Source organism: Poecilia mexicana, unplaced genomic scaffold, assembly GCF_051168715.1.
Source record: "Poecilia mexicana isolate PSO_F unplaced genomic scaffold, ASM5116871v1 scaffold_16, whole genome shotgun sequence".
Taxonomy (NCBI): Eukaryota; Metazoa; Chordata; class Actinopteri; order Cyprinodontiformes; family Poeciliidae; genus Poecilia; species Poecilia mexicana.
In genome coordinates this window covers 247,244-389,934 of record NW_028263385.1, presented here as the reverse complement: position 1 = coordinate 389,934, position 142,691 = coordinate 247,244, and the positions used below count along the sequence as shown (strand labels likewise).

General features: G+C 38.1%; 8 protein-coding genes across 13 annotated transcripts; 5 read left to right on the top strand and 3 right to left on the bottom strand.

The window, feature by feature from the left end:
• Positions 1-22,550: 22,550 nt before the first annotated feature.
• On the bottom strand, positions 22,551-47,920 carry phf1 (PHD finger protein 1). The gene is made up of 15 exons (XM_088014139.1): positions 46,905-47,920; positions 46,237-46,315; positions 46,070-46,151; positions 42,271-42,357; positions 39,998-40,092; positions 39,376-39,524; positions 38,503-38,598; positions 36,728-36,796; positions 36,512-36,635; positions 31,117-31,184; positions 30,023-30,154; positions 29,659-29,737; positions 27,389-27,504; positions 23,695-23,781; positions 22,551-23,462 (listed from the first exon to the last, which is right to left on the bottom strand). The coding sequence occupies exons 2-15, from the start codon at positions 46,312-46,314 to the stop codon at positions 23,078-23,080; spliced, it is 1,647 nt and encodes a 548-aa protein (XP_087870265.1). The 5' UTR covers position 46,315; positions 46,905-47,920; the 3' UTR covers positions 22,551-23,077.
• A 2,562-nt stretch (positions 47,921-50,482) lies between these two features.
• rgl2 (ral guanine nucleotide dissociation stimulator-like 2) lies at positions 50,483-80,094 on the top strand. 2 transcript variants are annotated; one of them, XM_014974352.2, is made up of 20 exons: positions 50,483-50,977; positions 53,487-53,644; positions 61,760-61,807; positions 62,199-62,282; positions 62,367-62,533; positions 64,002-64,058; positions 64,955-65,151; positions 66,597-66,706; positions 66,794-67,009; positions 68,040-68,143; positions 71,057-71,141; positions 73,821-73,880; positions 75,783-75,869; positions 75,946-75,978; positions 76,165-76,286; positions 76,358-76,444; positions 77,206-77,299; positions 77,458-77,682; positions 77,885-77,999; positions 78,245-80,094. In XM_014974352.2, exons 2-20 carry the CDS (start codon positions 53,495-53,497, stop codon positions 78,421-78,423), a joined length of 2,220 nt encoding a protein of 739 aa, XP_014829838.2. In that variant the 5' UTR covers positions 50,483-50,977; positions 53,487-53,494; the 3' UTR covers positions 78,424-80,094. The 2 variants fall into 2 exon arrangements, with proteins under 2 accessions (XP_014829838.2, XP_014829839.2); XM_014974353.2 differs by lacking the exons at positions 50,483-50,977; positions 53,487-53,644 and adding an exon at positions 59,135-59,525.
• Positions 80,095-80,204: 110 nt separating this feature from the next.
• dnase2 (deoxyribonuclease II, lysosomal) lies at positions 80,205-90,895 on the bottom strand. Of its 4 annotated transcripts, none has more exons than XM_014974355.2 (7): positions 90,728-90,895; positions 89,484-89,581; positions 89,188-89,359; positions 86,616-86,718; positions 86,224-86,388; positions 83,355-83,573; positions 80,205-83,269 (listed from the first exon to the last, which is right to left on the bottom strand). In XM_014974355.2, exons 2-7 carry the CDS (start codon positions 89,579-89,581, stop codon positions 82,896-82,898), a joined length of 1,131 nt encoding a protein of 376 aa, XP_014829841.1. In that variant the 5' UTR covers positions 90,728-90,895; the 3' UTR covers positions 80,205-82,895. The 4 variants fall into 4 exon arrangements, with proteins under 4 accessions (XP_014829841.1, XP_014829842.1, XP_014829840.1 ...); XM_014974356.2 differs by lacking the exon at positions 90,728-90,895 and adding an exon at positions 90,124-90,249; XM_014974354.2 differs by lacking the exon at positions 90,728-90,895 and adding an exon at positions 89,950-90,100.
• A 2,134-nt stretch (positions 90,896-93,029) lies between these two features.
• gpsm3 (G protein signaling modulator 3) lies at positions 93,030-97,108 on the bottom strand. Its single transcript, XM_014974364.2, has 5 exons — positions 96,687-97,108; positions 95,861-96,298; positions 95,383-95,548; positions 94,933-95,180; positions 93,030-94,829 (listed from the first exon to the last, which is right to left on the bottom strand). Exons 2-5 carry the CDS (start codon positions 96,278-96,280, stop codon positions 94,689-94,691), a joined length of 975 nt encoding a protein of 324 aa, XP_014829850.1. The 5' UTR covers positions 96,281-96,298; positions 96,687-97,108; the 3' UTR covers positions 93,030-94,688.
• Positions 97,109-98,761: 1,653 nt separating this feature from the next.
• pbx2 (pre-B-cell leukemia homeobox 2) lies at positions 98,762-107,535 on the top strand. The gene is made up of 8 exons (XM_014974363.2): positions 98,762-99,057; positions 100,314-100,387; positions 102,947-103,191; positions 103,613-103,803; positions 104,321-104,456; positions 104,955-105,096; positions 105,216-105,304; positions 106,775-107,535. Exons 1-8 carry the CDS (start codon positions 98,816-98,818, stop codon positions 106,853-106,855), a joined length of 1,200 nt encoding a protein of 399 aa, XP_014829849.1. The 5' UTR covers positions 98,762-98,815; the 3' UTR covers positions 106,856-107,535.
• Positions 107,536-116,841: 9,306 nt separating this feature from the next.
• LOC106910701 (kallikrein-8-like) lies at positions 116,842-118,763 on the top strand. The gene is made up of 6 exons (XM_014977369.2): positions 116,842-116,900; positions 117,192-117,381; positions 117,458-117,640; positions 117,796-117,860; positions 118,085-118,233; positions 118,332-118,763. The coding sequence occupies exons 1-6, from the start codon at positions 116,864-116,866 to the stop codon at positions 118,491-118,493; spliced, it is 786 nt and encodes a 261-aa protein (XP_014832855.2). The 5' UTR covers positions 116,842-116,863; the 3' UTR covers positions 118,494-118,763.
• Positions 118,764-123,124: 4,361 nt separating this feature from the next.
• Positions 123,125-124,668, top strand: her7 (hairy and enhancer of split related-7). Its single transcript, XM_014977371.2, has 3 exons — positions 123,125-123,169; positions 123,297-123,389; positions 123,491-124,668. The coding sequence occupies exons 1-3, from the start codon at positions 123,125-123,127 to the stop codon at positions 124,010-124,012; spliced, it is 660 nt and encodes a 219-aa protein (XP_014832857.2). The 3' UTR covers positions 124,013-124,668.
• An 8,846-nt stretch (positions 124,669-133,514) lies between these two features.
• Positions 133,515-140,442, top strand: LOC106910700 (serine/threonine-protein kinase Nek7). Of its 2 annotated transcripts, none has more exons than XM_014977367.2 (5): positions 133,515-133,623; positions 135,215-135,361; positions 136,469-136,607; positions 137,156-137,263; positions 138,282-140,442. In XM_014977367.2, the coding sequence occupies exons 2-5, from the start codon at positions 135,216-135,218 to the stop codon at positions 139,128-139,130; spliced, it is 1,242 nt and encodes a 413-aa protein (XP_014832853.2). In that variant the 5' UTR covers positions 133,515-133,623; position 135,215; the 3' UTR covers positions 139,131-140,442. The 2 variants fall into 2 exon arrangements, with proteins under 2 accessions (XP_014832853.2, XP_014832854.2); XM_014977368.2 differs by having other exon boundaries at positions 133,584-133,623; positions 135,197-135,361.
• The last annotated feature ends 2,249 nt before the right edge of the window (positions 140,443-142,691 follow it).

Below are 142,691 nucleotides of genomic sequence, written 5' to 3'. Positions count from 1 at the left end.
TTTCAGTGACATCAGAAACGGTAGAATTACACACTGTGCTTTTAATGCTGCATCATGCTCAACGTTATCATCATGGATTTCTTAATACAGAATTCTGCTACATGGGTGCAGCAGCTGTCATGTCTACCACATAAGCCTATATGCAATTAAAATGAAAACAAACGGTCTGATTAATAATTATCTGACCACCTGGGGGCAATTACAATGCATAAAAAATGAAATAAGACACTGAAAAAGTAACAGTCCGGTCATGAAACTACAGAACACTGAAATCCACCATTATACAAATTTAAACAGGCAAATCATTATTACTAGCCAACAAAAACAAATCTTGGTTTATTCAGCAATGAATACAGATGGTTTAATTTACTGGTTCTGCTTTATAAATCTTTTCTTCACTTCAAAAGTTTTTAGATTTAAATATTAAATATTTAACTGTCGCATTCTGCACAGCGAACCAAAAAGGCAAACTCTGGTTCACCCAAAAACCTTGGTCTTGGCTCTGTTGACGTGAACTGTGATGCGGTTTCAATGCATATGTGAACGCCAAGCGGACCAGAGAACACTCCAAAAGGAGGAAGCGAACTACAGTGAAGGGGATTCTGGGTAAGTACAACCAAAACAATGACGAAATAGCTTGTGGTGTTTTTCCAAAGATAAAAGAGAAGCCAATAAAATCTGCTGCCACTCCATTTTTGTTTAGATTTCATGAAGAAGGAAGTTGCGCTCATATATTTTTGTGCTGTTTTCTTCAGTGGTTGTTAGTGCAGCGCCACCACAGGCGAGGAGGAGAACAGGGGCTGTAGGGGGTGTGAAAGCAAACGACGACATCTGAAAATTAAACAAATGTTGCAATTTTGGTCCCAAATCAAACAGAGCTGAGTGTGAAAACACCTAAGAAGAAATAAATCTTTATTGTCTTTAATAATTTCTCTCTACCTGCATAATGACATAATGACAAAAGACATTCATGCTATTTTAAAACAGCTTGAACATTGTCAGTATATTTTTATGAATTTGTTGTTGTTATGAGTAATAAATTATTTCGATTTAGCACTGATTGTAACACAAAGGAGTACTCAATAAAAGCCGACATAAATCTGACGCAGAGTTTCCTCAAGTGTAAACTGCTGACTGAATAAAATGTTAGAGCTGCAGTAAATAATCTAAACAGACCCCCTGTAAGTGGAAGTTCCTCAGCCAAAATTCAAAGCCTCAGTTCAGCATATGCAGCATCTACAGATCCTTTTTAGTCCAGCTAATACATCACAAAGAGCTCAGCAGTCTGTTTGCATGTTCTTGTGTTACATAAAGCCTGGCTGCAGGGTTTTGGGGCCATGATGTGGCGGGAAAGCACTTGGATTATAGTATCTGCAAGGCAACTCTTCACCCATATGTAATGTCAGTGTGTGCCCAAACTGACAGCAGTGGGGAAATGTCAGCAATGTGGCCACCATGAAGCAGCATACAAATACAGCACTTCAGAGCTCTTAGAAGAGGTGCAGCGACACACACATCAGGATCTGTCAGGACAAGATTTCTGGTCATTAATGCAGAAGTCTTAACACATCTGAGCATTTTAAAAGAAAGGAACAGTGGGTAAGCAATTCCAGTCGGGAAAACAAAACGCTATTATATCGGCAGGGAAAAAGGCCCCATTCCTGCTGAGCTCTTCCATTTGTTTCCTTTTGTTTCTAAATGGCACTGGTAAATATTAGATGCTCCTGAGTGAGGCCTGTAATTTCCAAATTTAAACATGAGAACAAAGCGAGAAAACAGAATTAAAAGTGTGCTTTTGGCACTCTTCAAGTCATTCTCATCACCATCCAGTTCATCTGGAAACATCAGGATATCTGAAAATGTCCTGATGTTTCATTACATTAATCTGTATCTAGCTTAACTCGAGTAAAAATGCATGGAAATTACGGCTTCATATTATTTAATTAAACTGGAAATACTGTTTTTGCAGAACTACAGCTGCATCGTTTTAATGTGGCAACATTAGGAAGATACAATAGAAAAATACTTGAATTGTGTGTGGGACTGTGTGAAAAGGAGGCTAAATTTACCATCAGCTGTTGAGTGAGCTAGCTAACCTTTCTGAAGTCCTCTGAGTGGAGGTAAAACACTACCACACAAGACTTACACACCGTGGCATGAGCCCACACAAAGAGAGGCACAAGCACAAAGCTGCACACATTCACACAGGTAAGCAGAAAAATACAGAGAACCATTCTTCAGATGACAAATGGCTCTAATCTACACCTAAAATGGAGGCACAACCTATTAAGATTTGTTTAAAATTGTTGAAAAACCTTTTTTTCTATTAGAAAGGAAACCCTTTGAAATGTTGAGGTTTCACAAATTATGTAAAGAAGAGATTCATACCTAAATTAAATATGAAATGGACCAGAAAATGTCAGCAAAAGTGAATAAGAGATACTAGGTAGATTTTTACAAATGAAAATTGTCAAGTTGAATGGAATTAATTTTGTACTTTTAATGATGCATCTGACGTTTCTTTTTCCAGGGTGGAATGGTGAGAGAACTTTGATAAATTTCCAAAACAAGAATTGGGTGCTTAAGTTTGCATTTTTTTCTCCAGTTGACAGTTTCAAAATGGTACACACTGGAATAAATACAGTAATTTTGTTCAGTTTTTTGATGATTTAAGGTCAAGCTTTTAAACATACTGCAAAATGTTTTAAAAGAGTGCTGCAAAATACTCCACAACTCTATTTTCTACGGCCTTGTGTGTTTTTATCATTGTTCTGTGATGGAAATTGGTCAGGGTGTTAAGCAACCGAGGGACAACCAAAACTCAAGCCAGTACCTACAAATTCACAAATTGCAAACAGATCTTCTTAAAAATTAAGCTGACATCGTGGATATTGTGATTGTGGGTCACATGTGTATCCTAAACACACAATTTTAAATGATTAAGTAGCAAAACAAGCAAAAAAAACAAAAAACAAACAAAAAAACGATGTAAGCAGTGTGACAGGTTTCTCAAGCAGCCCTGCTTTTTTACTTACACTGCTGTAAACTGATTTCAGTAGCTGATAATGCAGTAAAATGGTTTGATCATATCTTTGTAAAAACATTTATGTCATCTCTGGATGTTACCTAAAAGCTTTCTCACCCATAATTTATTATTTCTATCATGTGGGTCACAGAGAAATCATCCATTAACCTGTCTCTGCTGATGAAGCCTTAGTGTTTATCAAGCCACCTGTCAGACAGCATTTCATAACACTTTGTACTAATTCACTTCTTTTCAATTTGTAGAAAAATGACACTAACATTCATGTATGCTCTCAAATTTGAAAATTTTGAAATACCTATCCCAGGCCAGTAGGTGGCAGTAATGCTGACACTAACAAAAATATGAAAAATTTACAAACACCATGAGCATAGTGCAGGGGTGTCAAACTCAATTTCACCGAGGGCCACTTCAGCATATTGGCCACCCTCAACGGGCCACATTGATGGTACAAATCAGGAGTGCACCCCTGCTAAAACACCCCAGACAAAAGGTTGACTTCCCTCATTCAGTTCTGTAGAAGCTTATAATGAGTCAATGGTCCAGGTGTGTTAGAGAAGGAATGCATCTAAAGATGCAGATGGTAGCTCTGGAAAACTAGACTTGGGCACCCCTAACATCAATGTTACAATGGTACAATGTTAAAAATAAATTAAACACCTCATATTGTTAAATAACTGGTTTTATGTATTGAACTTTTAAATATTACATTTGAGTTTCCATGGATGTAAAATTACTGCTCAGTTTAAAAATTACAATATTTAAATCAGTTGTTTAAAGGTGAGCAAGCAAATAATAAAAACAAGTCACATGGGCAGACATTATAGACTTTACGCAAAGATTTAGTCTCAGAGACAACTGAAATCAATTAATTAAAAAAATCCTTTCTGAGTATCATCTCATGGACTCTGAACTAAATGCGTCTTTCTGACAGGGAGCTGACAGCGTGTTGAAGAGTTATGGACCGGACGCTTTGGAGCGTCTGGTTAGGAAGTGCATTACAAACCTTTGGTTGAAATGTAGTTTGTAGTCAATTTGTGCTCAAAACTTTGATTTTAAAGAAGCCTACATTGAAGTCGATTGGCAAATGAACCAATCAACTTGACATGGAACATGAAAGGGGAAGACTCTTGTTGTCTCACTGCACCCCAAAAGATGCATAACCTACAAAAACCATTTCTGTCTGGTTTCAAACCAGAGACCTCTTGTGTGTAAAGCAAGCATGACAACCACTACACTACAGGAACTGAACTTCTCTGCTTTGTTTCAGTTTGAGGTTCCAAAGTTGATGATGTGAGATGCAACGCATGAAAATTTCAACCGAGGCTTGCACTCAGATGCCTGGATTCAGAGTACAGACCATGACACCACAGAACCCTTGTTGACCTTTAGTAAACACCTGTGATGAATAGAACATGCAAAATCTGTTTGTGTCTGGTTTCGAACCAGAGACCTTTTGCATGTAAAGCAAACATGATAACCACTACACTACAGAAACTCTTGCTCTTTCCACTGTTCCTGGTAGATGATCCACATTATGTTAGAGACTGATGTCAACGATCGGCATGGAACAAAGTCAAATACTTATTCCACAGATCGTCTCAGAGAGCACAGTAACTTGAACAAACTGTCAGACTTATAATTGTGCCTAATTTCACATTACAGTCCATAAACTAAGCCTGGGATCAAAAAAATGTATAGAAAATGTCATTAGCAGAGACAAATGGTTCTACAGAGACTTGGCTAAATGGCTATAAAATAAAATCAATCATTAGAAATAAAAGATGGTTCAAAAATAAAATTAACACATTAAAATAAAAAAAATATCTCTGAAATACAATCAACACTTGAAAATTAAAAATGGTTCAAAAATAATATCAACACTTCAAAATATAAAATCTCTGGAAAATAAAATATGTATGTTGTTTTGAAAAACAATAGAATATAAGCATTTTATCAAATCTCCATTGTGGTAAGATCATGTAAGTTCTTCTTAAATCCATGGAAACTCAACAGTTTGTAAGGTAGGTGAGTTAGCTCAGCAGGTTAGAGCACGGTGCTGGTAATGCTGAGGTCATCAGTTCAAACCCCGCATGGGGCAATTCATGTGTAAGGTCTTTCCAACAATCAACACTTCAAAATAAATAAGGGTTCAAAAATAAAACCAACACTTCAAAATAAATAAGGGTTCAAAAATAAAATCAATACATAAATAAGGGTTCAAAAATAAAATCAACACTTTACAATAAATAAGGGTTCAAAAATAAAATCAACACTTCAGAATTAAAAATGGTTCATTTATGTTTTCGCATCCACCTGAATAATATGTAGTTGCGCCCCTGGTTGTGTTAAACCATTTGAGGAGCCGGCAGTTTATCTTGAGGAAATAAATGACGATGCAAAAGTTAATTAGACTGTAACATGCACAGTCCGCTGCGCAACCACTGCGGACGCTGCTCCGCTGCTGCGAAGAATTAGAAACCGCTGGGAGAAACTCATCCAGCAGATTTAACAAATTGAGCCTTCTGGGTTGACGTTACCCAGGAGAGCGGCGCTCTGGAGGAGCTGCAGACGTAACATCTGTCCATTTCGGAGAAGCGAAATCATGCAAATAAATAAATAAATAAATAAATAAATAAATAAATAAATAATCCTGGTAAAAGCTCACACCAGACCACACAGGGTAAAACACTCAGAGTTCAGTTGATCTGTTTGGATCAGACAGATCCTAGCGCAGATTTTTCTGCAGATGGGAACCAGGAGGAAGTTGTTCAGACCCCAGTGGGTGAAGTGATGCTAAGTTAAGTAAATTCGCTTAATTTAATTTATTAAAAGTTATTGGGGCCTCAGTCAGTGGTTTTTGTCACTACGGAGAAAAATGTAGATGCATTTATCTGTTTAATTTGTGATGGGATCTGGATTCACGGTGAATATTAAATAAACCGCATAAAATGCGACTAAATAGCCGATGTTAATATGATTGTAATTTCACGGATAAAAATAGTACATGACCGATTTTTTCTTTTTTATGTTGTCGGTCAAGATAACAGATAACAAAAAAAAAAAAAGTCTAGCGCCACCTGCCGCCCTGACACCAACTCACACATCTTCATTGACAGTCTTACTTGCAAATCGATGTTTCTTTTCTTGGACGTTTTGATGTTAGCTTGTCCATGTCTCAGTTTTATTCGCTGGGAAAATCAATAAGCAGCTTGAGGTGACTCTGCCGCTTTCTAGTGGCGAGAAGCCGCAATGTTGGCTGGTAACAATCGGAATGCATTGTGGGAGATGTAGTTTGTAATCAATTCATGCTCAAAACCTATTTTAAGTCAATCATCAGCCTATAAAATGCTGGGGGGGCCACATAAAATGACATGGCGGGCCACATGCGGCCTGCGGGCCTTGAGTTTGACACATGTGGCATAGTGTATGTTGTCCTATATCCGTTAAAAAAAACTGTGGCTTGTGTTTTTCATAACCATCATCTCTTTTTCCAGCAAAAGCTTGAATCATCATGATGTTTGACATGGATATACCAAAAATAAATCCTAATTTAACATATTTGCCAACAAAAACTCCCTTTGCATTTAACAAGAAGTGTAAACAAAATAGAAAATGTCTGTGTTACTTTTCATGTAAAGCGTTTAAGTTTGCAAATAAGTTGCCCATCTAATCTCACCTTGCTGTCTCTGAAAATCCTTAAACTTGGTTTCATACACATGCTATCCATTAAAATGCTGCCATGTTTTCTTCTTCTGGTTCAGTATTTCTGTTTTAAACAGTGAATCTTTCCTGGATAAAGTCACTGATGGGGTTATTGCTTTATTTTCAGTTTGTGCTTTCTCTCTGTTTTCCTTTTGCTTAGAAAGTAAAACTTCTTCCCTTCTGAATTATCAGGTAGTTGTTCCACTCTATTCTTGCCACATGCTTGATAAAGATGTGTGATTGCTGCAAAGTCAATGATTCGATGCTGGACTTTATTGGTTAGATAAAGTGCACCTGAAATGTATTTACAGTGCTTTACTTTGTCCACATTTTTGTTATATTACAGCCTTATTCAGAAAAATGTGCTATAACTTATTACCAATTCTTCTGAAGTGATCATCTGAATCTGACTATATAATACTTTGAACTGAATTGGAGTCTTCTTAAACTGACAATATCATAAAAAATATAATATAAACTGCACTGAACTGAATATTAACCCAGAAGGTAGAACTTCTGACTCAAAATACAAAAAAATCAAATGTGACTTGAAAAGTGGGATGTTTCTGAACTTAAATCTAATATTTCTGTTCTGCACATAAAAAGTGTCCATACTTGTAGTCATGAATTAATTATCTGCACTTCTGTCAGTTTGTGTCTCTTTATTTCAGACACACATTGACTGCACAGCCTCTGTCTCTCGGGTTCCTACTCATTTTTCATTTTCAGATTCAACTTCCAAGAGTTCCCTGTCTTAAATATAAAATTTAAAAAGCCACTGTAAATTTATGTCAAATATTACAGTGGAAGGAAAGAAGGGATGAAGAAAGTTTAAAGAGGAAGGATACAAAGACGGAAAGAAAGTAGGACAAAGAAGGAAAGACAGGACAAAAGGAAGGAAGGACAAAGAAGAAAGGAAAGATATCGAAAGAAGTGAGAGATGAATAATGGAAGGGAAAAAATGAAAAAGGACACAAAGAGTAAATGAAGGACGGAAGGAGGGGTTCTTTTTTCTTTTTTTCATCTTAATCCAGACCTGGAAATGAACCCAACCAAATTTCATACTTGCTAAAAACTACCCTGGTCAATTAATGAAATCCAGCTGGTTTGTTAAATTAAATCTCAACCGCAGGTAAGACAGACATGCTGTTATTCTCAGGTCAAAAGTTAAATGGAAAGCAGCATTTCTTTTTTCCTTTTCTCATGCTTTCTTTCCTTTGATACCAAAGCGCTATGCGGTCAGCAGAGCTTTGTGCACGGGTGAAGAAGTGTGCCGTCTGCTGTTATGGAGGCATTAGGAAAGTGGGAGAGGAACTAAACTACCAGAGAATTACAAGCAACCACCGAGTACAAACTGTGCTCGGTGGATGCAGTGGAGTCATTTTATGCTTCTCACATGAACAAATCTCTTCATTTATTAAGTCCAACAATGCTTGAACGATGGAATATCTGCCATCTTTAATGAACACATCCATTTTGTTTCATAACACGTGCAAATGATTCTGTTTTTAATTTTTTTATTCAAATGTCAAAGAATCAATGAATATCTAACATTGAATTTCAACTGTAGTCTTTCATTTCAAATTATTTGATATTCAAGTGCAAAAGAAATAAATAATTACACAACAGACAAAAAGCATTTATTTATTTATCTATTTCTCCTGCCTACTGGATCCTGTCCTGGCAATCTATTCCAGCATGCACTGGGCAGATAGCAGGACACCGGGCAGCCAGCCAGTCCATCACAGTTTGAACACAGATAGGCAGACATCCACTCACATTCATACCTATGGGCCATTTAGAGTTTCCACTCTGCCTGACATGTGCATGTTTGCAATGTGGGAGGACACAAAAGAGAAAACCCACACACAAAGGTGCAAACTGTGCCTGGAAAAGACTCGAACCTACTTTCTTTTCCTGCTGGATGAAGCACTAATGTAGATATGTGGAGGTGCCTGCTCAGGGCTGACTCCAATCCTGACCAAACTAAGTCACACTTTGGCTTAGATCATGTAATTGTAGGAACTGAATGGGACTGGAAACAACTTACTAGGGTGAAATAAAAACACAGGTACTCTAAAGCAGCTTCTTCGTTTGAAAGTTTGAAGACATTTTTGAAATTCTATCTTCAGAAATAAACTGTGGTTTAACTCAGAGCATTGGCTTTCTTCCTAAACTTTCTTGAACTTCAACAGATTGTTTGAAATAGCTGTTTTTATCTTTATCAGGATATAAATATGTTTTTTTTTTTTAATATGCTTACATTTAAACCAACCAGTAGGTGGCAATAATGTTGACTGTTTCTAAACCAACAGCTGCTTAACCAACATTTACCCTTATTTAGCTTCATGCTAACAGAACAATGCTAACTAGATGCAGAAAAGCATTGTACTATTTCTGCTGACAAACAAACATAGGTTTTCATCAGTTAAATCTATCAATACATCTTTTTAATTAAGCATTTTCTAAAACAAAAGCAAGTTTATTTTAGTCAATTATTCAACTTTCATACAGTGTGAATTAAGATTTGTCCTTTAAATACATATAAGAGTGCTACCTTTCAACTTCCATAATGGTTACTGCAAAAATGCAGTAACCATTATTTAAACATCCACGAATAAAAAATATCTGAATGTTCAGAATCTCAAATGTGATGAGTCTGAACTAATAATATACAAATATAAGCATAGATTCAATCCCAGCTGGAGCTCAAACAGGATTATTTCTCTTCTGTATCTGTTACTTACAAATGACTTGTACTTCTGAACAGCATGCATTATTTATGAGCTTGCCTGGTTGAATTCAGGTTTATTTAGATATTAAACTGACTGATTAGACGGTGAAGCAGATGCTTTGTGCACCATGTTTGTTTTGAATCGTTGGTCAGTCACAGCGAGCCAGTGACTGGAGCCAAACATCATAGGATGTTCACAGAGCGCACATTAGATCAGGCACACAGGACGCCTGCAGACTGCAGCCAGGAGCTTCCCTGCACACACAGCAATTTGGAGGAAAACAGCTGTTACTTTAGAATAAAAGTCTAAGCAAAAATAAAACAGATAAATTCCTAAAAATGTTGAGTTTTTGAAGTGAGGAGGAAACTGTATTGGATTACAACAAGAGGTGGGTAGAGTAGCCAGAAGTTAAGTAAAAACATATTTTAACTCAAGTGAAAGTAAAAAGTAACAGTCTGAGAAATAACTAAACAGTAAAAAAGTATCTGGTTTGACTGCTACTCAAGTACTGAGTCACTGATCAGAACATCTGATTTCATATTTAAAATTGATCTCTTCAGACAGACAAAAATTAAAATATAAAAATAATAAGACAAATAACACAATTAGAAGATAACAGATTCAGGCAGTACTTTTCCAAATCATAAAAACTAATACTAACAGTCTGTAATGCAAATATACTGTATGTTAGGACCATTTGGCTCTGTTGTGCCAGAGCCAAATGGTCCAACAGGCTCAGCAGGCGGAAAACAAAATTAGAAAAACAAACCTTCTGCACAAACAAGTTTCACTTTTAGCTTAAGTTGTGTGTGTGTGTGTGTGTGTGTGTGCGTGTGTGTGTGTGTGTGTGTGTAGGTGTGTGTGTGTGGGTGTGTGTGTGTGTGTGTGTGTGTGTGTGTATGCATTTATTTATTTATTTATTTATTTCTTCATTCAGTTAAGTTACTCACAGTGGGCAAAAAAGTGCTATTCTAGTAAGAGTAGTGATACTTTATAAAAATGTTACTCAAGTAAAAGAAAAAGTTCAATGCCATAAAACTACTCCTGAAAATACATTTCTCCCAAAAAGTTATTCAAGTAAACGTAACTAGCACTCAACTCTGCTGACAACAGAGACAAGCTGACCTTAGATGACTGACTGATCAGTTTTGAACCCTGCTGCAAAGTAATGACTTCCTTGCATCAGCTGTTCGTGTTTCGTAGTCTGGGGGCGCTGCGTGGCTCAGCTGTTAAAACAAGATCCTGGATCGTCCTGGGTTTGATTCCAGGTCCTGGAACAATCTCTGCCTTTCTTCCTGTTCTCTCTCCAACTTATTTACTGTTCAATAAAGGCCACTAGTGCCAAAAATTTTTTGGAAATATGTTTTTATTACCAAGAACAAAGTTTGCATGAGGACGACGAAGGCAACTGGAGCAGAAAACGTGTTTCCAAAATATCCGTATTTGTTTGGACAGGACGAAATAAAAATCCTGCTGCATTGTAAATAAATTAGATAGTTTTCTGGGAATTAAAAAGGAAGTCAGGTCGCCATTACATGTGAGCATCAGAAGCATTTAAATGCTTATATGCATAAATCTGGATGATATTTATTGCAGAAGTGTCTCAAGGCCCTAATGGAGAATGGAGGGAAGGTGGAAGTTTATCCCAGGCCCGGATTCAAACTCAGAAATTTCTTGCTGTGAGGCAACAGTGTTATCAAAAGTGGCACCTAAAAAGTTTTACTTTTTATTTCTGCAAAATGAGTTTTTGGAGACAAAACAAATAGGACTAACTCAGATGAAGGTAACGTTCACCGGTTTCATAATGTCACAACAAAAAAACAAACATAATGTTCTGTACAGAAGAAATAAATTAAAAAACAATGTTTACATCATGCAGAAATAACTGAGTCCACTCACCATGACTCATAGCTCTCAGTGTAACCTCTGCCACTGCCTGCGGTGCAAGGGCAGAATAAAACCTCAGCTTTAAACAGTGAACATGCTTGAGATTGGATAATCTCATGCCTGCAAACCGTATGAGCCAATCACATCCAAAGGGAGATCATTACTCCTGACTGGCAGCGCTCTGATTGGGCGGCTCATCCTGACCTTTCAGCTGGATCCTGACAGGATCAATCAAAGCCGAAGCATTTGCTCCTTCTGCATAAACCCATCGAGTCATTCCACTCTGGCTTTGCAGCAGAATCAAACTGCCCTCCCACCAAAGTCCAGCTGAGTCTAAAATGGTGCAGCTCCAAGCAACTCGGTCCCGGCAGCCCAGATGCAGACCTGCCGCCCTCCACCAGAATCACTAAAGAGATATTAAAATGTCTCTATGTTAGAGGATAGGGGTTTCTATTTTTTATTTTATTTTTTTTAAAAAAAGAACATTTAGTGTTATCCAGCATTCAGGAAATATAGAAAAAAAGAGGATCAGCTGAAGATGAAACTCAGCCATCTGATGTTGCAATAGAGCAAGCAGAGTACTAAAGCTGGACTAACAGGTTATTCGTTTATTTGGCCAAAAATACACCAGATTGTTCTTCCAGTACTATCCACAAACCAAAGGGAGATTTATATCTGTGTAGAGCAGTAAAACTGGCCTCTAGAGCTTTACAGGCATTTGATGTACTGTGATTTAGAGGTAAATAAAATACTCTAAGGATGAAAAAGAGGGTTTCCAACTCTTTTTTTTAAATAAAGAGTTGGAAAGTGTGACATACATGTAATTTTCAACTTAAATTGGGCAAACTAATTATGCTGGATAATATATTGTCTCGGAAATTGTTGTGATAAATCAAAGTATTGACATTTTGAGACCATTTTCAACTTATATAATGACTATGTTGTGATATGAAAGTACACCCTCTCAAAGACTAATACATTTTTATTTTGACAGTTGAACACTTAACACTGAAACTGGAAAGCATTTTAATTATTCAAAATCAAAAACAACAAACAAAACCAATAAATAAAAAGGAAATAAAAAAACCACACACAGCCAAAGCCATATATAAAATGGATTGTGAAGTCTCCGAAAACAAAATCGCCCTTCAAAAAATACTAGTCACTCATCAGAATGGAAATTATTGAGTACATTTTGGTTTATCGTATAATTAATTACTGAATTGCTTATTGCAACAGGCTTAATTGCTATAATACCCATAAATAAAATCCAGTGCGGCCAATTGCCTTAAACAAGAAAGCAAATTAGTAAATAGAGTCTAACTGTTCCCTGAAGGCCTCAAGCATTTGTTAGAGAAACACCAGGATCATGAAAACCAAGGAACCCAGCAGACAGGCCAGGGAGGAAGTTATGGAGAAATTTATAGCAGGGTTAAGATATAACACAAGCTCTGAGCATCACACAGAGTCCCTGTTCATCGAAACACGGAAAGAGGATGGGCCAACTGCAAACCTAACAACTGTTAGTCACGAACTCCAAGATGCCAGCCACCGCTGGGAAAAAAGCTACAAGAAATCCATTTTGCAGTTTGCCACAAGTCAGATGGGAGACACATCAAATATGTGGAAGCTCTGCTCAGTTAAGACCATATTTGGACTTCTTGGTCTGTGCACAAACAGCATCTCCATGGTGAAACATGGTGGTGGGAGGGATATGAAAGCTCATCAGAGTTGATGGATGGATGCAGGAACTAAATACAGGAAAATACTGGAAGAAAACCTTTTAGATGCAGCGAAGGCCTGGAGACTGACGTAGAGGTTCATCTTCCAACAGGACAGTGACCCTAAACATGCAGCAGCCAGAACCAGGAAATGGGTTATAATGAGCATGCTAATGTGTCTAGCCCTAAATTAATTTAAAAAATTTGAAAATAAACAAATTGTATTGTTTTAAGATAATAAAACAAAGCACAATGAAAGTTCTGCAAGACCTATAATTGACACGAAACTTGTTAAACTGACCGCTGCACCCCATCTTCTCTGCACATGTTGAAGACAATATAAAGTTTACTATGAATGTAATAAGATGTACGTCTGATGAGCCCTAATTAATCTTCTCGCTGCGAGACAGAATAATGACATCATTGACGTTCCCTCAACATGCCACACATTTGGGTTTGACATTTAGAAGTGCTGACTTTTCCCATCTAAACTGGATTCGGCCCAACAAATTTAGGATGATTCCAACTCGGATGGGGAGTTCTCTGATTTACGAAGCGGAAGATCACTACAGATTCATCACCGTCAGCCAAGAGGAAAATCAGGCGATTAAAAACATATCAGTTCTCCCGTGCGGTCATCACTTGTCGACCGGAGTAGTAATTCAACAAAACACTTGAAAAAGTCCATGCAAAATGAATCTGCGCTGCATGCAGAGGGCCTACTGGAGAATGAATGGGTTTTCTCTTTTGACAGATCATGTAGTGTACCGGCCCTAGATGAATTTCGCGCATGCGGTACAGTAATAGCCTAACAGATGACGGTTCTTGGCACAGCCTGAGTAGTGGAGGGGTGTAAGACAGTCCCTTATGTCACATGGGAGAAAGAGAAGGATGGAGAAGAGGGAGAAGAAGAGTGCTGCAGTGCATTGGTGGTGTGCTGTCTCTTTAACTACGGTCATGCTTGACAGGAGCTGCTGGATCAAACTACTGTAAAATCGACAAGGCCAGGGATAGCTGTGTGGCCGGCTGCCTGCTTCCACACTGTCCATCTGCACTCATGGACACATCCGTCAGCCAGGAGGAGAGAGATAGAGGAGACGCTGTGGAGGTAGAGAGGCATGTGTGGGTGGTTCATCGTGACGGGGGTCGACCACAGTGGAGGAGAGAAAGTAGAAGAAGGAGGAAGACTGAAGGGAGGTGTGAGTTTAAGGGAACGAATGAGGAAAAAGAAAAATATTTTGCCAAGATAGGAAGGCCCATCGCTGCTGCTGCTGCTGCCTGCCTCCCACTAACTCCCTGTTCATGTGAGCCGGTACTTGGCATGACTGCAAATGGCTCGCCTGGTACATTAGCTGAACACTCTCTTCAGTGGGCTTAGATGCATCTGCAACACTGTTCAGACCCCTCCACCATTTGCCATTCCCACCAAAAATCCCCCCACGCCCCAGTGTTGATGTGTTTCTCTCCACAAATCAATGCCAAAGGAATCAGCCCTCTTACCACATATTTTACCTCTGTATGTTGAGTCACTGTGCAGCAATAAATATCACACAGTGTTACATAATCGCCTCGAGTAACCATGGAGCTTCCAACATATAGGAAAGATGGAGTATCTGTCTGCAGCACACATAGGAAATGCATTCAAGGTATTCGACTAATTCATTTTGGCTTCAACTGTAAAGTCAAATTTGACTGATTTTCTTAACCTAAAGGGGTAGTTCACATTTGTTCACGTTATCTGCAGAGTATAACTCACATTGGATAGCTGTCATTTATCCTGGAATCAGAGAGTAAAGGCTTGTCTAAGCATTTTTCTGAAATCCAACAGCTGCTGCCAATGCCGAAACCCATACAGCAATCAGGTTTACGAAGCCCGAAACTAAATTCCTGTTTGATTCAAAGTGTGACCCGAATTTTATAAGAACTATAACAAATGAATTAATGGAAACCTTCTTCATTATTGCTGCTCTTGGGGTTACAGCCAATCAGCACCAAGGAAAATAAATGGCGCTCCTTAATTGGTTGCATTACAAACAAGAACGTGACAGGTAGCGGCTAGTTATTTCAGTTTCGTACGTTTGATTTTCTTCACACTATTTTAGATATGCTTTACAAAAACAAACCTAAACAAACACAAAACGGTGGATTTTACGGGAATAATTTGTAGATACGCTTCGCAGAAAAATATGCAAACATGTGAAGGGTCAACTGTACCATGATTTGTACAGAAAGCACTTTGTAGCCATTTCATCAACATCTAGTTGTAATTTTACAGTATTAAGCTGTTTATCAGCATTCAGCATTCCTTAGACTGGAAATTGTTTTCACTAATCATGCTTTAATATATTTTTTTTGATGTGCTACATTAAAATGTATGATCTCTACCAAATTTAGCATTCACAAGAGAAAATATGCTCTACCGAAGTATACTTACTTTAGCTTTTAGTCAGCTAATCTACAACTGTTATATAGTGGTAAATAAATTCAGGCAATAAGGAATTAAATCCACAAAAACTTCAACGATTTCTGAAAGAGCAACACTGACTGAAATGTATTTTAAAAATCTCTTAACATTTCTGATGCTCCAGTTTCTTGCCTTGGTTTACACTGGCTGCATCCACACAACTTTTACAGCAAAATGATGATTTTAAAGACAGAAAAGTGTGAACATGTAGTTCTAATACACTAAATGTTTCTGTATTTGACCTGCAAATCACTTCTGAAAACCACTGGAAGGAGAATAAGGTGGAGTAGTGCATTACTATTTACTCACCTTTTTAGGTTTGTATTATTCTGCTTTTTACGTCACAATTTGTGGGTTTTTGGCCAGAGACAAAACGACAAATTGCGTGGAAAAGAGAAGTGGAAAATATTCAGTCTGGTGAGCCTTTTGAGCTTTAAACATCCTGAGTTTGGAGATGTTGGTGACCTTTTTAAAAATGTTAACATTAAGTTAAGGCTCTACAGTTATTATGATATACACACAAAAACTTCTGTTTTCGACTAACTTTGCTAATCATTTGCATATGATCCTAAAACGACTTTAAAATATCTGGATATTTTTGTCTTTGTATAACTGCCATAGTAAATATTGATTGTTCTCTCTCATACACACTCAATATGACCTCTCTTCCTGTTACAAACGAGTATTGATCGCTCATAACAAAAATGAAAAGAACTATTCTAATAACTTCTTAAAACGTTCTTGGATAAAAATCCAAATCAGATGGATGAAAGTTTTAAAAAGATTGGACATAAGGAACTGCTCCCAACTTTTGATTAGTGCATCTCGAAACATAATCCAATTTGCAGAACATGTTTTATGTGAGAAGTTTATTGTTATTTTTTGTGCAAAGAGTAATTATGACAGACACAATTAAAATTAGTAAAATATTTTTTTTCTTTGTTCATGCTGAAATGGATTAAAACTAACAGAGCAAAGTAGAGAAACTAAGAGAGATACCTACTGCTGGTAAGATATTGATTGCTAATAACTGCTTAGTGGAAACTATCACTTCAGGATATAAAATGCATCATGTTCTAAAACCGTAACTTTTTATAAAACTACAATTAAACAGTTTCAGTCGTTGAGTCTAGCAGGATACTACGTCTTTAATGAAAACAACAACAAAAAATTCGGAATATTATCCTACATCATCATTACTAATAAACACATTAACGTTATTACTGTGAAATAATTAACAAAACGGGAAGAGTAGCCAAAACTCTCGGCAGGTGTTCCCAGCTGGATAAAACACGATTTATTCCTAAAAAGGACAAATTATTGCAATCAAAGAGAAAAAGTACATCACTGGCAGATTTTGAAGGTGCGGCACTGTGCTCACAATTTCCTGGCAATGACTCTCCGAGTGGGCTCACACACATGCACACACACATGCACACACACGGACACACACACACACGCACGCACGCACACACACGCACACACACGCACACACACACACACACACACACACACACACACACACACAGTGGAAGAGCATCTCACCAACCAGCATTATGCAACCAACTTCTATAGATGCATTTGCACAAGAGGGCATTTTGGCTCTTATCTGCTGTTCTCTAAGGGAATAAGAAGCGGAGTTTCAGGCTGCAGCCGTTACATTTGCTCTCTATTTTCATGTGTGGCTCAGATGTTGACTCCAGGGTCACTCCAGGGTGTTTTTTCTTTTTTTAGTTTAATATTAGATATTTGGAGGCACAGTTGATTTTCCTCAAAGGATAACAGGTCTGGTGCTACACACACTCCATTGGTTAGCTTCACCCTCACATGCAGCACTCCTCCACGCTCTCCTAAACCCACACACACATATGGCAGGTACTCACACAAACCTGGACACCCCTCAGTCCTTCAGAGCTGCTCCCAAACTTTACGCTGCCCGTTGCACCTCATTCTCATCTGACTCTCCTCATTTATTTGACCCTCTGATCACAGGGACACACGGTGCAAACTGAGCGATCCAGGCTGGGGTGGATGTGAGGCGGCTCACTGCAGCACGCCTGCTCACATATAGCATTAGTCACAGTTGCAGAGCAGCGATACTGAGGGAATCTGGCTTTGACCGTGCATTGAAGCGCCTTTCACCCACTCACGCTGGAGTGTGAGGGAATGAAAGACCAGCAGCCAGAGAAGTGGTCATCTACATATTTCAGTGGGCCAAACTTTTTTTGAGGCAGGATGGAGTCCATTCAGGTCAAAATCCTGCAAATATCTAAAATAATAAGGGCTCAGTTCTCATAAACATCCTTTAGATCACGTTGTTCTTTTCGCAGCGTTCACCATACAGGAAGTGCGTGGAGATCATCTAACAAGTGTCACTACAAACTCACTGGGAGTGGATTTTTCTAACAGGATCGGGAACATTTCTGCATGTATTCCTCATCAACGCAGCACAGCAGCCCTACGCTATGACAGCAGCTCACACGCATCCCTTATTATGATACTATAATTGCGGCATGCACACCGAACAGACGCTGCGCCGGATCTCAGTGCGCGCCTGTTTGGGCATCTATCTACCAGGCACTCTGGGCTATCTGCGCGCACCTGTCGGCTATGGTGTCTGCTTACATTTCCATATGACAGTCAGGGAGGAGAGGGGCACAGAGAGAGACAGAGTGCGGATGGAGGGAACGGGGGAAGAGGACAGAGAAGAGAGATGCAGTGGGGTGTCAAAAATTAGGAGGGGGGAGATCTCTGGCTTACCTTGGAAGGGAACATAGGACATGTTCCAAAAGCATCGGACGAGGGGCTTTGCGTCGCGGCGGTCTCTCGGTGCTCAGTAGTACTAGGGAACCAAATTACTAAATAATCTGGAATTAAAATAAATCTAAAAAAAAAAAAAAAAAGAAAAAAGCACGCGATAATACTGCTGTTTACGGCTGCAGTCGAAGAAGAAGAGGCCGATATTCCGCTGTGATAAAAACTGGCATCATAATCCACGACCGCTTATAAAGCGCCCGGTGCGAGGTGCATAAAAAATACAGGATGCGGGAATATGGTGTGTGTGTGCGTGAGTGCGTGTGTGTACGCGTGTTTATTTGCACGCTGCTGCTGAGGTGTGAGGGAGAAGCACGGGCGAGTGTGTGTGAGGGAGAGAGAGAGAGAGAGAGAGAGAGAGAGAGAGAGAGAGCGAGCGAAGGAGGGAGGAGAGGGGAGGATCGTGCACGCGCGCGTTTCTGTGTGTGGGCGCGCACTCACCCCAATATCTATATAACTGAGATTCAACTCGCGCGTTTTCCAATTCTGCGCGCGCCCCTTGAAGAAGACTGAGGAAGATAATGATGTTTGAGTGAGAGTAAATTCACCGCTTCAGGCCGGAGAAGACAAAGTCTGTCCGTGCGTGTGTGTGCGTGCGTGAGTGCGTGGAGCTTATGATATAATTCACTTAGCTCATGATCAAAAGCGAGGAATCCAACATCAGTGTGTTATATTGTCATTTTTATGGTTCCTTTACTGAGATCTAATAAAGTTAATAAATAATACATTAATAAATACATTAATCGAATTCTAAAATAAAAGAAATGCTATAGAAATTTAAACAAATATATAAAAATATAAGTTTTTGTTAATAACTATGCACTTTAACATAAAGTTAAGCTGCATACATAATAAGTAAATAACTTATGAAAAAGCTTCTTTCTTATGTCTGATGTATGTTTTTACACTGAGATATTAAAACTCACAGAGTGATGGAGACATTATGCTATGGTAAAGAAAGAGTCACAAAAATGTGGGTTTGTCATAAATCAATATCACCATCACAATTTTCAGCGATACTAACTGACTTCCGTTTTGATTATATCTTTTAAAAGTTTCCCTATGACAAATATTTGTATTTTAACTGCATCTGGTTGCACGTATCAACATCATACAAGTTAATCAAATGACATATGGTGCAGAAGTACAGGGAAATACGAACTAACAAACCTGGTATGTTTCAGAAAAATCCTATTAGAATAGTAAAAGATTCAGATCACTATGATCAAAATGCCAAAATATTCACTGCATTACATGGCTCAAAATTTGAGCACCATTCAAGACAGCAGGTGTACAAAGTATTCAGTAATCTGCTTCCAAACTACAGTCAGAGGCTGTTGGAAGTTAATGAACTATGAATTAGAAAGTAGCATACAGTAAAACTGGATTAAAAGTACAAAAAATTGGTGGTAAACAAATATAAAAGTGATGTTTGATCATCATCACTGACTGTGAGATTGGATCCTTCCCTAACTCATGTAGTTTTACATTTTTATAACGGTGTCTTATTCCTTCTCTGAATGTTTTTTTCAGTCATTTTTTATTGTATTTTTTGACTTTGGGTTTGATTAGACATGATAGCTAATGTTATGAATGTTTTACATTTTTCATCTCTAAAGCAAAAATCATTCCATTCAAGTTGTAAGTGAGCAACACAGTTAGAGAAAATTAAATTACATATAAACAAAGCCTACTGAGCAGGTCGATTTACCTAGATCAAAATGATGTTTCTTGTTAAATTCTTAATATTCTTCACCTGTCCAAAACAAGGCCACTGTTTTTCTGCTTGACTTTTATGTTCATGCAGCAGACAATAAAAGCTGACTTTAATGTACTAAGGAAAACTGGCATATTTGATATTTGAATATCATTCAAAGAAAAATAGACTGAAGTCAACCATAAGAAACTGGTGAGCCAAAATGGCGCCGTAAACTCGTTCATGATGCATTTATGCTACGTAAAACTTTAAAACTAATTAATGCTCAAATTAACGTTGTCTGTAACTTTTGCCTTTGCGAACATGTCCAGTTAAATTACTTTTAATAATAACTAGCTTAACGTTTAGCTTCTTAACGTTGGGTTCTGTTAGCTTGAGCTGTTAGAAGTGTAGCTACTTCATTTTTTCTGAAAAGCCTAAAATGAGCCAGTTTTAAACTAGCATAAAAAGCAAGTCATAAAGACAAACATGTTAATTCAAAATCATGTACCTGTATATATGTTTGGTAAACATGTCACCATTCACTGGTTTCTGTTTGGGATTCCTCAATCACAAATTTTACGGTTTTTCTTGAAACATCGTAGTTTCACAGGGCCAGTGAATGCAGCAGAACGAAGTGGCTGCCTTTAGGATGCTGAAGCGTGTACTCCATCTAGTGGTAAAACCTTGCCATTGCAAGCATAGCTTATATTTAAGGAGTGGAGTTAAATACTATAAATATGTGAATAAAATTATGTCAGCTTGGGACCACCATTGTGTCCATTGGATGAATATTTTATATTTTTTCAATGGATGAATATACAATTTTGTTTTTATCCAGTGGATGAATGTTAAATAGTGCAGCAGAAATACAACCATCAGGAATTAAACATGACAAGCTATGATTTAATCCATTATGCTTCTTGAAAAATTTGTATTGACACAAGTAATAAAAATATATCGATTTATAAATATTATTTGTTTGGTTTGGTTTTTAGCAAAATTCAAGAAAATATCAGTGCAACTCATGAGCCTGCAGACATATTTTCACATCAAAATGACAGCAATAGCAGCAACATTTCTGGAGAGACACATCCCAGAAACAATGTGTGTTATTTGTCTGAATTTTCATTATTTGGCCCATCCATTCGTCTCGAGGTCTGGCGCAAACACAGGATGAACATCTGTCTTTTCCTGCTGGCAGCAGCCGCAAATTCTCAGCCACACACAAAGTAGCTAAACACTCCTTCAGGACAAACTTGGCACTTCATCATCCCCATTTGAATAATTTACAAGGCTGTTCACAGTTGGATTTGGTTTTCATTTTAAAGAACAATACTGGGGATTGTTGGAAGTAGACCAAAAAGTTTTCATCAGTGTAATGGGTTTGTGTTTTTTAAAAACTCACCAACTTTCAGGTTGTGTAAATCATGGAGTAAACTCTGTTCCCAATGTTTCTGCAAAACCATCAACTGACAATTTCTTCACCCTGTTTCTGATCTTGAATGTTGCTTCTGCAAAAAAATGAACAACCAGATTCCTGCATTTTGGGGCCACAAAATATGTATTATAGGCAGAAAAGATGCAAGCTAAACCTAAATATCAGTGTCAGACACCATGTCAGACCTGCTTGAGTTTTGTAAATATTTGGATGGATATTAACCTTCATCAGGACATTTTTCCTAAACACATAGCTAATGCAACACCTTAGGGAGAAACAGCCAGATGCCCTATAGTTGCCTAGTTAAAGCTAAATCTCAATCAAACTGGTGTGACTGGGATTTAGGTTTAGTCTAATATACTGCTCAAAAAAAATAAAGGGAACATTTCACTTTAATTTTGTGTGTGGCTCCAAATCCAGGCCTCCATTGGTTAATAAATTTGATTTCCATTGATGATTTTTGTGTGATTTTGTTGTCAGCACATTCAACTTTGTACAGAACAAAGTATTCAATGATAATATTTCATTCATTCAGATGAAGGATGTGTTATTTGAGTGTTCCCTTTATTTTTTTGAGCAGTGTAGTTATCATGGAGAATTAGTGACCCCAAGATGCACTGTTTGTTGGATTTCTTGAACTGTGATATTTGGAGATAATTTTATGATTGTTTTAAATGTTTTTTAAATTTATTATTTATTCCTCTGATTGTTGATATGCACAGGTTTGGGTCACTAACTATCATGTTGTAACCATTTCCACATTTATGAAGATCAGCATTAGTCTCTCTTATTTAAAGATTATAGTCTTTTGTTTCCTTTTTTGATGAGTTGGTAAGAAAAGGTGTCCAATTTATACCACAGAAAAATTAGAATTGTTGAGAACTAATCAAAATTTTTTAGACATTGATCAACTTAAAGAGGGAAAACATCTAAATAGAGGTAATAATTGTGGCATCTGTGTTTCCATATGTTTTCTCACCCTGAATAAATGAAATAAAAATGAAGTTGAGATTTTCCAGCATTATTCGGTAATGAAAAAGACAATTTAATAAAAGTCACATTTAGTGAAAGAATCACTTTGTTTTATTTATTTTTTCACATTGTCCCAATATTTCCCCGTTTTGGGATCAAGGTATCCATAGTGAAGCAGGAAAATAAACATTTCTCAGGTAAATCATAAATTAAAAACTGTAAAATACAAAAGAAACAGAAAGTCTTCTTCTAGTACCTTGTATACCTGCAGCAGAGTATGTACAGTATATAAACCCTTAGAACAGTTTTTTCCTAATAAGGGTGAAACACTGATAGATTATCTGGAAGTTGAAGTCGTTTCCATCATCACTGTAAAACATGATCAATGCAAAGGCATATTCCAAAGTTATAACAGTACAAATATCAGAGGAACACTAGCAAATAGGAACACCTAGTACTGAGGTTATAATGATGTCCAACTGAGGTGATACTATGAGAGAAACCTGGATCTGAACCATGTTTAGATTTTTTTTGTTCTTTACACACCGCCACGTATGAAATACACATCAGTCCCGTGTCTCCTGCTGTCCTGGTCTGCCTCAGTACAGACCCACGTTGTCCCACTCCACCAGGTACTGCACCTTCCCGTCTGGAGTCACGCGTCTTGCCAGGATCCTCACAGCCTCCCCTCCTCCTGCCCAGCTCCGGGCCACAGTCCCGTCGCCCCCGCCCACACCCACACCCATCCCCATCCCCACTCCACTTCCCGCCCCACCACTGCCTCCTCCGCCGCCCGCGCCGCTCTGATACGGAGGAACGTCGCGCAGGATGAGGGGCTCCAGCTGCTTCTGACCCGGCTGGTGCTGGTGGTTGTGTTGGTGGCTGTGGTGGTGGTGCTGGTGGAGGTGATGGAGGTGGGGGTTCCCGCTGGAGCTGAAGGGGTAGGAGAAGCATGGTGGAGGTAATCTGCAGGTGTCCTCCATGCTGCGAGAGCAAACAGAGGCAAATATGTGAGAAATATGAAGTTTTTGATAGTTAAAGAGCCACAAATTCTCCCACTAGGGAATTATAACAATGAATTGCAATAAATGGTGAAATTGTTGTTTTGAGACCATTTTCAAGTTTCAAAACAAAAAAATATCAAAGATATGATTTCATGAATGATTTAAAAATTGTCCTGTGAACCAGAAAAGAGGTTAAAAGATTAATTTAGAACCTGTTGTAGTGATGAAGACCCCTGGAGAGAGGAGTGTTCCCATTGTAGGTGGTGTGGTAGAGCGCATACATTCGCTTGGGAGGGGGGCTGTAGACGAAACGGGCACAACATGTACATCATTAAACTGCAAAAAGAAACAGTGATTATCCAAATGTGGGTAAAACTGTTAATTAAAAAGCTACCATGGAGCTAGATAAATAAAAGGGATTTAGGCTTTATTTTTATTGAGCTCTGTTAGTGTTTCTGCTACATATCTGTTGTCATTTGAAAGCAATTTAGGCAAAACATATTCTTTTCAGTTCTGATTGATTGAAAAAATATGATATGACAAAAATTATATGTTCATTTGAACCATGCAGTGAATTTTTTCTGTTGTTGGGGTATAAACGTTCAGGCAGATTCATCTATACCAGGGGTGTCAAACTCAATTTCACCAAGGGCCACTTCAGCATATTGGCCCCCCTCAACGGGCCACATTGACGGTACAAATCAGGAGAGCATCCCTGCTAAAACACACCTTAGACAAACGGTTGACTTCCCTCATTCAGGTCTGTAGAGGCTTATAATGAGTCAATGGTCCAAGTGTGTTAGAGAAGGAATGCATCTAAAGCTGCAGATAGTAGCTCTGGAAAACTAGACTTGGGCATTGTAAAAATACAATGTTAAAAATAAATTAAACACCACCTCATATTGTTAAATAACTGATTTTATGTATTGAAGTTTTAAATATTACATTTGAGTTTCCATGGATGTAAAATTACTGCTCAGTTTAAAAAGTACAATATTTAAATCAGTGTTTAAAGGTAAGCAACCAAATAATAAAAACAAGTCACATGGGCAGACATTATAGACTTTACGCAAAGATTTAGTCTCAGAGGCAACTGAAATCAATTAATTAAAAAAATCCTTTCTGAATATCATCTCATGGACTCTGAACTAAATGCGTCTTTCTGACGGGAGCTGACAGCGTGTTGAAGAGTTATGGACCGGACGCTTTGGAGCGTCTGGTTAGGAAGCGCATTACAAACCTTTGGTTGAAATGTAGTTTGTAGTCAATTCGTGCTCAAAACCTATTTTAAGTCAATCATTGGCCTATAAAATGCTGGGGGGTCACATGTGGCCCGCGGGCCTTGAGTTTGACACATGTGCATTACACCATAGAACTGCCAATTGGTAATTGAAGTAAAGTAACTTTGATTTCAAAGAAGCCTACATTGAAGTCGATTGGCAAATGAACCAATCAACTTGGCATGGAACATGAAAGGGGAAGACTCTTATTGTCTCACTGCACCCCAAGAGATGCATAACCTACAAAAACCATTTCTGTCTGGTTTCAAACCAGAGACCTTTTGCATGTAAAGCAAACATGATAACCACTACACTACAGAAACTCATGCTCTTTCCACTGTTCCTGGTAGATGATCCACATTATGTTAGAGACTGATGTCAACGATCGGCATGGAACAAAGTCAAATACTTAAACCACAGATCCTCTCAGAGAGCACAGTAACTTGAACAAACTGTCAGACTTATAATTGTGCCTAATTTCACATTACAGTCCATAAACTAAGCCTGGGATCAAACAATTGTATTGAAAATGTCATTAGCAGAAACAAATGGTTCTACAGAGACTTGGCTAAATGGCTAGAAAATAAAATCAATCGTTAGAAATAAAAGATGGTTCAAAAATAAAATTAACATATTAAAATAAAAAAAATATCTCTGAAATACAATCAACACTTGAAAATTAAAAATGGTTCAAAAATAATATCAACACTTCAAAATACAAAATCTCTGGGAAAAAAATATTATGTATGTTGTTTTGAAAAACACTGGAATATAAGCACTTTTATCAAATCTCCATTGTGGTAAGATCATGTAAGTTCTTCTTAAATCCATGGAAACTCAACAGTTTGTAAGGTAGGTGAGTTAGCTCAGCAGGTTAGAGCACGGTGCTGGTAATGCTGAGGTCATCGGTTCAAACCCCATATGGGGCAATTCATGTGTAAGGTCTTTCCAACAATCAACACTTCAAAATAAATAAGGGTTCAAAAATAAAATAATACAAAAATAAAATCAACACTTTACAATAAATAAGGGTTCAAAAATAAAATCAACACTTTACAATAAGGTTTCAAAAATAAAATCAACACTTTACAATAAATAAGGGTTCAAAAATCAAATTAAAAATGGTTCATTTATGTTTTCACATCCACCTGAATAATATGTAGTTGCGCCCCTAGTTGTGTTAATCCATTTGAGGAGCCGGCAGTTTATCTTGAGGAAATAAATGACGATGCAAAAGTTAATTAGACTGTAACATGCGCAGTCCGCTGCTCAACCTCTGCGGACGTGGCTCCGCCGGTGCGAGGACTTAGAAACCGCTGGGAGAAACTCATCCAGCGGATTTAACAAATTGAGCCTTCTGGGTTCACGTTACCCAGGAGAGCGGCGCTCTGGAGGAGCTGCAGACGTAACATTTGTCCGTTTCTGAGAAGCGAAATCACGCAAATAAATAAATAAATCCTGGTAAAAGCGCACACCGGACCGCACAGGGTGAAACACTCAGAGTTCAGTTGATCTGTTTGGATCAGACAGATCCTAGCGCAGATTTTTCTGCAGATGGGAACCAGGAGGAAGTTGTTCAGACCCCAGCGGGTGAAGTGATGCTAATTTAAGTGAAGTCTCTTAATTTAATTTATTAAAAGTTATTGGGGCCTCAGTCAGTGGTTTTTGTCACTACGAGAAAAATGTAGATGCATTTATCTTCTTAATTTGTGATGGGATCTGGGTTCACGGTGAATATTAACTAAACCGCATAAAATGCGACTAAATAGCCGATGTTAATATGATTGTAATTTCACGGATAAAAATAGTACATGACCGATTTTTTTTTATGTTGTCGGTCAAGATAACGGATAACAAAAAAAAAAAAAGTCTAGCGCGACCTGCCGCCCTGACACCAACTCACACATCTTCATTGACAGTCTTACTTGCAAATCGATGTTTCTTTTCTTGGACGTTTTGATGTTAGCTTGTCCAGGTCTCAGTTTTATTCGCTGGGAAAATCAATAAGCAGCTTGAGGTGACTCTGCTGCTCTCTAGTGGCGAGAAGCCGCAATGTTGGCTGGTAACAATCGGAATGGATTGTGGGAGATGTAGTTTGTAATCAATTCGTGCTCAAAACCAATTTTAAGTCAATCATCAGCCTATAAAATGCTGGGGGGGCCACATAAAATGACATGGCCGGCCACATGTGGCCCGCGGGCCTTGAGTTTGACACATGTGATCTATACCAAACCTTTCTTAGAAGGCAAATTTAAAAATGACCAGATTAAATGATTCATATACAAATATTTAGTAAAACAATATTTACATATTTAAAACAACACACTAATAAAAAATCCACAATCAAATCGCCCAGCATACTGACATTTAATCCAAAAGATCTTATATTAAAGTGACACAAGCTAAGAATTAAAAATATTCGTACTTTTTTATTTTTAAATAAAATTGGAAAAATAAAACAAAAAAATTAAATAATTTCAGTGTGTAATAATGTAATAAATAACCCAATATAATAATCTTAATAAATACTACTGTAAATTGAATATAGATAATGTTTTAAAATTTAAACCCATGTAATTTTATGTCAGTAAGTTGGACAAAAACTCCAGGGCAGAGGAAACCTTACCTTGCATCCATCTCCTCATCCAACTTCCTGGAGTTGTAAAGGTTGGCTCCTCCCACGTATCCATGGCAACATGGCAGAAGTTCCACTGGGTTGGCAGCGACCGGCGGCGGACAGGCCTGCGAACAGAGGGGTCAGTGTGAGAGGTGGCCCAAACACTCACACCTCCATCAACTCCTGTCAGGAAGTCAGTTTGGGAACATCTGGAGGGAGAATGTTATTCAAGACAGAACATTGAATTATATTTTATGATAGTACAACCAGCGTAAAACATGAACAGCTGAGCCGGAGCTGTTTTACAAAGAAAAATGGGCTACAATGTTACTTTCAATATGTGCAGAGCTGGTGGAGATGTTGGATGTTCATTTGCAGCTGCCACTACTGGCTCATACACGCCACACTTTTCAAATTTAAATTTGTAGAAAAGTTACAATGCATGCATCACTTTCCTTCCACTTCACAATTATGTCCCACTTCGTGCTGCTGTATTACGTACAATTTTAGTGTGTATTCACACCAGTCATGTTTAGTCTGCTTTAATCAAACTCCAATCCGTTTGCCTAGAAAGTCTGGATGGTTTGGGGAGGGGTGACTGTGATCCGTCTCTGATGCAGACTAAAACTGTAAACTCTGATCTAGTCTTTAAGTAAACTGGGGCAGTTCGAATGCATATGTGAACACAAAGTGGGCCAGAGAACACTCCAGAAATAGGAAGTCAACTCTAGCGCAGGGGATTCTGGGTAAATACAACCAAACCAAACAAAAAATGGCTCATGGTCTTTTACTAATGATAAAAGAGAAATCCTACAACTGCTAGAATCTGATGCCACTCCATTTTTAGTTAAGTTTCACAAAGAGGGAAGTTGCGTTCAAGTCTTCTTCAGAGGTTTTTGGAGTTGTTTCCTTCAACATTTTTCCAGTTGTTTCCACACAGTGCAGCGTGAAACAGAACCAATCAAACCAAGTCTTCTGGACTACCAGGTGTGAAAACACCCTTACATATAAGAAACAATGAAGTTTGTAGTTGTGACATGACAAAATGTGAAAACGCTCATGGATTATAATTACTTTTTTCAAGGTACACTACAGTAGAGTAATTTTATCTTTAAGTCCATGGTATATTATCAAAATTGTGTGGATAAAAATCCTGAATCCTTTTTATATTTTGCAGAACTTGGAGCCAAAAGGGTTGACAGATCTGTTTCCTTTCCGTCCCATCATGTGGCAGAGTTACTGGTTAGTAAGGCAGCTCTCTGTCTCCCAACGACTCATAACAAGTACAAGCATCAGGATCATCAGATAGAGCCATCAGTCACAGGAAACATGATGCATGAGGTCGATTTCTCATCGCTGGACTGTGACATAGCACCACGCTGAGCCCATTATTATTCTGTAGCATGACTCTAATGACGGAGGACTATTACTCAGAGCCTCCAGCGAACGTCTGTGCCTTTAAACGCTGGTGCTCTGTCAGAGTTGCACTGTCAAGGTGCCAGCGCCACCTGGCCAAACTGTAATTGACTGCAAAGTGCGTTTGGAAGTGATCCCAGGCCATCAGCATTCCTACCCATCTCACTTTCCTCACTACAACCAAGAGCTGCTCCTTAAAGACGGGCGGAGATTAGCATCAGTCAGAGCAGAACAATGAGGCCTGGATATGCCAGAGGAAAAAAAAAAGAAGAAGAAGGGAGAAAAAAAATGAGAGCTCTGCAGAGCGTATTGTTCCAGGATTACAGTATGTGCACATACTCAGATCAGAGTGATGAGTAGGAGGAAAAAAGCACAAGGAGCATTCACGGTTAAGAATGCGGAGTATAAATAGCAACCACCACATGTGATGGTGCTTGTTTCAGAGCAACCCACCGGGAATTGGCTTTGATGATAATGATAAATGCGACGCTGAACTGCAGGTGTTGATGAAATACAAGAGCAGGTTTTGGCAAGATTGGATTTGAATTATACATTTTACCGGAGCAACGCCACGTCTCTCACAGCTATTATTAATCTATCTGTGTACCCTCAAACATTAGCATCCTGCAGGAAAAAAAAGTGAACCGCAACAGAGGCACTGAACTGAGGAGAGGAGTAAAAACTGATCTCCACGGTGAAATGAACCTTCGTGGCGTCGTCTGACTGACAGGTTATTTGAGTTGCAGAGAGCTGTTTATCTGACTGCAGCAAAGAGAGAAAAAAGAAAAAGGAACAAAATATCAACGAGTTTGGTGTCCCACACCCCCCTGCATCCTCCTTTATCCTGAGACAGAGGCGCTGACCTGTGTCTCCATGATGCGACGCTTTGATTTACGTGACTCCGACCCCCCCATTCTCCTCTGGCAGGGCAGTGACAACGGGCTGAGGACAAGAAAAACATAAATTAGTAAACAAGAAAAAACACCAGTATAATTTCTTTATGTGTAATTTATTACAGTGGTGTAGGACAGAGTTTTAGGGCAGCTAAAACTAAAGAATGATTTAGAATGATTATGAAAGGAAAATAGTGACAAAGTTTCACACATTTTTTAGAAATCAATGGGATTCTGACTGATTGTTTACGTTTAATGACAATATGTGAGATTTCCAAAGTTTCAGCTGAAAGAAGAGAAGCAGCAAAAAGAAACCTGCTGTTCTCAATCTGACCTTCTCCTGTGGGTGATGCTGATAGGCGGATCGGTGACGAGAGGCGACAAATCAGACGTCAGAGGAGGCGGAGCTCGGACCTGCAGCCCAAACAGACACTTCTTCTTCTTGATCTCCTTTCCAGAGACAAACCTGTGTGGCGCAGAGGAGCAGAAGTCACATTTCTGTTCTTTTCATCATAATGAATTCACAATGCATTGCAACAGTAATCATGCTTCACTTTGTTTTTCTCATTTTGTCATGTTGCAACCACAAATACAATGTTTTTTAATCGGTATTTTATGTAATGGACAAACACAAAATACAGCACAGTTGTGAAGTGATGGAGAAATGTAACTCTTTAACAAAAGGATAAACATAACATCTTAATAAGCAGCGAAGGCAAAATTAATCTGATTTGGGTCGCATTCGTTTGCTGTGTAGCCTAATAGATTCGCCCACCTGAGTTGCTGATCTTTGCAGCTCCTCCAGATTCACCATGGCCCTCATGGCTCTGGTTTGCAGTTGTACCAAACTGATAAAATTTAAGCATTTTATCTAAGCAAATCGGAGCAACAGGAGCTTAGGACAAATGCTTTTCTTACCACTTTGATATGATACGACAGTTTTTGAGTCTCTATCAAATAAAATCCCAATAATTTTGGCTGGAACATGACAAAATGTGGGAATGCAGCTGAATATGGGGATGAACAGTTGCAAGGCACAGTAAAGCTTTCTAACACAATGTTCTTCAGCTCCTGATGAGAAGCAAGACGTGGGAACACTTCAAAGGTAGTGACTCTGTAATTAACATGCACATAATTAGAAGAGACTTCGCCTGGAGAAATATGCTGTTTTATTTGGCTGCAAGGTTATTTTTAAACAACATTCAACAAAAATCTACTTGAAGCACTTACATTTCTTTAGTTCTAATAATTTAATAGAGGTTAGCAGCATTCTGTGCTGCTTACAAATCAAAATAATCTCTGTAAGTCTGTCAGATTCATTTCCCTGCCTCTTTATTCAAAGTCACACGTTTCGCTGCAGCCCGTCTCCTCATCACTCCGGTCATGTGCGGCTGGTGTTTATTCTTCTCCTTAAACGCGACGACTCACCTGTCCTTGTGAGAGTTGAGAGCGTTGAGGAGATTGTGACAGCGGTCCTGCCTCGGCGTGTCAGACAGCTGCAGGACGGAGACGAGTGAAAAGAAATCAAAGCCGTGTTCACGCAGCGGACAACGCACACCAACTGCATACGATAATTTTCTTTTACAGCCACTGACAGCTGTGATGCTGATATGAGAAATTAACTGGTGTAGCAACGTGGCAGGGAGTGGAAAAAAGCTGTTGTTCTGCAGTGACAGAACGAAGAAAACATTTCAAGAATGTCACTTGGAGTTGAAAGGAGAAATCTCAAAAATATGCAGAAAAAGCTCAGTTTATATACAGCCTCAAATATTCACATAAAATCAATCTGTGGTTCTGCATGTTGGCCAGTGACACCAGTGTTGTGGTTTTAATCTTTGGAGTTAGCATTGGTGACATTTCCACATCTATTTTAGATCCAGATCAAATAAATGTAAAACATTTTATTAGCTCTCAGTTCACCTTCTAACAAAACTCATTTTAAACCTGAATGAAGCAGAGGGAAAACCGTGAACAAGTTCATCTGAAATCACCAGAACAGTCTAAAAGACAAGCTGATGTGTTTGAAATCATTTTCTCCCTCTGGCAGCAATGTTCACCACCAAATGAAATCAAGACAATTAATCATCAAGACCTTCAAGTTAAGAGGTCGCAGTAACCTCCGAGAGCTTATTTAAACTGGCAGCAAACTGGGATAGCAATAGTGTAATTTGGTCAAGCAGAAACATAAAAAACTGACTGAAATTTTACAAGAAATTCAAAAATTGGAAATGATATCATATGATGAATTTTCTTTCTGACCATGGAGCTGCTTCTAAACCTAAAGATCAGAATTTCTCTGCAACAACAATCCAGAAACAATTTGGCGATGATCTGTGGATTTTTCAGAATAACTTAGCATAAAAAAACAATAATATAGTGGATCAAAAATCAGAACATTAGTATTTTTAAACCTATGATCTCAAACCTACTGTGATCCGTTCTCAAAAACTTCAGCACACTCTAAATTTAATCTATTTTAATCTCAGTGAGTTTTTATCCAAATTTAATGAAAATTAAATGAAAAAAGTAAAAATGTTTTGTGTTTGAGAGAATTCAGTCCAGTTAAATAAAATAAATAAACTTTAAGGAAAATCCTCTGGAACTATGGATCATGTCAAAAATATTGCAAAGAAAGAAGCATATAAATAAATGAGACATTTCTGCAGCATTGTATGCTTATTGTTTACTTAAGATAATAATTAAGTAACTATAAGTCTAAGTATTCTTCCATGAAGTAGTGAAAATAAATACAAAATAAATAATTTCACTTCAGCTTTTCATTTTTTATCAAATAATAACCACAAACGTCAATGAATTTAAAAAGGATTTTATGTAACTGAGTGAGAAGTAGTGCATAAATGTGAAGTGGATTTTGGCATGTATTTATATTTAGCCCCCATTTTTCTGACACTACCAAATAAAACCCAGAGCAACATTTGGTTTTAGAGATCATCTAGCTAGTAAGCTGCACAGCTCAGGTGGGATGTGTGTGTCGGACACATCTCTATGAGGGGCCGTTTAGGACAAAATTTACGTTTTGTCTCTCACACACTACCAAAAAGTCTCGCATACTCAAAAAAAGTTGCCTCGCATACTCAAAAAAATTACGTTTCGTCTCTCACACACTACCAGAAACTCTCGCATACTCCAAAAAAGTTGCCTCGCATACTCAAAAAAATTACGTTTCGTCTCTCACACACTACCAGAAACTCTCGCACACTCAAAAAAAGTAGCCTCGCATACTCAAAAAAATTACGTTTCGTCTCTCACACACTACCAGAAACTCTCGCACACTCCAAAAAAGTTGCCTCGCATACTCAAAAAAATTACGTTTCGTCTCTCACACACTACCAGAAACTCTCGCACACTCCAAAAATTACGTTTTGTCTCTCACACACTACCAGAAACTCTCGCACACTCCAAAAATTACGTTTTGTCTCTCACACACTACCAGAAACTCTCGCACACTCAAAAAAAGTTGCCTCGCATACTCAAAAAAATTACGTTTCGTCTCTCACACACTACCAGAAACTCTCGCATACTCAAAAAAATTACGTTTCGTCTCTCACACACTACCAGAAACTCTCGCACACTCCAAAAATTACGTTTTGTCTCTCACACACTACCAGAAACTCTCGCACACTCAAAAAAAGTAGCCTCGCATACTCAAAAAAATTACGTTTTGTCTCTCACACACTACCAGAAACTCTCGCACACTCCAAAAAAGTTGCCTCGCATACTCCAAAAAATTACGTTTCGTCTCTCACACACTACCAGAAACTCTCGCACACTCCAAAAAAATAGCCACGCACACTAAAAAAAATACTAAAATGTCACACACACACAAACGTTAACTTTCTCGCACACATACACTACTAACAGCTCGCACATTCACAAACGTTAACTGTCTCGCTCACATACACTAACAGCTCGCACATTCACAAACGTTAACTGTCTCGCACACATACACTAACAGCTCGCACATTCACAAACGTTAACTGTCTCGCACACATACACTGCTACCAGCTCGCACACACACACAGACGTTTATCTCTCACATACACAAGACTAAAGTTGAACACACAGTACTAAGACTCGTTTTTTGAATGTGTGAGAGCGAAACTCTTTTTGAATGTGTGAGAGCGAGACTTTTTTTGAATGTGTGAGAGTTGTCACGGAAGAGGCGGGGCATAATTTTTGGATCAAACTGCGCATGCGTAGATCCTAAACTATAATTTTCCATTTTTGACTCACTGTATGTTGTATTACTTAGTATATTTGTGTTTTTAAATATATATAAATATATTGAAACTATCTTTCAATAGCTACCTTATATTAAACTATGTTAAGGACAAATGTCAAACATAGTGCAAATATTTTGAAAACAAAGTAAAAGATCTTGCAGGTATATTAATCTCCTTCCTCCTTCATCAGAAATGAAAAATTATAAATGCACACTATGTGTTGGGAACCTGTGTTTGTTGACTGACTTTTATTTGTCAGGCTTACGAGACAAAAGCTGAAAAAAGATCGATTTTCTTCGCTTTCAAAATAACACAAAACAGCGAAAAAAGACCTCCACACCGGACCTCGTTTATTTATGTATGTATTTTTATTTTGATAGCTGCCGATTAAACTGAAAGTTACACATTGATATGATCATATGAGTAGTTTTTACCGAGAAATCGATCAGAAGCGCCGTGAAAATGGTCAGATTCACCGGATCCACGTCTCTGGCTGCAATGCGCGCTCCCGTCACAGGGGGAACAGATTTTCACGGGGGAACAGAATTTCTCACAAGACCTCTTAATAATTCCTGTAATGCTGGCACCCAGTGGACAGATTGTACTACAGCAATTTTGCTATTTTTAATCAATCAATCAAATTCATTTATTTCTATAGCACATTTAATCTACAAGAAAATTAAACGTTCTATATATATTTAAAATATATATAGCACAAATATACTAAGTAATAGAACATACAGTGAGTCAACAATCGAAACTTAAGGTTTAGGATCTACGCATGCGCAGTTTGATCCAAAAATTATGCCCCGCCTCTTCCGTGACAACTCTCACACATTCAAAAAAGTCTCGCTCTCACACATTCAAAAAGAGTTTCGCTCTCACACATTCAAAAAAAGTCTCGCTCTCACACATTCAAAAAACGAGTCTTAGTACTGTGTGTGTGTGTTCAACTTTAGTCTTGTGTATGTGAGAGATAAACGTCTGTGTGTGTGTGTGTGTGTGTGTGTGTGTGTGTGTGTGTGTGTGTGTGTGTGTGTGTGCGAGCTGGTAGCAGTGTATGTGAGCGAGACAGTTAACGTTTGTGAATGTGCGAGCTGTTAGTGTATGTGTGCGAGACAGTTAACGTTTGTGAATGTGCGAGCTGGTAGCAGTGTATGTGAGCGAGACAGTTAACGTTTGTGAATGTGCGAGCTGTTAGTGTATGTGAGCGAGACAGTTAACGTTTGTGAATGTGCGAGCTGTTAGTGTATGTGAGCGAGACAGTTAACGTTTGTGAATGTGCGAGCTGGTAGCAGTGTATGTGTGCGAGACAGTTAACGTTTGTGAATGTGCGAGCTGTTAGTGTATGTGAGCGAGACAGTTAACGTTTGTGAATGTGCGAGCTGTTAGTAGTGTATGTGTGCGAGACAGTTAACGTTTGTGAATGTGCGAGCTGTTAGTGTATGTGTGCGAGACAGTTAACGTTTGTGTGTGTGACATTTTAGTATTTTTTTAGTGTGCGTGGCTATTTTTTTGGAGTGTGCGAGAGTTTCTGGTAGTGTGTGAGAGACAAAACGTAATTTTTGGAGTGTGCGAGAGTTTCTGGTAGTGTGTGAGAGACGAAACGTAATTTTTTTGAGTATGCGAGGCTACTTTTTTGGAGTATGCGAGACTTTTTGGTAGTGTGTGAGAGACAAAACGTAATTTTTTTGAGTATGCGAGGCAACTTTTTTGGAGTATGCGAGAGTTTCTGGTAGTGTGTGAGAGACGAAACGTAATTTTTTTGAGTATGCGAGGCTACTTTTTTGGAGTATGCGAGACTTTTTGGTAGTGTGTGAGAGACAAAACGTAATTTTTTTGAGTATGCGAGGCTACTTTTTTGGAGTATGCGAGACTTTTTGGTAGTGTGTGAGAGACAAAACGTAAATTTTGTCCTAAACGGCCCCTCATACATCTCTGTGAACAAACCTTCTTCATCATGAAACATGGTGGTGGCAGCATCATCACCTGCAGTGAGACTTGAAAATGGGTGTTCACAGAAGCTCCACTGTGAGCAGGTTTGAGCTGTTCAGCAAGGCAGTGTGGTCAAAAACACCTGTGATTTTGTTCTTTTTTAAGAAACTATTGATTCAGTTTGCAGGCCACACTTTTCAGATTTTTCTCAGTAAAAATAAAAGGTTAAAATGCATGTCCTTTTTCTTCCACTTCACCAGTTTGAATTATGCTCAGTTTTTCTGCCAAATTAAAGTTTGTGGTTGTTACATGGCAAAATGTGGTGGAATATTCAGCTGAAAGTGACACATAAACATCCCAAATACTAGATAAATAACTTCAGGTGAACAATTTTAAGAGGAAACTAAAAGCAAAGACGCTCAGGGTCATTTCAGCCGAATTTTTATAACAGAAGATCATCAAAGGACTAAATGCTTTCACTCTGCAGTGTTTCCCTGAGTTCCCTCAGAGGTCGACTATTACATTTTACTTTAATGCTGCTTAATAAGCTTTAAATCTCACTCGCAAAAGAAAGAAAAAAAAGGGAAGCCTGTAAGTATTTCACATCATTTCATCATTGTGCTTAAACAGGGAAATATCAATACCGCGCCCAGGAGCAACGAGTCCCAGTTCTCGTTGGTGAAGGACAGGATTTCATGGTCGAAATCAAAGTATTTCCTCTTACAGCACAGCGAGAGGTGGTAGAGGACTAAATGAGCCAGGTCCACCCTGCAGTTAGAGAAAAATACTTTGTTAGTGTGGTTAAAAATATTTCCAAATTCATTTCTGATTCGTTATTGAAATTAAAAATCATTTCTAACCAGGTCATGGGCAGCCTCTGGACTGTCTCCGGTCCCTTTGTACAAACTGAACACTGGAACTGATAAAACCTGAAATAAACACGCAGAAAAAATCAGTCTTGTTTTCTTCTCTGGATAAAAATAAAATAGAGAGAGGTGTATCTTTTTAGATAATACCGCTCAGCTTTAAAATCTGACCCTGAAACTTACTTCCATCCTTTTATCTGCATGAAGGTCACGGTGAGAAACGAGGCGCCTGCACTGTGAGACGGCTGCACACGCTTACTATTCTAACTGTAAACTCGATCTTCGCTCCTCTTCCATCACCTGCTCTGCAGATGTTCCTCCCATCCTGTCAGTCTCGATTTAATCCCTTCTTTTCTGCTCCCACTCGCACAGTTTGGTGTCAGGATGGGCGTAAAAAGCCCCACAAAGACGGGTAATTGTAATGATAACCTCAGTGGATGGATGTGTTTTGCTACGTGGAGCAGATGCTCTGGAGTGTGTCACTTTGAGCTGAAGACGAGCCGTTGTCCTCGTCGCACTGGGAACATTAACATACACGCTCACTAATCATTTAATCTGGAGGTAATTAAGGCCGTTTGTTGACAAGTGAAGCCGTCACGGCGACATATTGATCACATTTATTTTTCCCTCAGACCAGCATCTAACTCTATGATTAACGTGCTAATTACGAACTTTGATTCATTGTTTGTTTTGGTAATAAAACTGATAAATAGTTCCTGTTTCTAGCCATTTAAAAAGTTTTGCTTTTCGTTATAGATACTAAACAAAGATCTGCAAGTAAAATGTCAGATTTTTTTTATGATTCAATCTTAACTGAAAATCAAATAAATCTGTTGGAAGGAAAACAAAACACAACAAGCCCAAACTAATATGTTGATTCAGCTTCAGCTGCAGAAATCTTCTATTATAATGAATCTGATTAACGTGAAATAAAGTTCAAGAGTTGCAGCTAAATTTTTTTAGAGTAAGTAATTCCTTAATATTGATTTTTTTAAAAAAAGTACTTGTTCCAGTGGGAGATTATTTTACTTATTCCTCCCATATTATAAATGAAATAATTCCATTAATACAAATATTAAGGAATTACTTACTTAAAACAAGATTCTAGATCTTGTGGAAAAGTTATTTGTAAACTAGTTTTGCCTTGTTTCTAGTCTTCTAATGTATTTGCACTAAAAACTGGACCAAAAATACTTTGTAATTCATTCAGCATCAGGTTGGATGAAGTTATGAATTCATCCAAATACCAGAGAGTTTTCACCTAAAATCTTCAGACCTCTACTAGAAAGCTTTACGATGGGTCTGACTTACATCTATAACAAAATAAGAATAACTTCATGAGAAGAAAAATAAACAAATCAAAGACATTGTCATTTTCATCTCACACCAAACTGCCTTCTTGAAAGAGATTACAATCTGCAAATTATTTAAAAATTACCAAACTTTTGGTACCCAATGCTATTTCTTTCTGTTAGTTAAAGGGACTTTTCTCTGCATGCTTTCATATTGTGTGCTTATTTTAATTTTTTTTAATTGTCTAATTAATCCATCTACTATCAGTGAGTATGTGTGTTTTAAATACTTTCACAGTTGAGAAAATATTGTTTCTAAGCTAAATCATTTAAACATACAGAAATAAATACAAAAAGTGTGTCATGATAGTGTGAGCTCCATCAAACAGCCCACCTGACAGATGCTTATTTTTCCTCATTAAGCTGTTCATGATTTATTTTAGCTGTATATATATGTTCCCTAAATGAGTAACGTACCTGTCTCCATACAGCAACGGCTTCAACAGACACTGAGTGCAGGCCTCGTGGAACCACTGACCACAGCTGCCACACTGCAGCATCTTCAGGTTCCACCTGCAGCCCAACAACAACAAAACCCGTCAACAACAAACCCACCAACAAACGGACATGTCCAAAAGGAAAGAAGAGACCATTGCACCAGACCACAATGAAAACCTCATGGTTATTCCACCAAATACTGATTTCTGAGCTCTTCCTGAGTTAAAACGTTATTATTGTTGTTTCTAAATGAAGATGAACTTGTTTTGGGGGTTTTTTGCATTATTTGAGCTCTGAAATCACTGCATCTTTTTCATTTATATAATAAATAAATACTAAATTTGGTCAGTGTCATGTCAGTAGTTCATAGAATAAAAGAACAATGTTCATTTTACTCACATATTTTCCTATAAAGAGTGAAATCAGAGAACTGATCATTTTGCAGTGGTCTCTTAATGTTTTCCATAGTTGTATCTACATAACCAGATTGATTCCTGAAGTTAGAGAGCGCACATACAGACAGCATCAGATGGCACTGCTGGCAGAAATGTCTGAAAAATTCATAAATTGATATTTCATTTCAGTAGATTAATCTCAGATTGTATCAGTCATTGTTGGTAATGATCCAAATCAACACAGAAGTTGTTCCTCTTGGTGAGTTTATTAATGTATTCTTTACTCTTTTTCATTGCTCTTTCGTTTTGGTTTCTTTATCTTCTCAGCTCCTCCTGAGTTCATCAGTTTGCTTTTGATGAATTCACCTGTAATTATCTGGTCCATTTGTGTCAAAAACACTTTTACCAGAAGAGCCAAAACATGGAGGGTGTTGTAGTCAGAATTGGCGCCACTCACTCTCCAGGTCCGGCGCAGTAGCAGTAACACTGCTGCTGATTGGTCAGATGCTGAGGATCCCAGTCTAAGGACGACAGCTGGTAGGGGAGCCGGAGTTTCATGAACTGCATGAGTCGGGCGAAGCGTCCGCGTTTCAGAGCTCCGCCTCTCTGCAGAGACAGTTTCAGGACAGAGATGCTCGCTTTCATATCGCTCTCATATCAGTAAGCAGATCAGGCTCGATTAGAAGATGGATCTTTGTCTCATTTCATCGCAGGTCAGCTGTGAGAGATGGAGTCTGAGACCAGATCAGAGGATCTGGACAATGAGCTCCGCTCCACTGACCGATTAATAATGAACCCACTTCTCTCTCATGTCTACAGAAACGGAGCACATGTGATGGATTGATTTTTAATGTGCTCCTCTCAACTCCACTGAAGCATAAATATAAATATTGACTGCTTGCAATTTCTCTGACATGGCGCGGAACATATTGAAGTCAACACTGAGAAATTCAGTGAGATTCTTGCTCCAATAAACACATTTTGCGCCTCACACATTACCATGTGGATAGATATATTTGACTGGATTTCTTAGCTCTTTTTAAAAAAAAAATGTGAGACGGGGAGATTAGCAGCCTGACCTTGGTGGCGACAGCAAAAACACATTGTCGACAAATCCAGGAGTCGCTGTCAGCTTCTGGCTCGATGGTCGGCGTGTGGCACTCCGGATGATAACCTGTAATGGGAGGAGGCAGAGCCTTTAAATTGTCTTTGCAGGACAGAAAGCCTGGATGACACTAATAACAGGCCTGCTCCATTTTCACTTCTTTACGAGTTCATTTCAGAAGCATGCAAACATCCAACTGTTGAATTTGCATATAAGAAGCAGAGTTTGCCAGCATTATTCCAGAAAACAGATGGTCAGCATCTTTGCTTGAGGATGACATGATGGTAGAATCTCCCTCCAGGACCTGCTGCTACCTGGTGGCTCTTTAGATTTATTTCAGCTGCATTTATCAAAGTTTTTAACATTTGTATTTTCTACCAGATATGGAAGGGGTTTTTGGAGTTTGACATCAAGAACTTTACAGAGAAACAATGCCAACAAAGGACTGCACATTTGTTAAGAAAGATTAGCTTTGTTGCTATAGTTAGCTTAGATTATTACATGGAGTTATTACATGGTCTGTTAATCACGGTTCAGTATTCACAGATTTTCCTGTGGAATGCAACTCCAATTTATTTTTGGAAAAATCACCAGTTCACAGATTTGTTTCTCAGAGCATATCTAAAATATTCAAAAGCACAGGATTGGACTTCTCTGCCCCCTCAACACGACCCCGGATTAAGCAGAAGATAAAAAATGGATGTATTTATTTTGATAGATGAAATTAATATAGTTTTACACTTTAGCTTTAAAATGTTTAGTTTCTTCAAGCTGCTCATACATGATGCAGTCATGGTTAATTGTTTTTTTGCCATTCAGTTGCTGCGTTTCCATTAACTATTTGAATTGCGCAAATTGAAATTATGAAAATAAATTTGCTTAAATTTGCTGTAATTTTGAAAAAACTAAAATCTTTTTGCACCAGGAAGAGGTGGTTTTTCGGCCGTATCGAAATATATGTATTTCGCAAAACTACAACGGACACACTTTTTTTCAAATCACAGGAGTCACATGGTCAACAGTCCAATGTTACTACTGGCAAAAACGACAAAGAACACGGTGACAGGAAGTAGTAGGAGGACGGTTTGTTTTGTTTATTTTGTCAGACACTGTGCAGCTGGCTCCACCAGAGCTCTCACAGCATCTGACTTTTATCATAAAAAGTTGTGTCATCTGAACCTGTTGAACCCACAGCTCTTCAGTAAAATCGTCACCTACAATTTCACCAAAACGCTGCAGGTGCAGCAGATCCAAAGTAGGCGGGGTTTGTTGCTCCGACGCCAGAATAAGACGCTGACGTCTCCTCTGCTGGCTGATATATGATGAGTGCTAGCGCCATGGCTGAATTATGAATATCTCTCATGTAACTGTTTACATCTGTCGCTGCCATGATTTTTAATGACTTATTAAAAACAAGCTTATTTACATGTGATTTTGATATAATTTCTTATTAAATGGAAACACCGCAACTGCAAAATTGTGTTTTTTTTTTTTTTTACATTAGCAGAATACAGACAAAGATTTGCACGTTTGTAATGGAAACGCTGCCAGTGAAATGCTCCTGAGATCCTCTGGTTCCAGATACTCTGATCCTAGCAGTGATACTTCCATATTTCTCTTTAAAGATGAAACCATCTCTGTTTCTTTCGTTAAAAAAATTCTCATTCTCCTTCTAACACCCAATAGTCACATTTATTTGATCTTCTATTCTCCGGTCTAGAGTTTGAATTCATTGTTAGATCAATATTGATGAAACGCTAAGCTAGATTTAGCAGAAACCATCAGTCGGTTACATTCCTCCTCCCAGTGACACGGCAGCTCATCCTTGTTCATCTTGAAATGTTCTGAAGCTGGGATCTTAACTCAGTTTCTCTAAAGATCTGATCATTTTTGAGGTGACGTTTTCTTTGCAGAATTACATCCATAATAATAAACATTTGTTCCCAATAATTGTTCTGGTTTCTTTATCTTTAAAATAATTACATTGGCAAATTTGTAGATTTCTGAATTAGAATAAAGAGACAACGAAGACGCCCTGAAAGATTTAAATCTATAAGTTCTGTGTCTCTTGATGTCTTATTTATTTTCCCTCCCCTGTGAGAGCAGACCCGACAACTCTTAGCCATCATTTATGATATGCGGCTTTCTGTGTTGTTATTTACCATCCTGTGTCAAACCTTCAAGGTCACTACCGGCTCTGACGGAGAAGCAGCGTTTGACAGAGCATGATGAGGCACGCCTCCTTACCGTGGTGACATTTAAGACAATTTATGAGGGGTTCTTTAAGAGGCGGGGCGTCACAAATACAGCAAACTTCTTCCACTCCGGCAGCGACTGAGGGAAACAGGAAAACAGAAGGGAGGGGACGATGTAAATGTGAGAGGAAGACAGAAACACGGAGAGAGAGAAAGCAGTCAACTGCATTAATTTATGTATATTGATTCACATCCCTGCCACCTCATTGATTTCAGTCGCCTGCACCTTTGGTTTGACGCGCTGATGTTCAGCCTGGTCCTAACAAGTGTCCAACCTCCCCTTTGACTCAACATGAGGTGGCAAAGGACAGTCCTCTCCCTGAAGGCTCATTAGTCTAATAACTTCATTAATTGACTCTAATAATCCAGAAACAAGAAGCTTCCACAACGAGCTTAATGCTAATGTGGGTAAATATATGTACATTTAGCATTTCAAGATGACATCAGAGAAATTAAGACACTAGTTCAAAAAGCAGGAAAAATCTGAAAATGTCTCTTTAACTTTAAGTTGACTGAGTCAATTTATGCATTTATTCAAAATATGTATTCAAACTTTATTTTTTTTTAAATCATTAACATAGATTCCTAGATGTATCAATATTCTCCATAAAAGCTCACATTTAGTCAGATTTCTTATTTTAAAAACCTTGTCTGCACATACAGCACATTAACAGGAAATTGCTAACTGGGTCAAATAATAAAGGTGCATTTCACAATATTGTGTTAGCCCTGATCCGTTATATGTCCACTAGAGTCTGAGGTTCAGATTAAATGTGCTGACGTGTCTCAGTGCTGCGCTGCTGTGGTTGCTGCCTCCGAGAGGCTAAAAGTAATAAACTCAGGCAGTGCACTGCAGCCATACAATACCTGTTAACTTTTCAATGTACAGAAGGAAAACTTGTTATTATTTGGACAAACAACATTCAAGCATGATTCAATCAGCTAAAGTACACAGCGGCCCTGCAGCAGCACCGCATCTCCAGAACCAGACCAAACAGGATTGTTTCAAAGCGCTTACAGTAAAAAACAAAGGAAAATTCAACCAAACACGATGAAACGTCTACACTGTCAGCGGTTTAAAATGAATGAGATGCATGTTTCAGCAAGAGAAAAAAAAGAGCTCCAATCAGGATTATTTTACAACTAAGAAACTTTAACCAACCAAAGTAAAATAATTATTCTTTCTACAAAATAATTCAAATCACAGCAATTTTAGTGAAAATGTGTGCAGGAGATGAAAATGTTATTTTACTACACAGATTTCTCACTCTAAAATATGAATAAATTCACTCAAAACCTAACAAGGACACACTGAGGAGTGGCATACATTAATTTCCTAAAAACTAATTATATGCTAATGATATAAATTCCTGTGTCTTTGCTGTTTTTCATGCACAGTATACCTGAACACCTAAAACAAAACGCTGATGAGAGAGTTTATTATTACTCTCACAGCTGGACGCAGAATCCATGGCTTATTAAAAATTGGTATTTTGGAGTTGAGGTGGCTGATTAAAGTTTTATTTTTATATTTTGCGGTACTGTGGTGAAAACAATAAATAAGAACTATTTATTACTTCTTTTTAAAATAACTTTATGAGTGTTGCTACATAACACAGCAAGCAAAATAAAAAACATTTCTAATTTGCTTACAAAGGTTTGTCTCAGTAAACTTCATCTAAACAAACAGTGGATGAAATATTCAAAATAACAATCCTGACAGGTTTTTTAACATCATCAATTGGAATGCATTGTGACAACAATGAGTTAAATTTGATCAAGATAAATAATAAACAGTACGATAAACTCCCATTAGAGTGATTTTATTTATGTTTTAGAATCTAACTGATATAACAACAACAGAGACTTTGCATTAGGCTCATAATAAGCTCAAAATATTACTAGAAAAAGAACAAGAATGCCCCTAAAATCAAAGGTTTACTTGCATCACCAGCTACCACAAATATAAAACGTGGCAAGAGTTACAGGTATAAAAGCATCTATTCACATTTTGACAGCTTGTCTTTACTTAAACTAGTGAGGTTTGCTTGTGAAGATGCTCCGTGAGAGAAATATTTTGTTGTCAGGTTTTATTGCGACATTAAATCAGGCTAAACTTTTGCTGCTTCAGCTCTGTTACGATTACCAAAATATGACTTTTAGAATTTTAAGTATTACATTTCAATGTATTTCTCCAAATTCATAAGTTTAGTTACACCAAGAGTCTTTTGATGGGTTAATTTATAACATTTTAACTGGAGGCAAACTGGTGGACGTATTTAAAACACAGTGCTTCCTTTTGTGACTTTATGTAAAAATCTAAATAGAGAATTGTGGATCTTCACAACTCACTTTCAAGAAAGATGCTGAAACATTTACAGAGAGAGTAAACAGAATGTGAATGTTCAGCCATCACACTGTCCAGGAAAGAGATACTTTCTGTGTCACAGAGATTAACAGGTTTTGGTGTCAAATGTTCAAATCAAACCCGGAACAAAAAACCAAAAGACCTTGTGAAGATGCTGACTGAAGCTGTTAAGAGAGAGTCATTATTCACAGCGAAACAAGTCCTGCACCGACAGAGAGGGAAGAGCAATTACTCAAAAAACAACATACCTGTCCCGTAGTCTGATGGAATAAAAACTGAGCTGTTAGCTTTTATGGATATTGTTACATTTGGAGCAAAACACCGGCACACTTTAAGTCTTAAGCATGTGGGTGTAAGCATTATGCTGCGTTAGCAGTTTGCTGCAGGAGGGACTGGTGCTCTTCACAAAATCCATAAGGAAGATTTATGTGGAAATAGTGACGCCACATCTCAAGACACCAGCTGGGAGGTTAAACATAAAAAGGTTTTCCAAATGAACAGCGACCAAAAGCCGAGCACCAACTTAATTATGAAGTGTCTTAAGGACACAAAGTTAGGATTTTGGAGTGGTCATCACAAAGCCCATCTCAGAGAAAAATATTTTCAGAGCTGAAAAAATTATGGGAACAATTTATAAACCTGACCCAGTTAAACCAGTTCAGTCAGGAGGAAAGTGCCACAATTCCAGAAAAGATAACAGTATGACCCAATTTACACAGTTTAAAAAACAAGTCCACTATATGTTACAGACATGTTAGCCTGGATGTTGCCTTCGAAAGCAATTCTGCTGGATTCTCATCTCCCTTCTGCGCTCTGTCTAAGCTTTCTCCCATTGACCTCCATTTCTCCAGTAGAATTTCAACAGGGCCAATCAGTGAACAGAAGGAGCTGGGAATGATGACGCCAGTTTTCAGTGTTGCTTTCGAATTGTACTCCTCCTGTACGGGGTTGTGGCTTGGCAATGGCAGCAGAGGAGGTCTGCTGGCAAAGATGTCGGGGTCGTTCATATCACACGCAATTTCCGATAAGCTTCATCGAGCTGGCGCTTTACCTAAACCACGGCTGAATGTCTGCACCTCCAGCAAGCAATCCTCTATCAACTGTGTATGTGATGAATCAAAGCATTCATCACACACATTTCAAGGCTAAGAAAATGTATGTAAACTTCTCAGTTTGAAAGAAGTTGAAAAATCTCTAGAAAGGTCCCTTTTATTGTTCTGATATTTAGCAAATAGAAAAGATTTTGGCAAGCCCAAATCAGAAACATTTAGTCCATTTTAACCTGCTGTAAAAAATTGGCTTCAACAATGTCTTTGGCTGCCGCTAAGTCTGCGCTACAATGAATTTTACTCAATGGAAAAGTTCTCCCTACACAGAAAGCTTTACTCCGCCATCAGAGGGAAGAGGAGGCAGTTACTCTTACACGAGTGAATGTCCTTTCTCAGAACCCAGAACTCTGAGTTGTCCTCGAATCTCACCAAGCAGCACTGCTTGACTCCATCGACCTGAGGACGGGGGAGAAAGGAGGAGACAATTATGGGAGTCTTTCAACACACGACCACTTGAAAAGTATCTCCCCAACACACTTACTCTCTTCACATTGCCAAGGTACAGTAGTCCATCACTCCAACGAGCCAACACATCATCTCCCTCACTGACTCCCCCCATCCTGAGGAGAGACACAGAGAGGAGAGAGCAGGGCTTGTGTGAAAATGGAAATCCGATTTATCCGTTGAATACTTTGCTGCCGTTGCTGACATACAGGGTTTACGTCCCCCGGCCTCTCAGACAGCCGGCTTTCAGTCCAAAGGGGTTAAAATTTCACCCAAACACACACACTCACACGCACACTCCTCTTCTTCAGACTTGAGCATAGCGACAGCCTGTATCCACCAGAGTGAAAGATGAGAGTGAGTATACACAACCAGAGAGCAAGACAAATGATTACTGCACACATCAAACACACACGCACACACACATAGGGGAAAAAGCACTGCATGATGACTGCTGCAACACAGTTTAACTGGATGCAGCTACTTGAAGCATCTGCCTTGCACTTTGCCCGCCGTCTTCCTCGCCTCCTTTCTCAACAGCTTAAAAACTTGAATAGATGCATGAAGCGACTCCTCGGGCGTTTTGTCTTTTGCACACTGAGCATTTGTTCCAGTGCATGCACACATGTCAGTGCAGACGCAGCATGCAGAGCGGCGTTATCAGATGGAGAATTGAACAGTGGGGGCTGGCCGGCTGAAGGGTACCTGTCAAGTCGAACTCCTTTCCGTCGGGGTCACTGGGATTCCTGGACAGGCTGGACATGAAATGCCCTCATCAGCTGTGGATGTCCAATTACTGCCAGCTCCGATGCGCAGCGTGCTGGTTTGCAAAAAGTGGCTGGTGTGCATGCATGTCTCTGTCTGTGCCAGGCGCCTCGCTCTGAGTGTGTGTGAGTGTGTGTGTCAGTCAAACCGTCAGCAAGGAGGAGGAGGTGGAGGAGGAGGCGACTGTGACTGTCCGTCCGTCTCTCTCAGACTAGTTTGTCCGTCCTTTCTCCGCGGTGCCGTTTCATCATGTCCCCGTCGCTGTTGCTCCCTCACCCCCCACACTCTCACACCTCACCCCTCTCCCCGCCGCCGAAGCTTATTAAGGCGGATTTTGTCTGAGCTGCACCGGAATCAAGCCGCCAGAGACGCCATCATCCTTCTGCCTCTCGCCCTCCGCCGATTTGTTGTGACGCAGACATAAAACACAGAGCTATCGTGGGAGTGGATTGGTGGGGGCATCCAGAGGTGTGGGAAGTGTGCTCGTGTAAAGGGGTGTGGGGGGTCCTTGCTGTCTGAGAGCGTGATCCTAAAATGATTGTGACACGCTTGTGATGTGTGAGGGGAGAAAGTGAAGGATGCAGGGTTGCAGCGCGCGCGGTGACAGGGGCCAATTAAGCGGCCAATTAGTGACTTTAGCCGCCTCATTAATTGGTCTCCGACAAGAACTAAGATCCAAGTTTAGGAGAGGAGAGAGGGAAAGTTTTCAAACGGAACAAAACCGAGGCCAACACTTCAAAGGGTTCGGATCTGAAGCCTCGGTCAAAATTAACTTAATGCTCCTTTAATAAAGTGGCTTTCTGAAGGCTTCTGTAACATAACGCATGCTTTCATCTTCCTGAAAAGACAAAAATGGCATCTGTTTAAAAAAAATTAATGAGAAATACTGAGATTTTGGTGTAACCTTACTGACAATGGAAGGAAAATAAAAAATATTTCCTGCACGTCCATCTGTATTTTTGGGGGGGTTGTTTGAAAATAACACACAATACCTTATAATATCTAAAATAAAATGATAAATGGTTGAAATCAAATTCTATTTTCCAATTCAACAGACTGTACATGTTAAAATAAAAACGCTTACAGTAAAGTCAACAGAAAACGATCGTGTCGGCATATTGGCTTACTCTCAGTTGATTTTTTTCCCCAGAACCATCTCACGACTTGTTGTTCATTTCTTACACGTTAAATATACCAGTCAGTCAGACATGTGGTAACGCCGCTGTATACCGTTCAAAATGGCCCCTGGCACATTGAAAATAAAGGTGGAAGTTTAGATTTCCATGTGCGACCACTGGAGGGCGCGCAACTACCAAAAACTCTGCGGCCGAAAGCGTGAATGGCTGGTCATGTCCAACGAAGAATGCTGTAATTTCATAAAACTCTTCATTTTGTCATTTGAAAAATTTACTTAAACGAGATTAATGATGGAAAGAAGCTGGTCCAAAAATATTAAACGAGTTTATGTGAATAAAACAGTGCAATATCACAGTTTGTAAGGCCCTTAAACAGTGCAGTCAACATGCAGTAAGAGCATCATCTGCAATTAATCTGAATTCACATGGTTGTCATTAGATCAAGGGTCACAGACTGTGCAGATTAGAATACACAGGAAGAAAGCTAAAGGTCAGTAAAGCAGAGAAACTGAAGGAAGTTCTTAAGATTTTGTTGAAATGTCCAAATTTGGACTTAAAACACCCAGACTAAAGTAAAGATGTATGTTTATAGTGGGTGATAGATAATTTTTCTCAAGAGGCACTCATCAGGTCTGTGTGTTTTTAGAGAGAATAAATGAAAAAATAAAGTCAGTTAAAAACTGGGATTATTATAGTTTTGACATATTACAAACAGACATACTAAATTTTTAATGCTTTGTTGTGTTTCCTTTAGCATAAATTACCATATCAATGCAGAGTGGCATGGAGGCAACCACCCATGTCCTGAGGTTTTCAGAAATCCCAGGTTGCCTCAAAAACAGCCTACAGATTTCTCAATAGACAATACTCAATAGATTCTCTGTAGGTTCTAGATCAGGTCAGTTTGTTGGCCTGTTAAGCACAATGAAAACTAAGTGATTAAAGAGGGTACTGTTTCTTTTAGCAGTGTGAACAGCTGCCAAGTTGTGATGGTAAATGAAATCAGCATCTCCATAAAGCTTGTCAGCAGAGGGAAGCACAAAGTGCTCTAAAATCTTCTAATAGTTGACTCTACACTTGGCAAAGCACAATGACATGGCTCCACAAATCATAATGAAAAAAAGCCAACAAGGAGATATAGGGAGTGTAAGAATTATTATGTGTTGTTATCACTGGTACATTAGTAGTTGTACATTACTAGTTTGTTTTTCATTCAAAGGTTTTAGCTTTCTACTGTGTGTGTGAACCGATGCTATGTTGAAACTTGTGTCTTCCCACACGTGTAGGTTAAGAAAATACCTATCAGGGCGTACACAGGGTAAAGCAGCGATGTAACAGGAGGAACCAGCAAGGAGTGACTGAGAATGAGGTGCTTAAGTACTTAGGGAAGTGAATGCTGAACATAAGACCTGGGCTGATGAGCTAACAGGTTGCAGGTGTGAGAAGAAAGCAAAAAGCAGACTGTAAAGAGAGAGAGGAAGAGGAAGTGACACAGGGGGTGAGAGAGAGCACTGGGGACCAGGAAATGAATCTAACAAAATAAGAAACATAATAATAAAAAATAGATTAAATAAGAAAAGGACAAGACACAAGAAATGGACATATCTAGACTCATGAAGAAGGAACTAGGGTAAAAATATAAATAAGGCAGAACAAGCAGAAAGAACTAAGGAACACAAGTAAACCCAAAACAAACTCAAACAACCCAAGATCCTGACATATTCTTCATACTTCCTCTAGACTGAAGGATCTGGATTTCATCTGTAAAGAAAATTTTGGACCACTGAGCAACAGTTCAGTTTCTTTTTCTTTTCTGCAGAAAGAAAAACGTTTCTGGTTAAGGAGTAACTTAGAAAAGTGTCAGTGGTAACTCATGTCTGGGATACATCTGTTTGAGATGCCTACTGATTTCAGCTGCAGTTCACTTGGACAAATAAATGTTTTTTGATGGAAATTCATTAATTTTTTTGAACTACAATGGTCTTATTCACCGTCGTAATTTTTATCACTCATAATGAAATAAAAATAGTAATATTTTTTTATTTAAATATATTCTAATTCACGGAGATGGATATGCGTATATACTGCAGGTTAATTGTAAACTATCCATGTGAGGATCAATGAGGACAGAGATAACATGGATCACACAGTCATGTTTACAGGTTTGACTCATTTTTAAAGTCAAACCTGTAAACATTTCAAACTCTAAATGTTTGAAATATTTTTTTATTGCGTCCACATTTTGATTTAAATATGTAATAACAACCAGACCATAACCTTTAAATTCATCTGATAAAAGTTCAGGGCGCCTTGTTGTGGTAACACACAGAGCGTGTTTACAGTGTACGTGGCGTGCGCGCCGGTCGGCGGTGCGTACAGCGCGTCCGCGTCGCGTCTCTCAGCTGCTCCAACTCCCCGGGTGAGCGGCACACTGTCTGCGGTTACGGCGCAGCGTTGTGTGTGGTGTCCGGCTCACGCCGTCGCTGTGAGCCACTCAGAGAGACGGATCTGTTACTAGAGCGCCGAGAGCTGAACGCATCCAGGAACTGCGACGTTAGGGGGAGCAGCTGCGGCTGCGGCAGGAGGAGGAGGAGGAAGAGGAGGAGGAGAGAGTTTGCTGCCACACCAAAGTGCGTTATCAGCTGCTGAAGGCTGGACAGACGCGAGGTGTGGGGGACGCTGATAGAGAGGGGGAGACTCTTTGGAGGGCGTAGAGGTGAGGTAAGGGACGGAAACTCCCTCCTGGTTGTCGGCGGTGACCGTGGCACCGATGGGCGCGACTTCCCCCAGCTGAGCCGCCGTTCTTTACCCGGCAGCGGTCCTCAGATGCTGCCTCTGATCCGCCTGACAGTTGGATAAGTGGCGACCCAGCTCTCAGTGAGTTCACCCACAGCTGCCTCTATCTGTGTTTCTCTGTTTGCCTGTTTTTTCAGACCATACAGTATCTGAGTCACAGTAGGAAGCAGTTAGTTCTCTGCTGTGTGTTTTAATGGGAGTGCCAGCACGCAGAAACTTTTACAACCCTCATCATTTCAAGCGTTTCTCTCTGAAGGATCCAGACTGAACATATCTGAATCATATAGCTAATGCCAGTGTGACTTTAGTGTCCAGCTTTATGTGCCTGTGTGTGTGTTTATACCTCAGTCATATGTGGGCTGTTTGCTTTGGTCAAAGCCTCTGAATAGCAGCCTTTCAGACCTCTGCACAGCCGTTGGTGAGAACACATGCTGCACTGTTGATGCCTTGTTTCCCCTGCAGCCTGTTCCCCCCCTCCCGTCCCTTACCCACCTTTCCACCTCCTTTCATGCAGACTGCAACGCTGCTCTCTTGAGAAACCGAGCAGAATCTTAAATCTTACAGCAAATCCGGGATGATGTAAGACAAAGTATTGCACAAAGGCAGCTGCATGAGTCGAGCAGGAAAGAAGAAGAAAGTTGGGTCTGCTTTTTGGAGCTATTTTCTGATGCAGGAGGTTATTATTACCCAGGCTGAGTCTGATGCAGTCTTAGCATTCATAAAAATGATTCTGCATGTCTTTCTCAGGAGAACAATCAAAAGGTTTTACACAGCATGCAGAATCAAAACCTCTTTAGCTAAAATCACAACACAAGAGTATTCATCAGCTTTTACATTATCAACTAGGACATCTCTATCCCTCCTACACCTCTCTTCCTCAAACAGTGTTTACTCGATGTCTATCTTCACGTCAAATACCGAAGAGGGGAAAAGGAAATGGAAGGAAAGGTTGCTATGCAAATCCAGGCCTGCTTTCCGGGACAGTGACTGAGTTAAACAAATGAGTCAAGGCCTGCCGCCCATCACTAACGCCACTGTTTCTGTTTCTTTCATCGGAAATGTCCTTAAAAGTTACTGAAGTGCTTCATAAACATTTCAGCTCAGGCTTTGTTCTGGAGCTCGACTTGGTTTTACAAATGTAGTTATTTGTCAAGAGTAATTGTCTATTATTTATCAATTATTTGTCTAAAGTACAGCATCTTAGTGCCTGATTAATACAGATTTAAATGCAAGAAGTAGGCCTGTCATGATAACAAATTTTACTGGCTCATAAATTATCCCAATAAACAATAAATATTGTTATTTTGAGACCATTTTCAAGTAAAATATTGATAATTATGTAATAATGTGTGCTCGCCTTCTCAAAGTCCAATAAACATCAGTTTTGTGAAGGACACCTAACACTAGAAGTAGAAGATGTTCTAAATATCCAAAATAAAAGAAAACAACCAGAAACAATAAATAAAAGTCACAAACTGAAAAAATTAAATAAAAACTACGAATCATCAGAATGGAAATGATCAAGCTCATTTAAATGTATTAAATTATTAATTGCTTATTGCAACAAGCTTAGCAAGGAGATGTTTGTTTTGAAAAGCAAAACAGAATACTTAAAACACTTATAATTACTGATTCTTTTTTTTGGTGTCCCTAATAATTGAAGCCAGAACTCAGTGATTTGGTCTATTAATGTCATAAGGTCAAATTTTTAAGTGTTAATGTTTTAAAACAAGGCAAAATCAGAAAGAAGAATGAAAATGCTAAAATAAATAGTTCTACATTTCTGTCCCAATTTGATCCCTATAGTAGAAACAAACTTTAGGTTGTCAAAGTTTCCCCCACCTTCTGAGTGGGATGTGAAACTTCAGGTGTTGCTCCAGTTCAAACTTACAACTAAGAACTCAGATATTTCCATTTCCTGGCTGCAACGCGCCACAACAGCAAAAAGTTCCTTTTTGCCATGCTGTTGTTTCTAGAAATGTTATGATGTAACATTACAGCTGAAGTTCACTGGAAACCTGGAGCAAATAAACTCCAGGAATTTCTTCATAATCACGGTGTTTTCAAAATATTGCAACCTGGTTTTCTACATGAAGATCGGTAAACGATTGTTCATCTCCACAATTTTCACAGTCGGTTGTTTTGTTTTTAAGCAGGGATGTAAATTATTTGCTGATTCACACTTGAAAAAGATACTTTTCTGACAAATGTCAAGCTAAGTATGCCTTGGACTGCTGTGTTCCTGGCAACTCAGATAATGTAATTCTGTATTTGCATTCCAAATAGGCTTAGCATGTGACCCTGCTGCACTCCTCCCCCTTGTGTTTGTCCTCCATTTAAATCAGGAGTGGTAAAGGAAGAGCTCTTGTGTGCATCAGTGTGAAACCCAAACAGACTGCTTCCAACATACAGGTTTCAATATGTAGGCAATTATTGTCATAAGATGCAAATAATTTGGGAAGGTAATAATCAGTTGACTTGAAAAAGAGACTAGGCTACGTTTAGCAGTAGATTCGTGTTTAGGTGTTTCTGATCTAAGCAAAGGTGGACCATTGAATGCTGTCTTGTGTTTTCTTCCTGTCTGTGGCAGCCGGCACCATGCTCCACCGTAACCTGCGAACAGGTGGCTATAACCTGCCGGGGGTGGAGTCAAGCGAGGTGCCTCTCATTGGCTACCGGCCCTTATCGCCTGATGGGGGGACCCCAAGCAGCCAGTCAGGGAGGAGCGAAAATCTGGAAAATTCACAGGTAAGTTTGTTTTTGTCCACCTGCAGCGTGTAGCAGAACTTTGTGAAGGGAAGTTGGTGCTGACGCCGCGGCTCAGTTCTGTGAATACATTCATGGCGTTTATAAACCATGAATGATACTTCCGATTTCGTCTGTTCTCCGAGGTTTACACATTAAAGTGATTTACACACTGTAGGCTCATTTAGCTTCATCACAGCTATCAGCATTCAGAGCAGTGTCACATGAAACCGTATGATCTGTGTTCAGTTTTTAGTTTGTTAAATAAACATCAGATGCGGTTGCCTGGTTCTCAGAAAACAGAGGAAATAAAGCCAATGTGACGTACATGAAGGGAGTGTATGTGTACATAATTGCCATTGTTGAGCAGAAAAATCATACATTTAGTCTACTCCATACTAGTTATGAAAAGATGTAATAAATTTACAAACACAGTTCTCAATTTATAATCTGAATGCTGATTTTGAGAAATCTTGCATCTGGATACAACTGTCGTTTTGCGTCTTGTGCTGATTATTTTCATGTTATGAGGCAGATTTCCACCCAAAACAGCAGCACAGCAATGTATATTGTTGCCCTATGTCAAGTTTTATTAATCTTCTCAATCTGTCTCATAATCTATCAAGAGTCAGTCTTAACAATGAATCTTGCCTTTGAATTGATCATCACTTTTCTACATTTAAACGTTTTTTGGATATTTCTGTATGTTTCTCAGGATTATAATGTACTTTAAACCAACTCACCAAAACATTTGAAGACATTCAGCAATTTCAATCATTTTCAATAAGTTAAAATGTCATTGAAAAGTGAAGCTAAAGTCCATCCAGCTCACCAAATATGTTGGACTTGGACTTGACTTATAATTAGGGTTGGCCAATATGTACTGAAAATGTTTTAACAATATATTGTGTTATTTATTTTATGTTGATACCAAATTATTTACATCTTTTTTGTTGTCTATTTAGGCAACTGTGACACTACAGTCAGCCCCACAAACACAATGATTTTAACACAATTACTCCAAAAAAATATGAAAATGCTACAATAAACACATATCCCTAAATATAACTTCTTATTTAAATAGTGCATCTAAGTAATCCTGTGCAGATATTGCACACACTAATTAAATTATTCAAATAATTTTCTATTGTCAGTTATTTTTAATGCTAATTTGCAAATGTGTTTTTTTAATAGTTAATAATTTTAAACAGTCTGTTAGAGGTTACCTGGTTGGTGTTTGACCAGAATTTGTGAAAACTACTTCAATAAACTCATCTATTATGTTTAATGCAAATCAGCAAATATTTGTAAAAATCTGGAAAATATTCTGAGACAATTTATCATCATTGTTGACGTTAACAGTTACTGTTGAGCTGCCTCAGAGCTGTACATTATTAGCGTTTTGTAAACTTTTTGCCTTTTGTTTACCAAAATGCGCTAAAACTAAGTAGCTTTAGCACGTTTCTCTGTTTTTATGATTGTTAGCATAGCTGGATGCATTTGACAAATGCCTTTGTCTTCTTGGCAACAGATTCATGTCAGCAACAGTAGCTGGTATCACTGTGTTGTTGATCAAGCAACTCAGTCTTTAAGCAGTTCAGAGTTTAGTAATTCAGGATTTGTAAGACGTGAACAGGAGCGTTCAGCTCTGTTAATGTTTAGTGGGAGTTAGTGAGGCCTGAACAGATGGTTTCACCGTGATTTTCACATAGTCAGATCAGATGTTGTTTCCTGGTTTGTATTTTCACAAATAACCAGAAGGCTGGGAACATTTTATCCCGACTCTTTTCTTTGCAACAGATGACCTGCTTGTGGTTCTATTGTTTAACTTCATCCTGAACTTTCAAGAAACTCCTTTTGGTTCCTGGACTCTCTAAAATGATCACATTTCCTCTCATGTCACAAGTTAACTGCTGGGCTGCAGTAAATAATGCATGCTGTGGTTTGACCAGCTGAGGCAATGCACACCTGCTCTCACCATGAACGCTATCCAGTTTCCCAGTCTGTCTCCAAGGACATTCAGTAAAGTGGAATCCAATACAGGCCTTTTACTCATACTTTAATGAGGGAAACTTGGATATCTGAGTCAGGAGTGATAACCTCAGGTGAATAATGAAGCTTGCCCATTGATTATAAAAGGGGTAATATACCAAACAAACAGAAAAAAACATGTTTATGCTCCAACAAATGATTGAACAGCTGAGAATAGAAAATGTTCTTGTTACAAGTTTGGACCGAATGCAGCTGTAGCCACAACTACAGCTGAGAGCAGAAGCTTATATACACTGTCTCATATTAAATTAGACTTCGCTTTTTATGTTTTTGTTAGGAAAATGATTTCTATTTTTAAAATGCCAGAAAATGAGAGATAACTTTGAGTTTCCTTTTCTTACAGTAGTTTCCACATTGGGACTAATGTCAGGGTTTTCTGATGGATTCTCCAACACACTGACCAACATGAGCCCAAACTTTAACTTCCTTGGTGATTTTTCTCCCCCATTCAGAAAAATAACCACACAACATAATGCTGCCACTCCCGTACTTTACTTTTGGGTTGATAATCTCAGACCTGCAAACTTTGGCCCTTTTTTCTCAAAATCCTCAGACCATAGAATATGTATCCAAAAATTATGGCATTTGTCCGTCAGTGAACTTTACAAGATGCCCTCTGGCCTTTTAAGTTGGCTTTGCTTTGATGGCTTCTTTCTCTCTGAGTGGCTTTGGTGATTGAAGAATTCATTTTACTGTGGATAATAAAACTTCCTTATCAGCTTCAGTCAGCATCTTTGTTATGCTCTTCATAAGGTGTGTAATTGTATCTGACAATGATGTTGCAAAAGGAAACAATGTGATTGTGGTGTTGCCTTAAAATACATAGTTTCAGTATTAAGCTGTCAGAAGCTTAAAAAGTCATCTGTGCTTTCCACAATGATTTGAAGGCATGGCGATCTGTATCTCTGTCTTTTTTGTTGCTATTTTTGAAAATTATGCCCTGGAAGCAGCATAATCCAGCTAAATGATGTTTATTTAATTTTCAGATTCAGACTATTTTGGGGAAATTACTGTACTTGTCTTACCTTGTAGAAGTGAACACACCTGTTCAGGTAGCCGGTTTCTAAAATGCAATGCAAATATTTTTATTTCAGATTAGCTGTTGGATCTCTCTGTATGCCGTCATGCCAGTCATTCGGAAAATTGTCAGATTCCAGTTCCAAGCTTCCTTAGTTCAAGTATTATAAACAGAAAGTGTAACAATAGATTCAGCCATGCTTGCACATTTTTCAATGTTGCATTAAACCTTAATTTGCTCCGTTACTAATATTTCTAAATGTAATCAGGACTGAAGAATATAACTTGTTTGTCTTGAGTATGCAAGAGTTTTACTTGAAAGGCATTAGATAACAGGCACCATGGGAATGAACAGATGAAAGCCTGCAAAGAGGAGCAAAGAGAAAGATAGGAAGGAAGAGGTCTGGTTTGTGGAACACTAAAAAAAAACAATGGTTATCCTTAAATAAATCCTCCAGAAGCATTTATGACCTCAAGTTTGGACAAACGGTTTAAAATGTTCACAGAAAGTTAGCCAGGAGGCTTTTAAGTGAGGAAAAATGGAGGAGCTGTTTTATCTTTTGGAGGTTGGAGTCTCATGGGACGTGGTGAAAGATTAAAAGAGAGATTTTTCTTCCCTCATTTGTTGCTGTTTAATAAATGACGCTGTTTAGGAGAAGCTAAAGCAGCTTTAGTTTTGATGGAAGGAGAGAGGAAGAGAAATAGCTTCTCAACGCAGCAGCATGTCCTGTTTCCTGTGTTTGTTTCCACTTATTATGTGCTTCCTGTATGTAACCGGGGGAACTGAGGGAACTTTAAGAATAAAGAGAGCAAAGGACTCCAAAAGCAGATCTGATCTGACAAACAGTACAAACACAGTGGACACTTTTTTTCCAATAAACCCAAGAGATGAAAAGCTGCAAAGTACTTTAAAAACACTTCGATTCATGTGATTCTCAGCAGCAGCCTGTGTTCACAACTCTTATCCACAAGTAGTCTTTGAAAAGCCAACAACTAAACAAAGAAGAAAAAGGTTCTGCTCATTCTGACCCACATTTAGTCAGACTTTAGAAGACTGGTGCTCTGCTGGAAATGATTTCATTTCTCAAAAATCTGAAGATGTTTTAGAAGCAGCGTCTGGAAAAAGACAACTGTACAGAGACTAGTTTCCTTTGAGGTAAAGGCAGACTGGATCACTCTGCCAGAGACGACTTTACTTCAGACAGGAATACACAACACGGCTGCAGTAGTTTAGTTCTCGTCCACTAATTTGGTATACTAGTAGTTTTAGATTTTTCATACTTTGGTTCATTTTTAGCCACAGAACTCAAAAAGGTGAAATAGTATATTATGATTATGTGTACATCGATTGGGTAATGAATAATTTAACAGGAGGTACCATTTTCAACAAACCGATTAAATTATTGTTGAACAACCAACTGAAGTTTTCTCCCCAGTTTTGCTGTTGGCATTTTGCAGACTAGCATCAGCTCCACCGGGAGGAGAATGGACTGACGTAATTTGTTTTTATGTTGCAAACATAAAAATAAAATCAATTTCACATCAGTTTGAAAGGCTAATAAATATATTCATAAACACAAAAACAAAGGATATTATATCTGCATAATTTCAGTCTGTTTTAGTTAGTTTTTATAAACTCACAATATAATTCCTTTTAGCTAAATTATCAGTTTTATTTATTTTAGTTAAGGAAAATGTTTTCTCAATTGAAGTTTTCATTTATTTGGTTAGTTTTATTTAACTATAATAACTTTGCCACACTGCTATTGCCCTGCAATAAGAAGGTCTTGGGTTTGAATCTTGACCTTGGTTTTTCTGCCTGGCGTTTACTTTTTCTGTGTTCCTGTGGAAATCCAAAGCCATTCATGAGAGGCTGATTGGTCTTTCCTACAGCATGAGTGTGGATGTTTTCCCAGTATTTACGCCACCTCTCGACTGTAACCCTGCAACGATAGGCGGGTGAAGACAACTGACAGGTTGAGTTTGGAACATTTTCTCTATTATTCACAGCCTCAGAGTTGTAAAAATGGGATATCATGAGTTTTCTTTCTCTCTTTAATGATATTAGCTACTTAAACAAACAGCTTCCTTACTAGCAGATGTGGAGGTTTTTTTATATAGCTTACAAGCACAGGGTTAGCTTTTTTAAATGATAGCATAAGCCTAAGGCGGGTGAATGTCACACTGCTTTAAAGCGGATACATGGTCCAACTGGTTTATCTACATGGGAAGGTCATCCGTAAGGGAAGCAGAGCAGGGAGAGGGGGGAGACTGGAAGAGAGGGGGCATTGTTCTGGAAAAGGCTTCAGGGCTTTGTCTCTCAGTGTGTGTGTGTGTGTGCGTGCGTGTGTGTGTTCACTGATGAAGGCCTTTGATTATGTGAATATATTATCCTTTTGATGCAAATGTTTTATATGCATATGTAATATGCATGTAGAGGAAAAGTTATTCACTTTAACTGCTTTATGGACACCTGCATGCTCTTAAAGTGTTGTGGAGTGTGTGTGAGTGTGTGGGGGGGAGGGTGTGTGTTTGTGTGTGTAATGGGTGTGTCCATATGATGCTGCCTGCCGGGGGCCGGACTTGACTTGAGTCCTGCTTCAGGTGTGTAACAAAGCCTGGCGTTGTGTGTGTAGAGAGGCATGCTTTACCGGGATAAACCTGCAGAAATCGGTTTGGATTCTGAGGATTTCTGGAAACGAGGGGAGCGCAGATGAAAAGGGAAGGAGAAAATGGGAGAAATGTTCACGGCTTCATCCTGAAAATTTCCAGGAAGCTCAAGGATTCCTACCTGCCTGTACTTGCCCGGGACGAGGTAACTGCTGGGACATTTTTCTCTTTTGCTCTCGGTGTGTATATGTGCTGAGTTTATGAGAAAAGACAGAAATGTCGGCAGGTTTGTCCAGAACGGGTTGAGATAAAATCCAGAGGTGGAACATGTTTGCTTCTAATGCCCTTTGAATGTAAGGAGCGTCCGCTGACCTTCGGTCAATCCAAGTTCAGGCAACGTGAGAGAGGCCACTGGAGGATAAATGGGTTTATTATGATTAATAAAACCATAAACCTGATGTGGGTCAGACCGCATGTCCCTCCTGCTGCTGTGGACACTAAGCTCGCTCTGGGACCTTGAACTTGCCTTTTCAAGTGCTAACTTGAGTTGGATCTTTGTGATTCTATATTTGGAAAATAAAACTTGCTTTTGTCAAAGTTTAGGGGATGTAAGGATTTTGGTGTTTTTCTCATCAGAGTGTGTCTCCAAGGTGTTTCCGTTGTGTTATGGAGATCAAAACAGTTGACTCACAGCGACTCAGTCAGAGCCGCCACACCAAGTCACCTCGGAAAGCATGACCCAGTACTTGGCTCTTGCACATCAATAAGCTCCGATATTGGTTGATGTGAGAGTTATATGTTGTAATCTAAATACAGCCAACAATACAGAAAGATCATTTTCATAGTTTTAAAGTCTTTCATTCTGAAAATTGGGATAAAAACCCTCTTGCTTTTCTATTTACGTGCAGAAATGTAAAAGAAAAGAAGGGACAAAAGAAAGGGACTACTGTTTCTGTTGAAGATATAAAAGAAAAAGTTTTGTAAAACTTTGAGGGTTGTACGATGAAAACATGTTTATTCATTTGTAAAACATGATTTATCTGTGATGTTCCTTCAGATAAAGTGATACAGTACCACCTGTGCAGTTCGTGTTAGTAATAGGTCATCTGCCTCTTATCACTCTGTCTGTTTTGGCAGTATTCAAATGTCTCTGGAGAGCAGCTGCACATATCACACTTTTCTCTTTGAGAGAGAGAGCTGTGAGCTCTGTGCAACCTGAGTTCGACTGCAGGATCCTGCAACCCAAGAGCCATGTGTGTGTGAATGTGATAAGCCTGAGCCTTAATGCTGCAGAGGCAGGTTTCTGTGTATTGATCATATTGGACTGGAGCTGATTAGAAAGGTTGTCTGCATGTGGTAACATGTGAGTCTTTATTTGTTTTTGCCGTGTTTTTTTTAGGTGTTTTACTGGTTGGCTTGCAGAAACAAGAATGACAAGAAGTATTACTTGCATGCAAACTTCAATTATTAGGCCAGTATCCATGTAATTATTTAAAATAGTCTCAAAACAACAATATTATTGTTTATTGCAATAATTATTGGGACCATTAACTGCCCAGTAAAATTTGTTATTATGACTTTCCTAATTCCTCCATGAAACATAATAGAAAATTACAATGAGGAACGTTGAGCATTTTGTGAAGTACTGTTTTCGGATCAGTTTTACAAATAATGAACTTTTTAACATATCCGCATCAAATTATTATCAATATCAGGATTTTGAAAAGATTGTGTGTATTTTGAAGGAAGAATCTTGGACTAGGCCAGCTTATGATGCCAGATTTTGATAATTATCGAAGCTTTACTCTTGCTAAAGCGACTTTGTTCAGGTAATTTTATGACTTTCTACATTGGATCTTTATCCCACTAATATTATAATTTTATTGTCATAATAATATGACTTTATTCTTGTAATTTAAATCAAATCCTAGTGTGGTTTTAGTATTTTCTCATATCATAAAGTATTTGATATTAACTGAATATTTAGTCAGGCTTCCTGCAGTCAGACACGCTGCTTGAAGTTTAAGACGAAGCTACCTTACTGAGAGAGTTGACGGTCATTTCTTTTTTTTGCACACTGTGGGTGACGCCACAGCCAGAACATTTCAAATGAGTCAAATTTGAGTCTCTTGTATTCTAGAGGATGTTGTAGGAGCCTTGTTTCATCCTGCTGACTGACAGTGCACAGCGACAGGCACAAACTGCAGAAAACTTCAGTCATGTTGGCTCTTCTTCTGGAATCTCTAACAAAACTATTCTTCAAATCTGAGAAGAATTGAAGACTAGTTCAATTCTTCAATTGAACTATTCTTCAAGGAATAGTTCAAAGGCCTAACTTTTTAACTTTTCTGCCCTTTTGTCATTATCTTCTAGATTTTACCATCCAAAAACCTTCAAATATGAAACCTCATGATGCGATTTGTTTTGTCTTCTTCTCAGGCGGAGTCCTCACCCATGAAGACTACCTGGTACTGCCCTCTGGATTTGGTAAGAATGGCCGGATTCTGCGCCGCAGCTTGCACTCTGGGGTCTGTGAGTTAGTAGGGCAGCAAAATGGGGTAACTGTGTCAGGGACTTTCCCTCAGGCTGAACCAGGGTCGCTTTAGCTAAATGTAGGAAATGAGTTCAAAGATGTGTGCATTGTTTTCATTACACATGGGGGGCATTTGTCCAGAATAAACAGTGCAGAGTGTTTAGTTTGAAGGTAAAAACAGTGAATCATCTACTTATTTTTATCCAAACAACAAGCTAAAGTACAAAAAAAGAGTTTCAGAAAACTTTGGGAATTAATCAGTTTAAAGGATCAAAACAAAGTCCGGCTGACTGGAAGCAGAGTTTAGATAAATCAGATTTTCCTCACATTTTCCCTGCTTTACAGTCCACCGTGGTGGAGGAGGAAGACGAAGGGGTTATCTACACGGTCGTGGTCAAACAGCAGCATGCCAGCCCTAACAGTCCAGCGGTAAGCTACTTTCAATTTGACTCAGTTTCAGAAAACTCTGCAGGCATGTCAAGTGTCTTGTCCTCTCTTCCTGTTGACTTCCAGTCAACCGTTTCCCGTTCCCAGTGCGTGAAAGCTGGAACGGAAGAGAAGCTGGTGCTGCACCTCCTCCACTCTTTCTCACTGGGAGATTCCTCCTTCATCTCCATCTTCCTGTCCACCTATCGGTCCTTCACCTCTACAGAGAGAGTGCTGGACATCCTCATTGACAGGTAGGTAACTGGCAAAGTCGAGGTTTGAAAATAGAGTTTTATTTTGGTTCCTATTGCAGCAATCTTCAGCAACTGAAGCTGCTTCCTGTCTGGTCGGCTGCGCTGCCTAAATCAGTCTGATCCTGTCTGGTAGGATTCTTACTCCTCTGGGACAAGGGACCGCTTATTCTGTGTTGAATTAGAGGAAAAACATCCGACCATAAATGCTCGCTAATGGTTCTCAGCACAAAGAAAAATGACACATTTGTTCTGCTCTGGTTCCTAGAGGAATATTTCCTCCTCAACATTCCTTTTCCTGGTATTATCTCTACCTCCTGATTTATACTGTCTCCTTGGCACTTCTTCAAGAAGCGAGAAACACTTTAGGTTCTCTCAAATTCCTCTCATGCAGACAAAATTTAGGTTGCAGTATGTCATGCCACATACTCTGGTTTGCATGCAAATTCAATCAGATCTTGTAAATGTATTTGTAATTTATAAAACCCCCTGAAAACTCTTTCTAAAGTCATTGACACATTGCATGGAGTTCCTTACTGCTTTTTTAAAACATATATCAGACTGGTGCCTCACTTAGAAATGCAGTTGTTTATCATTTTTCTCAATGATTAGGTTAAGTAAGAGGTCCTTTGGAGTGCATCAAGAGTGCAGTGAGGTTTCTAATATTTATAAAAGAGCATAAGAGTTCCCCGTCTGTTTTGAACGTGCAAAAGATGGTGGTGCTTTATAATCTATATGATATCATACCATGGTAATTAGTGCTGTGTGAAAAAGGAGGACAATGCTGTCCTCATGCTAATGCTAATGCTACAACCTCTTGATGCTGATGCCAAACCATTCAAACTCTGAGGTCAGTATGAGCACCGTTCCTTCTGGAGCAGAACTCTAACCAGCAGAGAACAACTCACACCTTCTCCACACATTTCAGATCATTTTGGTATGATTTACTTTGACAGAGCTGGAAATATCTGTTTGTACATAAACTCAGTTTAAATTCCCCCATAGTCCCTTTCACTGGAGAGGTTGACAGTAAACAGAGTATGAATAAAGATGGACTGAAACTGTTGGTAGAGGTGCAGAAACCTCCCGTAGTTTTAGTAAAAATGTATGTTGTGAGGAAACATGCTAACACAGCTGTAATAGCAGAACTGAAAAGCCTTTGTGTTGAGTGTTGGAGCTCGTTAGGCTAATGTTAGCCTTCCTATTGAGGCTAATATGAAGTTAGCCTGACCTATTTTAGAAATTAGATTCCAGTATTTTCATATTGTGGTGTTTGAAGTGTCGTTGACGTCTTTCACACTGCTGGGCCGTCTTACTTTGCTGTGAAGAGTGACTGAATATCACCACAGTATCGCCACAGGGTTGCCTCTTGAACAAGCTGCGTCATTGTTGCATTTCCTAGATGAATGTGTTTGCTGTTGAAAGATCTTATTTATATTTGGCTGAATGAATTTCTATTTCTCGTTCACAGATTAGAGAATCCGCCTGGGGACAGCGAGAGAAGTCAGACAAGACAATCCTTCAACAAGTGAGTTTAAAAAAACCACCTTATGTCTCATAAACAGGCGAAGAAAGCATGTAACGACTTCTTCTGCAAACACTTCTGCTTCTTGCTTCTGCTGTTGAAAGATTGAATTTTTATTTGACTGTTGGTTTTACTTTTGCTTTGAAGTATTAAGGGTTATGCATAGTTTTGTAATATATTGTAATATGTTTCTGTTACATAAACGCCAGTGAAGTGAGTTAAATTAAACGTGAACATGGCTGCTTGTGGTTAGTGAAGCTATTAAGGATATTTTTTCTAACATCCGTCTTTATGGATTTGCCCAATCCTTAAGCAGAAATCTATTGAGTCCAGTTCTATGCTTTGTGCTCTGACTGACGTCCTGCTGTATTATTTATTTTACATTATTTTTAGAATTTCAAATTGCACTTTCTGAACCTTTTGAAAGTAAAAAAAACATGTAAACCAAGGTAGTCAACCTATTGTTTTTGTGAATTTCAATCTCTTCATTGTTTATTTTAAAGTGTGACTAAGCTTGTGAAGCTGTTGGTGTATTTAAGTGTGCTGTACTGGTAAATATATAATACAGTACATTTGTGTCTGTATTTAAAAGAAAGAGACATTTTAAGTGAATTCAGTGCTGTTTTCTGAATCACTATCGGCCGATACTAAACCTCAGGTATCTGTATCGGCAACGAGAATGATAAAAGGTGATTCCCTACTTTAAATGCTTTCTTTATTCAAATACAGTCATATTTCTTTTACCACATCCAGTTTTAATCTAAATTACTGACTTTGAAGCCGCCATCGTCTAAACCCTGAATATTTCATTTTTCTTTCAACTTGTTTTTCTGCTTCTCACAAGTTATTTTTGGCTGTAAGCAGATTCCAGCTTTCTTTTCTACCTCCTGTCCACGCAGAGCGGTGTGTACTGTGTTCAGCACGTGGCTTTCGGAGTATCCTGAAGACTTCAGGAACCTCGGAGATCCGTCTCGTTTGTTGCGTCTGGCTCCTCTGCTGCCTCAGGACTCCTCGTCTGCTGTTGACCTTCGAGCTCGCCTCCTCCGGACGGCCGAGGAGCTCAGCGAGAGAGCCCTGCTCCCCGACAAACACAGAGGTCTCTTCTGACTGCCGTTCAAATGAACAGAAATTTTCTTTCCACTTTAAATCACAAATGCAGATTACTTAGAAAATGACTAAATATTTTAGACATGTTGTCATAGTTTATATTCCTAGTTTGGTTTCTGATTTATTATGAATCTAAGGTTCTGCAGTTGAAAAAGGTGATTATTTATTTAGTCACTTGCATCATGAATGCTAATGGTTTTTCTGTTCTCTCAGTAAAGTTTTGTAATGAAGGAATTAGAAGCTGCTTCTTCTATAGATTTTTAGAAATTTTAGAAAACATAACTATCACTTGACAGCTCTATCTTTACCTCTCCTCAATTCTCCATAAGGTTTAAAAGATTATTTTGAATGCATAATCTTGTTGACAGTGATTATTTTGCTGCATGCTAAGCAGCTAATTAACTCAAAATCCTACCTATTCATGCTGTTAGCCTGTAAAGCGATCATGTGGCGGCAGCATAGCCTCAAATCCAGCTGGAGCTTTAGTTTGATTGCACAACAACAGGAGTTTGGGAAACACAACCTAATGAGTTTGATTGTTGTTGTCAGTGAAGCTGGCTTAAGCACTTCTCAGCATGTAGGTCAGCCTTCCTCCATACCCTGGTCCAACTATCTCGCCGTATGAAAATAACACTGTGGCATTTTCTTACTGAGACCAGCATACATAATCTAACATGCTAATAAACACTGCTACAGAATCAACACAATGGCATCTGGAATAGAGCAAGAATAAAAACTAATAAAAGCATTACTGTGTACTGTTTTCACGACTGCTGTATTTCGCTAAAATACTAGTGAGCGAGCTAGCTGCAAGAATTGTTTACATATAGAAGTGGTAGAACAATCAAAGAAGTTGTCAAATAAATGCTGGTCAAGTGGTTATGTTTTTATAAAGCATTTATTTTAAAGGATATTAGTACTTTTCTGTGCCTTTCAGCTTTCAAAAGTAAAAATGTAGAATGTGACAAGTTAGTTTTAGTTAGTTTATGGTAGCCTGTGCAGCCCGAGAATCATGTTCCTTTGTTATAATTATAATTTTGAGCAAAAGTTATCAATTACAAATGCAAAAAATTATACTAGAATAAAATTAAGAAATAAATATTGCCCATAATTAACATAAATTCAGTTCTTAAAGAAAATAATTGATAGATAAAGTGACCTAAGTTTATTGAGCTTGAAACTGTAATGTTTTAAAATAACGTGAAACTGGAATCCAGGCAGTGAGCGGTCTTTCATCAATATATTTTGACTGGAAAATTATTTGTCATATAAAAAAATATGGCTTTATGACTTAACCTTCTACAGTCAGGAACCAAATTTACTTTCCCTCGAGAAAACATGTTCTCTTTATTTCCTATCAAACCTGACTGATAGCTAAATGCTGTATTTCAACTGAATTTTCTGAGGAAATCACTGTTTTGTCTGCCTCTGCAGATCAGAGCAGCTCTAGCAGCCCTCCTCCTGATCCTTCAAAGTTTGAACCCACCAGTGTCCTGGGATTCCCTGCTGCTGTCATCGCTGAGCAGCTCACAAAGATAGAAACTGTAAGTTTGCTTTGTTTTTTAGGATAGAAGAGGCTTATTTTAAAACAAATGTTCATGTTGAGGGATTTTTGAAAATCTTTCTTCCAGGAGCTTTTTGTCCGTTTGGTGCCGTACCACTGTCTCGGCTCGCTGTGGTCTCAGAGGGACAAGAAGGGCAGGGAGGGCGTTTGTTGGTCTGTCCGGGCCACCATACGGCAATTCAACAAGTTAGCCAACGCCGTCTTAGCATCGTGTCTTTGGCCGACGAAGCTGCGCAGCCAGCAGAGAGCCCGACTGCTGGAGAAATGGATCAGTGTTGCAGAGGTCAGCGGACTAAAACCTCGACATCAGATCTTAAAACTACGACGGTGCATTAGGAACTTTGTAGATAGAAAAAAAGGAGTACATTTCTGCCAGAAAAACTCTTCAATTCTGACGGACACCTGTGTCAAAACACCTGTTTTGACACGTTTTGACCGGTGTCCGTTTGACACCGGTCAAAACGAACACACCTGTCCGTTTTGACACACGGACAGGTGTGTGTCAAAATTCTTGAGTTTTTTTCTAGCAAATTTGTGACTTTTTGAACTCATAATTTTCTAGGTTTTTCTAGAAAATTTCAGTTTTTTTCTAAAAAAACAACAACATTTGACTTTGAAACTCTAAAATTTGCTTGTATTCTCTTTTAAAAATTTCATATAAACACATTATTTTATGTTATGGGAGATAAAATATTTGCCTTTGCCTTTTCTAAAAAAAGTTAGTGTTAGCACATAAGTTCAAGTGTGAAAGCATTAAAATATATCAGTTGTGCCTTTTCACACAACTTGGCTCGTATAATCCTCTCATAATGACCCTTTTCTCAGGGTAATGTGTGCAAATGGAAGTGAACTCACAACAGTAGCTGACAGAAAAACAGGTTGTGTAGAAACCTGGTTGTTTGGTTGTTTTCAGGAAAAAAATGCAAAGAGAAACTCAATCCTGGCTTCTACTAGAAACACTGAGAGTTTAAACACAGCTGCATATTTGTGGGTAAATGATGATAAAATTATAAAATATCAGCCTTAACTGTAATACTAGGAGCAGTTTGGTGTTGAAAAACCCTTAGGATCAAATGCAGCTTGCAGTTTGAATTACATGAGCAGCTTATTTCTCCCATTTAATGAAAAGGTAACTTCCTGTGTTTGTTGGAAATGTGGAGTCATTAACTGAAAGTATAACTTAATGCCAGATAGGCATTCCAACACACACATGCACACACACACACGCACACACATCCGAAGATGTTTTCTGTTGCAGCATGTCTTCAAGCAAAAGCCTTTATTCAGCAGTCCTGCTCTGTGTCTTTGAACAGGAATGCAGAGCCAGGAAGAATTTCTCCTCCCTGTATGCCGTTGTGTCGGCGCTGCAGAGCAACCCCATCCACAGGCTGAGGAGGACCTGGCAGGAAACGGACAGGTGTGTGTCAACCGAATTCATCCATTAACAGATAATGAGAAATGCTCTTTGCGTAGCTTTCGGTAGATTTTTGAGTCTTCATCTTGCTGGAAAATAAATGTACTATGACATCGTAGTTCTCTTGCAATCCTTAGTGAATCATTGCAATCATTATTGTGAATGCTGGAGGGATTCACACTAATAATCATCTGACCAGCTAACCCAAGTTGGTCGAAGATAATGCTGAGTTTCCATGGATTTGATGATAAAACTCAAAATCCACTTATTATTAAGATCAAATACACTTGATCTTAATGAAGATTTGAGTAAAGTGTTCATATTCTAATGTTTTTCAAAATCAACATGCATCATAGTTTTTTTTCTAGCCTGTTTTTATGTGTTGATTTTCTTAAGACTTTAGATGTGAATTGAACCCCTGACCTCAGGATTATTAGCAACACGCTCTGACCAGGTGAGCTTAACTCAGCTGGCCAAAGATACTGTTGAGTTTCCATGGATTTCAAAAATATGTATGTGATCTTAAAAATTTAGGAAAAGTGCTCATATTCTAATGTTTTTCAAAATCAACATGCATCATAGTTTATTTTCCTGGATTTTGAAGCTGTATTAGTACCATGCGCTTACAAGCTGAGCTAACCTACCTACCTTACATAATGTTGAGTTTCCATGGATTTAAGAAAAACCTAGATGATCTTAAAAATGACATTTTTAGAAAAGTGCTCATATTCAAAATCAATATGTATAATATGTAATTTACCAGCCTTTTTTATGTGTTGATTTTAGATTTGAATTAGCCAGTATGGGTATTGAACCCATGACCTTGACATTATTATCATTAAGCTCTGACTATCTGAGCTAACCAACTGTACACACTTTTCAGTTTCCATAGATTTAAGATATACGTACTTAATCTTAAAAATTGAAGAAAAGTGCTCATATTCTAATGTTTTTCAAAATTAACATGCATCATAGTTTATTTTTTAGCCATTGTTGATTTTATTTCCCAGCAGTTTTTAGTTTTGAAGTGTTGATTTTATTTCAGAGCCATTTTTTATTTTGAAGTGTTGATTGTCTGAATGACTTTAGATTTTATTTGCCCAGTATGGATGTTGAACCCATGACGTCAGCTGTATTAGTACCACGCTCTTACATGCTGAGCTAACCTTCATACCTTACATAATGTTACGTTTTCATGGATTTAAGAAATACGTACTTGATCTTAACGACGAAAATAAAAAAAAAGTGATCATATTCTAAAGTTTTTCAAAATCAATATATATAATATTTGATTTTCCAGCCTCTGGTTTGTGTTGCTTTTATTAAGATGTTAGAATTTAATTGGCTGGTGTGGGTCTTGAACCCACACCAGCCTGCTAATAACAGAGTGTGGTGTTATTAGCACCACACTCTGACAAGCTGAGCTAACCGGCAATTACATATTTGTAATGCCACTCAACATGGACACACTGTTGAGTGTCCATGGATTTAAGAAACGTACTTGATCATAACAATGAAAATTTAAGAAAAGTGCTCATTATAATGTTTTTCTATATAAATATGTATAATATTTGATTTTACAGCCTTTTTATGTGTTGATTTTATTTCCCAGCAGTTTTTAGTTTTGATTTTGTTTTTGAGCCATTTCTTGTTTTCCCACAGTTTTAGTTTTGATTTTATTTTCCCAGTAGTTTTTAGTTTTGAATTTATTTTCCCAGTAGTTTTTAGTTTTGAAGTGTTGATTTTATTTTCCCAGTAGGTTTTAGTTTTGAAGTGTTGATTTTATTTCCCAGTAGGTTTTAGTTTTGAAGTGTTGATTTTATTTCCCAGTAGGTTTTAGTTTTGAAGTGTTGATTTTATTTTCCCAGTAGTTTTTAGTTTTGAATTTATTTTCTAGTAGTTTTTAGTTTTGAAGTGTTGTCTGAAAGTCTTCACTATTTATTTGCCCAGTATGGACGTTGAACCCATGACCTCAGCTGTATTGGTACCACGCACTTACAAGCTGAGCTAACCTACCTACTTTACATAATGTTGAGTTTTCATGTATTTAAGAAATATGTACTTGTTTTTAACGATGAAAATTGAAGAAAAGTGATCATATTCTAATGTTTTTTGAAATCAATATCTACAATATTTGATTTTCCAGCCTCTTGTTTGTGTTGATTTTATTAAGATGTTAGAATTAAATTGGCTAGTGTGGGGATTGAACCCATTACCTTGGAGTTATTAGCACCACGCTCTGACAAGCTAAGTTATCCAGCCATACACACGTTTCAGTTTCCATTCTTTTGAGAAATACGTACTTGATCTTAACAATGAAAATTTAAGAAAAGTGCTCATATTCTACAGTTTTTCAAAATCAATATGTATAATATTGGATTTACTAGCCTTTTATTATATGTTAGTTTTAGATTTGAATTGGCCAGTATGGGGATTGAACCTATGACTTTAGCGTTATTAACACCACACTGACAAGCTGAGCTAACCGACCATATGCACTTTTGAGTTTCCATGGATTTAAGAAAGACGTACTTGATCTTAATGAAAAATGCTCATATTGTAATGTTTTTCAGAATTAACAGGCAAAATATTTGATTCTCCATCCTTTATTTCTGTGTTGATTTTATTAAGACTGTAGATGTGAATTGGCCAGTATGGGGATTGAACCCATGACCTTGTCATTATTAGCACCACATTCTGATCAGCTCAGCTAACCAGGGATACACCGTGTTGTTCCCATAAAAAAATTATTCAAATCTCTGCTACTGAACATGAACCCATTTTCCAGTTTAAATATGCCTTCAGCTTTCTGAGACTCAGCTGTGCTTGCACAATCTTCCTTTATTACACTTTTGTTACCTTGAATAATTCAAGAACACACATGAATCTTCCACTGACAGTTGTTTTCTTTCGCAGAGAGGCCTTGAGGAGATACGAGGAGCTGGCAGAAATATTCTCAGACAAGGACAACTATTCACAGAGCAGAGAACTCCTGAAGGAGGTGAGTTGTTGTGGGAATGAAGAGCGCATTAATGACAGTGGAAATAAATTACTCTGTGTGCCTGGAAAGCTGAATCATGCTAAAACTGCTGATATAATCTCATCTGCTTCAGTGAGAAATCTGAGCTCTCAGGGTCATGGCGCAGCATGAAACTACCCAGTCAATTGTGAATTGATGTGTTTATTTAGAGATTTGCTGTTTGCAGATTGACACGTCGGTGATAAAAAGTGAGATCTCAGCAGCTCTTTTTTGTGACGTTCTGAATTGGTTTGAGAGCTATTTTCTTCTGAGATCGGCGCTCCTGGCTGCCGTCTGATGTTTTTACTGCTCAGCTTTTCATTGCCTCGCGTAAAAATCTTCAGAAGTCCCTATTTCTGCAATTTTTCTTGTGTCCCTTAATATGCTTTAGTGCAAAGTAAATGAATGGAGGTGGGTCGGAAAGCATTGCAGTGATTAAATTAAACTCTGTTTTGGGTCTTTTTGCAACAAGAGAGTTTTGCAAATTGCAGTTTGTGTGAATCCCCTCCAGAAACAAACACTCAGTGCTTTCCCAGTGTTTAATATCTGTGTTGGAGATAACATCACAGGAATGAAGAAGCAGCCTCTGTGATTATTGGCATTTCTGGTAAAAAAAAAACCCCAACAAAAAACAACAACCTTATTCTAAAGGTAACTTTCATTGCAGTAGCATTATCTCACAATGGAATATTTACAAAAAATCCAACCGTTTATACGAGAAAACATACAAATTTAAGAAAAATATATACAACTTCCAGAAAACAAATAAAGCTCAAAGTTATTCATGCCACTGGCCCATTTAAATTTCAATAATTAACATTTAACCAACCATCTCACAAAAATATTATTATAATATAAAAGGAGTATCAATTAAAAAAAATCTCTTTTTATTACATTGTAAAGTAAATAAAAAGTAATGTTAAAAATTATTAATACACTTTTCAATAATATATGAACATTTCTGAGGGCCTAATGTTGATCAAAGATTTTTGATAATGGCTGACTGGCTTTTTTTCTTACAATTTATATTTGATGATTCACTCTTTGTGGTTGGAAAGCCTCCGTTTCATCACCCTAATCTTTAGCTATTTCCATTAATTCCCTGTGAGATTCAAGTCAAAACTCTCTGCTGGCGACTGCAGATTATTAACATTATTTCCAAGAAGAAGAAATCTGTCTGGTTGAACTAATAAAATACTAAAAGCGACCTAAGAATTTAGTTCAGTTCAAATCTTACAAATAATGTATGTAAGTTAGTCTAAATGTATTTAATTCATCCAGTTAATTCCAATTCCAAACAATACCTAAGCTTCAGAACATGCAACACCAATTAGTAAAAAGTTCTCCGTGTAAGAAATGTCCTAACAAAATGTTGAGTACATGAGAGAGCCAGACAGCCACAGAAGCACTGGACAAAGTGTGAAAATGGTTAATAACAGCTAGATCACAAAGTTAATCGTAGCAATAAATGCTAATCATGCATAACTGGAAAAAAGACAACAATGCAACAACCAGGAACAGGATGTTTCTGATTTTGATGATATTATACAGGAGAATGAAGGAAATTACTGAAATGTATTTAATATAAGATTTAAAGAAGGTAAAATTATAAAATCCTGAGGAAATTACTGTATAAGTAAACCTAACAAAATGTTAAGAGCACATGAAAAATGGGAAAGATGGTGGTTCATTGGTTCACCTTTTGGTCAGCTGGCTTTATTCACTGGCAAAATGTAATATAACAATGAAATGATCTGTTTATTTAAGAAAATGAGGGAAAAATCCATCTGCGTTGTTGCACCATCTTGTTACAGCAACAGAGTGTAATGTAACTCTCATAATGCAGGATGAGTCATATTTTCTTGCTCTTTTTTTGTTGATTGTTGATACTACAAAAGAGGATAAAAGGCATTGGAAAAAAAACAAACTAATCTGACTTTATTCACCAAATAGAGATTTTTTTACTCCAAATTTCATCGTCTACATAAAAATCACTTCAGTCCGACATGTTCCTCCAGAAAGTTGGTTCTCTTCTCTTGGTAAATGTATTTCAGTGGCTCTAATCTTCTTCCATAGGAAAATGTCAGGTTTCTTTTTGTTGTCCCCCAAGTGGCCAAAAAGCAGACTGCACATTTAAAATTCTCCAAATTCTTTTAGTTCATTTATTTTCACCAGATAACTGGAGATTATTCAAGCGGAGAAGGAACATACACTATTTTATCAGTTTGTTACTGTTATAGGTCAAATCCAAGTATAGCTGTTAAAATACTGGCTGCAGCACAAAAATCACTTTTCTTTAGCATAATGACCATTGTCATTATGCTAAAGGACAACAATTTGAGATAACTGTTTTCTTGCCCAGTATGTATATATATATATATATATATATATATATATATATATATATATATATATATACACACACACTGCTCAAAAAAATAAATCAAATTTATTAACCAATGGAGGCCTGGATTTGGAGCCACACACAAAATTAAAGTGAAATGTTCCCTTTATTTTTTTGAGCAGTATATATATGGCATTGTGACTTTTAGTTTTATTCAGCTAGATGCGTAATATAAGATAAACATGTCAATAAAAATTCTCCTTCTGTTTAAACTCGAGTGAATAAATGAAAAGCTTCCCCTTGTTCGTGTCTTGCAGGAGGGAACCTCAAAGTTTGCCAACCTTGACAACAGGATCAACAACAGACACCACAGCAGGGTGAGTAGAGTGGAAACGCTGGCTACGGAGAATGATCTGAGAATCATGTCCAACATCTTCCTGACAGCTGAGAGGTTCTGGTTGCACATCTCAGCTGCAGGATGAAAGCATGCAGCTTCAAACACTCAGAAACGCTGAGTTCACATCCACAGTTCTCACTGGACTGCCACAAGCTTTCAGGGTTACCTCACCAAGACGTTTTAAGAGCAGCTTAGAAATGACCTCTCTGATGTACGGGCAAATAAAAGAGAAGTATTTTCACCAACTTTATGGCCCACGTCTGCAGTGAATACTAAACATTTCAGCCTGAGGGGCCGTTCGTCCCCACAGGCCTTCATGGCCGACTTTTTGAAATTTGCAGCATGATGTAACACCCTGTAAAAGTGCACAGAAATGCTCTGTGCTTAGAAGTTACATTTCAGGTGGATTTTAAGGCTTGTGGAAGCGTGACTGTTACAGTACCTTCAAAAGTTATCACACCTCTTGCACTTGTTCCACATTTTATTGAATTAAAGCTAAACAGTAAAGGAAGGAAAATGATACATCCTTTTTTTAACAAACAAAAATCTGAAATGTGAGACCAATATATAAAATCCAGTGCGACTGGAAGTCACCTGCAGAGTCCATCTGTTTCTAAAAAAATTGTAAGAAAAAATGCAAGAAATGAATGCAAAGTTCTGTTAAATTTTTTTGGTCTACAAGCAAAACACTTGGTGTGTTAGAAAGTCAACTTCAAATTATCTGCCTCGAGGCTTCATTAAATTAAGTTTTACTGTTTAGCACGCCGTGTTCGGACCAGATTATTATTTGTGTTGCGCAGCGCTCTCACTGCCCCCAATGAGCTCCTGACGAATGCTAAGTGCTATTAGCATTTACAGAGGGAGACGGCGAGGAACGAAAGAAGAGAAAGAAAAAGATGAAAGTTGTCAAAAGTGTGGGATTACTTTCAGCTACATATTTTATACTAATTCAGCTTTTTTGTACTGCGAAACTGAATTGGCGTTTCACAATAGCAAATACCTCAGCAGGAAACATTCACTACATGCATTAAGCTCGTTCATGTGTGCTAATAGGAGACATTTTTATTTCCTTTTAAAAGATGCTTAACTTTTATCTGTGATGGTTAGAACATAATCTGGCATGACAGGGGACAATACTGCTGCATAAACAGATTTCAGAATAAGAGCTTGAATGTAAACGTCTAACTGCTTGAAGGAAAAATATATAACCGAAACTTCAACACTGGTGTCGAACTTTATTCAACTTAAAGTAAATTAGCACTTTAGAATCTAAAAGGTAAATGTAAAGGTAATTTTATTAATATAGCACACTTTCAGCAAGAAGGCAATACAAAGTGAATTAAAAGGAAAAAGTAAAAGATAAAAGAATCTATCTGGATAAATTAAATTAGGGGAAAGCTAAGTGTGTCAAATGTTTTTAAAGTTAGCAAAAATGCTCCAGTGCTAAACGAAAGCAGAAGTTTCAGCATGTCAAAAAAAAAGTGTGAAAATGTTTATGTGGTATATTTTTTTTTGAGATGTTGCATATGTACATATTCAAATTGCCACAAAAATCCACTTTTCAAAGGTAAAACAAAGTTTTAAAGCAGGATACTATTCTAACAATGCTAAATGCTGTGTTAAGTCATTGATAGTGAGGTCTGTAGCTGAACTGCGGGTGGATCGGTGGTTTTAAAGAGGGTCCTTGTAGGGAATTGAGCAACCAAGTGAGACAGTGAGCTGTGATGTTCGCTCCTGTGTGTTCAGCTGAATTCTGAGCCACCCTGTGAAAAATAGCTGCAGGCAGCTGCTCTGAAATTCATCTGTTGGTGGGCTCTTTGGGTTGTGAATGAGAACCTCAGGGGGGACTAATGAAAAATGTGTCCTTTTTGTTTCATCCCAGTCCAACGCTCAGGGCACCGTGCCCTACCTGGGAATCTTCCTCACAGACCTCACCATGCTGGACACGGCGGTCAAAGACCGGCTGGATGTAAGTTGATCTCATCTGTGGGATCCATGTAACAGCACTCAGGCTGACCTAACGCATCCTGTCACTCCCTTTGCAGAACGGCTACATCAACTTTGACAAAAGGAGAAGGGTAAGTGACACAATATGCAAAATATATTTCTCTCTGCTACAAATAAAGGGGGGTTAAAGTCTAAAACGAGTGGAGCAGAAATAGAATCAGAGCAGGAAATAGTTATGGTTCTTAAAGCAGCTGCCGTGGATATGTCAGCTGTTTTTTTTTGAGAAACATTGTGGTGATAAAGTTCTTTGTTAACAGGAATTTGAGGTTTTAGCTCAAATCCGGCTCCTGCAGTCTTCTTGCAAAAACTGCGTGTTTGACTCCGACGAGGCCTTCTCACAGTGGTACCACAGCGTGCCCACACTCACAGAGGAGCAGAGGTACGCTTTTAGGAGCATTTAAGATTTGAAAACATCCAGTTTATGCTTTACTGACTGATGTCTAATTGTAGTTACAGACTGTCCAATGAGATTGAAGCACCCACTGAGCCGAGTCCTCGATCTTTGATGCCAACAGTCATCATCACCCAGTGCTCAGAGTGAGTTACCATGAGGGGATGGCGGGTCTTTATTGATGCAAACGCCTGTTTTATAATGATTTCTAAAGCTCATTTCACTGGGAATCGCTCACCATTGTCAGGATTAAGTGGATTAATCATATCTGATTATAGTGGGGAGCAAAGTGGTTTCTTCTGTTTTTGATTTAAATGTTTCAAATAAGATTCATAATCTTGTATAACATAGATAATTGTAGTAAACAGCAAAAAAAAAACCCAAAAACACTGTTTTTAAAAACAATTTCATTTATTAAGGTAAATAAAAATACAATCCAATAAACTTTGACCCACTGTTCTGTACAGAGATGTTTCAGTTGAACCAAACTGGAGGTTTTTGAGCATCAATGTCATGTTTAAGGTTACAGAATGTCAGTCAGGTTTAAGCCCAAACTTTGAACAACATATGAACAGAAGTACAATATCTACGAACATGTAAATTATAACGTCAAAATGAAATGCTGTCGTCAGATTTAATTTAGAAAAAAACTTAATTGTCCCACAGAGGGGAAAATCAGGTTCACAAATAAATCTGATAAATAAATCTGCTCCAGATTTTGATCCCAATCTGAAGCAGATTGGGATCAAACTCACAGCTAAAGGAGTTTAGCTTTGAGTTAAACTCAAAGCTTCAACTTTGATACCTGCAAAGTTGAAGCAGGTTTCTTTTAGTTTTCCAGAATGTTTTGTATAAATTCTGTTTCTGGTTAATTGATGAAGTTTGATGTTTTGCTTCTTGTTTCCAGCCTGAGCAGCTCCCGGACCAGCCTGGCTGGAGACGGCGACAGCCTCTTCGACTTTCACTCTCCAGTCAATAACTTTCTCTCCAAACTCACAAAGGTAATCCACTAATGCTTATTATTAGAAAAGGTCAGGTTTGCATTTATATGAACTCATTTCACAGACGCTGCATTCAGAGCCAACTCTTTTTTTCTTTGGCTTTAGTTTCCTGTATCTTGAAGATTTCCCCTCTGAAATTATGGTTATTTGTGTTGCAGCACATGAGATCTCCGTCGGTTTCCTGTCTGGACGTCGACACGTCCCCTCCGACCAACGAGTCCACCCCCATCGCGCTGACCCCAACCACGCCCACAAAAACGCACCGCAGATCAGCCTCCTGCGGCAACAACCTCCCCAGCAATGTCCCGGGGTCGGGGCCCGACATGCGGATCATCAGGATACGGATGGACCTGCAGGATGGGAACCTGTACAGAAGCATACTGGTACAAATCTCAAAGCCATTTCACTCTAATTCACATCAGCAGTGAGTCGGCCTGAATTATCCGCAGCACGCTGCACTTAAAGCTGACTCTCCGTGGTAATGATAGTCATCAGATCAGATCCTCAGGACACATCAGAGCCGCCGTATCATTAGTGCAAATCAAGCTGTACTGGTGTCACAGTTACGCTCTGTTTTCCACTTAGGTTACCAGCAATGACAAGACCCCCTCTGTGATCAGCTCTGCCTTGGAGAAACACAATCAGGACCCCACACAGGCGTCCAGATATGAGCTGATACAACTTCTGCCTGAAGGAAAAGGTACAAAAAAATGTTGTTTACTTCAATGATTATTAAGCTCAACAATTCAGCAGTTTTACTGTAAATAAGGGCATGATAAAAGTTTAGTTCTGGGATTTTGATCTGGTCCTACTGGGTTCTAAAGTCATAAGAATAATACATTTTATATGTAATACCCTTTACATAAATAATGTCTAAAAACAGACAATAATATCAACTGGAAACAGTTTTTCCTTAAATACTTTGTCTCTCTTCTGTTAACTCAGAACTGGTCATCCCGGCAACAGGAAACGTCTTCTATGCCATGACATCATCCAGTGTCGACTTCCTGTTGAGAAGGAAAGGCGGGAACACCCCGGTTGGCTCGCCGATCACCACGGAGACGAGCGCTACTTTTCCTCGCATCAAGGCCAAAGGAAGGAGATTGGTCCGGACTTTGTTTTGACACAAGCTTTGTCCTCTCCAGCAGTTTTTTTTCTCTCTATAAATGTGCAAAAAAGACAAATCTACACATGCCTGTTCTGCAAAAAACACAAAGGACATCTGCTGCTGAGGAACCGGGCCAGTTCTCCCAATTGCTAGCCAATATGCATTACTAAATTAAACTGGGAGGGAAGGGCTGATGGAGGCCTTTAACTGAGGGAATCAGGTGCTTCGGCCCGGTCATCCAGCATTCAATGCTTCTGTTTTTCATTCCAACTCAGCAGGATTTGTAAGCACAGATGTGTAGCGAAACACTGAAGCATGTCCCCGAGACATATAAACATGTTTTGTATATATTTATACACCTTGTCTGTCTGTAGGATGAGAGAAGCTCCTAATTAATCTGAGAAATCCTGTTTGTGCATTCCTGTTAGACTCCAGAGAGCTCAGACAAAATGAATTGTTTCATTTCAACCTAAACAAAAAGCTGCAACAATCAGACATTTATTCAACAGAGGTATTTTTACCAACTCTGCAGCTCAAATGAACTTTCTGGGCTCTGTGGGAACAGAGTCAGAAAAACAGTTTCTTCTCCGACTGGCTTTCTGCACACTCATCCAGCAACATCCAGACAGTTCATCTGCAGGTCGTCCATTACCCAGAGAGCCAGACGTTCCTCCAGCTGAAGCTGCTGTTGACCAAAGTAAATCATTATTTACAAAAGGGAGAAAAGATTTGTTCTGCTGGATGTCTAAAAGCAAGGAGCGACCAATCATTTCTTCATGTTTTCCTTCTAAGACATTCTGACTCTCTGGTGATCTTTCAAAGTCGCATTAATCAATTCTTCTGAAGACCTTTCTTTTGGATTTTGACTTTTTAAATTTTTTTTTACTTGTCTTCAGTCCTGTATTTGACCATTTCAGGTGTTTATGGTTAAGTCACTTTAAACATAAAAAAGGCTAATTTCAAATTGAATCTACGGGGAACTGGAAGCCTCAGAGTCGTGTTTCTGAAACGTTAAGAGATTACAGGGAGCTCTGGCTGCTTGGAAGGAAATATGTAAGCAAGGGTGAGGATTAAAAGTTTTTCACAGCACTATATGCAAGTAGATCGATGTATTAAATTGATATAGTACAAAACTGAAGTTTCCTCTAAATTCTAGTGGACAAAAACAATTCCTGCAGCTTTAAATTAACTTCAAGCACTTTACAAAAAAACACGTTGCTCTGCTTAATCAGCATAAAACTTAAAACAGGAAGAAAGTTTTTCCAGAACCAAACAGCTGAAATGTTCGGGTCTAACGGGTTGCCAGGTTGGTTCCCCTCTGAGCTTTCTTTATTTTATAGTGAATGTTCAGCAGCTTGAGTTTAATCTGAACCTGTGACCTCTGGCCTCTACGCATCATTCCCAACGCTGATGAGGCCTTCTGATTGGCCGAGGCTCGGGAGGGACTGTGGGGGACCAGACAGAGGATTCTGGGTAATACTACATGACGTGCAGGTGTGATGATGTTGCTAAAGACTGTTTTAGTGCCTTTTTCTGCTTGGTGCTCACCTTTCTCATTAGAATGTATTCAGAACACACAGGTGGCGGAAACGCGGCCTCCTCCAGCGCTGATCCATTTCACATCACTTATTTATGCACTACATGTCAGATGTCCTATTTTGTGGTAATAAACTTACTTTTATATGGATTTTGGTGCTTATGAGTGAGATTTGTCATGCTGTTGGCCTTTTCATAAGACAGTTAAATTCAGCTCCATGCATCATGTGAGAAGTGACATTTCAAAGACACGGTGACGTATGAAGTCAGACACCTCCGCAGAAGCTTTTTTTTTTTATTATTCAAATTAAAGACAGCCAGCATCTTTATCTACAGGAAAAATCAAGGTCAGACTGAAGACGGAGAAAAAGCACTTCACAGATCGTTTGACTTGATAAACATTCACAGAGAAGTAAAAGAAAATCATCAAACCTGAATCTTTTCTGCCCCTGATTTCTTTCCAGAATCCTAAAAATAATAATGAAAGAAATGATCCACGTGCTTTTCAAGAAGCAGAGCATGTCAGTCCTCCAGAGAACACCTGCATGCATGAGTGGAAAAACCTCCTTACAGAATCTGCTCTCATCCATTTGCAGGAGAGTCTCTTCAGTTTCAGCAGCTGTGAAAAACACTTCAGCTTTCGCTTTTATTATTTTTAAAGAGACACTTTTATGGGTTTTGTTCTGTTTTCTCCTAACCTCTCCAGCTTGCTGTCAGATTTAAAAACTCGTTCTCCTACTGCACGGCTCCATTTGCATAAAAAAAAAAAAAAAAAAAAAAAATCATACTGAGCATTTGAAATGTTTTTGCCAAGAAAGCATGAACTGAATGTCTCTCTTTTTGAGACGCACACTCTGTGGCTGTTTGCTGTTTACTCATTATAAATGTAATTTGCTTTAAAAACAAACAATTTTCAGTTAAGTTGAATTGCTGTTCGGGGCTAATGATGTTCATCTGAGCTGCATTTTTAGGATCAGTTCAGTTATTTGCACTTTTTAAAAAAATTAAAACTGAAAGATACATCCTGAAAGCTGAATGTGTGACGTGTGCCATTCTGGTGCATCTTTATGGCATTTTGCAGGCCGTTACTGCCACCTGTTGATTACTGGAATAGTAAAACAAAGGAGAAAAAAATCAAGCAAACAAATGTTTGACCATAAACTCCATGAACTCACCACATTGAAGTATTTAAAAAACTAAGCATTTTTACAAATAACCGTTGGTTTTTAGGGATGATGTGTGAATTTTAAGAGGCTACGGGGAATATAAGCTACAGAGGAGGATTTTCTCTTACAGTGTACAGACTAAACCTCAGCAGCTTACAGTTAAACCAGTGTAAACTTTTACTCCTTTAAAACTCTTAAAAAAATAATGTCCTCCTAGGCACCACATAATATACAAAAGTAGCTAATTTTTACAAATTTGCAATTGGAATAATTACATTAGACTTTTAAATTACATTCTCTGTCAGAATGGCCTGATTTGGATATAATTTGGTTTAAATGGAGACCAGTGATGAAGATGTGCTGTAAGAAAGTAGAAAGTAGCTGCAGACAAAGGGCCAAACCAAGTCCATCTCCATCCTACCAGGAAGTGACCTCTGTTGACCTCTGCCTGCTGCCTGATGCATTGGATCCTCAGTAGTTCAGTATGAAGTTGTACCACAGAGAAAGAAAACAACTAGGAGAGCAAAGTAAAAACTGTTTCTGCTGTTTGTTGAATCACTTCAGGCTCAATCAATCAAAGGGCTTAGTCGTCATGGCTACCTATTCCATCACCTCGGTAACAGCAATCCATGCATTTCCAGCTGGAAATAAAAATATTTTGAGGCTTTTTTTTAATTTATATACAGAAAGAAACTAAAATCAAATCCATAATTTTCCAGATTTCTGCAGCAGGAACCCTCATCTTTTGGTGTCTGCTGTTTTCTTCCTGTTTTGACTGTCAGATGCTCCAGTAACTGCCAGGAAAAGCTGTGATGCCACAGGCTTGTCCTCTCTGTTACTGTGTAAAACCTGCCAGCTCCAAATCACTCTCACCTCCATCTCTGGTTTGCATTTTCACCAAATTATGTCCAAACTATGGCTGTCAATGCTAACGCATGCGATTAATCTGAAAATTTTAAAGTATTGATATTGCATAACATAGATTAATCAAACTACTATTTTGAGGGCTACATCGTTCACAGCAGTGGATTATGGATTTGACACGGGGAGTGACAAATCACAGTGACAGTTTTCCGCAACAGCAGCAAAGTCGAACATTCACAACTTTCTTGTGTTGTGTCGCTAACCCACATTTGCACAAAGTTACGTACGAGCTCAAAATTTCAAATGTACAAATTACGCCACAAGTTAGGCTGGATGAGGAGAAGCAACTATTACCTCATTGCACATCTTCCACAGGATATGAACAGACAGACATTTCTAAATTAATGTTTAAAACAAATGTCTTCCTTCAAACCTTCCTGAAGATAAAAACCTGGAAAACTGAGACGACAAAACTTTTTTTTGGTAGTTTTCGATATGGGCTGTTGCCCAGGGCAGCATCAGGAAGGGGTGGGGGACCCAAGAACCAGAAAATAAAACATATCTGTCATCAGCTGGCTCCTGAAAATGTTTACCACTGCTTGTATTCATGTGTAGTGGAGTAAGTTCCTTAGTTGTTGTTGAGTACTGCTTACCTGCTTTCTGCCACAAAAAAAAACAAACAAAAAAAAACCTAAATAATTGATTCCATTTTGACTGGTTGGATTGAAGTTAGGCACAGTGATTAATGCAATTACTGTCAGAGTGTGATTAACCTGATTACATTATTGAATCGACTGACAGCACCAGTCCAAACGGGACTCTGTTTTTTGTGTTTTAAAACTGACTCCCAGCATATCAAGCGTGTTGAAATATTTCCCATAAGCCCCTGAGCCCAGCGTTATCGTATAGCTCTGCGGACTCTTCAGCACTGTATCATTCCTCCTCCACAGGCCTCGCACTCCAGCGCCGCCGTCCGGTAAGCCTTCCACACCGTCGGGTCCTGAAGACACACGGTGCCTCCTCCACGCCGTTCCTCCGCCTCGTTCCTGTTTATGTCCCCCACGCACACCCAGCCGCCGCCTCGCGACCCGTCCCGCGCTGCCCGTAGGCTGACGGCCCACTTGGAGTGGTCCTGCGTGGCCTTGAAGGTGAACGTCTGCCCTGGGTTGATGCTCTTGATGTCCAGGACCTTCCAGCCCAGCGAGCAGTTGGAGGGGAGGATCCCAGTGGAGCGCACCCAGAACTGAACCAGGAGGTCTGACTTGAGGGTGGGCGCCACCCACGAGTGGTAGAGGTCTGACGGAGGAGCAGAGAGAGGAGAGGTGAGACAACGAACCTGAAGCTTTAGAAATTGCTCAAGGCTATACAGCAGAAGCAGCACCGTCATCGAACTTTGCTCCTTTGGCGAAGCTGATGAAGTCGGTGCCGCCTGTCGAGGTCAGAGTCACGCTGCGGTTGGACACAGTTTTCACATGTGGAAACATCTGAGAGGACAGAAGGTTTTTGTTGCAGACAGCCGCCAGAGCTGGGACGGAGGACGCCAGGGACTCCGGGACGTCACAGTCATACACGTTAGGCTGATTGATCTGCAGCTGCTCTCCTGTGGCACAAAGCACATTCAAGTCAATGGACTGAACAATAAATTAATAACAATACATACTGCGAATAATTTCATCAAACTCCAATCCAGAACTGCGCAGCATTCTGGGGGATGTAGGCAGAGGAAAGGTTTTTAGCTGCTCAACCTGTCACAGGCAGCCAAGCAAGTTTGTGGCATCAACTAACTCACTTTTTAGTTACCTAGCAACTCACTGAATCTTTGGTTACCTAGCAACAACCTGTTGAGTTTCCAGGTTGTTATGCAGCAGCAGTTTAAGGTTTCACCACCTTGCATCACAACTGCTTAAAAATGAATACTAACTGTGTCGCAAAAAGCGCTGACCTTTGAGAATTAGATGCTGTTTTGTTCCAATTGTAAACTACAGCTATTTGTTATTTTTAAGATATTTTATTGAATTACTAAATACTTTTGAGTTATTTTCAAGGGTTATTTGTAGGTTAATCATTTTTTTTTATTTTTTTTATTTGATTTTGCTGTTTTTTAAATCAGTTAGGGAGAACTGTGGGCCATTCCTTTAATTAAAGGATCTAGTATAACAACTCTTTGAGATTTCAATTGGCAATATAAAGAACTTTATAAATACAATGAATTATTATTATTATTATTAATATTAATAATTACAATAATGATAATAATAATAATTATTATTAATATTAATATTAATAATAATAATAATAATAATAATAATATAGGACTTTTTTTTTACCAGAGCAGAAGCAGCAGAAAACAATAGCAAACAGAGCCGTATTTGTTACTTGTCAAACTGTAAAACACAACTTTAAACATTCGACAAAATATTCCCACAGTGCAGAAGTGGCTGATTGGATTTGGATGCTTGGCTTAATAAACATTTTAATCACCACTAAACCTACAAACAGGAATATCTGTTTGAACATTCCTCTAAATGAATGCATTATCCCTAATTCAGATATAAAGGAACTGTGTAAGAACCAAATGGCCTATTTTGGGAAAGTATTGCATGTTTGGACAGATGAAAGTTCTGGTTTGATCAAACTTTGGTTTAGGCCCAATAACCTGAGCAAAGCAATAAAACTAGTCGTGCTTGCAAAATAAGATCACTGCAGTAGTGATTTAATTATCAAAGCACAACAGCTTTGCCTTTAATTAAATAAATTGAGTTTTTCCTAAGTGGTATATTGGTTCAGGACAAAATAAATGAAATAAAAAGTTAGGCTTGATTAAATTTGTTACTGAAACTACACAAGTTTCTGTCAGCTCAACAGTTTTTCATTTATAGGTGGCATCCCTGAGACGATTACAAAGCAAATTCCAACAGCAGCAAAGCAGTTTTCTGTATTTTTGTGTAAATGAAATGCTGCAGGTGCTGATAAAAACAAAGCTCTGTCTCTGCTGTCTGACCAGATGCCCTCTGCCTGTGTGTCCACGTTTTCCCCGGACGCCCAGAACATCTCAGCTGGAGAGGCGAGGACGTGATGAAACAAATCCCTGCCGCAGCGTGAGGGCCGCGATCGCTATGGTTACACACCTCCGTCTAATTACATTATCCCCGGCTCTGCCATAGCAACTGTGCCAACGGCTGAGTCTGCCAGCGATCTGCGGCGGCGGCTGAGTGACACGGAGACAACACCTGTTTACACTGATTATGCTGTTGTGTCATTACCTGACCGGACTGCTAAACACAACATTAGAAATCCTTTACTAAAAGCAGCAGCTTTTAAGGAACTACAATATGATTTAAAACAGCTGGCAAACATATAGTTTTTGTATTGTTCCTTAAGAGGTTTCTCTTTGAAATATTTAAATAAAGAACATTTATTCTTGCTGAAACACTCGCTCAGACATCAGAGGTCTAATAAAGTTATGGATTGACCCAGTTTTTACCGACACATTTAGCTAAGAATCCAATCTAAATTGAATCTTCAGACGTTTTAGGCATGTTTCAAAAATGATAGTTATTTCCCAGATATGATGAGTTTCCTTGAATGTTGCATAAAACTGTAAAACGTTTATTTTACAGAAATAGACTTATGTTTATACTGGTATTTTTAGAGAGTTGAACAAAGATAAGCATTACAGTCTGCTGTTCAGCAGCAACAACTTCTGATTTCTTTTTAAAGTGTTTCTACTTTGACACAAAATTAAAATCCCTCCAAACTCAGAGGAAACATGTATCATTATATGCTTATGAGATGCTTGTGAGAGAAAACAAAGTCAAACCTAAATGTTTGTGCCGTTTCCCCTCAGCGCTCCTCCTGTTCTCACCATCTGAACCGTCATGCATTTAAATGTCCTCCTTTAGTTACAACTTCATTTAGGGGAACAACTTTGAATCAGAGGCCGGCCAAGTTGTGCAGAGAGGCATGAAAACATTAAATACTCTCATACTCTTTCCTTCTTCCTCAATAACACCACATCTTGCTTTCATTTTCAAATTGTTCATATCTGTAATATTCTGATTTAAGTGGAAAATCTTGGCTCCATCTGAGAAATTTCATTTTTTATTTAAGTTCTAAGCTACGAAGACAGAGAGGATACATCCTGTTTTCTTAAAGGTGCAGCACACCTCCTAAGTTCTCCATAATAATACAGGTCAGCGTTCTGGGAGAGGCTCAGCTTTCCAGCATAAAAGCCTCGACTCCAGTCTTACCGATGGTCTGGAAACGTTCTAGCGGGTAGGTGACGCAGATGAAGTTCTGCCCGTTGTTCACTCCACTGCTGGGATAGTAAAACTGCCCTTCCTGTCGCTCAGGGGGGAAGTGAGGGGTGCTGTGCACCAACCAGAACCCCTGATTTTTATCCAGCAGAACAACACCTGAAGGCCAGAGACGATAAAAGTGTTAGTAAATTAGCTTACAGACAATGAACAGGAATACATCAGGTGAGGCTCTGTTTTGTACCAGGTGAGACTGTCAGATACTTTATTAGCAGCAGGATACCTCTTCTCTGCATGAGTTTATGTCCAAATCGGATTATTCCCTGAGGCAGCTGAACTGTTTTCCACTCTGTTTCTGAACACTGGGTGACATTGAGGTGCCTGACCTTTCGTGTGACCTTTGCTGCTCCCGCTGCCTTCAGCCCATCTGCCACCAAACTCCCCAGAAGGCTGCTGGTCGTTGTACAGGATGTACGCTACCTCCGAGTTCTGTGAAAACAAAAATGTTTTCTTTAAATCACCGATTCTAAATTTACACAATAATTTTGAACGGATCAAAAACTGAAAACAACCAAATAATTATTCAAAAAATGATATTTTCTAAGTCTCAAAGAGAATCTGTGCCATGGACTGATAGTGGACGAGATCTCAGAGTATGGTCATGTCAACAGCCTCCAGGTCTGATGTTTCAGTTCAGCAGAAGATGCAGTTCTGTTGGAAAACACTCGACTGGTTTGCAGCACAGTTTGAATTGTCTGGAACATCTCAGGCATCTCATTATAAGGCTCTGGACGTCATTTTTGGAGGAGACCCAGAGTTTTCTGGATGAATTATGCATCCCATCTGGCCTTGAAAGCACATGGGAACCCCTACGAAATGTCTCTGGGTTTCTCTGTGTGACCTGTTTTCTTCACGGTATGGTCTCTGTTGAGCAGAAACCAAAGGATGGACAAACAGGATGAGTTTAAGGAATGAACATTGAACTTTGCTTCGTGACTTTTACCGGGATTAAGAATAAACCGGCCCAATCCAAACAGAAAAGCACATTTTCACTTCTCCTATTGAGTGTCTTCATTTTAAGACACTCAAAAGCCGCAAGCATGGCGGTCAAAAATATGCTTAGCACCATGGTCAGTTTACATCTTAAAAAAGGGAAGTCGTACAGCTGCAGATGAAATGCAGAAGCAGACAGGAACTTATCTGAATGCCTTTTTCTGATCCCCAACACTTCACTTGTCAAACTGCAGACTTTAGAGCAACAAACGTGCAAAAATTAAAAAATTAAAAATTAACAATATTCTGGGATCTACTTTTGTAGCATTAATAAATTTATAAATTGTATCATTTTATAAGTAAATGAAGATTTGTTTAAAATAATCAGGTTGTTTTTCCTGGTGGAGGAAGATAGTGCACCAAAACAGTCAGAAACATTTTCTGTTTAATTATTTCCTACCTATAGATTTGTTTTTGTGATAATGTTTGAAGTACAAAAGTAGTAGTTTGGTTTAGTTATCAAACCAATTGAAAAACTACAGAGTGAACAAACATGGCACACATGAACCATTTTCTGTGGTTCCTGGTGGATTTCTGGTCTAAATAGCAGGAGATTATTTTAAAACACACTGTAATGCTCTAAAACTAGGTCTGATATAAATGTGTCTTTAAGGCACATGTAGCACCATGCAAAAGGTCATTTCTTCATATTTCCTTCCCAAGTAGTCAGACTATCTTGTAACCTTGTAAAATAATCTTGGTAACTTGAGATTTCTGATTTGCAGCTTGGTGTAACTTTGAATCTACTGTTTGATTTAAACATACCTCAGCAAAGGGAGGAACTGGGAATCTGAACAAACCTGTTGTTTCTTTTGATGCACAGCCTCCAGATGGCAGATTTAAAGCTGTATGAGCGAGAACATGTCTGTGGGCTCTCAGAGGCAAAAATCAACATATGGATGATTAAAATGATAAGATTCAAGTCTGATGTTACAGAAGTACCAAAAAACAAGAAATCAAGTCTACTATAAAGCCAGCAGAATGTGAAAATTGCACTGTGTTATTTATTTTTAGATACTTGGAATTGGGTTCTACTGAAAAATATGGCACCATCTACACTTACTGCAATAAATCTTTATTGAAGTACCAAAATCTCTGATTGAATTTACTTTACTTTGAAAAATTAACAATTAATTTAGTATAATGGTGTATTGGAGATTTCATTTTTAAATACGAGAATAAAGTCATAATATTATGGCAATAAACTATTAGTAGAATAATCAATTCAAAGTCCTGCTACTGAGAATAACTTGATGCTGATGTGTTAAAAGATTAAGCATTTATTTATTTGTTAAACCAAAACAAAGGTCCTGCTAAAAACACAGAGACTTGTGTCAGCAAATAATGTCGTGGGCAATATTTCTTTGGTCATTTATCAGGAAATAAAGCTCAAAGACATACTTGAAAATATCCTATTTCATTTTATTTTTTTCAAGCAAGCTCTGATTTAATTGCCGTTATGTAGCCTACCCCACAACTGAAACACACCTCAGGCATGATGGAGTAAAAGAGAAGAAGTAGAAACTACAGTACAGAAAGTGTACTGCAAACACTTGACACAAAAAACTTATTCTATGGTATTATTGCATCAGTGCAACATAATTTATTTTTTGCATCCACTTTCTATGCCACTGCTTTTAGGTCACACTTTAAATTAGATTAGTTTTTATGAGACTGTTGAGACGGTAAAAACTGAAATATCTGCTGCCTGCGGCCGTTTTTCACTTGGTGGAACCTGAACATGTGAATATGAAGGAAGTGAAAACTGCTTCATAATTCATTTTTGAAGAATGCTGACCTTCAACTATAGGTGTTTTTTTCTAAAGAAAGGGATGTAAAACTCACAATTTTTAGCGTCAGCCTCTGATCTGCTGCAGATAAAAAGGAAACCTGATGGTAACCGACCTTTTCCTGTGAGTACAGCTGTCCGACTGTCTGGCCCAAAGCTCCATTGGTGTCGTTCACCGTCACCTTCCCCTCCGTCCATCCTTCACTCCCTTTGTCCAGCAATAAATACGTCTCTCCCTGAAACTCGTGTGTTCTGCCCCCTTCTTTAGGGAGTTTGTACAGGTAAAACCTTGTTTAAACATAAGGGGACAGCAGAGAATTAATACCAGAGAGGCCAAAAGTTACACAGTATATTCAACTATTATTTAAACTTTCAGATTTCTGTGAATTTTGGCAGTGAAATGAATATTTACCAGTCAACGGCATCACCTTGGTCGTTGTAGCAGCTGATTGGAGATGCGTCGCCCCCTGGTGGCGCAAACATTATCAGCAGGGACAGGATCAGAAACATCTACGAAGAAAAGGAGCAAGTTTTCATTGAAAAAATAAATTCATTATGCTGTGAAATTATACGTGCTTTAATATTTTTTAAATAAGAAAATAGATTCTTGTGAATTAAAAAAAAACCCAACACTTTAAAAGTATTTTTGAAATACGAAAATTATTTACAAACGAGTTATTCTTGAGTAGAATAACTAGGATTAGAATATCAGCCGCAAACTGTAATTACAGGAAAAATAGACTGTGTGATTAGAAAAGCATTTCATTAAAAATAATAATTGAATAATTTTAAAAAAACATCACATTTTCTAATGGAGCAGCTCAAATGGAGCTTATAGAAATGAAACAAACAATCATAAAGTCAATATTTTATCCTACCACCGACATTGTTTACCACTTCCTGGTTTCTCTGGGAGACTTTCTTGTTATTTCGCTAAGCAAAGAAGGGCTTAGAAAGTTTTCCAGGCTTCCAGATACTCCTTGAGTAATGCTGTGGTCTAAGTCTTACGCAACCGATGAAGTTTTTAGTCTATTTCATCCTTGTTTCCTAACCTCTAGATTGACTTCAGCACTGCAGCTCTTCCTCCAGGATGATTTCTGAATATGTTCCAGCAGCAGCAGATTTATTAAGTGAGAGCTGATGCTTCTTTCAGGTCCTGTTTTAGTGCTTTGCTACTGTTTTCGTAGGCATGACTTTCATATACTGCTTCGGTAAACAGTTTAAGCCTCACTTCTTCTTTTGATTTGTTAAGTTTTTTTTTTCTTCTACCTTCCTCATCTTTATAGACAAACAAACTGTCCACTAAGCTAAAAGATCTAAAATATCTTGGTTAAAGCTGGGCAAAAACAAAATATAAAACTGTAATCTCCCGAGTTTTCATAGTTTTATTTTAGTGTGGACACTCTAAAAGTGCATGACTTAAACAGTATTTTAATTACTGAGCAAACAAATTATGTAGGAAATAGGCATGTTTAAGATCAAACATAAAAAGCAATACAATAAAGTCTAACTTATGTTCCGTATTATAAACTAATTTAGCATCTAGCTTTGATTTAAACTTTCAGTTCATAAAATCCTTTAGCTGTAACAAGTAAATAAACTACAGCGACGCTCTCGTTGAAAGTTTTAGTCTCATTTAGTCCGGTTTATACAAACCTCAAATAAGTTCGCTTCACTGCTGTCAATTAAAAAAAAAGTCTCAAATAACGAGTAAATAGATTCTGTGACGTCCAAATTTGGTTTCCATCCACATCCTGGTTTTGGTCAGAGCTGCCGCTGTAAACTAATCCCGCGAGGATAGGACAGTGACGTCATCAAAACGCAAACTGCGACCAGAAACAAGCTACAGCTCCAACAGACAGGATTTTTATCAGGAAGTTTAACAACTACAGTTATTGTAGACGCATGCTGAGTACTTTGTCTTGGTTCCGTCTTGGTTTGTGTTTACTGTTAAGTCCTTCTTGGATGCTTCTAATCACATGATCAATCACAAGTTTCCAGGAAGACTCTTTCTATAAATAATATATTTCTATATAACACGTTTTATTTGCTGTGTTATCTTAGGTGTTCTCATTTTTACATTATATTATATTATATTATATTATATTATATTATATTATATTATATTATTAATCCTGCCAGATTCAAAGCAAAATTGTGTAATATTTATTCACATTTTATTTAAAAAATAGCATGATTATTGATTATATTTACATCAATAATTTACGGAAAAAGCTGTATTGCTTTTATATTATTATTTTTGCCATTATCCCAATTTTTAGATCTCTGCAAGTCCTCTATGAGATTCAAGTCAGAATCTGGCTGGACTTCTCCAAAATAGAGATAATGCTTCAAGTCAGAAGAAAACCTAATAGTAATAGTTAAAGATTACATTAAACCTGAATATAGATAATTTTAGACTTGACTGTGTTTGTTAAACCTCACCAAGTTGGGACAGAGTTTATATTCTATATTCAGTTTTATATGCTAAGCTGCTTAGAGTTTTGATCTTGACATCTTCAGCAACTCTATTTTTCATGACAAACAAAAATAGTGAGCTAAATAAAACACACATCTGCAGAATTAAGAGATTACTAAGTCAGACAAATAAATCTAAATAAAACCCGTGTTGACATGACTGATATTTTTTCTTTGACAAGTGACCTTTAATCCTCCTGATGAGGAACAAACTGGCTGAATATACACACCCAACTCTTGGAAGAGCACTTTCTAGCACATTCATCCTAAAAGTGGAACTTAATCAGCTTTTCCTGTTTCATAATATTTGCTGAAATGTGCAGCTTTAGATGTGCTACATGCTCTTCTCCTTTTTCTCTTTGCTGCAAGCATTGCAGGTGGTGGTCAGTGATCTGATATCTTGGCCTAAATCTCCTGTTTGAGGAAGTGACACGGCATCCTCTCGTCACCTCTGACCTCCCCCTGCGTGGGCCGATAACTACTTCCTCAAACAGGTTTCCTCTGAGCTGAGAGGACGCAGTGCAGTGCAGTGCAGTGCAGAGCGGAGAAGGTCACCAGTTTCCATGAGACCCCCAGTAGGTGTTGACATTAAGTGGCCTTCATTATTGCCTGCGGCGTTTTGAAAAGCATGTTGTGACTTAAACAATTTGATCGGTTTGTGATGAGTCACAACCATGCTCTGTTTAACACCAAATACTGCACAGCAAAAATAAAACCAGCTAACTTCAGTAAAACATCTTTGGCACCCTATTTAGATTAATAAACTATACTAAAATTTAATTATTTTTTTACTAAGCCTAATATTTGTAACAGGTAATAAGAAACATGGTATTTGCCATTTATTTCTTTATCATTACAGGAGCAAACTAGAAAATTCAGGAAGTTGGTTAGAAAAACACACCTAAAAGTGCTCCATTTAGCTTGTTAAATATTAACATCCTTATCTTTGCTTTATTTGTTCCTTAAGAGGAACACCATAAGTCATGTTGTTCCACCAGGAATGGTTAAATTCATGTGCAGCTGGATGTTTTTGAATAGATATCAGGAAATGTTCCCATCACAAGGGAATTACTGTTAATAATAAACTTAGCAGTCGATTTTTTTTTCATAGTTTCAACAAAATGCCTTAAAGGGGAATTTCCCAACACATGGATACGATAGTCCATTTCTGACTCCGATTTATGACTAGAAACTCATAATTTTACATTTTTTCCCAGTTTTGACTTTCTGTCTCAAGAGTACAACACGTGCTAAATACTAAGCATCTAATATGTTTTTACTATAATAACCAACAATGGAATCATCACGCCACTAAACACCTCTCCATAATGAAGTGTTATTCTCTGTTTTGCTCAAATTTCAGGCATCACTGCTACTGAAGAAACTATCCTCTGCTGAAATCCAGTAATGGAGTTAGTCCTTTCTTCCTTCTGATGGTAATTTTGAGAAATAAATTTCACAAATCAACAAATCTAATGGCTCAGATGCACATTTGGTTTATTCTGGAAGAGAACTTTCATATATCACTTAAGCACTGCATGACTTTGGATCTCCTCATCGATCTTACCTTGTTGGTAAAAAAAACAATACAGATCAAAATACTTTCTCCTCAACTTCCAAAAAAGCTAGTCTATTCTGATCACATTTGCAAGAGGAAAAAAAAAACTACAAAAATGGTAAACATTTTAGTAGCAATGTATAATACAACTATTTCATTTCCAGGACTTGCTGGAGCTTATAAGTCTCTGTCCTCAGAATCGAAAGGTTACTTTTGAGGGCAACACTTATACTATCAGGAGTTTTGTATCTTTGTACTTTCTCCAATTAGATGGCATATCCTCAAACTGGCTTATTGGATAATTTGGGGTAAATATATACATTTCTGTACCACAAACTCAGAGGTGTCATTCCAGAACATAAAGGGTACTTTAGTAGTAAGCTATATTGTGGGGAAACGCTTCTGAAGCTTTCACTGGAATTTAAAGACAGCTTTCATGAAGCATACAGATTACTTTGTTGAACTAACTGGGTACCTTCAGAGATCAAGCTGTGTTATGAGGCATCCTGTAACCTGGTACTTTCCAGAACATTGTAGTTAGTTTCCAGAACTTAGAGGTTACTTTCAGGAAGTAGAAGTTACTTTCTCTAGAACCTTTAAATTGTAGTAAGCGACTTACTACAATTTAAAGTTATGCTCTGCAACTGAAAAGGTACTTCCTTGAACTATTACAGGGAGATATGTAACCTAATGCTTTCATAAACTTACTTCACAAAACTCACATTACTTTTCAAAACACTAAGATTACTTTCAAGGAGTAGTTAATCAAACTTGGTACTTTGATGAACTTAGAAGGTACATTGTTGGATCTTGGAGGTTACTTTCCAAGTTTTATAAGTTCGTTTACAAAACTTAAATGGTATATTCACAGAAATTCACAGAAAGGAAATGTACAGATTTCTGAAAGTAAAATATGCTGCTCAAAAAAATAAAGGGAACATTTCACTTTAATTTTGTGTGTGGATCCAAATCCAGGCCTCCATTGGTTAATAAATTTGATTTCCATTGATGATTTTTGTGTGATTTTGTTGTCAGCACATTCAACTTTGTACAGAACAAAGTATTCAATGAGAATATTTCATTCATTCAGATCTAGGATGTGTTATTTGAGTGTTCCCTTTATTTTTTTGAGCAGTGTATATATCACAGAAAATATGAGTAAATTCCAGAGAATAACCATAACTTCCAGAAACTAACCTCTAAGATCCAACAAATAATCTATAAGGTTTGGAAAGTAATGTCTACACTCTAAAAACTAACTGTACTCTGAAAAATATCCCTTAGGTTTCAAGAAGTAACCTCCAAGTTTTAGAAAGAAGCCCTAAATGTCCCTCAGAGTACAGGCTGAATTATGTATTGCTGCACTTTTCTTTATTGGAAACAATTCCTAATGTTACATTAAAAGCTTTGTGGCTCAAACATTAGCGTTTTTGCTACAATCTTGACAACTTTAACACTGACTAACATTCAGGAGGAGTTATGGTTGTGAAAACCCTGCTCATCCAGGAAATCAAAGCAAAAAAGAGAGAGGCTAAAACACTCATTGACTCTCACAGCTGGCCACAGTTTCTATTTTGTGTCTCAGGTTTTCAGCAAGCGTGGCAGTTCAGTCCTCTGCTCATCCATTCGCCCGCCCTGCACTTTCAGGAGGAGAGAGAAGAAGTCTTCATCATCCATGGGGCCGGGGGCCCTGCTGCGCTGGTCCTCCAGCCGGCCCTGAGCCTGTGGGTTACAGCAAAGGGAGGAATCAGAATCGACAAGTGGATACACCGGCTATTTCTTTTTAAAAATTATAGCAAAACTCATTATAGCAAATCCTCCTTACTTGTGTTGTCAGAATCATATCATACAGATCATCTTTAGGGGCAGGAACATCTTTGGGGACAGGAACCGGTTCAGGTTTTTTCACTAAAGTCAGCTGCTTTAAGCTGCCTCGAAAGCTTCTACATTTTGGTTTTGGAGCCAGAGAGCCTCCCAGCTGTGCTCTCTGGTCGTCCAGCCGGCGAGCTTGTGCAGTGGCAACCAAGTCAAAAAACTCCTCTTTCTGCAGTGAAGTCATGGAGGAAAAGACAACTGGAAAGAAAAAAAAAGTAATTCAGTGGAGTTTTAACTATCAAAAATGGAGAAACATAAAAGTACTGAAACCCTGCTCATAGGTTTCATAGTTGTTTTTGTTCTTCTCCATCAAAATGAGTCAGAGTCATGTCATGGAAACAGCTGAAACAGCTGCATGAGTTTCATCAGTTTCAGTGGAACCTCATGAGCGCGCTCCCACCTCGGTTAGCCGGTTTCCTGGTATTGGGCTCCGAGTGGCACCTCCTCCTCCTGATCCCGCCCTCCAACCTGAAAGAGCATCGCTGGTCGTTGAGCCGCCTGCCCTCCTGCAGGGTGCAGAGCAGCTCAAACAGCGAGTCTGGGAAGTCAGGGGTTAACCGGTGAGCCTGAGAGGAGGCGGGTAGGTGGAGAGAGACGGAGAGAGGTTTCTGACTGAGTGGCACACAATGTTTGTTGGCACAGCAAAGGAATCCACTCCACTCCTACGTAATCCCACATGATGTGTAACAAAATAAATCTTACAAATTTCCACAAGTGTGTGTGTGTGTGTGTGTGTGTGTGCGTGCGCGTGTGTGTGTGTGTGTGTGTGTGTGTGTGTGTGTTTTCCTCGGACTGAATGCTGTTTAAGTCAATAACATAATAAGTGTTATGATTACCTTCTGAACAACTAATTGATTCAGAGGTTTTAGTTTACCCACCTTTTTTGCATCTTCATCTTGGTTTTTGTCCCCTTCATGTTGCTGCTCAGAGGAATTTTCCTCCTCTGTTTCACCAGCTTGTGTCTGCTCTTCACTTTCATTTTTGTCTAAGTTTAGTCCATCATCTCTCTCCTCACTATCCTCCAGTTTATCAACCTCTGAATGCTCCTCCTCCTCCGTGTTGCTCTGCTGCTTTTCCAACTTTAGCTCCTCTGAATGCGTTTCACTACTCGGTGCAGCTTCATTATTCTCGCCCTCCCCCGGGTGTTCCTCTTTCTTTTCGAGAGCAGAGTCTTCACCACAACTTCGCAAGATGGCATCTGAGCTGCTTGCTGCCTCTCCTGTGGTTGTGTCTCCGTCCTCGGTGATGATGAGAGGTTCCAGCATCTCCTCCACAGAAAATTCAATGTTGCTCTCCATTATTGTGTCTGTCAAACTCTGAGCGGAAGAAACACAAAGCAGATTCTTTGATATAGACGCAAAGCAGACAGAAAACGGTTCCTCTTCTGATGGTTAGGCGGCAGACAGGACATGTACCCTGTTAACAGGCAGGTGTTTACTGGCTTGAAAACTGTTTTTGAAGATTTTTTTTGTCCCTCCTTAAGAAACCAGTTTAGCAAGTTCTCACCTCTTTAAACAGCACTATAAAATCTACACTTCTGTTGTTGTTGTTTTTTTTAACAACTAACATGTATAATGTAGTTAAAAGATTCATATGGACTAGTTAGACCTTAGTAATGAAGATAGTTTATTTTTAAGACTTTAATCCTGTGAGATTCCCCCATAAACATTACTTTTACTCCAAGTTAAGTAAACCGGGTCTTACCTTTGTCGTTTGGACTTTATCTCCTCACAACATCATCTGTTGAACTGACCACAGATGGGGTACAGCATTTTTTGCCTCGTCCTTCGTCTGGTCAATATCTCTATGTAGACAAGAAGGGGTAAAAAAGTCTGCTGTGAAGTATTTCACATACCAGCGCCACAAGCTCTCCCTCTCTCTGTCTGTATTGCAGTCTTCTGTCTCTCCGCTCTATTCTTCCTGTTCCTCTCGCCTCAGCCCACCCCTATTTACATGCCCCACATTTGCCTCATCTGATTGTCATGAACTACGTCTCTAAAACAAACTAAATAGCTCCTGTCATGTACTTGCTTCGGTCCAGGTGTACTCTGAAACAGAGGAGTCTGCAACCTGATCTTAAACTAGGAGCATGCTGAGCCGCTGCAGGCAGCTGCTGCTTAAGCTGCTATGCATTTGAATGTGTCAGGCCCCATTGCAACTTGTTGAAGCACGTACAGCTCTTCTGCGCTTCACTGTTGTGGTTTTGGCTCACATCCTGTTGACTTGAAGCTAAAACGAGAAGTAGAGAAACGAGCCGTATTAAGTCAGATTGTTGTTTCACAAAAGACAAATTAGGCTTCATCTGTTCGTAGTCAGATTTCAATCTTTAACAAGAAAGCAAGCAGTTTCCAGATTATTGAGTCAAATTTTATTTGATCCTGTCCTTTTTTTTTTACTTGATTAAGCATGATTGTGCTCAGTCATACACACACAAACACTTATCCTCTATGAAACTTGTTGCTGTGGTCTCAGCAGAATTTCTTCACCAGATAAAAAAATGCTGTTGTCATATTTGTCACATGCTGTTTTGCACTTGTACGGAGCTCCACAAGTGCCAGAATGAAAAGTAAAAAATGGAGGTCAATGACCTCAGTAATTGTTTAGAGCAAAGTATCCCAAATTGAAATGATCTGGATCCAATGTGATTATATACATTTAAATATTTAATCATCCTCTTACTTGTGAACTTACAATAATACATTTTAAATATCCAGCTTTTCTGGATGTTAGTCTTCACTGAAATACAGCAGCATCAGGAGTCTAATTAAGTATGGAGCCTTCTATGGATCACTTTTAATGTTTGTTCAGCAATGGCATCTGACTGTGTCGTCACAAAATCATAAGACAAAGGAAGCTAAGAAAAATAAACATAAACAATAGAAAATACCTATTCTGGAGCATTGGCAGCAACTTCTTTAAAGAAGTCTGTTTGCCATAGTCAGAACCAGGAGTTGTGTGATTGTATGTGGGGAATTTTTCTGTCTTAAGTAGAGAGCACATTTTCAGTCTGAAAGCAGGACTTCATGGCTTTGTTGTCAAAACTTCTAATGCTTGTACTCAAAACTTCTGCTCTCGTTCAAATATGTACTATGTTCTCTCAAACTTTTCTCCTCACGCTCAAAGCCTCTCTGCTCGTTTCCAAATTCTTTCCTGCCCTCTCTCAAAACAAAAAGTAAAAAGTACCAAGAGTTGGGTCGGTACTCAACTTTTCTCCGGTCCAGTATGCAGCTGGTTCAAATCTTACTTAAGGAACGGGGATTTCTTTGTTTCAATGTTACCAGGTGGATGAGCCATTACTTTCTCCAGTTGAACAGAAAGAAAACCAAAGTTATTATCTGTGGACCTATAGAGGAATGATCTAGTCAATGCACAGCTTCAGTTACTACAGCTGGAAACCAGCAAGTAAGCCATAAATTTGGGTGTAGTGATGGACTCTGACCTGAACCTTCAGAGCCACAGTAATAGTCAGCCTTCTATTACTTAAAGAATATTTCCAGGATTAAAGGACTAATGTCTCAGCAAGATCTAGAAAAACTCAGGCATGCATTTATCTTTAGTCACATTGACAACTGTAACAATTTCATGCATATGGAATTCTGATGCAAAGAGCTTGTTTATGATAATAATATGTATTTCCAAAAATCTAAATATTTTTGTCTACATTTATTTTTTTCTATGTGCACTCTCTGGGCTCCACACATTTGCCTGTTTTGCACTTCTGGCTGTCAGTCGCTAGGGGACCCTGCTCTGTGAGATGCCTCGGTTCGGGTAGTGCTGTGTTGCCTGTGAGATCACAGTCGGGCAGCAGTCGTCGCCACTGTGCGTCGCCAAAGATGTTGCAACAGCAGCCTCTGACTGGCAATGGGCCATCCAACGGCCGGGGACTCGGCGTGAGCGGCCACCCCGGGATGCATGCGCTCAACTCGGTTCATCAACCCTCCCAGCACCGGTCGGACGGAGGCGAGTCGGGCCTCGAGGGCACAGAAAACGGACATGAAACCCGCAGAGATATTGGTGACATACTGCAGCAAATAATGACCATCACCGACCAAAGTTTGGACGAGGCACAAGCAAAGTTAGTGACAGCTTTGATTGTTTAATTTGGAAAGTTACCGACACCGTGGCTACGTTTTGTTTTGGCTCTGTGACGCTTTGGGAAACTTTCCTGAACTTCACTCTATTGTTTAGATTGATTAGCCAGCAGCTAAACAATTAGCATTCTCATAAAATTAAAACTGTTTTTCTATTATATGCTCGCGCTCATATGATGTCAGAGTAAAATGAGACTTTTTGTTATTTGATCTTAGTTTTAAAACACATTTCCTTCAAGCAGGGATTGTTGATCGCAGCCATTGTTAGCCTTCCCGAGACTGAAGTTGGCTTCCGTTTTGAAGTTTCTTTAAGGGGCTTTAGAACGATTCTGTTTCAAAATTGATTTTTCCACTATAAATGAAGATCCCTTAAAAGTCTTGTGTATCTTGTGAAATATTTCTTGAACTTATTCAATTGCAAAATAGTTGCTTAAATGTTTTTCTTGGCATTTAGACCAGATTACTTTCAAGTCCATTTAAAAAACATACTACTTAAACTGGTCTAACCTAATCAAAACAAAGTTAATGACGTGTAAAAAAACAAAACAAAACAAAAAAAACAACAACTGTGCTTTCATAAATGAATAATTGATTTATCATTTTTTGTTTTTACTTGAAAAGCACTTGTTTCAGTGATCTTTAGCTGTATTTGAAAGACTTTAATTAGTGCAGACTGAATCAGTCAAGTTTGAACTTTTTTGTTACCGTATATTTTAAGTTGTATTATGTGTTAAGGTGGTAGATTTTTTTTATTAATAAAATGGTGTTTGGTATAACCTGTGGTTAGTTCAGAGAAAAAAAAAAACTTAAATTCTGATTATTTAAGATAGATCGGATGAACTGTATTCAAGATGATTAAAGGCATTAACTGTTGTGTCGAATCATAATACAACTTCGGCGTTTAGCCTGCGCTAATCGAGGCTAACTTGCTAAAGCTAAGAGCAGCAGCTAACACCTTTAACGTAAAGAAAATGCATTTATTTATAAGAATGCGTTACATTTTACTACACCACATCAAAACGGGGGTGACATATTGACTACATTGTTCAGTGAGGTCACATTTATATATTTTCTTGTCTGTTTCAGATATCTTAAAGTTATCTTAAAGCTAACGGTTGCTAACTTGCTAAACGTCGCTGTAGAACTTTAATTTATTTTTCCCTAGGTTTTCATGCTGTCAGCATTTTTTATTGCTCTCTGTACTTCCAATAAGTCATGATGTTTCCTTCGTGTCCCACAGGAAACACGCACTAAACTGTCACCGAATGAAGCCCGCATTGTTCAGCGTTCTTTGCGAGATCAAGGAAAAAACGGGTAGGTTATTTACACACACAGGGTTAATAAATGCTGTCTGTCACCAAGACCATGGTGTTGATCTGTGGTGCTGTGCAACTGGAGCCATCAGCAGCCCTCGTTGATATGGTGTCATCACAAACCAATAATATGATCAAAACATAATGCTTGTGTGAGGATAAAGACAAAAGTTGCTCTTATTTATTTAGATCAGTGTCAGTAGTTGCAATAAACGCTCTCCATCTAGGTGTTTTTTTGGTCACATTCTTTAACTTATAACATACTCTTGACCATAGCACTGAAACAAATAAACTCAGTAGTTAGTAATAGATTGATGGGCTGAAGCAAACATAGATATTGTGTCAGTTAGCATATTGATTATTGTGCAGCTTTTCCACCTCAGGGTTTAACACCTTATTTACATTTGTTAATTTTCACATTTGCTCAAATGATCAGATCTTTAATTTCGTCATGTTGCCCAATAAAGCTGCTCTCTTTCCTACAGTTGTCAGAAAGCAGCATAGTTCTGAAAATATGTCCAATTCAAAAAGAATATTTGTTCTCTTTTAATAAAATGATGTTAGAAATTAAGTTACCAAGCTGCTGTTTGTGTAATACATAATTGTAGGAGCAACTGTTAGATGTGACCTGTATTAAGGTGCAGGTTCATTCCTAAATAATAGAAACAGAGCACTGAAACAAATCACCATAATTTATTGGTTTTGACTTCACTTTATTTATGTTTAGATTTGTGAGTAAACACCTGTACCACACCTGCTTTCACTTAAAACAGTCACTCAGTGCTCGTCTTTAAGGAAAAGTTTTGCAGATGTATATATGTTTTTTTTGCTCCACTATCAATGGATTAGTGGTGGTCAAATTATGAAAAAAAAAAAAAATCAACTCCACTAAATCTAAAGGTTGACACAACTCTCAGAAATGCTTATTTGAAAATGCAAAGTCATAATATTAGGATGCACCGTTTCAGTCAGTTGACTCGTTAGAAATATCTGAGAATTGTAGCCATTATCAGACCAACATAAGTAGCAATGAACTTTCGTGGGAGAGTTTTCTTTTTTTTTTGTATAAACCCATTTTCAAGCAGGCAATCATGGCTAGACTGCAGCTGTTTGTACAAAAATAACAAATTCCAGAGGTTTAACCAACATAAAATATAATATTATGATATTAATGTTACATATTGCAATGATATTGATTAAACGTAACCTACGTTGTGCCGGCATTTTTCTGGAGCTGTCTTTATCTTGATCATTTAAATCTACATCAGTTGTTGAAATAAAGTCTATCCTGGTGCTGAAATATGTTATTAGTGTACAGGATTTTAATGGATGGCATCTGAAATGTTATTGCTTACCAAATAGTACGTCCAAACAGTCTTTTGTGATTGTGATGTTGCAAACACTGATGGTTAGGAGATCTCTAAACAGGATGGTGTTTTATCTTTGAGTTGCGGTTTGTTGCTTTCTGAGCGAACTGATCGTGTGAAGTATAAGAGCGGGTTCAGATGAAGATATGAACAGAATGGAAAAGTTTGACTCTTGTTTTTTAGTTCCTTCCTTCCTAGTCTGAATAAGTATGGGGGAGAAACAGGGGATTAATAAACAGCTGTGTTTCTAGGCAGTATTTCTATTCCTGTAGTATAATATTAATTCTGAATATAAATAAATCGATTAATATAAAATTTAATTCAAAGAAGTAGTGAAGTTAACCAGCCTTAAAATGTTTCTTTTGTTTAAATTGCTGTGAAATTGACCATAGTTTATAAAATAAACACCAAGTTGCATAATATATAACTTGAGTCATGTAAGTAAAAATATACTCTACTAAAATAAGCAGCGGTATTTGAAGTTTTGTTCCCTGTTTTAGAACATTTAATTTCCAATCTTTTTATATATATTTAGTCTGCTTGATATTAAATGTTTGTTTTTAGATATTAAAAATTAATAAAGCAGCCTGGAAAGAGTGTGGCGATGGCTGGGAATTCATTGGAATCCAACAAACTTCAAGCAAAGGTGCATAAATTATTTAGCCACGTTTTTATCCTAAATATTCAGTTTAGCTTCTGCATATTGAGTTACATGTTTAACAAATGCAAACAATATATTTCTCATGACTGTTTCAGTTTCTGGAGCCCAAATCAAATCACTCCTCTTGCAGTTTATTGCAGAGACCTTGTTAGATGAAAACCTTCATCTTGCATGTTGGACCCCATCCCAACCAAATTATTCACAAAAGTGTTCCCTTAGATTACAGCCCCAAATTTAGGCATAATTAAGCTAAATGGAGACATATCACAGACTTTAAAGTCTCTTAGCCTTTCCTTAAGAAACCTTTTCTCGATTAAGATGACTTGTATCTGTTTCCAGGAGAAAATAGTTGCTAATCAAGTGGAGTTTAGATCTGATTGGTCCAACAGATTCCAGTCTGTTCATGTTCCAGGGCTTCTGGTGGAGTACCACAAGGTTCTGTGCTTGGACACATTTTTTTTTTAGCTAGGAGTGTGCCATGAAATGTTTGATTTTAGTGGGAGTTAAAACACAAACATGTTCTAACCGGCAGGCCTGTCTATGAGGAACACCCAGGAGGAGGAGCCTCAGGATCCTCAGCTGGTGCGTTTAGACAACATGCTGCTGGCGGAGGGCGTCGCCGGGCCGGAGAAAGGAGGCGGGGCCGCCGCCGCCGTGTCCGCCGCCACCAGCTCCGGAGGGATGTCGCCCGACAGCTCGCTCGAGCACTCCGACTACAAAAGCAAGTTGAGCCAGATTCGCAGTATCTACCACACTGAGCTGGAGAAGTATGAGCAGGTACCGTGTCGCTGACATTGCCTGTACACGCTTGCCTGTTCTGACGCTGCCCTCCAGGAGTGTAAATCCTTTGGCATGTTAGGCCACGCATTCGCAGAAAATACCTCTTTAGAGTGGGTGGATGGGGGGGGTTGTTTTTATTCTTGTAATTATGAGTTCCACAGCTGAGTGGAATCCATTTGACACAACATTTAGGAATGCTAACCTTCTAAAATAGATTTTTCCACAGCTGTTTAATACACTATTTTAGTCTTTTGCATATGTCAAGTTATTTAATTAAGCTTTCCTCAGAACTCCTTGTTGTCTTAAAAAGCTTTTCAGGGTTTCCTTTCCCTCAAAATCAATACAGATACATTGTTGAGAACTCCAGTGTAGATTTAATCCCTTCCTTTTGTTTCTCTCATTTGCCAACTTTACTCAGGCATGCACTGAATTCACCACTCACGTCATGAACCTGCTGAGGGAGCAGTCGCGCACGCGGCCCGTGACTCCGCGGGAGATCGAGCGCATGGTGGCCATCATCCACCGCAAGTTCAGCTCCATCCAGACCCAGCTCAAGCAGAGCACGTGTGAGGCCGTCATGATTCTGAGGTCCCGCTTCCTGGACGCCAGGTGAGCGGTTTGTGGCCATTTTTCTTTTGGTGTCCATCGTACAACTCTCCTGATTCTCCATCTTTTCTTTATATTTAATGTTCAAGCAGCCAGATGTTGCTGTGATCTTTCACAGTGGTCTCACCTCACTGCACACCTGCTTGCTAACTTGGCTCTGACTGCTTCTCGTTGTGGCTTAGATAATACAACTTCTAGATACTAGAATATTTTCCAGGTCTAACTTAAAAGGGTTTTATGAAAGCTTTGCAAGTGATTATTTGATGTTTATAGCAGGAGTTGTAATAAATGTCATGTAAAGACATGTGCAGTCTGGAAAAATGTGAAATTTTAAGTCTTTTCCAGATTTGGAAGGATATACCATTTTGTTGTATCCATGCATTTATTGTCAGCTTTTCTATAAAATATGTGTTTTCCACAGTCAAAGATGGCTTGAATAGTATTTGCCCTGTTAGATTTTTATTTTTTAATTTCTTCAGTTGTTATTCCCTTAGCGCTCACCATGTTTCTCTCTCCTCAGGCGTAAGAGGCGCAACTTCAGCAAACAGGCCACAGAGGTCCTCAACGAGTATTTCTACTCCCACCTGTCCAACCCTTACCCCAGCGAAGAAGCCAAAGAGGAACTTGCCAAACAGTGTGGAATCACCGTTTCTCAGGTCAGCCGCTGTCTGCACGGATCGAGACGAGCTGGCAGGATGTGACGGAAAATTAGATAAAATATATTTTTAAAAATTGGACAGTAAATTTACACCAAAAATATCTGATATACTGAGATGATTTCACGTATTTACAAGAAAAATGTGGATATTCTCTAGTATTGAAAAGTTGCATATTTACAAGAAGCAAATGAGCATTTTTTATGATTAAAGGCTTAAATTTATGATGTTAAGCAGAAAGTTTCTCTGACAGTTTGTAGTCACAAATTTGTAACTTTTATATTTGTATTTAAAGTCAGACATTTGCAACAGAAAGAAAGTTGTTAAAGTCTTCATGTGTAAAATAAACCGGCAGAGCTGTGTGACGTTCTGGCAGGAGTTGAATTGAAATGATTACCAAATCTGTTATTCAACACTCATAGCTGAAACCACGTTTTGTATTTGCATTTGTAAGAAAACTATAATTTGGGTGTTATTTTTTCAATCATTTTTACCCAGGTCTCCAACTGGTTTGGCAACAAACGAATCCGCTACAAGAAAAACATCGGCAAGTTCCAAGAGGAGGCCAACCTTTACGCCATGAAGACGGCTTTAGGAGCCAGACAGGGAGATGATTCTCCGCACACTCCAAACTCCACAGGTACGAGACGACGAAGGCTCCTGCTGGAACCCTGGAGGCCCCTTAGCTTCCTACACAGAAAAAAAATCAAACGTTTTAATGCTGTGGATGAAAACTAAAGATTTTTTCTTCGTTTTCAGGGTCGGGGTCGTTCTCCCTCTCGGGCTCAGCGGACATGTTCCTCGGGGTTCCATCTGTGAACGGCGAGCAGTCCGCCTACCAGATGCAGGTGCTGCAGATCGTGTCCTTATTTCGTGATTTGCTAATCATTTAAAGATCAAAAGCAGTAAAGTTGCATGCAGACATCTCTCTCAAGGCAGAAGCTTCATGTTGTTACTCGGATCGATGTTGTTGTCCATCAACCCGTCACAAGAGGGCGATAAAGATACATTTCTGAACAGGCATGCATATGTGAGCTGCTGCTTCATACATTTAGATGGAATGGGAGAGAAATATCATTTTCTGCTGAGTTTTGGTATCAGAATTAGACATGGAGGGCATAAGGAGCTGATCTGATGTTAATATTTGAAAATATTTTCAAGAATGACCTCTGATCTTGTCAAATGTGACACTTTGCAGCTGTTTCCATCCCTATAGTTCTTATAGAAACATAGTTGTTTCTGGGTTTTGTTTCAGGTAAAGTCATCTGGGTAGTAGTTTTGAGAAAGCAGATGAAAGCAGCCAGAGTTTGTTTTAAACTCACTAAACACCTCAGGTTTTAAAGCAGCTGTTTCAAACAAAACCAGTTGACTTTCTGATCACGCTTCCAGTAACTTGTGAAAGAGCCTTTATTGGATTGTAAGTGTAAACACTGACATAAAATCATAACACTGTTGCTATCAGAACATTCCTGTCATTGGTTGAGAAATATTTAACTGTGTGGTAGGCAGCTGTTATAAATTCAAACCAGGAAGTCATGTGACATCTTGCTTACAGCCTGTTTTTAAAGTTTAATGTCTCAGCCTTTGGAGATTACTCTGCCATAAGAAAGTTATTGGAATATGATAAGGGGTATGAGTTTTGGCAGAAGTTGTGATTAAGTTTGTTATTAACACACTAATCTGTTTTACATCATTTTACTTGACAAGAAACTCGTAAACTTGTTGCTAAGCCGAACTGAGGGTTTGCTTAGCATTACTTTTCTTTTACTTCAAAGTGCCAGAAAACTGATATTTTCTTCTTGGCCACATTGATTTAAAAGCTTGTTCATACTTTCTTTATATACCTTCCTTCTAAATATTGTCAGATCTTTTCATTTTACATTATCTTTTGCTTAGTGCCACAAAATGAAGAAAAGAAAAGAAAATGGCAGATGTTGACATTATCCAAAGTCCTTCACACCAGACATGCGTTAATGTGTAGAGGTCAGCTGGATCAATCAGGGTTTATTAAGTCACACAGCTCTGCCTGTTTATTTTTGCACATGAAGACTTTAACAGTTTCTAAATACAATGTTTTAAATGTCTGACCTGCAGAATTTTGTTTTCTTTCTAAAATCAAATACTTAATAAAACTTATTGACCAGAGAGTAAAGAAAATGTTGCACATTTCTTTTTTTGAAAGGTGGGAGCTTTGAACCCAACAAGAAAGGGAGGAAAAAGAGATTATATGCAAATTCATATATTGATTTTCAGTATACTGCATTTTTGTTGCACGATGCGGTTTGTTGATGTTGATTTTGTCTCTTTGGACCCCTCAGGCTAACGGAAACTGGCAGGGTCGGGCCTCGCCCCCCTCCGGCACTTCGCCCCGCACCGACCACTCGGATAACTCCGACTGATGGCCCCGCCCCGCCGGCACAGAACGACAGAAAGATTGACGAGGGAAAAGACAGACAGAATGATATCACCCTTCCCACTTGGCTGCAGTTGTTTTTGTATAATGTTTGGTTATTTTAAATGTCCGTTGTTTTTTTGTTTTGTTTTGTTTGGAAAGCCGCCCAGCGTAGGTCATCATTATGTTTGTATGATTAGCTGAGTGCACAGACGGTAGAGTGAGTGTGTGTTGAGTGCATGCAGGTTTGGGTTTTATCATTGGGGCTCGTAGGGTTTGTTTTCCACTTGTTACTAAAATGTATTTGTGGTTGGGAAGATGTGAGAGGTGGGATCGCATTATCTTTTGTTTTTAGCACACTATATCATTTTTATTAATATTATTATTGCTTGTATTATTAGTTTAACAAGTGTTTTGGTTTTAACGGCTCAGAAAGGGAGTGCATTTAGTGAATGAGAGGGCAATAGAGAAAAATCCAAAGATTTGTGTGTTTGTTTCTCTGTTTCATGTTGTTTCGTTCCTCCTTTTCTCTTTTTTACTGGCCTGTCCTTGTAAATGAATGAGGCGTGTCTGAGTCCATATTATTGGTTTGACTGAGTAAAAACAGTGCTGTCTTTTTTCTGTACAGTGAAACACCTGTATTCTCTCTACCTCTTTTACAATAAAGACTCTCTGTATTCACAAGCAGCTGCTGAGCCACTCATCCTTTGTGCAGACCTTGTGGTCAGATCAGAAAAAGATACCTCAGAGGACATGAAGGCACATTTTCACAAGAGCAAAAAGTCTTAGAACAACATAAATTTTGCTTTCAAGCAGTCACACCTTATGACACATGTGTCAAACATGACATGGCGGACCACATGTGGCCCGCTATGTCATTTTATGTGGCCCCCGCATCATTTTATAGGCCGACATTGACTTACAATAGGTTTTGAGCACGAATTGACTACAAACTACATCTCCCACAATGCATTCCGATTGTTACCGGCAAACATTACGGCTTCTCGCCACTAGAGAGCAGCAGAGTCACCTCAAGCTGCTTATTGATTTTTCCCAGCGAATAAAACTGAGACATGGACAAGCTAACATGAAAACGTCCAAGAAAAGAAACATCGATTTACAAGTAAGACTGTGAATGAAGATGTGTGAGTTGGTGTCAGGGCGGCGCTAGACGTTATCTTGACCGAAAAAAAAAAAAAAATCGGTCATGTACTATTTTTATCCGTGAAATTACAATCATATTAACATCGACTATTTAGTCGCATTTTACGCGGTTTAGTTAATATTCACCGTGAATCCAGATCCCATCACAAATTAAGCAGATAAATGCATCTACATTTTTCTCGTAGTGACAAAAACCACCCCAATAACTTTTAATAAATTAAATTAAGCGACTTCACTTAAATTAGCATCACTTCACCCGCTGGGGTCTGAACGCACTTCCTCCTGGTTCCCATCTGCAGAAAAATCTGCGCTAATTCATCAGTCAGTTGGATCTGTCTGATCCAAACAGATCAACTGAACTCTGAGTGTTTTACCCTGTGCGGTCCGGTGTGCGCTTTTACCAGGTTTATTTATTTATTTATTTATTTATTTATTTATTTATTTAGCGTGGTTTCGCTTATCCCAAACGGACAGATGTTACGTCTGCAGCTCCTCCAGACCGCCGCTCTCCTGGGTAACATGCACCAAGAAGGCTCCATTTATTAAATCCGCTGGATGAGTTTCTCCCAGCGGTTTCTAAGTCTTCGCAGCGGCGGAGCAGCGTCCGCAGTGGTTGATCAGCGGACTGCGCATGTTACAGTTTAATTAACTTTTGCATCGTCATTTATTTCCTCAAGACAAACTGCCGGCTCCTCAAATACACTACGTTGCGTTCTCTTTAGTTTTCTCTGGTCTGTAATGGAGACTTGAATTTAACACGCCATTTCAACCAAAGGTAATGCGCTTCCTAACCATTTTTTATTTGTAAGTATTGATTTTATTTTTTAGCCAAGCCTCCTTCTCTGCTAATGGCATCTTCAATACATTTTTTGATCCCAGGCTTAGTTTATGGACTGACCAGACAGAAACAGTTACCATTATACATTTTGAACTGTTGATTTTATTTGGTAACACTTTATTTGAAGGGGGGTGAATAAGACTGACATGACACTGTCATAAACATGACATAACACTTGTCATGAACATCAATAAGTCTTCATGAATATTTATGACTGTTGTCATAAAGCGTCATTCGGTAAATTATGACACTTTTAATACAAAGTTGACATTATTCAAAATGTCTTTGTTATGACAACTTGACATTAACCAATAAATCATTACTGTTTAAACTTTACCTTTAATAACATAAAATTACCTCATTTTTAAAGTGCAATCAGTAATACTTTTATAACAAATTTACATCAGTAATATCACAGTGTCATGTCAGTCTTATTCACCCCCTTCAAATAAAGTGTTACCTTTTATTTTTGAACCATTTTTTATTTTAAAGTGTTGATTTTATTTTTGAACCATTTTTTAAATTGTAACATGTTGATGTTATTGTTGAAACCTTATTTATTTTGAAGTGTTGATTTTATTTTTGAACCCTTATTTAATTTATTTTGAAGTGTTGATTGTCTGAAAGACTTTACACATGAATTGCCCCATACGGGGTTTGAACCGATGACCTCAGCATTACCAGCACCGTGCTCTAACCTGCTGAGCTAACTCACCTACCTTACAAACTGTTGAGTTTCCATGGATTTAAGAAGAACTTACATGATCTTACCACTGAAGATTTGATAAAAGTGCTTATATTCCAATGTTTTTCAAAACAACATACATAATATTTTATTTTCCAGAGATGTTGTATTTTGAAGTGTTGATTTTATTTTTGAACCATTTTTAATTTTCAAGTGATTGTATTTCAGAGATATTTTTTTATTTAATGTCTTAGTTTTATTTTTGAACCATCTTTTATATGTAAGTATTAATTTTATTTTTTAGCCATTTAACCAAGTCTCTGTAGAACCATTTGTCTCTGCTAATGACATCTTTAATACATTTCTTTGATCCCAGGCTTAGTTTATGGACTGTAATGTGAAATTAGGCACAATTATAAGTCTGACAATTTGTTCACCAAGTTACTGTGCTCTCTGAGAGGATCTGTGGTTTAAGTATTTGACTTTGTTCCATGCCAATCGTTAACATTAGTCTCTAACAAAATGTGGATCATCTACCAGGAACAGTCCAAAGAGCATGAGATTCTGTAGTGTAGTGGTTATCACTTTGGCTTTGCATGCAAAAGGTTTCTGGTTTGAAACCAGACAGGAACAGATTTTGCGTGTTCTATTCATCACAGGTGTTTACTAAAGGTCAGCAAGGGTCTGTGGTGTCATGATAGATAGATAGATAGATAAAACCAACCAGCAGGGATTCTAGTCAGATGTTTAGTTGTGTTTTCCCTTAATTCATAATTTGTATAAATTTATACAAATATGTAACCAGAATGAGACAGAAAAAATACAAATTTGGTGATTTTTCTCAAGATTAAAAACAAAATGAGATCAGAAAATGAAAAAGTAGAAATTTGGTTTGCAGTCAGAGCTCATGCAGGACAAAAACATATTAAAGACAAAACCCTGTTTATGTTAAAGGTAAATGTAATTTTATTTTTATAGCATATTTTCAGCAACAAGACAACACAAAGTGCTTTATTATGAACAACTTTTAGCTAAATCAGCCCTGTGCAACTTTTATCTGGTCTTTAAATCAACATTTCATGGTCAGGACTCTTACAAAAGTCAATATGCCTGTTCCAACATAGCTGATAAACCATCTGCCATGACTGGGAGGAGAGCAGAAAGGCTGATTCATGGCTGTTTGGTCACTGCTGGACAAGTTCCCCGTTCGCTCCCACTTCACAGGCCCTGAAAACACATTTCAGTTAAACATTGTCTGAATAAATAACTGAGGGCAGGAGATTGGGTTTATTATTCAATGTTACAGTTGTGGTCAAAAGTTTACATACACTTGTAAAAAACATAATGTTATGGCTGTCTTGAGTTTCCAATAAGTTCTACAACTCTTATTTTTCTGTGATAGAGTGATCGGAACACATACATGTTTGTCACAAAAAACAGTCATAAAATTTGGTTCTTTCATAAATTTTTTATGGGTCTGCTGAAAATGTCACCAAATCTGCTGGGTCAAAAATATACATACAGCAACAAAATTTGTCAATTTTGGTGATGTAGCGAGTTGTGTCAATCAAATTAGCTTCATGTCATGGCCTCTTCACTTCTTGTAAGTGATTCTGATTGACTACAGCTGTTGACTTCTCATGAGCCCATTTAAATAGGGCTCATTTGACCCAGTGATTAGACTCAGCTACAAAAGCTACAATGGGAAAGTCAAAGGAACTCAGTGTGGATCTAAAAAAGCGAATTATTGACTTGAACAAGTCAGGGAGGTCACTTGGAGCCATTTCAAAGAAGCTACAGGTCCCAAGAGCAACTGTGCAGACAATTATACGCAAGTATAAAGTGCATGGAACAGTTGTGTCACTGCCACGATCAGGAAGAAAACGCAAGCTATCACATGCTGCCGAGAGGAGATTGGTCAGGATGGTCAAGAGTCAACCAAGAATCACCAAGAAGCAGGTCTGCAAGGATTTGGAAGCTGATGGAACACAGGTGTCAGTCTCCACAGTCAAGCGTGTTTTACATCGCCATGGACTGAGAGGCTGCCGTGCAAGAAAGAAGCCCTTGCTCCAGAAAAGGCACCTTAAGACTCAGCTGAAGTTTGCTGCTGATCACATGGACAAAGATAAAACCTTCTGGAGGAAAGTTCTCTGGTCAGACGAAACAAAAATTGAGCTGTTTGGCCACAACACCCAGCAATATGTTTGGAGGAGAAAAGGTGAGGCCTTTAATCCCAGGAACACCATGCCTACTGTCAAGCATGGTGGTGGTAGTATTATGCTCTGGGGATGTTTTGCTGCCAGTGGAACTGGTTCTTTGCAGAAAGTAAATGGGATAATGAAGAAGGAGGATTACCTCCAAATTCTGCAGGAAAACTTAAAACCATCAGCCCGATGGTTGGGTCTTGGGCGCAGTTGGGTGTTCCAACAAGACAATGACCCAAAACACACATCAAAAGTGGTAAAGGAATGGCTAAACCAGGCTAGAATTAAGGTTTTAGAATGGCCTTCCCAAAGTCCTGACTTAAACCCCATTGAGAACATGTGGACAGTGCTAAAGAAACAGGTTCATGCAAGAAAACCATCACATTTAGCTGAACTGCACCAATTCTGTCAAGAAGAGTGGTCAAACATTCGACCTGAAGCTTGCCAGGAGCTTGTGGATGGCTACCAAAAGCGCCTAGTTGCCGTGAAAATGGCCAAGGGACATGTAACCAAATACTAATGTTGCTGTATGTATATTTTTGACCCAGCAGATTTGGTGACATTTTCAGCAGACCCATAAAAAATTTATGAAAGAACCAAATTTTATGACTGTTTTTTGTGACAAACATGTATGTGTTCCGATCACTCTATCACAGAAAAATAAGAGTTGTAGAACTTATTGGAAACTCAAGACAGCCATAACATTATGTTTTTTACAAGTGTATGTAAACTTTTGACCACAACTGTATTTGACTCAGAGAGACTGAATTAGATCCATGCCACACTTTTCAGGTTTTGTCTATGTTCCTCCTGATTTAAAACTTCCCAAGTTCTTAAAACACTAAAACAGAGAATATGTCACTTCAGATCAAACCCCACAGAGAAAATGTTTGTTGACGCTATAGTGACCTTTATTTGAAAGTAGTTTGACAGAAAAGAGGGTGAAGAGAGAAAACATGCGGCAAATATCATCAGGCCAGGAATCAAACCTGCGACCACCAGCACAAGGACAAAGGCCCCAATTCAAGTGTTGTGCTTTGCCCCTGCGCCACCACAGAACCTAGAGAAAATGTTTTTAACAGAAAACCAAGAACATTCTCGCTAATAATTGAAGCAAGTTAAAAAGTTCTGATCCAAAGAAACAAAGCTTAAAGTTCCCTGCCTGGTCAGCTGGTCTAAGGATTCAGTTTTAATAAACTTTGTATTTATTGAGAGAAAAAGGAAAGAAGAAAATGTTGCATGTTGGAGAAGTTCTGTTAGCTCTGGTTGAACCAACAATCAACCAGTTCTGGTTCTGATTCTGATCTAAGAACAATTGATAAATTGTTCAGGGTGAGAATCGCCTTCAGTCTGGACAGGCTGCAGGCCGTTTGGAAGTGAGTTTGAGTTTGTTTATTTCTTTAAAATGTTATACATGTTTAAAGTAATGTTTCTTGCAAAATTGTATGTTGTTCCTTTTATAAATGTATACAGAAAACTTATGAAGTGGTACTTTTCTGTGTTTTCATTGTAGGGTCCGTTTGGCAAGCCCACTGCTGTTGTGTTTCTGGTGTCAAAGTTTTATTTGTAATTCATAATTTTGGGGAATTTTTTTTTTTTTTGTTTTTGGAAAAGCTGATGGAGTTAATTGTTTGTAGAGCTATTGTAAACAAATATTTTAGTAATCAAGTAATCTATTGATTATTCTTACAATTAATCAAGTAATCGGATAAAACAAATTATAAAATAAAATATTGGTAAGTCTTCCATAATACCAGTGTTACTATTGGATATCAATATCAGTCCAATTTTTCATATTTGAGCATCCCTAACAGTTACTTTTTTGTAGTTTAGAAAACTAACCTGTAACAATAATAGCTCACTTTCTAAGCTAACCTGAAGAAAAGTTATAGAAAAATCTGAAATTATATTCAATTTAATAATAAAGAGGCAAGCTCACAAATAAATAATGTCTATAGTCCAGCTTTTAGTTATGTATTCATCTTCAGTCAGTTTAATAGATCAACTCTCACCTTGCCCCAAACCTGTCAAGTTTTGGGTTTGACAATAGACCCTTTTCACAGTGACGTCAGACAACGGCCGTTATGACTCTTAGAGGTGTATCATTACTATATATATTTGAGTTTATTTTGAATCAAAGTTAAGGAATCAACATTGATTCATGTATATTTGACATTAAAATATTCAGCTTTTCTAAGGCAATTTGCTTTGTGAAAAGTTTAGGGTTTTGCCACTGAGTTTCTGCTGACAGCAGAAACTTACCATAATGTTATGATGGTCTTATGTTGATAAAGAAACTTTTCAGACATATTTCTATGAGTTTAATCATCTGAGTTCACTGAAACACCTGAAGAAGAAAACTGAGGACAACACTAGACCAAAATCAGGCACAAACGTTGCTGCTAAAACAGAAACAGGACAAACAATTAAAGAATAAAGATGGTAACATCATGTTTCCATCATCACATATGTTACAGTAAAAGTTTCTTCAATTAGTACTGATGTTACCCACATCATTTTATTGGCAGACGATGGGCATTACGTCATTCATAATTATCTTACATTACCATATTTACAAAAACTTGTGAACACAAATTAAAAAATATGGCATTAATATTACATTTTATTTGGAAAACAGTCAGAGGTCAAGATAATATTTTCTTCTGCCTCAACTTTGTAATTTTGATCTTTACAAATTACAAACATAGTAAACACTTTTATCAATAGTTATTTATTGCCAAATCAACCATTTTGTTGCACAACAATGCTGTGTATTTGTTTATTTCATGTCTGAAGCGGTAGTGTTGGTTTAAAATGTCGATTCATCTTCCTGGCAGATGTTCATCTCAGTGTGGAAACATTTTCTCGTTTATCTCTCGGGTTCTTTGTAATCCTGACTTAGAAGACAAAACATAATATTGGTCAATTCTACATGACGGAAACAGTTAGTGTGAGAACACATTGAAACTAGCTTTGAATAAACCTGAGAAAATTTCTTAAATGTTAAACGTTTTAATAGAAATAGAAATCCCTTAATGTCCCACAGATGCTTGTGAGAGTCCAGGACCTCTGCGTTCACTCCCTGGATGTTCGCTGGTGTCACTGAGGAGGATCTGCACCTGCAGACTTCCATAGATCATTGGTTTTCATCCTGAAAACTGTGTAAAATTATTTTCTGGAAATACGAGACTACATTTTCTCACTACATACAGGTCATTACATCATTTTACTGGGAATTGGTTTTATTCTTATTTGTTTTCTTTTTTGTGGTTTTGCATTTTGGTATTAGTTCACTCTTTCATTTTACTCAGTAAACTAGTTCTGAGTTAAAATGACAGTGTTAGGTGAACAACTAGAGGAGGGGGCTCAGCACACAGCTCTGTGGGACGCCAGTGTTATTTCACTTATAACAACACTTTGTTCCCGTGTTATAAGTTAAATGATCTGCCAAGTTTTGAATTATTGAATTTCAATTAACAAAAAAATATATATATGCCTCATGTCAAATATAAGAGTTTTATGAACATTTGGGTTATGCAATATATGGAGAAACTCAAAATATATTTTCAGTAATTACTGATCTTCATATCAGCATTGATTTCATCGTGGTTCGGCCGTTTGCAGCGGATTGACAGTCATGATAGGGGTCAGGTTGAGAAATCTGATTCTGACCCAGTTGGCTTCCTGTAGACAATTACAGACAATCTGAGGTGTGATGCGTCTGTTGTTCAGACCAATCAACTGTGTGTGTCGCTGGTCTGAACCGATCCTCAGATGGACGAGCTGGATGTGGCGATCTGGTGCTGGATTGGTCACATGTGGCCGACGAGGATGAGGAGGATGAGATGGATTTTCAGTCTGTTGGAAACAAACTCTTAAACGGCCGATGGTCTGATTATGGACGTTGAGCTGTGCAGCTGCTGCTCTGCTGGGCGTCCCTGCATCCAACATGCCAACGGCTCCCGCATAACATCTGAGGCTTTATGACTTGTGACAAAATGTGACATTTTGGGGCCTTTTATTGTCTAGTCCAGGGATTGTCTGGTTGTTGCTCGTTTTATCTTATCTGGACATGAACCACAATGTACTGAGTAAAAAACAACTCACTGAGTGAGTGATGCTCACTGACAGCAAGTTGGATTAAAAATTATACACAAATCAGGAGAAATATTACTTTGGTACAAAAAATGTCAGCAATGCTCATTTACTCCACATGACAACAATATTTGACATGGAGCGTTTATATTTTTGTTCAGTGTATTTTCATCAATATTAAGAAACTATTTATTTAAAACAAGCTTGTTTGTCTTACTGAAAAGTTACTTGTAAGTTACTTTTGTTTTGTTTATCATGTACTAAGATATTTGCATTAGGAACTACACCAAAATACTTGGTAAGATTTTCTGCTTTTATAGTTTTTATAGTAAATCATATTAAAGCCAGGAAACATGGCTGACAGAAGAGGACCTGTCATTTTTAGAAGAATTAAATTTGTCTGTATCTTTAATGTAAATCATCACACCAGTTAAAATTTTACTGTAGTATTTTTTTAGATATAATTTTAATCAATGCTTTAACCAGAATTTTCATTTAAGTGACAAATTAATTTAGTTTTAATTTATTTAATGTAATTTTGAGCCATTAATGTCATCATTGATGAAAGTTAAAGTTTTACGTTTTATTGAAATGGTGAATGGTTAAAATCTTTGTGTGCAGATGACTGCCTGCTGTGGTAGAGATGATGTACCAACAGTTTAGTTCCTATGTGAATGCAATTTCTTTTACATATTTAAATGCTGCATAAACCAGTAGCAATTACATTTAAATGGATGAATGTTAATTTTACATTTATCTGATGTCATTAGAGCCGTTTAAGTTTATATACTTTAAATCAAGTTCATTTTTCAGCTTTTAAAGTCTTTTTTGTGACTCTTCATCAAACTATAGTTTGAGTTTCTTTAGAACGATGAGTTGGTAAAGTTCCACTGTATCCACATGACAATGCACAGTGGTTCAGTTCAGTGTCCGTCCTGTGATTGGTGGCTTCCTGTCCAACAGGAAGTTGTGAACAGAGTTTAAAAGCTGCTGCAGGACAGCAGACATTCACAGGAAGCTGGACCAGCAATGGCTCTGCTGAAGGTTCTGCTGCTGCTGGGGATGGGTGAGTCAGACACACTGGACACACTGGAGACACTGGACACACTGGAGACACTGGACACACTGGACACACTGGAGACACTGGACACACTGGAGACACTGGACACACTGGAGACACTGGACACACTGGAGACACTGGACAAACTGGAGACACTGGACACATGTCCATTCACTCTGAATGCTATGAATTATGTTGATCTGTTTTATTTGATCCTTTTCATTATAAGCTGACATGTTGGTTCCTTATTTCTACTGTGTGAATTTAATTTGCTAAAACAGCAACTTTCTTCTCCAGGTGTTGCAGTGAGTTCAGTGTCTTTGCAGAAGAGAGTCATAGGAGGTAAAAAGTGTAGAGATGATGAGCGACAGTATCATGTGAATATCACTGGAGAAAGTCAAACAAAGAGCTATTTTTGTGGAGGATCTCTGATCAGTGATCAGTGGGTTCTGACTGCAGCTCACTGCTGGGAGTCAGGTCCAGGATGGTGAGTCAGGAAACGATCTACTGAAAAATCACCAATAACTATTTGTTTCTCTAATAATTGTGTTTTATTTGCATAGGGTTATTAAGGCAAAACTAGGAGTTCATCCTAAAGGTACTCCAGTGGTGACTTACACAATCACTCAACATGAAATTTACAGAGACATCAACGGTCGTGGACATGACATCATGCTCCTGAAGCTGCCAAGACAAACAACAATCCAACCAATCAGTCTAGCCACCTGTCCAGATACTCTCCCACTGTAAGTTTTGTCTTTCTTAAATCGGACACTTTTCTTCTTGATCTTTAACAAGAAGCAAAGTTCATGCAGGAATATTTTTCAGATCTGGTCTCTGAGGGCCGGATTATTTTTTGAAGGTGACTTATATTTCTGCTTTTGTTTCTCTTGTGTTTCAGCGGCACTAAGGTTCAGATTGCAGGTTATGGAGCCGCAAAAGCTGGATTTTTTTTCAAAAAAAGAAGTAAGTTTATGTTTTTGTTGTTACCTCAAAATGACAAATTATGTAAATCAGCTTTCAAGCTCTCTGCTGAAGCTGCAGCAAACAGAGTTTCTGAAAAGTCAGGTCATAATACATAATCTGAAATAAACTAGTTAATAATTACAAACAATAAGGTAAAATCCTGAACAAAATGTTCTGACACTGAGACAGGCCTAACATTTGTTTCTTCTTCTTTTCATTTACAGTTCCCCATACTCCAGATGAACTTCAGTGTGCAGAACTTGAGGTTGAAAAACATGAGAAAATGGAAAAGGCTTTGATAAAACTTAAAGCCTATAGTCTCATTTACCAGCACTGGAACTGTGCTAAAAGCTCCGGGAAGGACACATCTGGGGTTAGTTTTCTATTTTGAGCTGATAAACCTGACACTGTCTCTAATTTACTGGATAAATCACAGCAGCAAAACAACTAAAAGCTTTGTGTTTGTCACAGGGCGACTCTGGAGGAGGATGGGTGTTCAACAACAGGCTGTATGGCGTTCATGCCTTCACTGGAGATCCAAAGTATGCCTGCAGTAAACCAACTGGTTTCATGGACGTCTGTGCGTACATTGGGTGGATAAGACAAATAATTAATGGTCCAAACAATGGGTAAATGAAACAGCTTGGACATAAAATCCAGTGTGTCTGACATGTGGCTAAATGTTCAGTGTCATAAAATCACAAAGTTCAAGTTAATCTTGAAATTTCAGTTTTCAGTTGATTCATTTTCTGATTTACAGATGAATTATTTGGAGAGTAAATTATTGTATTCAAGTTAATCTGTGATGAAATCTAATTTATGAATAAGTAAAGCTGCTGTTTGTAATAATCAGTACATAATATCCACTGTCACATGACTAGAAAATAAATGGCTGTTATCTGATCAGATCGTCTCTTGTGCTTATTTCTGGTTATTGGTGAAGAAAATAATGGAAACATTTGTAGTTTCATGTTGAGAAATGTTATTTAATGATCTATTCACTTCTGCCTTATTGCTTTAAACAGCTGCTGTTAAACTCATCATTAAAGAGACCAAAACTAAAAATACAGGTAAAGAAAACAGACTATACAGAAAACTAGAGGTGGTTCTTTCCAGTTCAGAAGAAGCATTTAAAAAATGGTCATATGTTTAGGCTAAACAACATTAATTAAAGGAGGAGGTGTTCATACACCACTCCACTGCAGGCCTTATATGGACTTCCTTTCCACATCATATTCAAAGTCATTTTATCATTTTTTTCAATTTTATTCATTATTCAATGTTTAACTAGTGTATCTATTTCATTGACTCAGTTGCTTCGGATGCAGATGTGGGTTTTCTTCCACTGGGTTTTTGACAATTAGTTAAATGTTTAACTAGATGTCAAAATCTGTCATTGTTTTGCATTTATTTTATTGTTTTTCTTCGAAACCTCTCTGTGGCTGATCAGTCTCTGTCAACATTCCTTGATGTTACTGTCGTTGCGTCAGAACTTTTCATTTTGATGACACATTCACTGACATGAAGAGCTGCTTCAGAGAAACGAGAAGTCTTGAATCACAATTACTACTAGATGTTCAATTTGTATTAAATGTTTTAGGAAATGCTCCAGTTATTGTGCAAACGTGAAAAATGAACCAAAAGATCTGAGAGAAACTGGAAAACTAAAAATCTGAAGTCTGAAGAACTTCTTCACATTGAGTTACAGATTATTGTATTTTAAAACATGTTGAGTTTCAGATTACTAGAAAAATGACATTTGATTCCCTTGAAATGAACCTTAAATGGTAGAAAAACGAAGCAGAAATGTGAGCAGCCAGTAAGCAGTTTGGATTTATTTATTTTCAATTTATAGAGCAGCGGATACTTTGATGCTGATAAAATGGAGAATAATCAGAGACATGAAGACTGGGGAACACTTGTTGGTTGATGAGTGGCAGGTAGTCACAAACATCCATCACCCCAGCTGGAGCGCGGCATGCAAAGGGGTGGATTGTCAGTGAATGAAATGACTCCATAAAGCAAGTTGTTGTGCACCACTCCTCCTCCAGAGTTGCCCTGTGGGAAGCAGACATCGTTCTGAATATGCTGGTTTGATGACAGGATCAGTGCTGAATGTCTGGTGAAGATGTTGGACCTACATGACGGACGTCTCTGTTTGGCGCTCAGACCAGGAAGACGTTTCCGTTTTCAGCGTGTCTTTGGAAGCCGACGACATTCATGTTGATGCACTGAAGACGGAGAGCCACGGGCGCTGGGACGACAATCATTTCATCATATTCACACAACTTCCTTCCTGAAGGTGGCGACACAGTCAGAGCCGGCCCCAGGCACATGCAAGTTAAGCGACTGACTGGCAGTAGAACGATCTAGTTAACTAAATGAAACCTGGATATGTGGCTCCTATTGATTTAGGGAAAATAAGGCAGAAAACATCTCAAAACCACTCAGATTATTTTTTCTCGCTCTCTCTGTTGGCCACGCTACACACAGACCTGTTGTAATAGCAACTGACTGTCAACAATGCCAGTAAATTATTAAGATTCAACTCCAAAAACACTCAAACATTTCCCACACGAAGAACAGAACATTCAGTTCATTAAAGTTTTATATTTTTAGACTTGATGTTAATTTTATGATTATTGATAAGTGATTGTTGTGGTTGATCAGCTTTACAGCAGTAGCTAAATGTAACAGCAGTGGTAGATTAGCTTAGATTAGCTCATTTAATGACTGCTCACAGTGATGTGTTGATTTAAAATGTTGATTCATCTTCCTGGTAGATTTCCATCTCAGTTTGGAAACATTTTCACGTTTATCTCTCAGGTTTTTATTTTTGGTTCCTCTTTCTGATCCTGACTGGGAAAATAAAAATATTTTAATCTGCATGACTGAGAGAAAGAGTCAATGTGGCAAATCCTTGCAACATCTGGACACCGGCTTTGCTAAAACAGGGAGAGGATTCATGTGAAACCTGCAGTTTGTGACCCAAAATGGACATTTTCTAAATTGATTGAGTTGAACTTTCCTTTAAAGTTTATAAAACTTTGTATTACTGAGTTTTGGTCACAGAGGTCAGATGAGCTGATTTTCTCAGCAGCAGATTGAAGGAGCTTCATGGATCTTTAATTAAAATGTTGAGCAATTTTCCTGTGGATACAGCCATTAGTGATCAGGTACATAATTTCTTTATTAATCTCTGGTTGGCGTCCTGCAGGCAGAACATGGCAACAACGGAAATCAAAGTTTATGTCTAGAACATATTTAAAACAAAACTCTACACAAGACATAAATCATTAATAAAAACACTAAAATTAGAACATAAAACAATGAAACACTGTGAAATAAGGATCAAAATACATGAAGTTAGTCAGATATTCTGCACAGTAAAAGCTCTAATATGTTGAAGCAGAAAAGCCCAGGTTGAAGCACAGCTTTGACCTCTGACCCCTGAGGGAGCTCAGGCAGTTCTATCAAAGCTGACAGACAGGAGTAAACAGTTTACTGGTTTTATTTTGTTATGACTTTTTGTCTAATTCGGTTTTAATTAGTTTTTGCTTGTTCTTATTATTGCTCAGCAGCTCTATATGCTGGGGCAAAAGGGGACAGTGGTCCCTCAAATAAACATCTTACCCCCTCAAATGAAACTCTGTCACCATCCGGGTTCTTCCCCCGTGTTATATTCATACAATAAGTTTATTAAACGCAGTATTGGGTATAGAAATTGGGTATCTGTGCGTAGTGACGCCTGTGATTACAATGTGTCGGACTCCACGTGTTTGAACGTCAGTCTGCATTTGCAAAGAAGTGCCAGGCTCACCGGTTAGGGAAGGAAGGGGGCTTCAAATGATGAATTTAAAACAGGAGTCACGCGTGCATAATCACCTCCTCTGTGTTTCCCACGGCGATCCTCCGCATCATCAAAGGCGAACATCAAACAATAGCGGCGCGGCAGCACGAGACAGTGGGTGCAAATGGCACGCGTGCACCCCAGTGACAGGGAGGCGCGAATGTAAAACCCGCATTTACAACCTGCGTGCGGAAACGCAAAAGGCGTGAAAGGAGACGCGTCGGCACTCGCCGGAGGTTCGCGGACAGAGAGAAGTGAAAAGATGAAACACTCTGAAGAACCAAAGGAAAAAAGAAAAAGTCAGGCTACTGTTGCATATTCAGACATGAGCTGCAAATATGGCCGTGAAGTGGAAGTGGAACTATTGTGTTTTTACAAATGATTTAACAACTTATTTAGAAAGTGTACCCACTTCTGATTTGCCAAAATGAAATCCGGGACATCTATTCACTTTCAGAAGTAAAATAAAAAAGGAGACATACAAATGATTTGATTTGCAGTTTTTAGCCATAGTGAGACATGGTGGTGGCATCAAAGTGCTGAGGGGATTCTTTTCTTTAGCAGGAACTGAGAAGCTGGTAGAGCATTAATGGATTAAGTAAATAAATATTTTTTGGGGAAAATTCAGTTAGAAGTTGCAAAGGATAGTAAATTTGCTTTTTATTTTTAACTGATTGCAAAATTGAAAAGCAGATGCATACTTAACATTTTTAGCTTTGATCTAATGAAGAAATGGTCTTTAAAAGACGTTTCAGGTCCACAAATTCTTGAAGTTGGACCAACCATGATTACATTTTAAAAAATGAAACAAAATGGGTTTCTGCACAAGTCAACTTTCAACTTGCTTCATAATTGCTAAATGCTGATATCTTACAAAATAATCAAGCAGAAGAACATTATGACGTTCAAATCTAAATATATATGTATGTTTTTTTTTTCTATCACACTTTATTGTCATGATGCAAAATGCTTTTGTTCAGACTGAAGAGCACAAATAATTTGCAAAGTGGGAAGACTTGAAAACCTGAGAGTGTATTTCTTGCGTTACACTTTTCTTTTTCAACTCTGTCATGTTTTCATATTTTTATCTGTGCTCTTGTGTTTGTGGTAAAAAGTTTAGAAAAGTGGACTTTAATCTGCAGGATTTGCTTCCTTTTATCATAAAAACAAGACATTGTGAGGAACTGGAATGTGACTTGACTGATGAGGTGGTGTGTGGGGCTGAGGGTGGGTCTGGGGGCTGTAAAGGTCTGCAGGAGCTGGAGGAAGGAGGGACATGAAAGGGAGGGAGGGACCTGCTGGGAGGAGGTAAAAGCAGAAGCAAGAGGCCCGAGGCTCACTACCTGATCAGTCACAGACTGGGAAGGAAGCAGCTTTTCCTGGATGAGAACAGAACTTTGGGAAGTCCAGGATAATGAAGCTGCTGCAAGAAACTGATGATGCAACAAGGAAGAGAAAGGTACCGCTGAGAATGCATGCAACTTATGCAGCAATACTAACATTTTTGGTTTTATTTGCAGAGAACTAAATGTAAGAATGTTTAAATGAGATCCCCAAACTTTGGTCAATCCTCTTCTCGCTTCCAGCTGATGAAATCTCAGGTGGAGAAACGTCGAAGGGAGAGAATGAATCACAGTCTGGAGCGTCTGAGGACCATGCTGCTGCAGGAGCCTCAACAAGTAAATAAAATTTAAAGTGGAAACATGTTTAGTTTTTGTATGCAACACAAGAAAGATATGCAGTGTTTGTTGTTAAACCTATTTAACTGTCATTGCTGCAGGGAGGGATGCAGCAGAAGGCAGAGAAAGCTGAGATTCTGGAGCGCACTGTTCTCTTCCTGCAAAGAAATGCCAAAGAACTCAGGGAAAAGATGGGAGGCCAGAAATACTCCTTCCAGGACGGGTTCTCCAGCTGCCTGCAGAGGGCGTCGCAGTTCCTGGGTCCTGAAGGGAAAGGCCTCTGGCTCGGACCGGTCCTGGACGCAACCTTCTCTGCCCGCTTCCCACACTCACACAGCCACTCTGCAGCCGCCCGCATCAAAACCTCCATCTCCATGACCCACACCAAGTCCCTGCTCCAGATGCTGAGGCTGAGGTCCAAGTCCAGTCAGCAGACGCAGGCCTCAGGGGCGAGCACCTCGGCTTGGCCGCGCAGTTTCTCAGCCCAGCAGAGCTTCCCCATGATTCCCCAGCAGCCTCAGATGCAAAGCGGGCTGGAGATGGGAACGGAGAGGCCGGGGAGCAAAGAGAGCTCGTCCCAGAGCGGGACCCTCAGCCAGACTTTATGGAGACCATGGCCCTGATCATCACAACCCCCAAAACCCCAGAACTCTCAATAACCACCCACCCCTCCATTAAAACTGCTTCTGTTTTCATTCTGCTCTCAGAAAATATCCTAACTCTCATCTCTCTCTAAGCTTTCACCTGTAAATAATGTAAAAGAAACCTCATGATTTGTAGCTGTAGTATTTTTGATAAGGTTGACTCCCTCCAGTAGCTCAGAAAGTGTGGCGGCCGTGTTATCTGCTGGCAGGCACGCAGGGATTTTCGTGGACCAGGACCGGATCTGGATCCTCTGGGTTGGCTGGCTGGCACCGCTGCTGTGCTGAAGAGCGACTGGAGAGGTGAGTATCCCTGACATCCGTCCTCCCCGTGCCTTTAACTCCCAGACCTGTGTGATTAGAGTCAGTGATGCTAGTGTGAATAATGATCGCGTCTCCGTCCATCACATTTCCAGGTGTGGAACCTGGAGGTTTGAGTTTGGGAGAGAGCCCTCAGTTTTTCCATCTCAGTGCCGTCATATCTGCGACATCTGTGGCTCTGAGTACAAAATAACACACACACCGTCCCACAGATATTCACGTTTATCTTGTCTGTTTTGCACAATAATTTATTCTGCTGTTCTCCCTATGGTGAGCATTATTCTGTTTTTTTTATATATATAGAAACCAATAAAACATTTGTTAAAATGTAAAAAGACATGTTAAGTGATTTTTTTCCCCTCTGACATGGAGGCCTTTTGTCTTCAGTGGTAGTTCTCTTTAGTAGGTGTGAAGCAGGACTTCCTGTTCAGCTAAAACATCCAGGTGTGAAGTCTCTGTGCGATAAAAGCTCAGGAGAAGCGATAAAGAATGACAAAAATGTTACAATATATGGAGTCAAATAGAAAAACAAGTTAATATTTTCTTGTGACGAAGGCCGTTCAATTATAACATTTCTAATGGATTAGTGTCAATGGTAAAGGCGTATAACATCAAAAATAGAATTATTAGTTGATTTCAATTGATTCATAAAACCTCAGTTCACAATAAAAGCCATAACTGGAGCAAAAGCTAGTTCTACAAAGTGTTACCTCACAGACGCTGAACTCAAATGCACCCCACACTTTTCAGATTTATATAAATAAAAAATGTAAAGAAAACCAAGTAGTAGTAAACTGTAAAAAAAAAAAAAAAAATGTTTGTCTCCTTACAAATTTGTCAGTTTTTTTCATAGATGATCAAATAATCTGAAAATCAGACCAAAATAACTTCAATAAATCCAGGACACAGTTTCCAAATGATTTTTTTGTTCACTAGGGAACAAATTCTGTCTGAATCAAACTAACCGTTAAATTAAATGCACTTATCTCTTAAACTCCACAAAATAATAAATTTTTAAGTAGAATGAAAGTTTAAAAGTTTCCCATTTTTTAGCATATTTCTAAATTGAGTCATCATTCATTTAACTCATATCTAGAAGTTGACTTTTCTCAGTTTTGAGGCGACTTTTGTTTGTAGTTAAAGAACTAAAAATATATTACAATGAATGGGAAACAATGTTTGTGTCTGCATGATTTATAGTTTCTAAGTCACTGAATGGCCTTGTACCAAAACATTTTAAAGACCTGTTTTGCTCCGACGTCTGGTTCCATTCTGCTGTGTCTCCTGAACAAACCAGAACCAAACATGGAGAAGCAGCTTTAATTTTTATCCTCCTCTAATCTAGAACAAACTTACAGAAAACTGGAAAACAGCTGAAACACTGAGTTCCTTTTCAATCAAGACAAAACCCTCTTTTGCTCAGAATTGCCTTTGATTAATAATATGAAGAGTAGCTGTTTGTTTGTTGTTTTATTTTCCTTGTAATCTTGAAAAGAACTTTGAATTGTTCTGTTGGTGAAAATGTGTTAAATGACCTTTCCTTTTCTTGTCTTAAAATGACTTTGTAGGTCTTCCCAAACTGTTAGATTTCATTGATTTTGTTTCTCGTCTGTTCTTGGATTTCTTTGGATCAAGATCTGATGTTTTGCCTTTTTCCTACTTCATATTGTCAGACAGGTTCTTGATCTCTATATAGATCTACTCAAGTTATCTTCCTCTGATTTTTTTTTCTATGAATCAAAACATTTAAGAGTGACAACAAAACTAAATTGGGAATTTTTTTTATTGTACTTTCTATTGTACGCTTATTCTGTAAAACTTTTGTCTTTCTTTCTCTTGCGATTACTTTTCTAAATTGCAAAGTTAAGTTTTGATCTCTTTGAAACGGGCATCCTGTAAGGTACAAATGCTAAGCCTGCTTATAATTATTCTCATAGTTATACTCATAGTTAATAAACAACTTAAACCCAAACAGCTTGTGTTTCATTTATTCAGAAACAGAGAACAGCTTCTATGTAGCAAAACTGGTTAGGTTCTGTTTTCACATTTAGATCAAACATCTTGGTGAGCAGGAGAAAGGAGCACATTTCAGCACAAGGAGCTGTAAAAAGTAAGGGTGCCCCGATTTATCTGGCAGCCAATTTATCTATTTCCTTAATTTTGGAGGATCAGTGATTGGTTGATCTTATCCCCGATCTTATTTACTTCACCAAATGAATAAAAAACAGGCCACTGCCCTCTTCTGCTCTGCAGTGAGAGGTTGGACTGATAGATCCGCTCACCAGCTCATGTCTGCACCTTTACAAAAGTCACCCCACTGTTGCCAACTCAGCCACTTTCTAGCTCTAGGTAGTGACATTTCAGACCAAAAAAAAATTTATCAGCCAAAATCGCAACCAGCAGGTCAAGTTTTTTAAATTTTGTAATCAGCGACTGGCCAGAAAACTGCAATCACTGGACCCCAAGTAAAATGAGTATAAAGTGTTGGAGTGAAGCTATTTGAAAGTTCAAACTCCATCCTTTTATTCTCCATTAAAATTAATTAAAATGCTAAATTGTAATTTATAACATCATGTCCCAGAACTCCAGATGTGTTCAAATAATGACCAACCACTCACATCCTGATGAAACCGTTCAATGTTCTTTAAAATATTACAGATGGGAATATAGAATATAGGATACTTTGAAGATATGATTTTTTTTCTTTAACAGTTGTTTCTGTTTGAAATCATTTCAAAGCATAAAGCTTTTTCTTATATTTATACTTTGTAGATTTTTATTCATGAAATAAAATAACAGGACCTGTGCATCACTTTGCTCCCACTTGACAGTTGTTCTTTGCTTGGTGATGAACTATGTCAAACCAATATTAATAGAATATGAATATTAGTGATAAGGTTCAGGGAGTGAGAATACTTTTTTAAGACAATATATGAAATAAATGTTATAAACTTTAATACATTTTCACAAACATTTAGCTTCCAAACCAACCTGCTGGGTCTGGGTCTAATTAAAATCAGCAAATGTATTTTCGGATGTATTGTCTTTATATGCAAATGTATAAATGGCTTCACTTCAAGGCTTTACATCTGCGAAATAAACATTTGATACCGACATGACAGTGGAAATGCTAAGCGGATAAGCCTCCAGTGCGCATGCTCGCCTTTGTTTTCATGGTAATCAGCCTCCATCCTAACATCAGATGCCTTTTAAGGGTCCGTTTGTTTTCCACGCGTGTCTGCTGACAACTGCAGTTCAAAGGACATGAAATGCAGTCCTTAATTTGGTGGGGGTCAGACTAAAAGCTTTAAGGATTTAAAGTTTGAAAAATCTGCATATAAATGTTCCCATAATTGTGAAAGTTTACTATTGAATGTAGCACAGTAGACTATGATAAAAAAAAAATCATGAAAGCGAAACTTTATTTGATATTTTTTTAATAAAAAGTTGAAGAAATACCAAAGATCGCTGAAGCACTTCGGCAGTCTTTTTTCAGTATTGTTCCTAGTTTTATATTTCTTGGAAGTTTCTCCCGGAACCTTTTCCAGCTTTTTCTCGTGGGAAAGCGAAACACCAAGCGAAATACGTGTTGGAACTGACGCATCGCTAACAGTCCTTGTGATGCACACTTTACGCGCTCTGGTGCGAAGTCAGGTTCCGCTAAATGCGCATCTTCAATTAGGCCTGTGGGAAAGTCTCTGTTCGGTCCTTCCCAACGAAATGTCTCTCATTTGGTTACATTTTCACACCTCTGGTTTTAAAGAAGAACTGAACTCGTGTAAAGTCCTGCAGTGCTGACATTTGTTTCAGTGGAATCTGGGAACCAGACAGTCACACACCTCAAATTATTTTAAAAATGATTTAATAAATATCATTTGCGCACGAATGCGATTTAGCATCTCTGTTATTGTATAGTTTTTATTTACCCATTATTTTATTTTCTGTTTTCATTTAGCGTTTTAAAAATTTAAAGGGAATTTTCTGCATATTACTTCATCTTTAGACGTTTTTTTGTTTGTTTTTAGAGAACATTATCTGAAATCATGCCCTCTAATAATGTTCCTCTAAATTGTAATTAAAAATAATAAATAAATATGTTTTGGTAGAATGTCAAGATGCAAAGAAAAACATTAAAGTTAATAAAGAGTCAGAACAGCTGCCTTCTGGTGGGGTTTTTAAAATTAACTCAAGGTCTGTAAAGAACCAGACACAAGACCAATGAGGTTTTTTATTCCTTCCTTTGCAAAGGGAGAGATCCACAACCTCTAACTCACCCAGGATCAAAGGTTGGTTAGCTCTGCTCAAACTCTGCTTGGGAACTGACTTTTATTATGATAACCTTCTCCAGTGGAACATTGCTGAGATAACAGAACAGATGGACCCCTAGAGTGGGAAATTATATCATAGATAAAGAAAGAACCTTAACCCTTGTGTATGCGAGGACTGAGGCAAACATACAGTTCTACATGTGCGGGGTTGGACCCCATTTCTAAACACAAGGGTTAGAGAACAATTGATCAGAGCCAGCTGGGCAACCGAACACACCGAGATAAAACACTCAAATAAAAATGATAAAACAATGATTAGTTTTGACCCAACACCTCCCCTTCACAGTTGTTGTTGGTAACTACATGTTCTCTGTGCGTAAACAGCAAACGGCACAAACTCTTTGCAACACGCAGACAAACGTCGCTGGACGTGTGACAGTGGGAGCGTGTCCTGCAGCTCTGTTCTCATCGTGGGAATGTGGATCGGGAAGCTTCATCCTCACTTTATTACCTGCTAAATCTGATGAACCTCTGACAAAGTCTGTCTGCTGTGAAGAGACTTGACCCCACGTTCCCACACCACGCACACGCGTGAACTGTATTGGAGAAAAGTTGTGGTAAACGTTTTTATGAGTTTTAAGCTGTTGAACGAGAAAGATCGATTTTTTTTACATGTAATCTGCCAAAACAAAACAGATTTTTATTTTTGGCTTAACCTTTTAACAGCTGGTGAAAGCTTAACTTTGGAGCCTTGCGCGTAAAATGACGGATTCTCTGACGTTTGACAAAAGCCAGCTCCTTTTTAAGCTAATTTACTTAAAAAGAAAAAAACAAATCATTTTGTCGGATATTTTCTTACATTTTTATGACACAGAATTCAATTTCATCTAAGTTTATCTATTAAATACTAACATTTCTGAGCTCATTGTGAATTGACACATGCCCTACAGGTTCACTTTCCATCCCCTCCGAACCAGAAGAACCACATAAAATCACCTGAAGTTGTACTAGAAAAGAGATTCTAAAACACTTCACTGCTACCTTATCTATTTGATTTTGTATGTTTCACAGCGTTCCATATCTAAATATATAGTAGTATATGTTTCCCTATCATGTGTCAGAAGAATAAAAAATCTTCCCAAAATTTTAGCAACAACTTCAAGGTTTGAAATGGCTGCCATCAGCCTGCTCTTAAAAAAGAAAGTAATTAAAATAACCGAAGGAAACAAACAAATAAAAAAAAAATCTGCAAGTAAATAATTAAAACGGTACTAATATAAATTAAAGGAAAATACGTGAAAAACAACAACATATTGATAACAATGAACTGAGTATTATAAGTTTTATTATGGTATATCTAATTATTACAAGTTTAAAGCAACAAAACTGTTAGAATCTATGCTACATAGCAAATGTTGTCATGTGAAGCGTTGAAGTGAAAAGTTTTGTTTCCATAGGAACAAAATCCTCACTCTTTGGTTTTACGCATCAGATATCTGTAAATCCCCACGTGCGCAGCTTCAGCAGTCAGAAAACATCCCGTCAATCCTGTGAATTAGATGAGAACAGCTGCGCACTCTTTACCTGAACATGTTTTATACTGGAGATGTTCTTCCGTTCAGTCAGATCTGGGTTCGTGTGAACAGAAGTCTCCAGTTCCACATCTATCAGATTTCCTTGAAGATCGGAAGAGTCGTCTTCATTCACCTCGGAGCTCCCCACTGGGTTCACGGATGTTTGTCATGCATGTAAATCAGTTCCTCACGAGATTGTGACAATAATCCATTATAAACATCTATAAAATCCAAACCGTGCTGTTCAAGAGCTTAAAAACAGTTCAAAAAGTTCTCAATACAGTTATAATCTGTAAATAGTGCCTTACGTCCTCCGACTATCTGCTTCTCTCCAGATGTGAGTTGGGACTGCATGAATTCAAAGCAAGAGGAAATAGTGTGAAAACAGTCCGTTTTATTGGTTTTAAATCTAAAAACTCAAAACTCCATATAATTTTTGTTAATCTCGATGCCTGGCTGTTTGCTGGCGGCAAGTCGGAGCTGATCGAGAGATTTCCATATGAAAATGACGTATTTCAAACGCTGTAGCAAAACCTATAAATGCTGGATGATGAAATGCACTACCTTAACTACATTGGATCAGGTGATAAAATAAATACAATGAGATCCATTTCATTTTGTGCGTAAAATGTGCCATATCCGTGCGTAACGTTGGTTCGCCTCTAGGTTGGACATGAAATAAGAACAAATGGCATTAAATCAGCGCAAAAGGTATATGATTGTTGCTTTTGGATCCACCAATGCATGACTTTATCCGCAGCCTTTTTTCAGCAGCTCAACACATTTGCATGTCATCTGCCGCCTCGGTACGTGGGAAGCATTAGCACCTCTTTGTGCGCCAGCCTTTTGTCAACGACCTTCCAGTTTCAGCAGCTAATAAAGCTGTAAACGAAACGCTGTTTTCCCTGTTCCCACGAGACATCCACGTCTTTATAAAGACTGGAGGAGACCGAAATGTTCAGGCGTGAACTCAAAATCAAACAACATAGAAACGTTTGAAATCAAAACAGATTTTTATTGAATTTTTCAGACGTTTAGATGTTTGCGTTAGGGTTCCATATGCAAATGCAATTGCCTTTACTAGTCCTGGGATGGATTGAGATAGCCACCAGAGCTCCAGCAGCCGTACAAGGAAAAGCGGGTTTTAGATATATGCATAGATTAATTACATTAGTTAATAATCAATTATTGTAGAGAGTTGTTGGAGGCCACATTCAAGCAGCATCAGCCTCCCAAAATATTAAACAAGCACCTCTATTTACAAAAAAGCTGTTTAGAAAAATAACAATTTGGTTTATTAATGGAAATACTATTAAACCCATGCCAAACATACTAACATTTCTCCAAGACGTCAACAAGAACCCAGACTATCATGTAAAACGTTGGCTTCCAAACCAGAAAATTTTCCAATCTGGTTGAATTAAAAAAAAAAAAAAAAAAAAAAAAAAAAAAAAAAAAACTGCAAAGTACAGTGGGCCAAAACGTCTTCTCAATGATGGATTCATTTAGAAAGACAATAACAAAGTCGTTAACAGACTTTGTCTTTATATCCCTACCCCCAGATCTCAGTAGTTTCTGTAATAACTGAAGCTGCGTGCTGACTCTCGATCATTCCTGCTTAAACATAATAACTTTTGTTTTGTTTCTGCTCAGACGGAGAAAGTTATGGCACATCCACGCATTGATTATTGATTTTCTTGAAAGTTCAATCTCTTCTAACATAAAGATAACCAAGTTATAGAATAATTGCCCATTGGCTTAAACAAGTTCTGTTCTTTTTACCATTGAAAACGTTGTGATCAAAAAACAAACATACAATAAAAAACGTGTATGAGTTACTAAAATAACGTTGTTGTTTGTTTTTTTTTTACTTTAAATATACTTTTTATTAACTTTGTCAAGTATTACTTGCAAGAGAAACATATTAATTTACATAATTCAAATTTGATTTGAGAATTACTGTTGAAGTTAAATTGATTTCATTAAATGTTTATTCTGATGCTCGGTCGACCAACAGATGGCGCTGTTACACTGTTTATTTCATCGCGGTGGCAGAATTTCTGAAACTTTCCAACTCCGGCTAAATCAGAGCAATGCCTTTTAACACTTCATTCACATTTCAGTTTGTGATTTAAAGCTACAGAGTGAAAGAAAAGTTCGTTCTGAGGATACATTTTGTGTTTTGTTTTCTGCAGCAGAACAGCCTAACCAGTTTAATAATGAATGAATGTTTCCCCAGCTTTATGTTTATATCCAGAAAAAAGATGTTTGAAGAACTGTGGCTGTTGCTTCTGTTTTTACAGCCTATAAATATTCATACTTATCTAAATATTTATAAGCACTGTTGCCTTGATATTCTGTTTACACTATATTTCAATATTTATACCAATATACAATATCTTGTAATAAAATGGATGCTGAAATATTTAACAAAATATACCTGATATTTATGTTTTACATTTTAGCAGACATATATAAAAATAATCATATTTGCTGAACAGTAAAAGCATTACTATTCTGCCTAAAAATGTTTTAAATAGCCCTTTATGCTCTCCATTTAGTCTGAATCCCTTTAAATTTGTCTAGATCCAAAAATGCAACAAGTGCAACTTTAATAATAAAATATTTCTACCTTATAAACTATCATTCCTGTTCTTTTTTTTTTAGCTTTGTGTCTGTCACACCAACTGTCTGCATTGTAATTCAAGGGTGATTAAAACTATGATGTACTGTATATTCAATAATAATTGTTTTTTTTCCCTCAGTAATGCTCCGGCGATATTTTGCTAAATTAAAGTATTTAGAAATGAAAGTGAAAGAAGAAAAGCTAATTGGAAGATTTGGGGAATATTTGTGGAGTGTGGAAGTGGAGAGCAGAGTTTCCGTCTCAACATGACTCAAACCTCCCACTCACTGAAACTTGACATCCAGTAGACAACAACATGGAGGCCAAACACAAAACTAAGGAAACATCCTGACTGCAAATAAACTGTCCCAAAGGTAGAATCTGTTTGAAAACATGGGGGAAAAAGAGATGTTCATCTTTTCTTTATATGTACATAAAAACTTTATCATCAACTTAATTTTATTTTCAAGCAAAAATAATCTCACCAAAGAAGTGAAAAGGCAAAAATAAGACCTCCACTTATTGGGAACTGTACTTCATCATATACGTTGTTTTTCTCAAAGTGTGTTTTCCATGAATCATCTCAGGGAAACTCGCTCCTTTACTCACCCCAACCGTGACGCACCTGCTTATCATTGGTTTTGCTTACTTACGGTAAGCTCCTTTTCAAACAACGAGCAGGTATTTCTGTTTCAGGAAATGGGTCACAAAGAAAGAAGGTGTGGTTTGTCAGGGATAAAGAGAGACAGCTATGCAAACTCATGTTCAGACCTGACGGACCTTCTTCCCTTCAAGAGCAAAAAGGTAGGAGATGATCAATACCTGCATTTTTAGGACAAATGTTGAGAGAGCAGTGGATTCAGTTTATAGTTCAGTACAAAACTAAATGAAGAGTTTTAGATATTTCTGTTGTTGTGAAACTCCTCAATCTGGCCACTTTGTATAAATGAACTCTATTAGAAATTATGTTTTTCACTTTCATGCTGTAAAACACGGATTAGCATGTCAGCTGTTCCTGTGTCAGCCTGTCCAACGATAAACTTTTCATTTCTGGGTTAACCAGTTTGTCTGCTTTTTTATGCACCGCTGACTGTGTGAAATTTTCCACAGAAGTCTGAAGATTTGAATGTGTTTAGATCAGGGCTGATCTTATTTACACACCACATGAAAAGCTTGACAATTTTATTTTTAAGATTTTTCTTTACTTACTTTATGCTTGTGAATATTATTCTTAATGTTGTACATATTTATCCAGTTATTTGGTTTCATGTTCACCTAATTTATTGAACTTCCTCCTGTGCAGTTCCACAGAAACTCTGAACCTGTTCATCATAAATGACACTCCCTTTTTAAGAAACTTGATCCAGTTGCTGGAAATAATCTGCTCTGTCAGCATATCTTAAAGAATGTTCTTAATCAATTAATTATTAGCAGTATTAATTAATCATTTATTCATTTTTATTTGGAAAATATTGTGACTGAAGGTTTGTAAATATTGTTTGGACTCAAGGAAAATGTTCTTTTAATGTGACAGCTTCTGTAGAAACACAGACATATTTTGAGTTTCTGAGGCAAAAATTATTTCAGGTAAAATATTTGAAGTTTTTAGGATTTGCTGTCAAACAGCAGGAATGATTAAATATTAATTTCGGTGTAGGCAACAATATTTGTCCTCAGTTGGTTCTGAACTAATTTGGTAGATATCTGACAATCTCCAGAAATTCCCCCATTGTGGACAATAAAGGATATTTTTACTCTTTTCTATTAAAGCTTGTATTACAGTAAATGCAACTAGACAATAAAGTTAAATAAAAAGAATAATTTAAAATTAATAAAAGGTTAAAGACCAAGTTAATTGTAATGCAGATATTTATTTTAAGGTAACATTTGGTTAGGAATATCTAATAGTAAAAATTATAAAAACAACTAAGCCAACATATGTGAAGTTGTTCCATAGGTGAGGATCTGGAGGCTTCTATGATTAAATTAGATCTAATCAATATGTTGGATTAAGATCATTAATATGATCAGAGTAACAGACTCTGTTTCTGGTCTCCATCATCCTTCATCCAGCTGAATGTTGCAGCAGCTCCAGAGTCAAATGTCCATATGAGAAATTTCCACTTGATTCTATTTTTATAAAAATATCCTGAAAATTCCTGAAGGCGTTGCCACGGCTACATGGATGTAGCTTTTCCTTTTTCACAGCACGTGTTTTAATTTACACAGGAAATTACATCACAGTAGAACATACCATTGCAACAAATCATTAAATCAATTGAGACAGTGTAGCTTTCACCACATGGTAATCAGTCTATCTCTCTAATTAGAGTATTTCTTGAGGTTTTAATGGTGCTGCCCTGTTTTAACTCTCCAGTCTTGCCTGTTCCTCCAGCATGGCGTGGTCCACAGCAACGCTCGCTAAAGGCTGCTTTGGGAAAGTCTACCGGCAACAATACAAAGGCACCTGGGCTGCAGTGAAGAAAGTCCCCCAACATCTCATCGATCGGAAAGATCTGGAGAGAGAATGTGAAGTTTACAAGTAAGGACAAGATTCTGAGTTTACACATGCAACCTATGCAAATTTAAATACAGTTACTATGTGCAGTTTAATGTTACGAATCAGACTTTTTAATGTGACTGGTGTCCTAAAGAAGTGTATCAGGAATGTTTTTCATGAGAAATATTTGTGTTTGTGGGGCTGTAACTGCTGTGACACACAGTCACAGCCATGCAGTTATAAAAACAGAAGTAATAAACAATATTTGTGACATTTTATTTAACTGAACTGAGGGCAAAAATGGCTCCTTGTCTTGTAAAGGTTGCAGACTCCTGCACCTTGCAAAACCAATCACCATTTTAGCACAAAATAACTATAAACTTTGATGTCTGTTCTTGAGATTTTATGTGGCAGACCATCACACAATAGTGCATCATTGTGCATAATTGCACAATTGAAGGAAAATAAAATATGATTTCAAGTTTACAATATTCAAGTCTTTGGCTTTTTCGTTTGCTAAACACCTTGAGCTCAGGCAGAGTGCTCCTAATATCTGCATCAACATTGTTATTGACTGATATTAGTCATTTTTCTCAGCTCTGTACAAGCCTGATAAGTAAAACTGGGTCCAACATTTGTGTTCATTAAGTGTTTGTTTTTCAGGAGAGGCAGGTGACAGTTTAACTGAAGGAGAGAAGCAATGCCGGTGTTTCACAGTGTCACAAGTGTGCAGAAATACACAGAGTTTATATATAATATCAGCAAATATTTTTTATTGGGAATAACAGCAGTATTTATGTTGGATAATGATATCGGCCCAAGTTTTCATATCGATGCATCCCTACTCAGTTTTCAAATCTTGCCTAAGAATCTAAACATGATTTAGATTTGAACAAAACTGGACTCTGTTTGTTGGTGAATGAACTGCATTCAGATGGTTTTGCTGCTTTTTAAATAAAGGGTTAACTAAATGTGTAGGCCAAAAGTTTTAGCTTTAAACTGAACAATTTGATAATTGTTTTTCCCTTCAGCTTCCCTACTGTGCAGTACTTTATAACCCAGATGATTTCCTGTCCTTTTGTCAGTGAATGTTATGATTTGATTTGATTTTTAATCTTCTGTTTCTTCTCTTCACCATTTGTTGTGCAGCAAAGCAGAACATCCCAACATAGTGAAGCTTCTGGGCAACATAACGCTCACTGATGGTAAATGGATTATTCCACTGGAGTTTATATTTGGAGAGGATTTGGAGACAACTATCTTCCAGTCAGCAAAATCCAAAATACAGGTAAGGATACTTTTAAAACAAAAGCAAACAAAAATATACCTAAGGTTATTTTATGTAATTCAGTCACACACAGCTGCATCCTGGTTGCACAAAGAAGCATTGTCTTAGCTCCTTCCTCCCAGCTCAAAAAGTGTTTGTGACCATGTTATATGTATTTTTTGTGGAGTTATCTGTTATTTACATTTTAAATATAATTTTCTGGGTTTTTCTTTAGTCTCTCAGTGACCAACACCTTTAAACTGCGTTCTTCAATTCTAAATTTCTTTTAGCCTCAAGAGAGATACAAATGTGATACAAAATAAAACCATCCTACAGGATTTAGCTTCTGCCTTTATTATAAATATCTAAAACAGTTATATAGTTTGTGTTTATTTAATTGCTTCAGTTTTGAAAGATGAAAGTTGTGTCTGGTTATTTTATAGTTAACATGTATTGCCTCACCACCGGTTTGCATGTCCTGACAAATTCACATTACATTCTTCCAACATGCAGCTAAATTTTGGCCTAAAGGTAATATTGGTTTGAACTTGATCTTCCTCCTTTTTCAGTTGACTCCATCAACTAAAGTCACCATCGTTAGTGGTATGTGTGAAGGGCTGATGCACCTCCACCTAAACGACATCGTCCATCAAGATCTGAAGCCTGAAAACATCATGGTGAGTCGACACTAAGATCAGCACCAAAAGTTACACAAACATGAGCACAGAGTTGTTCAAAAGGAGGTGGAGTAAATACATTTTGTGATTACTGTAAAATGGTAAGAAAGATTTGAATGCCACAATTACTGTTGTTTTTTGTTTTTTTTACCTACTTCAAGTTTTGTTGAAGACAATAACTGTAATGTTGCTTTTAAAAAATCCCAATTTTTAGCATCGTTCTGCAGAAGAAAGTGATTTAATAGTTTTGTAAATGTGCTTTTTGAAAATCTGATACTGAATCAGAGTGAGCAGATTAAAAGAGAGTGAAGGAGCCACTGGACTGTTATCCAAAGAGGATATGCAAAAATAAAAACCAACAAAAGTACCTTATTAGCCTGGCAGCAAAATCAATCTCCAGGTGGCAGAAAGTTGTAAAGCAAATATGATCTTTGGAGATGAACACAAAATACTGTTGATGGAATGAGAGAAGTAGCTGAGGAGACTTACAAAACAGGCACCCTTAAGAAAAATTTAAAAGCTTTCTTTAATGCGTCCAGGTCACCATCTGTAGCTAAATTTATTAAAATTCTGGCAGAATTCAGTTGTAATTTCTGCAGTAGTTCTGACCAGCACTGTTACTGTGATACATGTTTTATCAAATATTATCTTCTACTATAAAGAAAAAAAACCCCACCAAGCTTTAATCTAACAAACACAGAAAACCATAAATAAAAAATCCCATAACAAGAAATTTTTCATGATGAATGATAAACGATGTGATAAATGGCCACCCCTGTTTACAACCTTAATATCCAAATGCACATTTAGAGCTTCAAAATAAACTTTAACACTATTTCAGGTAATTACTTATTACAGGGTAGTTTATTTTTAAGACTATGATCATTTTTGAATGCATATGTAGCTTTTTCACCAGTGGCTATTGCAATAAAAAGTTATAAACTGTATTTTTCATCTCATGAATGCATTTTTTATTTAATTGATTTAATTTATGACTTCCTTAACTGTTTCCTGTCAGGTGGAACATACGACAAACAGAGCAGTCATCATCGACCTGGGACTGGCAAAGTTTTTCAGACATGGCCTAAACTCGGCCGTAGACATGGGGAACGAGGCGTACTCAGCTCCAGAGGTTCTCCGGTGGCGAAGCCAGCGAAATCAGCGTTCAGATGTCTGGGCCATGGGGAAGATCATCGCTGAGCTCTACGCCCGGGTCCGGCTCCACACGCCCTCCGTCTGTCCTGCTAAAGTCAAGGAGGTCATGCAAGGTCAGCCCTACTGCGACATTGTGTGCAAGATGGTGGAGCCGGACCCCGGAAAGAGGGCCGCCATGGTTAGCATCATAGACGAAATTCGAGTAACTGGAAGAACAGTTATAGGAAGCAGTACACCACCTAAAAATGTCCAAAACCTCCTAAAGCCACCATCACGTGAACAAGCTGCAAGACCCAGACCCAGATCTGCATCACCAATGAAACCGAGGGGAAACCTGATCGACAGGAATCAGCTACCAGAAAAAAGAGACAATAAAGGCCCAGATCTACTGAAATGGGAGCGGACACCCAGACCAGAAATCAAACCTCTGCGTGCCCACATGGGACTGCCCAAGCATCCCGTCACAAAGCCGGCAGAGAACAGAAACAGACAAGAGGCTGCAGGTGGGACGGACATCACGGCCCAACTCATGAAGCTGAAGTTAAACCACGAAGCCGCGAAGGACCTTCCCAGTAGCTTACCGCAAACTGGAAAGGTGAAGGTCCAACGCGTTGAAAGGAAAAACGGGAAACTTGAAACGTGGGAGCAGACTGTGGTGACTCAGGACGGAAAGATTATCAAATATGATGATGTTATGATTAGCAGCACATAAGATATTCAGGGTTGAAGCTGTTATTATTGAGATAATCATAACAGTAGATTCAAAGGTCAGCCCTTCCAATTATTTGGAACAGTAATTAATCCACAACTGTACAAAATCTACACATTTGTACTTAAGATAAAACAACATTATTTGTCTGTAAATATGTTCAAACAAGAACATTTTAAAAGGGTGTTTTGACTTCACCTGGTTAAAATATAGTAAAAAACTAAAACTAAAAACATTTGAAAAATCTTCCTTTAAGCATCGTTTGCTACATAGTTATTAATTGGTTAATCAAAAGAAAGTCTCTACATCAGTTTGCACTGTTTTGATCTTAAATCAAGCAGAAAAACCTGAGATTTTCACATCAATGTTAGAAATATTTTTAGCTGTGTTTGCATCCTTTGCTACAAATGATTGAATATTCACTAGAGATGGTATGTTATTGTATTTTAGGCAATAAATTATGTTCTTATTTAAAAAGAAATTGGATTGTTTATTTGTGTTTCATAATGTATTTCCAATATTATTTTAAAAAATGAGTGGATAAATGGAAAATCTGCAGAATGTGTCAATATTTTTTAGCAGATTAATCGTCAAAATTATCAATAGAATAATTGATTATTAGAATAATCATTGCAGACCTAAATATCTTTCAGACAATCTGTAACTTTAAGGACAATTTATTTTTAAAAAGAACTTGTAAGAGAACATGCAAGTTAAGCTTTTCCGTTAAATGTTTCTCAGAAACAAGAATGTAACATGTGAGGGAAAAATGTTTACAATATCTGCAGCCTTTTTATGACACCATGATGGTTTATTGAAACAACCAGTAAAAGACCTGGACATAAAACGAGTGAATTACTGAAGAGGAGGAAACGCATCTGCATAGTTCTGCCATTCAGACTGGGTAAGCCTCCACAGTGATAAAAAAAACAACTAAAATATGTCCTGTCCTCTTTTGTCCCTCATTGTGTCAGTAAGAAGCTGTAATTTTTATTTTTATTTTCTGCGGTTGTGTTTTTTCATTTTACCTGTGGTATTGCTCATCTACCTGTGTGATCTTTATCTTTTTTGTGTTTTTTATTTATTGCCTCTTATCTCAAACTTGTTCTGCATGCGAATTTTTTTTTTCATTTATATTGCGTGTCAGCATTTTTTATTCAGTTCATCTGTAGATGATTCACCTTTCCTGAATAAATCCGGTTTCGCTTTGACTTACATTTAACTTGTGACGCTGTGAAACCTGTCAAACTTGACCTGTGTGTGTGGACAGAGATCCTGCTTCTGGTTTTGGAATAAAGTTAACTCGTTCTTGGCATATAGAGATTTACTACCCAAAAATAAGTTTATGGCTTGATAATAGATGTTATGGCGGATTGCTTTTAAAATAGGCCAATATTTTCACCAGGTAATCTTTGTGATGTTTTTGTAATTTGGTTATAGTCTGCCCTCTACTGGATCATATGGCAAACTGCAGTTTCTCCTAGTCGGAAAACAATTTTCAGTGCCTTGCAAAATTATTCACACTTTTTCCACATTTTGTTTCTTTACAAACACAAACTGTAGTGATAGGCTGTCACACGGAATGCATGGTTTGACTTTTCCACAAGCCATGTATTATGTGGCAAAATGAAAATTAATCCTCACAGATTTTTAAAGATGCTCTCAGTCCCGTCTGACTGAGACTGAGCTATTTTGCCAAAAAAAACAATGGACAGAAGTTTCAGTCTTTGGAGGTGCGCCTCTACAGTCACACTTTTAAAGACTTTCACTGCAGCTGTAACTGCAGTGAAAGGAGGTTTGACAAAGTGTTGACTCAGAGGATTAAATATAAGTAGATGCCACACCTTTAGGATTGTTCTTTGCAAAAAAAAATTAATCAGTTTTTTTCCCCTTTAATTTCACAATTTAGCCACGTAGTCACATGGAATCTAAATGAAATGCATTAAAGTTTTAGACGGTAATGCCGCCAAATGAGGAAAAACCTAGAAGTCTAAATACTTTCTTTTAGACTTCCATTTCTTCTTTGTTATTAATTGTTAAAGCTGCCAGGATATCATTATCATCTCTCATTTTGTCATAGTCAGGGTAGGCAGGGTAAACCCAGCATGCCACTGTCTTGCTCCTCATTTCTTTTTTTATTTTTACTTTTTCTGCTGCATGTTCAGTTGCGGACTAAGAAAAGCTTTGGATTTTCTTCTTTTATAGCAAAAGCGTGACCGGCCGTCATGTTGCATCATCTTCAAACGCAGCGTTCAATAAGGTCGCGCCGGTCGTTCACTCAGCTGTGTAACCAGGGCCTGATCGGCTGCGCGATAGGCCTGATGGGTAACAAGGGAGTGAATCATGGAGCTTCCTGGGACACAAACACACATCTTTATGCTCTGATTCACGCATTTTCTTTTTTCTCCCAGCACACACACAAACTTTTCACATATTCCCTTTATTACTGATACATTCATGCAATCAGTGGAGACCTACATTGTTAAATATATGTATGTGTGCAGAAATACATCTAAACAGAATGATATATGACATGAGGTTCATGTTTTCAGGGTTTAATAGCTCTCTCTGGAAAAAATCTAGCATAAAAATTTTAAATGTTTTTCTTTTGGAGCTGCGTTTGTAATCATTTCAAAGCCAAAGCTCTTCTGATATACACCACAGTTTAAAGCGAACACACTCCTGTGCTGGTGGGGGCCACTGAGGTTTCTTAATGTCTTAATGCATGAAAGACATCGAGAAACAACATTGAAATTTATGCAGGAATTTGAAATGATTGAACTGAGAGAATGATTTAAACTGATAACTTGCACATCTAATTGATTGTAAGTTTCTGAGTATTAAAAACATAAAAAAGTATTTTATTAGTTAGAAATCCAATATCAAACAAGAGATCACATTTTAGCCTCTTTTTGTTGGCTTCTGGGTAAATCCAGAACAGTATTTAAATTTTTTTATGTCACTCATAAATTCCCATAGGGGATAAACTTGGTCCAATGTTTCTGTGTCTCTTTTCTGAACGATGTCTTCCGGAGAACTGCTGCTGCTGAAATATGAGTTCTCTCTTTGGTTTTCACTCCATAGTTAGCGCTACTGGCTAACAGATTGTCTGTTAAACTCCTGTGTCAGTGCTCCATCTTCTCAGTTCCAGGTTGTCTTGTTTTAAAGGACAGCTGTTTCTTTCTACTATCACCACATTTTCGTTTGATTTGATGCGACCAGCTGAGTTTACTCGGACAGATTCCTTCTTTCTTTTAAATAAGGATAAAATTACATCATGTGTAAATTCATCTGAAGATTTGAGATATATTGAAGTTAACTGGCTTGAGCTGAACAAAATTTAGCAGAAATAAAATTCCATATATATGGTTTTAAATTAGACATGTTAGACCTTAAAGAGACATAAATTTAATTAATTTATTATATTATTACAATAATAGTCTAGAAAATAGCATGCACTGACACTGAAAATGACTGCAGACTGGGAAAAAAATGTATTGCTGGCAGTAAGTCACACACACACACACACACTGTGGACCAAATTCACAGCTGATTGGACACATC

What these genes read in the sequence shown, in the direction of transcription:
- gpsm3 (XM_014974364.2), bottom strand. Translation starts at nt 96,280, where the DNA reads ATGGAGAGCAACATTGAATTTTCTGTGGAGGAGATGCTGGAACCTCTC. An exon ending in CAGGAAACCGGCTAACCGAG is followed by an intron (nt 95,181 to 95,382) that starts GTGGGAGCGCGC and finishes TTTTCTTTCCAG; the next exon opens with TTGTCTTTTCCTCCATGACT. An exon ending in ATATGATTCTGACAACACAA is followed by an intron (nt 94,830 to 94,932) that starts GTAAGGAGGATT and finishes TGTAACCCACAG; the next exon opens with GCTCAGGGCCGGCTGGAGGA.
- pbx2 (XM_014974363.2), top strand. Translation starts at nt 98,816, where the DNA reads ATGTTGCAACAGCAGCCTCTGACTGGCAATGGGCCATCCAACGGCCGG. An exon ending in GTGGAATCACCGTTTCTCAG is followed by an intron (nt 104,457 to 104,954) that starts GTCAGCCGCTGT and finishes ATTTTTACCCAG; the next exon opens with GTCTCCAACTGGTTTGGCAA. An exon ending in AGTCCGCCTACCAGATGCAG is followed by an intron (nt 105,305 to 106,774) that starts GTGCTGCAGATC and finishes TGGACCCCTCAG; the next exon opens with GCTAACGGAAACTGGCAGGG.
- rgl2 (XM_014974352.2), top strand. Translation starts at nt 53,495, where the DNA reads ATGCTCCACCGTAACCTGCGAACAGGTGGCTATAACCTGCCGGGGGTG. An exon ending in ACCTGGCAGGAAACGGACAG is followed by an intron (nt 68,144 to 71,056) that starts GTGTGTGTCAAC and finishes TTTCTTTCGCAG; the next exon opens with AGAGGCCTTGAGGAGATACG. An exon ending in TTCTCTCCAAACTCACAAAG is followed by an intron (nt 77,300 to 77,457) that starts GTAATCCACTAA and finishes TTTGTGTTGCAG; the next exon opens with CACATGAGATCTCCGTCGGT.
- LOC106910701 (XM_014977369.2), top strand. Translation starts at nt 116,864, where the DNA reads ATGGCTCTGCTGAAGGTTCTGCTGCTGCTGGGGATGG. An exon ending in TCTGCTGCTGCTGGGGATGG is followed by an intron (nt 116,901 to 117,191) that starts GTGAGTCAGACA and finishes TTTCTTCTCCAG; the next exon opens with GTGTTGCAGTGAGTTCAGTG. An exon ending in CCGGGAAGGACACATCTGGG is followed by an intron (nt 118,234 to 118,331) that starts GTTAGTTTTCTA and finishes TGTTTGTCACAG; the next exon opens with GGCGACTCTGGAGGAGGATG.
- her7 (XM_014977371.2), top strand. Translation starts at nt 123,125, where the DNA reads ATGAAGCTGCTGCAAGAAACTGATGATGCAACAAGGAAGAGAAAG. An exon ending in ATGCAACAAGGAAGAGAAAG is followed by an intron (nt 123,170 to 123,296) that starts GTACCGCTGAGA and finishes TCTCGCTTCCAG; the next exon opens with CTGATGAAATCTCAGGTGGA. An exon ending in TGCTGCAGGAGCCTCAACAA is followed by an intron (nt 123,390 to 123,490) that starts GTAAATAAAATT and finishes TCATTGCTGCAG; the next exon opens with GGAGGGATGCAGCAGAAGGC.
- LOC106910700 (XM_014977367.2), top strand. Translation starts at nt 135,216, where the DNA reads ATGGCGTGGTCCACAGCAACGCTCGCTAAAGGCTGCTTTGGGAAAGTC. An exon ending in CAGCAAAATCCAAAATACAG is followed by an intron (nt 136,608 to 137,155) that starts GTAAGGATACTT and finishes CTCCTTTTTCAG; the next exon opens with TTGACTCCATCAACTAAAGT. An exon ending in TGAAGCCTGAAAACATCATG is followed by an intron (nt 137,264 to 138,281) that starts GTGAGTCGACAC and finishes GTTTCCTGTCAG; the next exon opens with GTGGAACATACGACAAACAG.
- dnase2 (XM_014974354.2), bottom strand. An exon ending in AGCTGTACTCACAGGAAAAG is followed by an intron (nt 86,719 to 89,187) that starts GTCGGTTACCAT and finishes TTGTTTTCACAG; the next exon opens with AACTCGGAGGTAGCGTACAT. An exon ending in AGGAGCAAAGTTCGATGACG is followed by an intron (nt 83,270 to 83,354) that starts GTGCTGCTTCTG and finishes CTCCTCCGTCAG; the next exon opens with ACCTCTACCACTCGTGGGTG.
- phf1 (XM_088014139.1), bottom strand. Translation starts at nt 46,314, where the DNA reads ATGGGGGGAGTCAGTGAGGGAGATGATGTGTTGGCTCGTTGGAGTGAT. An exon ending in CAGAGGCTGCCCATGACCTG is followed by an intron (nt 36,636 to 36,727) that starts GTTAGAAATGAT and finishes CTCTAACTGCAG; the next exon opens with GGTGGACCTGGCTCATTTAG. An exon ending in GTCGCATCATGGAGACACAG is followed by an intron (nt 27,505 to 29,658) that starts GTCAGCGCCTCT and finishes CTCTGTTCGCAG; the next exon opens with GCCTGTCCGCCGCCGGTCGC.